This window comes from Plectropomus leopardus, chromosome 8, assembly GCF_026936395.1.
Source record: "Plectropomus leopardus strain MGB_pleo_1.0 chromosome 8, ASM2693639v1, whole genome shotgun sequence".
NCBI classification, from domain to species: domain Eukaryota; kingdom Metazoa; phylum Chordata; class Actinopteri; order Perciformes; family Serranidae; genus Plectropomus; species Plectropomus leopardus.
Window position 1 is genome coordinate 31,595,342 of NC_142183.1, and position 144,179 is coordinate 31,739,520.

General features: G+C 39.2%; 1 protein-coding gene across 1 annotated transcript; it reads left to right on the forward strand.

The window, feature by feature from the left end:
* The first annotated feature begins 526 nt into the window (after positions 1-526).
* On the forward strand, positions 527-60,119 carry LOC148188978 (uncharacterized). The gene is made up of 10 exons (XM_088080657.1): positions 527-765; positions 56,559-56,805; positions 56,921-57,112; positions 57,218-57,399; positions 57,613-57,736; positions 57,946-58,065; positions 58,315-58,401; positions 58,549-58,736; positions 59,207-59,967; positions 60,064-60,119. Exons 1-10 carry the CDS (start codon positions 527-529, stop codon positions 60,117-60,119), a joined length of 2,196 nt encoding a protein of 731 aa, XP_087936783.1.
* The last annotated feature ends 84,060 nt before the right edge of the window (positions 60,120-144,179 follow it).

Here is a 144,179-nt window from a genome sequence, read left to right on the forward strand (position 1 = left end):
TTACAGCCCTCTGGATCCCCGGCGTATCGTTCAGGAGCCCCCACTCGAGGTTCGGATACCGGGCTGAGCGTTAGCGTCTGTGGTGGTGCAGGCGAGGCGGGAGCCGGTGTTGGCAGAGTGTGCTGAGTCAGCGAGGAAGCCATCTGCTGCACTTGGGTGGCTAACTGGGTTAGCGCATGTTTCAACGCTGAAGCCGATTGGCGAGCTTCGGCTGCGTTAGAGGTGAGCTGAGCCTTATGTTGTTGCAACATGCCCTCAACGCGGGCAATACGGGACTGGAGAGCGGTGTTATCTGCTGGGTCCATGTTTGGCCAGATTGTACTGTAACGGGTGTTGTGTGAACCCAGATGCAGTACACCGGTAAACAGGAGTAGTTGGTAATGACGTTTATTCAACCCAGCACAAATCAAACACGAAGCAAGGTGAAGCAATTCTGCACAAAGTTCGTTCTTCGGGTCGGAACCCAAAACAAAGTCTCTGGAGGGAGATCGATGTGAAGAAACAAAGCTTACTTCACTCGGCGTGGATGCGGAGGAAACCCCGTAGTCCGACAGCTCAGCAGCACGTGTGGAGATACTGTCGAGGAGAAGGCGGAAGCGTGGTCGGGAACAGGCGGAGATTTCGAAGCCGGTTGAGCAGTCCGTTAATGCAGCGGTACCAGTGGGGATCAAACAGCAGAATCGTCGGAGCCAGGCGGAGAGGTCTTTACCAGCGGAGCAGATCAGGAACGCCGAAGCAGAACTCGTGGTCGGGGACAGAAGGCAGGTAGGTTTACCGGGGATCAGGCGAAGAGCAGGCCGAACTGGCAGGGGTCGACTTTCTCGAAAAATCAGGCAGGAGAATGCTGGAGAGTCTTGCATGACGCGGAAGAACAATCTGGCGACGAGTGTGTGTGTGGAGGAGGCTTATATCCTGGGTTGATTACTGATGAGCTGCAGCTGGGAGGTGAGTGAGCAGAGCAGGCAGAGTGGGCGTGGTCAGCAGGTAGAGTGAGCAGAGGGAGAGTGAATGGAAAAGTACTGGAAGGAGGAGAGGAGCAGGGATCGTGACAAAGCTATTGGGACCACGTAATGTTCTACTTGTTTTATTTAAATATGCTCCTTTATGGAATAACAATCTAGTCCCAGATATTAAACAGGTGGGATTACTGCCAGTTGCAAAAAGGGAGAAGTAGATAAAGGTTAAAACAAACACCACTGAGAACTTTCCTTAGACACTCCAATTGAAATAACTATTCTGAAACCAAACTCATCAAAGTGATTTATATCAAAATAATATAAGACTATAAATAGCAAAATTAACCACAACTCTGCACAGCACAAACATAAATAGGAAAAAAAATATATTTAACATGAATATACAGTAAAAAATAATAGAAAGACAAAAAATTCTGGTTGATACCAAACATGGACTCATGCATTCCAACATGTTTCATTGTATTAACCCCACATAGGCTGCATCACTTTTGCTGCAATGCATCTCCTAAATGCCCAAGCTTCAACTGGGATAATGGGGGTCTTTGATGTGACATGTAACATGCTGATGTTGACAAATAGTTGTGATTAGTTTTAGGCAGCAAAACTACTTGGTTAGCTTTGGAAAGCTTCCTGTTTTGGGTTACAATAAGTAAAATATGTAACGTGACATAAATACATCACGTGATTGAAGTAAGTATGTCACATATCTACCTGCGTTTCATAACGGTACGTTAAAACAACATTGAATCTTGCTTTTACACAGAGAGTACCTACGTAAGTTATATAACATGTAACCTTAAAACATGGTTGACTTTTGTTTAACACGGAATGAGAACAGCAGTCTCCTGGGCGAAAGTCAAAATGTGTTTGACCCATCCATGATCCTCCAACCCAAACTATGAGGAATATCTTCGTCTTTGTACTATGTCAGTTACTCTTTGCAGTCTGGTGCATCTTATAAGCCAGATTCACATGTACAAGTTACAAATCAATGTGACCCAAATCTGATTTTATTTTTTTACTCTCTTGTGACTCATATATGATTTTTTTCAGAGTAGTTTGGACGCAAAAATCTGATCTAACCAGATCTGGGCAACTTTCACATGTTGCTCCTGTAACAAAGGTCATCACGGAATTCATGTGTGTTTTTCCCACACAACCATGGTTTTCCATGTCATACTTCATTGTGCAGGCACGGATCACTGTCTATATACTGGAGTGGTCTGTTGAAGCAACAGAAGGCTACTGTAGATATACCACTGCTGTTTGAGGCTGCTCTAAAAAGTAGCCAAGAGAGTCAAACTGTTGTTGAAATGAGTTTGAATACAGTGTGTGTGTGTGTGTGTGTGTGTGTGTGTGTGTGTGGTGAAGTCATGAGGCAAGCAAATAAGTAAATGTTTTAAAGATGAACTGTATTGACACGTATTAAAAAAGAGAATAAAGCCCAATAAGTTCAGTTCAATATGAATTTAGTTTCTTTCAGTAACACTTGAATTGGCGTAGTTGTTTTCAAGCTGAGGTTAATAGTATACATATGGTAGGTATGTTTTGTAGGAATGTGAAATGCATTTTGTTCACACCATCAATTACTCCTGAATCATCATACACATCTGTAGGTTTTGTTTTTATTCATATTTTTATAAAACATTGAGACAAATTCTCTCCATGAAATTGCAAGTGATCAGAATCTATAATCACTGAAAATATCAGATGTGGGTAGTAATTCAGACATCTAAAACAAGATCAGTAAAAGGTCAGAAAAAATTAGACTAATGGATATGTTAAAAATGCATCATTAGTATGTGAGAAAACACTGTTAGCTTGGTTAGGTGACCTTTGAACTAAAAAAGAAGAAAAATCTGAAATGCAGTAAATTCAGATATTTTCATTTAATTATGAGCTTTATAAAAGAACAATCGTTGGTATTCGGAAATGTTTATCTAACCTCTGAGCCACTGACTCCAAAAATCATGACACACTGATACTGACTGACACAAAATATCGCACACACACTGATTCAGCTGGGTTTGTTGATGCTAAAAACAAGATATCGCAAACTCAGTCCAAATGTTTCCTGTTGTTTCTGGTATGTGTGTTGACGAACAGAGCTGAAAATATCCCTTTTATTATTGCTGCAATTGCAATAGCAAGAACAACACACACACACACACACACACACAAACGCAAACACTTGCATTCAGGGCCCGCACAGTGCTTTTCTCTCACAAGCATAAAAACAACTGACATGTAATTACACACACACACACACACACTCACATGAATAAATATACTGTACACTGGCATTCCCCCAAGTGTGGTCAAAAGCACCCATGCATACACCCACACGTTACACCCACACACGGACATGCAAATGCACACGCACACACACACACAAACACACACACACACACACACACACACACACACACACACACACACACTAGCTACAAAGCCAGAGCCATTCTTCTTGGCTCCAAACTGACATCAACTTGAATCATTGGCTCTCTCGGTGCGCTTCACTCACGACAGCATGCAGGGCATAGGGGGGTTGGGTAGCAATCATCCCAATTAGTAGAACAGTGGATTAACAAAGTGCTTGACACCTACAGGGTGACATGAGAAGCAGGGAGGAAGACAGAGGGGAGTCTTGTCTTGTCTTGAGTTTCCCTCTGATGCAGTGAGTTCTCACATTCTCAGCCAGGGGTAAGGAAGACGAAAAAGGAATATGTGTGTGCAGGGTGAGGAGGTGTGGTGCTCGTTTTACAGTGATGAAATGATGGTTGACCCCAGCTGTGTGGGGCGACAGAAAAAAAATGGGGTAAACAGACCCATGTACAGATTGTAAACGATGATGTACGCAGCTTTGTAATGACAGTATGGCAGAGTGCAGCAGCTTTTCAAGTTATGTAAGGGCATTAGCCAAACACTGCAAAAGTTACCTAAACAAATTGACTTTAAAATGGTTACCAACTTTCAGATCTGTTTGCTATTGGGCGGGGTATCTGTACTCAATACTTTTAAGGTACAAAATAACCCATTACCATATAGTATCGAAACTAAAGATGCCCAGTGAGTCTGATATAAGACGGTTACAATGATGTTCTCTGCGGTCATGGACAGAGCGTTAAATACCACAACGCAGATTTAGAGTTTTGTGTCGTGGAATCGGAAATCCTCTCTAGACAAAAAGACACAGTTGCAAGTGGGTTCAGAATTACAACAGTCAGTATCATTTGCTGTCAAAACCAGGTTAAACTTAGGTTGGATACTAATGTGTTGCAGAATTTACAGACTTCTTCTTAGCCACAGCCAAAATCTTGCTGAAAGTAAATGTTGATTTTAGAGCCTAGTCACATCAACACAAACAGTATATTTGATCAGCTACTATGTTTTATTATTTATTATTTGTGACATTTCAGGCTTGGGTCATGCTGCAGCCATGCAGCAGTAAAATTTTTTATGGTTAAGCTTTGAATCAGGGTGGGGAAGGATGGAGAAAGCAGCAGTTACTTCTGGAGAGTGCATGTGGAAAGACATAAGCAGGAAAGAAGTCAAGCCAGCTCCACTGAGGAAAATCATCTTCTACAAACCAAAGAGGCCAGGCAGGCAGCTTCCAGAAGCGTCAAGAACTGTTAGGAACAATAGAGGCATGTACTAGTTGACACAGTCTTGATAAGTTTCCTTTTGCCTGAAAAAAAGTGAATGTGTTGTGTGGTGATTGGATAGTTTAGGAGTACAGTCCGAATTCTGGGTCTGCCTTTCCAGGGAGCAGTTCAGAGTTTCTTTACTTCACTCTACTCATGATAATATTATTTGTGGTTTCTGAAAAAAACCTAAACAGAATACAAAACATATAAGACTACGTTGAAAGATAAAAAATAAAATACAGTACATATTACTTATGCTATCTGTAATATCCTAGTGTGTACTTCAACAACACTCATCAATGATGTTAGTACACAATTTGAACTTACTCTCATTCTAAAGTATGGCTCGCTTACTTGGCCATGAGTATCTTAATTCTGACAAATATTTGAAGTGATACTGTTTGATACCTTCAATCTATTTGCTGAGTCAGTATTATTCTGTCATCAGCACAACAAATAGGATTTATGTAGAACTTCAGTCCGCTGTTCGAAAATCATTTCTGATAACCGGACATGCAACAGCCAGACATTTTTATGCTGGCAACAGTTTGAATTCAATATTTAAAGCTTGCTAACCCATTGGGATGGCTGGGGCAAAGCACGCATGCATTTTTTCGAAGATATTGGCTATTGCATTGGAGAGGCAGAAACAGGAGAGAAAAGGTAAAGTTGATGTTTAAACATGAGCTAATTTTTGTTCATCTCTACACCTCTCCTCAAAACACACACATACGAACAGATTTGTAGCTGAAATTGTCATGCTGCTGGACATCACATGCCTAATTCAGAGGAACAAAACAGGTCAGGACACACAAACTTGCACACTCACCTACAGATGCAGCTGAACTTGTCATGCTGTGAGTTAAGTCTGATGATCACAACACAACGGATCCAGACGAACAAAGGGGGTCAAGACACACACACACACACACACACACACACACACACACACACACACACACACACACATACATGTACACTGAGAGTGCAAGAGGAAGGAAAATGAGACAGAGAGATGATGCCTTTTCAGTACATACATTTGTGTTATAAATGTTTTAAAAATCTTAAAGGCACTGCACTGAAATGCAATAACATTTCAATGCTGTCATGCTGTTTCCCTGACAAAATGGCATGGCAAATGGGAAGTGCATTTGCATTTTCAAGTTCAAGCTAATTTCAGTCATTGTTGAAAGGAAGGTGTACATTTGCTGGTTCTGTTTGACTGAATTGAGGAATTGCTTTGGGTAAAATTGCAGCTGCTAGGCTGGTGCAAGCAACTGCAAATTTAACTAATCAGTTAGATAATAACCTGATTAACCAAGCAAACACTCAAATATTTCAAAGTGTTGCACAGACTCTGCTGTCACTGACATTGTCATAAATGAGGTTGTATTTTCAAACTCATGGGAGGTTATTGACAATCTCTTTCACGCACATCTGGTCATTGGGAAAGACTTGGCGGCTGTGGCTAAGAGGTAGAGCATGTCGTCTTCTAAGCAGATGATCAGCGGTTTGATCCCCAGCTCCACCAGGCAACATGCCAAAGTATCCTTGAAGGTACTGACCTCACTGGAGTGTCAGTGCCTGTAAATTGTTACTGAGTAGCAGGTGGCACCATGTTCGATAGCCTTGGCCACCAATGTGTGAATATGTGTGTTAATGGGTGAATGTGACATATAGTGTGAAAGCTCTTTGAGTGGTCAACAGACTAGAAAAGTGCTATACAAGTGCAGTCCATTTACAATTTATTGGGACATATTAAATCTTTTTTTGCCATATCATAAAGTATAGTAGTATGGATATAGTGATGCACACTATGTCCTTTTGAAATGGCCTTACATAGAAAAGGGCTTGAGCAACTATATCTGTTCCACTGGTAAACTGTTCTGGCGAATACCCTTCCTGCGGACATGGGATTACATCCAAGACTTGACCTTGTTGACCCTCTACAGCTAAGGAACAGAAACCCTCCACATTCCTTTAAATGTAGGAAGTGCTTTCGAAGCTTGTCTAAAAACTCCCTTGGGGAACAATTTTTGTCTGAGGAGGATAAAAAAGAGCAATAGTATCTTACTGCAGGGTTTAAAAATGTGTCCGTACACCTAATATATGTGCATATTATGTGCTGTTCAAAAGTTTGGTCACATTTTACCCCTTGGCACATTGTGTTACACTGAAAAAGTTTTTTTTCTCTCAGTTTTTTCTCAGTTTGGATTTGTTTCTCTGCACTCACACACAGTATAGGTTATGTAGTTCATTTATAGATGACATTTGAAGCCAGTCCCTGGGGGATCAAAGAAAATATGACTCATCGCACTACATTCATTAGCCGTGGGGGAAAAAAGTAAGGTACAGGTTCAGTGAGCTTTTCTGTCAGATTCATCCCATGATTTTCATGGACAAAGCAGAATCAGAAAAACCCAATGAACTTTTGCCCAGTACCATTAATTGCAACCAATGGTGATTTTGGACTCAGTATTATGATAAAGCCTATATATCAATCAAACATTGTTAAATAAAAATATAAGTAAGAAAATGAGATGTAATCTTTTTAGATGAAGTGATTCTCCTGTGTGATTCTCTTCTCCCCGAGTCAAACCCTTTCAACGGCATGTTTCAGTTTGGATCTTGGCACCCCACAATCCTCTCTCCCTGCCAGGCAGGAGCAGCGATGCATATACTTTATGTACACAGCTTTTGCATCTTTACAGGCTTGGTTGTTGAATGCAGCCTTCAAACCCCTTTGTGCTTGCATATGGGTCAAACAGCCTCCTAACATTCGAATTGAAAAAATAGACCTGAGCATTGCTGAGATGACCTGTGTCAACACCAGTTGTCATGTTGGTCTTTTCCACTTTTGCACTGTATTCAGTCATCTAGCCATAGCTAATTCAACTAACATTAGGTAATGTTGACTGTTTAAAAGAAATGTTTTAACATCAATTACGAAAACTTGGCATACAAAAGTTTCAGATTTGCTGTAAACGTAATTGACGTAACATGACAGTGTATGTTTCTTTATATATGTATCGATTTCTGAAGAAAAATAAAAAAAATTGGTGTGCAAAAGCCATTACTATTACTATTAAAAGATGAAATATCAAATGCTTTTGAATTTTATTTTATTGTTAGAGAATATGCATGCAATATGGAAATGGATTATTTCATTTTAATTTTAATTGTGACTAAAGTAGTGCACCTACAATCTCAAAATATAGTTGGAGTATTTATACTGCATTTCCATTTTAAAATATAATTAACAGTTGAATATTATCAACCATAAAGCAGTTTGTATTTGAAAATAAATGTCAAATAGCTTTTCCAGTTTCATTTGAATAATGTAAGAGAAATATGCTCATGCTGGTGGTGAAAATGGAAAGGCAAATTGCATTATTGAATTTTAATTTTAGTGTTGGCCCAATTAATGCACATGTAAATTGGAAATAAAAATTCTTTTTTGGAATTACATTTTAATTAAGTCTGCCAAATGCTTCCATAACTCCTTTCTTCATTTTATAAATTGATCTGTTTTCTAGTGCATTAACTGAATGATTTTATGTAGAATGATCATTTTTTCATTGTTAAATGTGCAGTATATCCACTCTTAGGGAAAACATGGTAGTTGGTATAGTGCTTTTTCTGGTGCAATACAAGCTGTGAGAGCGGTGGATTTACTGAAGTGGCTGCAGCCTAAAATGGAGGTCACGTGATTTTTCTGGCATTTTGGAACACTATAACCAGTCACCCTAATCCATAAATGGGTTAATGTCTTTGGCTCCTGCCAACTGTCTTACATCTCCACTGATAGCATCCAGTCCTGATCTTGCTCAACTTGAATAGAGTTGTTTTATTATCTTCTGAGGGATATCTATTCCCTTTCTGTCTTGTTGAACCCACTTTGCTGAAGATTGAGGAAAGGCTGATTTTTATTTCTTGGACATCCTTCTTTTTGCGTGTCTTTCCTTGCAAAATATAATTTAGGGAATTAATGTAGTGCCTTCATGATTAAAAGTAGCACAACACTATTATCTTGATGACTTATTTCTGTAGAATTCGTTTTCATTCCATTTTTAGTTCTTGACTGGTTTTAGCCAGGGAACTATAGTCAGTTTTATTACCATATGCTAACATCCATTTCTCCCAAACCTTCCGTACTCTGTGATGGGATGGTAGCTGCAGCTGCATCTTCTTCAGTGAGATTCTGGCTGCTGGATTCCCCCCTCCTGTCACCAAACTGTCTCTCAATTTTATTGCCAACTAATGTCTGGCTCTCCTTCATATATCATTAAATCTCTCTCTACATTGGGCTTCAGTGTTTGAGAGGCCAGAGCAACTGCTTGTTTGCAGGACTCTGTATTGGCTTTTGGGATTTTACACTTCCTGCACAAGGACATCACTTTCTTCCTGGGACAAAAAACAAAATAAAAAGAATTCAGCATAAGCACTCTGCAAAGCGCCATTCCATTACCCAATTGACTGACCGTCCTTGTGCAGCACATTTCTTCAAAATTAGCCACCAATTCAGATATCTTGACTGCAGTTGGTTTTGGGGTTTTTGACTTTCCAAAAAAAATTACCCTTTGTCATTTCTCTTGTGAATTTTGTTCACACCCAAATTATTTGCATTTTGTAATGCATTAGAAAAGAAAAATCCTTTCTGCCCATATTATTTTTATTTTAAATACTTTTTTTCCAAAGTAGAAAATAATGTGACACTGTCAAGGCCCAATTACAACAGCTTTAAAAAAAAGGGGGAATTTAAGGAAAATAATTTATTTCAGTAGAATTGCTGCAATAGGCAAATCTAGTGAAATCTTGCTCTAAGTTCAATATTGATGCACTCTGACGTACTTCTTTTTGAGCAAAAGCAAATAGTCTTGACAGTGCTGACTCTTTAGGGAACGGACAGTGCAAAACAGAGCAACATAGTGTATTGCGGCAACTACTTTGATATTTTTCTGCTATGAAAAAACAGAAAAAATTCGCACACTAGCATATGCTCCCAAAGATTTATTCAATACCTCCACACGTGTGAAGTGTGGCAAGATACAGAGACACACCCCATAAATAGTATGAATGGGTCACCTGATAGGTTATGTGATACCAGGAAATACAACTCTCCAATACAACCGTAAGTGTCAAAAGACAAAGCTAAACCATAGAAAAATGTATATTTCTGCTCCTCCAGAGGCTAAACTGCCATACAAAAAGGGCATATCAATGGTAAAAATACATCTGCTTGTCCAGTAAGTAAGTATAGCTATTGTCATCGACTAGTGCTAGCATGTTCCTGGCTTTAACTATGTTAACGGTTAGCACAACTGCTACAGTACTTCACCAACTAGCCTTGGAAGTAGTCACTATGTCATCATGCTTGTATAGCTTGGTCACTGTGCAGCTTTGTTGTGTCACTTATAGCCTATAGAATACATGACTTTGACACCCAAAATGGGTGAAATGAGCTTCATTTATTCATTATCTGTGACAGTCTCTAACAGAATCCTGTAGAGGGATACTAACATAGTGGACTTCATGGGTGCTAGCTGTTACAACTTCAAAACCTAAACAACACTGTATTTACAAACAGAGCAATATTTATATAGATCTATTAATCAGGGTATTCTTTTCACTCAAAATCAGCAAGATGAGACGCATAGAAACAGCTGTTAACAGCTTGCAGTGCTTGCTTTCTCTCATAACTTCTTTGTTTTGTACAAACAGCCAGGTTCCTACAATGGGGGAAAATTAGGAAATATGGCCAAATTTTCTATTTAAAGTCATAAAGAACAAGCAGGCTAAATGACATTTGTCTATCTATACCTCCACCCTTTTTCGGCACTATGGACAATGCCACACCAACACGCCACCTTTAATATGGAACAGGTGTCTTCACAGCAAAAACAGCCACTTGCTTGTGGGACTTACAGTAATCATTCACAAAAAATATGTAGACACCAAAAAAACCCCAAAACATTATAACAGCACACATTGCATAAGTACATTATCCAAATCAATAATCAGCACAAACACAGCAAAGAATAACAATAGAAAATCCCTTATTACGTTCATGCTTATTTATCTAAAACAGCCCATAAAACATTCAAAGAGCGACCTAAGACCTAAGCCTCTTTAACCCTGCTTGTCTCTTCACTCCTCTTGTTTCGGACAGTTCTATGTCCTTTTGCTGTCCATGACCTCACCGGGTTCTAACTTTGCTTAGGGTCCAACTGGAGGAAATTCAGCAAATTTGTTGTCTTTTTGCCATTTTACCAGTTTCCTCCTTCTTTCCTACAAGGGCAGGCTATCTTAATTCAAACTGTAGTTTTAAATCACATCAGCTCACATGACGTTTACAAAATTCCCAAACTCTGTCTGCTGCATGACCTAAACTGCATCTCTGTCTCTCTCTCTCTCTCTCTCTCTCTCTCTCTCTCTTTCTCAGTTTAATTTAATTTGCTTTATTGGCATGAATGTTTGTAAAACAATATTGCCAAGGCCTCAGATACTCTCTCTCGCGCTCTCTCTCTCTCAAAATCAGATTTAAAATGCTTCTTAAATAGGATTAATCAGAATAAGATTACATTTCATGTGGTTTTTTTTTTGTTGTTGTCTAGACTAAAATCACAAATCAGTCTGGACACAAAGACATGCCAGAAAATGGATTTGGGCTGGCAGTCTGAACTGAATTGTACTTAATAATAACTAATGCTACTAAATAGTTCTGCCAGCCTTACTTGCAGGATTGTGAAGTACTAGCTGACACAAAGTCATATTTCCGATAAAAAATAATCAGTTTTGCCATGTTGTGTCCCACTAAATACACAAAATGATTTAACCTTCACCCAGGTCATTACAGCTGCTCTACAGGCTCAGTGCCCTGCAGGATCAGTCCACAGGTGCACAGGAAGTGATGGAGTTTAAAGTCTCTAACAGCAGCAAACAGCAGTGTGTTTGGAATCGGAAACTCAAACTTCATCAGAAAAGCCAATAAAAGAGACAACACACCACTGGCCATGCTGTTTGATTGATGACGATGCAGCACAGAAACACCACAGCAACAAGCACTTGAAAGCAGAAATAAAGACAAAAAGGATAAAAAACAAAACAAAACAAAATATGGATTTTCCCTTAGTCGTAAAAAGGAAAGTTTCCCAAAAGTGTTCATGTTGGTTATTCCACTCACTTCCAACATAACCTTTGGTCACAGAGTGATGATTTTCCCTCCAATTATAGTCTGATGAATGTGATATCCTTTCTTTCTGTCCTCTTTATTTCATACACTCACTCTTTTTCTGTTCCTCTTCCCCTCGATTCCCCAAAACTTCATTTCTCCTCCCTCCATCCAATCCTTTCTTCTTCTTCAAACTAATTATCTCGATCTACAGACACTCACAGATTGGCACTTACCATGCTAAGAAAAAAGACAAAATGGAAAAAACAAAAAGAAAACAGACTATAAGATCTGAGAGAGTTGAGATCAGGCTAAAAAAGAGAAATAAAGAGGAAGTAAAGTGGAGGAGTCAAAAATGTGACAGTTTCATTAAATTTCAGCATGCAGCTGGCCTCTGCAAATATCATCTCCTCCTCTGTCTCCAGTCTAATAATTACGTCTGTATGCACTCATTTTCTTTCTTTTCACCAATCCTCTTGATAACGATTATCCATCCCGTAACCTGTCTTCCTGGTTTTTATGTCTCCACGCCAACGATAGCTGTGGGAAGAGGCATTGTGTTTTCGGGTTGTCTGTCTGTACATCCCATTATCGTTAACATCATATCTCAAGAACGCCATGAGGGAATTTCCTTAAATTTGGCACACATGTCCATTTAGACTCAAGCATGAACAGCCCGTTCTCACTTCAAACTCGTCAGCACAGTACAAGCGTGACACCAAAAGCTACCTTTTGTATCCAATCAGAACACAGCTGGATGGCGTCAGATGAGAATGCACATGGACAGAACTGGTTTCGCTGTTATTATATGCTGGCAGACAGCTTGGATGGCACCGTGTGCGTCCACATGTAACGCACATGGGTGGTTTGTCTTGAGAATCCAGCTGGACAGAATTAGTAGCGTGTGCATGAAAGGACAGCATCAGATAATAAGGCTGCGGTAACAATGTAAATAAGGCTCCTGCTTATAAGGGGGTAGGGTGAGGAGGGGGATGGGTCCCACCAACAACTAACTTTTGTGCGGGAGTTCGGAGTTCACTTCCTATGTGCATGTGTGTGTATGTGTTTTCCTACTCTTTACCATGTGCTTCTTTTGACGAAATCTTACTGTCTGTGACTTTATTGCCTAATTCCAACCAACGTGAGAGTCCACGCTGTTGTGTAAACATAAGGACAATGCTGCTTCATCCCACCATGTTCATTTGTTGACATCACAGTAATGGGCTGCATCATCCTACCATGACGTCATCCCATTATGTATATTTGTTGGCATCAACGTAAAGGCATCCCGGAGCATAAACAGTTGATGCAGAAGGATACCTAACACATCATAAGTAGACGTCAAAGGTCAATGACAGAACGGCACCATGTGAAGAATTGGGATTATAACATGTTGGAATGAAATGGTTAGAATTTGGTGGTCAAAGGTCAAGGTCACTGTGATCTAATAAAACATGTTTTTGGCTATAACTTAAGAATTCATATGCTTAAATTTCACACAAATATCTAGTAGGATATAATGATGAAGTGCTTACAATAATATCCAAAACGGAATATAATGATGTCAACTCTGATATCATAATGTTATTCAACAACAACATCCTATCTTAAAAACAGAAGGAGAGACTTTTGGTCAGATTGGTTACACTACTCTTGGGTGCCCACGTGTGTGTGAAGCATCCATTGTTTCACAGACATGGACGTAAACTGTAAGTGCAAATTATGTGTGGAGGCATAAAACTGCTTGGCGGTAATTCTAATTTGCTTTGTCTTTATTCATCCCCTCTTTCCGATCCTTCCATGTAAGAGTCCTCCTCCATGTTTGGGTTCCTACTTTCTCCCCACCGAGTGCCCCAGCAATAAGGTGCTCTGTACTTTTTATCCTGCCCTGAAAGCCCTGATGAAACTTTAATCTGCTGTGTTTGTTTAAGCGCAGATTTGGGTGTAAGAAGGATGTCTTCAAAATGTCTTCTCTGTCCCCTGAGGATGCTAACCAGGGCTGGGTGTATGGTGTACGACAAAAGCTGGGATGTAGCTATCCCACACAAGTTGGTGAAATCAGAAACAACAGCTTTTTGTTGGACTCACAGAACAGTAAATTAGACGGTTGTTCTGTGAGACCATGTGCAGCCCCAGAAATCCAATTTCTTTCAAGCGCGTTTGATTTTCTCTGCACAAGAGTTTTGCAGTGTGAGTAGATTGAGCAAAAGGTCTAAAAGCTGTGATGTGCTGAACTGCAGCCAGTGAGCGCCTGTGAAAACACCAGGCAGAAGAACTGGATTTAGACATGGCAGGTTTGGTTATTTATACAGCACCACAGTGTGTACAGTATAAAAAACTCGCAGTACCCAGACCCTCTGGAACACACAATCTATAATGCTTGTATTTCTCCAGCAATACTAACCTCAAAGTTTGGCTTATGGCCCTTGTTTTCTTTTTAGGTGCATAGCCAAGAAAAATAACAAGCTGATACTCGTGATCATGCTGCTCTTGCATTGTGAAATTGCATCAGAAATCATGCAGAGTTCTGCAGCGTTTAACCCAAAGCCACACTGCTTCATAAAACTCACATCCACTCTGTATCCATTTACAGATTTATATATATATTTCTACATGGAATGGGAGTGTCCAAAGGTGATGAACACTGTCAACCACTTCCGATACATATATATATATATATAAAAAAAAAAAAAATATATATATATATATATATATATATATATAGTTTTTGTCTTGTGACAATTTGAGTAACTTTCATGTATTTATTGTAGGATGATGTTTATGATGATAATGATGATACTTCTGGGACTTGCGGGGTATGTAAGTTTATATGTAGCTACATTTTAAGTTTATTGTGACTTATTGTGACTATTTATAAAAAAAAAAAAATAAAACTCTGGTGATGCAAAGCAGTTTCAGGTGTTCATCAGTCTCAGCAGCGCTCTGATTGGATGATTAAAAATTGGATGATTCTCTGTGTTTGTATATATGCATCAGAAAAGTTCTGATGCTGCCATCATCAGGTTTGCTAGACCAAAACTTTGTTTTATTCATTAAATAAGTATGCTAGAGTTTCTCTCTTTGTTTATGAATTGCACCCTCCTCCAAAGCACTTGTAATACGTTTTGACGTGCAGCGATTCTCTTCAGCAATGTCAAGAAATGTTTTAATATGAAAAAAACGCAATTGTGTCCATGTTGTTGAACATATGCCAACTGAAATTTACCATCTTGATGATTCTTTCGGTGGCTAAAAAGGTTTTCATTTCTTTGTCCATGAACCTGGGGAAATGTCTGTAAATGGTCATGTTTTTTGTTTTTAAATTTAAAAAAAAACAACAACTTTTTTTACTACTTTGTACAAAAAAATTACTAAAAATAAATGTCCTCTGTAAGTGGTGGCAACCCCAAATACGCCCCCACAGAAATGATCTGATTCCATCCAGTCTCAGAGCAAGGCTTTTTGAAAACATGGCAGCTCTGTTTATCTTACCTACAGTGTGGTTTAACTATGACTACAAAGCATTTCATGGAATCTGATGTCAACCTTTGTATCATGAGTGTCTGAAAAAATAATCTAGTATTTTTCAAAACGGCGGGGTGTTTATTTTGCAAAATGCATTCATGTACTGATGGTTATGGGATTGTAAAGCTGCTTGAGGGCCGGCAGCAGCAGACTGTGATTCCAACAGGCAGCTCCAGCTGTGAATGTGTGTAATCATGTGAGTGCAAAGCAAGACGTTGGTGAGGAAGACGCACTGTGCGCTCCGTAAGCCCCTCTGGAGGAGGGAAGCTTTTTGAGTCAAACTCTCAATCCTGTTTTGTTTGAAATGTTCCCCCCGTAGGCTGGTGGGTGTGTGAATGATACTATTACCTACCTTTTTTTCCCCTTTTAGATTTAATCTCCTGTCTGGACTTGTTGCATTTGGTTTTTGATTTGTGAAGATTGCATTTCCATCAATACTCTCTTATTTTATCTGAGCATAATCATACAGAGGGAGGAAAGTAGTTGCTATGGCAGCAGACATAAAAAGGAAAGATTTTCTTCTTTTGGTTGAAATGAATTGTTAAGTCAGGATGCTGTTCTAATCATCAGGTACATTTTATTATTTATAACCCTTTCTAGCGTACTGTGGAATTTGGATTTGATTTCAAATATTGAACTTTGATTCAAAAGTGCAAATGTCATATAAGGTCACGGACTCACTGTGGTTCAGCACTAAGCTGATATAACAGGCTGAATCTGTGTCCACTTAGTGTTAAAGCCTTGGAGGATAGCTTGGATTTTATCCTATAAATTATAGTTGTTTGGCCTTAAAAACATATTTTTTTTATCCTTTTGAAAGTGTGGAAAGACTTTAAAGCAGTAGCAATTTCTTTTTTTGGCCACTTGGAGGCAAAGGAATATTCTGTGAACACATGGTCGCCAAATCACATTTTTATTGTGAGCAAATTAGCAAAGTGTTCATGTTTCCCTAAGTTAGACTTAGACAAGAAAGACTTTAAATGCCACTTGGAATGAAATTTAGAACCAAACTAAAACTGGAGGAAAAAACAAAAGACATTTCTCTTTGTCTCATGGCAGAAATGACAGGTCAATGGAGGTAGGAGATAACCTGGGCTTTTTTTTTTTGTTTGGAGAAGGTAATGAGCAACTCAACAAGACATGGCCCCAAAACTTAGCAAGAAATTAGTAAAAGTTACCTGAAAATAAGCAAAAAATAAAAAATAAAAAAATGAAGAAACAAGTAAAAAATGTAAAAAAAAAAAAAAAAAGAAAAAAGAAAATATATATATATATATATATATATATATATATATATATATATATATATATATATATATATATATATATACACAGAGAGAGAGAGAGAAAGAGTTTTTTTTTATTTATTTATTTCACTATTTTTCAAGTCACTTGTTGTCCCTTTCCCCCTATATTTTGGGGGGAAAGAAATCAAACCAATTTGCTCAGATTTCATAAATTGCTAGTGAAAATCATCTGAACACAGCGCGAAAATAAACTGTCAATCAAGCTTTTAAAGGGTTAACTTGTGGACTTTGTTGTGGGCTTTTCTGTATGTGATTTTCTTTGTTTCATGTATTCATCTATCTTTACTGTAGTCTGTTTCCTGATTTATTTTGTAGGTTTACTCCTCGTGTGTCATGCCTGGTTTTACTTCCTGTCTTAGTGATCGCCCCGCTCTGATTATTCTCACCTGTCCCTCAGCAGCCCTGCAGTCTCCTCACCTGTTCTCACTTCCCCAGTTATTGTCTTCCTACTTAAACCTTCCCAGTTCCTTTGTCCTTTGTCAGTTTGTCTTCATTTTTGCTTTGGTGTTCTGTTATCTGCCTTCCTATGTCTGCCTGCTTTCACCAGCCTTAATTTGGGACTGTGAACATTTTGGAAAATAATTATTAAAATTTGTCCTACTGCCTCTCTGTCGCCTGCATATGGGTCGAAGCTTGGTAGCTCTCCACAAGTGCATAAAATACATTTTGTTTCTTTTGCATTGCCCTGTGATGGTTTCAGCCATGCTGCAGACTGTTGGTTAAATGGCCAAATTTTGTTGTGTTTGCACTTCCCAATGCTGTCCAGGGTACAGTGATATAATTTTATTTGATTTTGATTTGCACAATTCAACATCATAAAAAATGAGTTAGAAAATCCTACTTTACATCTTTACGTTTTTAAGACTTGACTTTAAGACATTTTAACACCAAGTAAAGCCTTTTTTGGGTAAATGAATGAAATGCTTTTTAAGACTTTTAGAGGATCAGCTGGAACCCTGCAGTTGCCTAGCAACATAGCCAATCATGTCATGTGCAATTAAGTCTAACACTCAGCCACAACAATGTGATAATACAGCTGTACATGGAATTCCTGTTAATGATATTGTGACATACCTGAATGTGATTATACGAAAAGAATAATAACAAAGGAGTAATTTGAATTTCAAACCGATCATCAAAAATTAAATTTTAAAAGACATTTAATCACCGGCTAATGAGAGTCTTGTCCTTAAATGGTTGGGTACGACTGTATGAAGCCACTGGATGTTCCACAGAATATCATTATTAAGGACTTAAACAAGGTGCTTTGCAACTTCATTTGGAAGAATTAGTCTCATTATTTAAAAAAAAAGAAATGCTTTGCAATACCAAAGAAAGTGGAGGACTGGAATTTTTAAATTTCAGCTCTCTTAATAATTCCGTTAAGATTAAGTGGATTATTGAATACTCTAAAAAGTATTTGGAATATTTTCCCTCTATTACCTGTTTGATCAAGTTGGTGGTATTGAGTTTTTACTAAAATGTAACAGCCACCCAAATGAGGATTTTCCTCCCTCACAAGTAGTTATTGGCACATTTTACCTGGTTGAAACTTGTACTCGTAAAAAGTTGATGATCCAAGTTTTATCCAAGTATTGGTAGGCTCACCCCCATTTAGTATGTTTGTTAGATGAATATTTTATTAACACATCTGCCACTGACTCTGAAAGAGAGCTCAAACAAAGCTTTGTTTCATAGTACTTCTACAGACTGTCAAAAAACTCACATCCCTGTAAAATCACACCGGGAACTGCCACAGTGGCCATAATTACATTCTCTATTCAATATTAATGAACTAGCTCCAGGATTTGTGTCTTTATAAAATCACCTGAGAGTTTTTGGCTGTCTGGTGTCTAGTTTTGGAAAAGCTGGGCACCAACTGGAGGACTTTAAAAATTCTGCACAACTGTGCAAAGGCATCATCATACATCAACAACTTCAACAGACTTTTGCAGAACAGGAGTCTTTTTTTAGGTCAGACATGTGCCATTCACCAATCCAAAAATCGTTTTATGTGCAAATCAAAGAATATTTAATATTTTTGAAAGCAAATCTATTATATATCTTTAGTAATATCTCAAAATGAGTTTAAACATAGAAGGTAGAAGAGGGTAGAAGATAGATTTATTTGTCAATTTTGTTTAAACAAAGTTTAAAAAACTGAATTTAATTTGTCCTTGATTGTGCTACATTATTAGAAAATTATCCCAAAAAAACCCCAGAAAACTACATTTACATCTACATCTACAATAATGTTACAGAAAATATATTATAAAATATATACAATAAATATATACATCTATTTTTTATTGCCAGTAATGAATTTCAAGCATTATTTTCACTTATTGTGTGCCTGTTTTCCGGCACTTTTTACTGTTTTCTTTTTTTAATTTTGCCATTTCTTTGGGCCATGTTTTGTTCAGCTGCTTATTACCTCCTTTCCATATTTTTTGAAAAAAAATCAAACCAATTTTCTCAGGTTTCAAAGGGTTAATCAAGAAAATATGCCCCCCCCCTGCACTATACAGCGACTGATCTGATGCCTCATATCTACAGAGGTGATGAGATTTGTACACCAGGGAGATCCCCTTAAAGGATTTAATTCTGTGCAATAAGTGACGGTTCGTGCCAAAACGCTCTTCCTCAGACTTAAGTCTGAAGTCTTAAGTCTCAGAGACTTAAGACTGAGGAAGAGCATTTTGGCTTGAAACATCCCTTATTTCGCAGAATACATCCTTTAAAGGGATCTTCCTGGTGAACAGATCTCTATCTTTTCACATTTTGGTTTACCTAGGATCCAGCACCCACTACAGGATGTGTGTGTCTTATTTTTGTATCATATCTACAGAGGGCCCTAGAGGCAAAGTGCAAAAAAAAAAAAAAAAAAAAAAGCCGCCAAATAAATAAGCAAGAGACAGAGAGAGATCGATTCATGTTTTTTGTCACTAACATTATTGATACAACGCTACCATAAAACTCTGATTAGCCTACTGCACGCATTTAGAATACCAGCAAGAAGGCTGGCTGAGCTGTTGTTTCAGCACCATGGATAGCACCGCTGTCCATCTTGGTGAGGAGGAGAGTGACACACACTTGAGATGAACTTCAGTTTTGTCCAACACTGCCCACAAAAAATAAAATAAAAAATCCCTTTGGTGCTCAGGGCTTCTGTATGTAAGGGACAGCATAATTTGTCAGCGCTTTTTAAAACTGTTACAACTCATTGTCAAAATACTACTATATGATGTGACAGTGCTTTGATTAGGATTTGGAAACAAAGGGAAAACAAAGGGAAACAAATTCAATCACAAACTAACAGTTAAATCCAACAAGAAGCCAAACAATTCATCATATCTATCAATAAGTGGCAGGCAGCACATACAAAAAGCCCATTTCTGCCCTTCAGTAACTTGATTATACTAATAATCAAGTTATTATATGTTAGCCCTTTCTCCACACGTAAGACTTCATAAAATCAGTCAGTGTTTTACCAGTGAAATCAAATATTTCCGTTCCAGAAATTCAAATCTGCAACATTAAGCACTCACTTCTCAATTATCAACAGCAATCAACAGACCCTGAAATCAAAAAGTGGGAATCACGCACTCTAAAAGCAATTCGTTTTTTATCATATTCCAAGTCATTCTCTGTGAATAGATAAAAGATTTTCTACAGAAAATATGACAAGATGTGATTAATGCTCTGTGTAACGGTGTGTCTGTGTTGGCCTCGAAGGGATTCTCATACAGCCACAGAACAATTGTAGTACGGTATGTGAAGGTTTTCTAGTCATACTAGAATGATACACAGCACCATGTGCATATTGGACTCATGTTTGAAGCTTCATGCGACCACGCTCTACCTTTATTCTTGCCCGTCTGCTCGTACGTACAGGTGTCAACTAGTATGCACTGATGTGTGTGTGCTCAGTGGTCTCTGTAAGCGCATTTCTGTGCAGGCGAGGTGATGGAAGAGAGAGAGGACAGGCAACGGTGTGAATAAGCCCTCTGTGTCACTTCAGCTAAACAGTCAAAAAACTCTGCGCGGACTAACAAAGTTAACTTGGACAGGAGAGGATACGAGCAGATGAGAGGAGAAGAGAAAGAAGTGAGGTGGGAGCAGGGAGGTCAGAAAGGGGAAAAAAGTGGGTTGACTGGAAATATTAGGAAAGAAGGAGGAGAAATACAGAAAAGGAGGGGAGGAGAGGCCCGAAGAAGATGGGGGTTAATAAGAAAGGAGGTGTGAGGAGGAGGAATTGAGGACAAGAGAGACAAAGACAGACAAGGAGGAAAGGTGAGTGAAGGAGACAACGTAAAAAGGACAAGACTGAGGTGTCACATGTAGCGTTTTGCTTGTGTCAGGCTGAGTGTAAGCCGTATGTGTGTGTGTGTGTATGTGTGTGTGTGATGGGGGGAAAGGTTGACGGGCTTATGATGTCATCAGATGACATTTAGTTGACAGGGGCCACGCAACAGATGGGGCCGGGGGTTGAGAATGACAGTGTGTGTTTGTGTGTCTGTAGCCTTTGCCTGTTCATTCCTGTCTATATTAGTGTGTGTGTGTGTGTGTGTGTGTGTATTGAGCGCAGGGACACCTTTGGTTTCAGAAGTGATGTGACGCTAATTGGTCCAAAAGGCCAGCAAGGTTCAAGCTACACGTTCATCAGGTAGGCGTCATGGCTGCTCCCAATGATGGTCAAAGTTTTCAGGTACACGCAATTCAAAATATGTGAACTCTTGTCCTTCTTCTTCTTTTAAGAGTCAACCAGTTGGAGTTTCTTCTTCAGACGTGAACAGAATGAAGAGTTCAAAGGACACAGCTGGGAAGATGAGGAAGACGAGCACCATGAGTAACAGTTCATGTGTTACTGTTTCGGGGGTGCACGATCTTGGGCACAGGGCCTCCCTTCTTCTCACCCTGTATGAGAACGTTGGTGGCATTAAAACTGTAATTGGCCACTTTAAAAAAAAATAATTTTGTCATATTTGCTGTTACAATATCCACAAAGCAGCCAAAACATGAAATCACTGTCTGGTAATCATCTTCTCTCCTCTGGTATTTGTGTGGATGCCACTTGACACGCACCAGTGCTTATTTTGGCAGCAGTTTTAAATTACTTCTTAGTCTTAGTTTTGACACAAATACTTATTAGTTTTAGTCACATTTTAGTCATTTTTATCCCTCAGAATTGTATTCTAGCTTTAGTCGACAACATTTGATTCAAGAATATTTTTTCTATCCAATAAGGCTAATACAGGTCAGAGAAATCAGAATCAAGAAGAAAATAGATATAGACAGACCAATGGATGGATGGAGTTTTCTTCATTTTATAGTAGAATTATTCTTATTAAAATGGCATTACATTTGGTGAAGAGTACATAAGGACTTGTGTAGGACTCTAAACAAAGTTTAGGATGTAGATTTAGACTCATCTTGGGACTTGTCAGTCTTAAAATAAAATAAGATGAGCCTTTATTGTCTTAGAAATTTGTCTTAGACATATAAGAGACAGTCAACATGGCCACATTCATATATGGTCAGAATATAATTAACACACAGTATCCCCCAAATCCATACACCCCAAGAATATTGCCTAGGTACCTAGGTGTTGCAAAGATGCCTGACTTTAAAGAATTGTGCTAAAGTGCTATACAAGCTTATAGCATAAATGCCTTACACGAAACAACTGCACTCATATCGTGCACAGGTCAAGTCCCTTGACTCAGGACTTGTCAGTCTCGAGTTGGGACTTGAGTACAAAGACTTGAGACTTACTCATGACAAAACAATGACTTGGTCATATCCCTGACTCTAACCTTCACTAACCTTTAAGTTCTTGCACTCCAGAGAGTCTTACATCCAGGTGCATAGTTTCATTGTTTCATCATTTTTCTGCAGCACAGCTCAGTTTAGCTTCCACATCCTTCATGAGAGCTGTCGGCTCTTTTAACTTCTTCACCATCTGGGTGCAACTTTTCCCTTTCCTGTGGTTTAATACAAACTTCTAAAAGATTTGTTTGTAGAACAAACAGCACTTTTGTTTTATTGCATTTATATTAAGTCATTTGAATATATGGAACCCTAGGTGTTTACACATAAAGCCAACTAGAAGAGATGTTGAACTGAATGAATCATTTTACACGTTGCGGTTACAGTACAGCATCACACAGGGCACACGGGGCAAAACAATCAAGTGCACCTCAAGTCATTAGCAAAGCCATTATGCTGTTAATTGATGTCAGTACACAGAATCCCAGAGGTTTCCTATGGCGTTTGAGAGGGGCGGATGTGGTTTGTGTTCCCTGTAAATTAATTGTAATGCCTTCTACCTCAATGTCAGAGCTGTACTGAAACAATATGAGTTTATTTGTTTTAATAGATCTTCATATCTCAAACAAACAATACAAAACGTCTCCAGAGGGATGCAGCAGACTGATGGTCAGAGGCCTCTCCGCTTAAGCATTATTCTTTGGCCTGGGCTTATAAACTAACCAGAGTTACAACACGTTTCCAAGGAAAGTAGTTTTATGCTAATGTATTGCTATAAATTGCCAGATTACCTTTATTATTATTGCCTTTCTACTCAACATTAAAGGAGTAGTTGACCATTATGTTGTGTAGATTTGTATCGGATAAAGAGCTTTGCGAGGCAACACATTGATACTCATCCCCTTTTTTCAGAAAAGTTGCTGGATTCATTACTAATTGCTGTTAAGAGGCCAATAGGTCAACCTGAAAGGTTGCAAGTGACAAAGTTGTCAAGTTGGCAGCAGTGCAGTCGGAACCATGAGGCCTTCGAAGTTTCTCTGCAGTACAGTGAAGTTCACATCCCACTGTCATGATGCACTCCTTCCTGCCTTGTCACTACGCTGACTCTGTAAAGTAAACACTGGAAATATCCATTATGAAAAGCCTCTCCAAATTAAACAACAAAATACGTTGTTTGCCTTCTAGAACGATAAATGTGTTTTCTGATCCAATGCCTCAATCAGCAGATAAAATCATTAGTCCGACTACCAAAATTGTTACAATTCACTGTGGAAAAATGTGTTTGTTTTATGATGTGACAATGCTCTGGTTAATGTTGTGTTACGTTTTGTTACTCTGTGGCTTTTCCCCTTTGTCTTCTTTCTTGCTTGTCTGTTTCTCCCCTATGTGTGTGTGTGTGTGTGTGTTTGTGTGCATGCGTGCGTGCGTGTGTGCATGCATGCGTGTGTGTGTGTTGTTTGTCTGGAGCTGGGTGAAGTCGTGGCACACTGATTATTCACACACCTGCAGTTCATCACTCACCTGCTGCTGATCATGCAATCAAGTCACCAACGCTGCTGCAGGATAAAAGGAGCAGCTTATTCCTTCATTCTCTGCCAGATCGTCTGTTACCCACCAGTGATCCACTGTCAGGCTCTTTTTTGGTTCCTCTGCTCCTGTTGTGTTTGTTTAGTCCTAACAGATATTCTCCATGTGCGGATCCCATAAATCCTGTCACCAGCTCACCTCCAGTCTTACCTGTTTTCCACTCTGTCCAGCTCCTCCTGTCCTTAGCTCATCAGTCCTCTGTATTTTAAAGGCCTTGTTCAGACTGTTCAGATAAATATCCAGATTGTATCCAGGTTGATATTAAATTTTACTGGACAGCTAAAATATCTAAACAATGCATTTTTCGTAAATTTGCAAATTGAATCCAAACAACAAGTAAAGGTGGGTTAAAAAGTAATTCCAATTAGATTTTTTACAGATATGTCTCAGTCCAGCCAGTTCTCATTCGAAAGTTGTCGGATACCACCACCATATTTTGAAAAGAATGATATTAACAGGCATAAATTGACACGTCGTCATCAACAACAGACACACCCAGTATACATAGCATGTCATATGTAGATGTCAAAAGTCCGCTGACCAAGCGGCTGTGTGTGATGAGTCAGGAGTGAGAATATGTTTCACAGTCCAGACGGTTGGGCCACTCAAATCTAATTTGAAAGTGTCTTTTCATCACTTGCAACACAACAAATGACAGCAATGTCAAGTCCAGAGTGACAGAAATGCTGATCAGAATCCATGCTGCTACACACAGAGATCTACGGAGGACAACTCAAAAAGCTACATGACAGAGCTTTTATTCTGAGGCAAAACGATGGACATTTCTTATGCTTCAGCGTTAGAAAGTCGCATCACCAGTGTAGCAATATAGTGATAACTACCACAGTAACTCGTGCAGATAGGCTTGTGACGTCTGGTACACCCAGACGTCACAAGATCAAATCTGATCTGATCACTTCCAAATAAAAGTATGGACAGTCTATTTTGAAGATTTAACTGACTCTGAGAAACAAATCTGATTTGTCTGCTGCTTGAATGTGGCCTAAGTGCTTTGCTACAGTTAGGAGACCTTCATCACCATGGGTACAATAAAAACGGCTCGGTTAAGGTAGAACGGTCATGTAGAAACAATGTTCACCTTTGATTTGAAAGGGTAAAATCTGATGTTTTACAGTCAACATATTTTCTAGCAAGACATTTTTTTAAAAATGTAAAATCTTCATCAACATTCATTAGAATAATAATAGTAATAACTTTGTTTATATAGCACCTTTAAAAACAGAGTTTACAAAGGGCTTTGGCAAAGCAAAAACAGAAATGGGAAATATAGAAAGCTATATAAGAGGACAAAATAATGCAAGATAAAGGATGCATAATGTCAATATAAAATAATAGAAACAAACAGACTAAAAAACAATAAAAGCAAAAAAGCCACAAACATAAGTAAATAAAATAAATAAAATAAAAAAGAAATAAAAGATAAGTAAGATAAATAAAAATGAACAAAATGAAATAAAAGGCATAAAAGGACGACATCACATAAAACAGGTCTATAAAAATGGTTTTAAAAAGAATCCACTGATTCTGTGAGCCTTATCTCGTCAGGCAGGTCGTTCCAAAGCCGAGGAGCCCTGATGGCAAAGTTATCATTAAAAGTATTAACTGTAAACACTCATTTACAGACCGACTTCCTGGTTCCTCTCTGAACCTCCAAAATGTGCCGTAGTTATACACTCACTCAGTTACCCTGTACAACAAGGAATTATTACTAATTTTACAGATGTGATCACTTTTAATTTTACCTCCAACAAGGTTTTTTAGATAATTTGGCCAAATTGTAAAACCTGTCTTACCACCCATGTTCTTTGCCCTGTTGAATGTTGTTATAACAATGCCCCTGTGGTCCCAGTTCTTAATAAGTTGGGTGAATTTAATTTAATTATAGCTGATACAGACTATTGCAGAAATGACAGATTAAAACCCAAGTTGCAATGACAATGAATTACGCTTTAAGGCATGTGTTTCAACAACTTGACAGATCTGAGAGAAACTGGCCAGAGAAGATTTATTTTATTTAACAGTGAAGCAGAGTAAATCCAGCACAAAGGCCTTTCATCACAACACAATAAATCTGGAAGACAATGACACAGTGCAAACACATTCTCTCATTTAAAGGGATAAACTGCTGGAGAGTGAAATATTTATCACATTTAGTGTGATGCGAGGCAAAGATTTCACAAGCTATTTTGGGATTTCACGCTGTGTTTTGGTTTCAGTTTACACTCGAGGCACAGATTTATGAATATAGCCCTGTATTGTCTATATGAACAAATGGGAGGACTTGAGAGTGTGTCCTTAAATGTGGGTCTTTTTGGAATAGCTGAAGTGTTATTTATTCATCAATTAACTTCTTAAAATAAATGAATATTTTCTTAAAAATGACGGAAATGGTTTTAAATATGCCCACACATACTGCACAGAGGAATGTGTGACAATGCATACTCTGTCTCTCTCAGATGCTACCTAACATAGTCTTTGGGGTATTTAATAAAAAACACTCCTTGTTTCCGTGCTCTGTCCCAGTACTTCTGCTGTCTGTGAGGAGCAGACAGCTCAATGGTTTGGAAAGGGGCTAAAACGATCCCCCAGGGTGATTGGAGAATAAAATACTGGAAAATACTGTAATGTAGGCTACTGGGGGACACATTTTGAAATGCATAGAGCTGCACTTTTATTAGAATAACTGTAATAAAAGTCTATCTAAGAATAAATTTGTTTCACAGTGGAACACATTATAATGAAACCACATAGCACAGCCGTCCACTCGTGCATTTTCGTCTGTTTTCTTAGAAAAAGGCACCAAGTTCTGACTGCGGATACATTTCTCTGAATGGCATCCATATAACTGACATTTACATTCAGTGTTTTAGTGCTAAATAAAACTTTTGACATAGAAGATTTTTAATCTTTTAATAAAGATGGACCTGAGCTGCAAGCTTGCAGTCATTATTCCCTTAATGCCTTGCTTACAACTCATGCACCTGTAATAATGATGCTCCACAGATGCATTACTGTGCTAATACCACTTACTGAGAGACAGAATAGAAAATTAAATTATAGTTACTGTGGTTACCTGCACTTTAATATACCTTGCACACTTATAATGGAATGTTCGTCTTCTGCCATTGCACAATTTTAATGGACCCTGCAAGATTTTAATTAGTTGCTGTATGTGCTGCATATGAAGTCATTACTGTGGTAGATATTAGGGCTGAATTTATATATAAATAATTTCAACTTGGAGAACAAAAAACATTCTAAATGGGTCCTCCTTTAGTTCTCATTGGAATGTGATAAAGTATAGGTGAATAACATCAGCTGACAGGAAGTAAAGAATGTAAATAATGGAACTCAGGAAGTAAATCTGTGAATCCTCGGATAGCAAAAGAAAGACCCGCCCCACTCTCCGCATGACTGGCTAGGAGTTGTTGTACGGGCTGCCACAAATAAATCCTGCGCTGCCAAATATAAACTTTTGGAGCTGAACTGATTATCGGGAGCACTTTGGGAAAGCACAGTACATACCGTTGGGTTAGTTAAAGCGTATTTTGGGCAGAGACAGTGAAGCAGAACGTCAGGTGCATTGAGAGTGAAACTTTTAAAATTTACTTTCACTTACAAACACCTCCTGTCATCCATTGATGTAATCTGATCAGCTGGGAATGGATCTACAGATAAACTATTCACCCCTGAATATCGTGGTTTTAAGAATGAGACTGACAAGGTCACAGTGATCTCCCCTTTTGACCTTTGACCACCAAAATCTAATCATTTTATCCTTGAGTCCAAGTGATTGTTTTTGCCAAATTGGAAAGAAATCCCTTTAAGCGTTCTTGACACAACTGTACGTATGTCTGCACAGTCGGCTATTGCCAGCCTGGAGCCATAAAAAAACAGAACCCCCAAGTGACTTCATGTTGACCTCCGTGAATATGTGTGACAGCTGACAAAATTTCTCCCATAAGGACACAGGATCCATTGATATTATTGTAAACTCTCTCAAGTGCATAGTCTTTGTGGAAAAATCAAACAGTTGTTTTTTTGTTTCCTTAAAAGTCATCTTTGCGGACACGAGAAGGTTCAGTTTCAGCAGAGCTTTCTCTGTCCAAGGTCAAAAAATACAAACTGTCTTCTTAGTGTTGTCAGAGTCATTCACAGCGAAAGAGATGCAAAGTGACGCACACACACTGAACATGGAAATGCTCAGATGGAAATGTGTCGTGGCATGTAGATCAGCTGTGATTCCCTGACTGCTTTGGCACCTGTCACTTTCTCTCTTTTTTGCCTTCTTTCATTCATTCTTTCTCTCTTGCTATAGTCACTATCATAGTCATAGACACCTGTCACTATCCTGTCCTTAACTGTCCCTTCAGCCTGCAAACGTGTCCACTCGCCTTACTGTCACAGCCTGTGTGTGCATGTGTGCGATTTGAGTGTGTGTGTCCAGCTGCACTGGAGCGTGTGTGCGAGGGTGTATTTGTGTGTGTCCGGTTGTGTCAGCCATCCTGTCAGTTGAAAATCATGTGTGAGCCGGTGAAGGCTGCAAAGTAACTTCCTAACACAGATTCTGCAGGCTAGTCACTTCAGCAGTGTCTCTCGCTGTATAGACAGGTCCTTCTTGCATGGTTAAATATGTCCGGGGCTTATAGTATGTCTCTTTTGCTCTCTGTCTTTCAATAACCTCTATCCTTGTGTCTTTGTAGTTGTTTCCACTCAGTCTCGGGATTCAATGTAGCTTTTGATACATTGGAAAATTGTTTATCAGCTAAATTTCAACCAGCTTGTTCCTTTAAGTATCTTAAACAAACTTCCTGCTTTAAGGACTGAAGCAAAGAATTCTTAATAATTTTGTAAAATTGTCTCTAAGTAGCAGACACAGTTTACATCCATGTCTGTGAAAACATGAATTCTTCACACACATCTTTCCCCCAGCAGCACAGAAGATATATAATCAGCTCAGTTTTAAGGTGGACACACAAAATAAGTGTAAATTATTCAGTATCTCACAAAATGTGTCCCCTTCTGTTTCTCAGACATGACATTGAGTAATGACTGTAAGTGTTTTTGCAGAACATTATGTCACAGTGAAGCTGGCCTTTAACTTTTTGGATATTTAGTCTCAGTACTTAATCATTTTATCCTTTTACATATCTGTTAGAAATATTTTTATAATTATCATATGAATTTTTGGGTTATGGCCAAAATCCTGTTTTGTGAGGTCACAGTGACCTTGACCTTTGATCACCAAATTCCTTCTTAAGTCAAAGTGGGTATTTGTCAAATCTGTAGAACTTATCCAAAAAAATTTTTTATCCAAAAATGTCAAGTTCATGGAAATGTGATGGCTGCAAGGTTGCAAAGATCTTGACCTTTGACCACCAAAATATAATTGGTTTATTGTTGTGTCCAATTAACATTTGTGACAAAATTTGCAGAAACTCCCTCAAGGTTTTCTTGATATTGCGTTTACCAAAATGAGAACCTTGGACCACCAAATTCTTATGAAATCTTTCTCAAGTCCAAGTGGACTTTTGTGTCAAATTTGAAGAAATTCTTTCATGGTGTTTGTGAGATATTTCATTCAGGAGAATTAGATGGATGCAAAATCTCACTGACCTTGACTTTTGACTATCAAAATCTAATCAGTCCATCACTGAGTCCTTGTGAATGTTTGTGCCAAATTTGAAGGAATTCCCTTAAGGTGTTTGTGAGATATTGTGTTTGCAAGAATGAGACAGATGAGGTCACAGTGACCTTGACCTCTGACCTCTGACCACCAAAAATCTAAATAGTTTATTCTTGAGTCCAAACTAATGATTGAAATACATTAAAGGAGTTCCTTTGAAGATATAACGTCCACAAGAATGGGACGGAAGGACAAACCTAAAACACGAACAAGAGCCTCTGGACAAGAATATTACCAGCACGGAGGGCGGGTGCACAAAAATGTCAAAGGTTCATGTTTACATAAGTTACAAATATAACTTAATATATACCTGACCTTTAATAGCCTACATACTAATGACATCGGTATTTAAATTATAATACCAGAGAATCAATGTTTCAAGCAGCAGCAGGAGGCTATTCTCAGCATATACACTCGTGTGATCTGTTCAGCACTAAAATATTAGAAATAACATTTTGCAGCTTAAGACCACATATTTTCTTTCAGGTGCCGATAAAAAACTCAGATAAAAGGCGAATGAAAATTGGTACAACGTTTGTGTTGTCATCAGAAACTAAAATGAAACTAAAGCTGCTTTTATTTCTTGATGTGTAGCGAAGCAACTGTTTGACAACATGTGAGCCGTAACAATCGTTAAGTCTAATACAGTGTATTTCCATCATCATCATTTTTCTGAATATATCTACAGATATATTGAGGAAATGTATTTTGATGGAGATCCAGCTCACACCCGCCTCTCTTACTCCATTAGGCTACTTGTTCAAAATCTTCTGTCTGTCTTGATCTCTGTGCCACTTTCACTGTAGCTCAGAGCCCAGTCAGTAATGTCACAAACAATCCAGCTCTTGTGTCTTTCTTGGCCTCTGTCATCCAGTCACTTCAGCCCTGTTTTCAGCATGTCCACTTCACACTTATGTCTGTCTGCCTTTGTCTTGTCTGTGGTTGAAATTCAAGGCTGTGCTTCCATTTATTCAGTGTCCAAGTCTAACTTGCTCTGCTGTTCATTTTCTGCCTGTCTCACTTGCTCTCAAAGTCTTAAGTCTGTCTTCACCTTTGTCTGTTACTGTAATGAAATTGCACTTTTTGATGACCCATGGCAGAATGAAAAGAACTAGTGTAACTCTTTCTCAGACCATGCTTCTCTATGGCACCGTAGAAACCAGTGTAACCAGCATTGTCATTCTGAGTGGTGCAAAAAATGGTCACCATTAGTGACCCTTACTTAAAGAGGACCCCCGAAGGGCTTGGCCCACAGGTCAGGCCAACATCCACACTAAATATTTGATTGTGATGGCATATTATGCAGATAGTGAGGAGGATGTGCCTTTTCTATTGAATATCCTTATTTTGCCGCTTTATTTGGTTACAATTTAAAGAAAGAATTCGGTGCCTTTCACTGACAAATGTTATTACACATCTGATATTATCTTGTTCAGTACTTTTTGCTGGAATTTCTTATGGGAGTTGTTATGCAAGTTGGAGTAGGCAAAAAACAACAAACACCAGGAGGTCATATTGGGGACATATGTCAATTTTGGCTGAGACACCAAACTCTGTACTATATCATCCAGCAGCATCACTTTACACACACTGGCCAAAACAGTATTTTGCCTGTACACACATCATTAAAATTAGAGCAGCTGTAAAATGGTAAATTTATTTTTCTGGTCATCACAAACACTCAAAAAATACTTTTTGTATTATCAGAATTTAATACATTTGGTCCACAAACATTCAGAAAGTCTCGAATGTATGACTAAATTATTTTAAGCCTTGGAACTTTAAGCCTTAATAAAAATATAAATGGGTGAGTTCTATAAAAATACACACTCTGTACATTTGAAATTAATGAAGAAATGAGCTATTGTGAATTTATTTCATTTTATTTTGTAGCCCTCTGTAAACATGCTTATTTCTGCTGTAAAGTTATGCTCATTTGTTTTTGTTTTTTTTTAATAAATAAACATTTTCAGTGTAACACACCTAAAATACATTGTATGCATTTCTCTTTCCAAAACGAAAAAAATTGCAAAGCCAACTTTTCTTAAAAGTGTTTGTTGACTTGCTTGCAGTCTTCTGTACTGCCTTTGTTGTTGCATTGCTCTCTTGGCGCATCACCTCCACCTCTTGATCATTGGAATATTGTGAGTCCATTGGAAGGACTTTATACTTTGTCGCCTGTGTGCATAAAAGACCTCATGTGTGACACAAAAAAAACAGGGACATATAAAAAACTGCTCCATAGTCTTACGAGAGGTCAAAAAGTCCACAGGGTGCTTTTAATACTTCTAAGCTCTGTACAGCACGTTCTTATGTGAAATGAGCATCAAATGATACCCACAAAGCTTTGCAACTCTGCCAGTGTGTTCTGCCTTTCAGAAACACCTTGTGAATCCACAAAGGTATGTCTTGTTTATGAGAACCAATAAAAAATCTTGCAAAATATCTGTCAAAATTCTGATACAACACAATGCATGGACATTTCTCAAACTCGTGAGAAGCTTGTTTTGTTTGCCATTTAGGAAGCAATTGCCATTTAATGGGACTGTTTAGCTACCTTCCAGAACAGTGACTACATTCATTTTCAGCACAGGAGGCCCCTGAGGGAAATGAAGGCCTGACCCTGGCCGTGTCTGTGTCCTGCCCTACCCACTCAACTATGAAAAAACATCTACTTTCATGATTTTAATGCAATGTATTTATTATGGATTGATTGATTGCGTTGACATTTAAGTGAAGTGTCATGGTATGCCAGTTCAGATGGGTGAGAGCTGCTGAGTTAGAATCTGTGAGAGCTGCATACTGCAAATATTAATTTCCTTTAACCTGGATATGTCCGACTTAACTTGATTAGAGGTGGACTGTGGCCTCTCTCCCTCGCTCTGTCTTCATTGCAGGTGCAGAGGTGTGTGTGCGTGTGTGTGTGTCAGTGATGGATGTATTGCAGATGGTCTCAGCTCCATCTAATTATGCTGTGGACACTGGAGGAACCCCGCACAGAGGTCACTTAGGACATACACACATACAGAAAGAGAGAATCGGAGAGTGAGTGTGCTCGAGGTGCCTCTGTTAAATTTTTCTTTTTCTTAAACAGTCTGCGGTAGTTGGAAATGTCAGTGGGATCTACACAAGTACTGTATCAAGGTTACTGCACACACACCAAACTCCTTTATTCCTATTGTGTCATCCGTATCTGTTCCCACCAGAAATAATGAGATATTTCCACCATGTGCTGTCTGCATTGTAACTGTGTTAACATATCATAAAGCATGATCAATAGCTATAGTGTCCCAGAGTTGATGCACCTAAATGTTAACTAAATTCTGGATCCAGACCTTCAAATCCACCTACTTCACTGAGTTCAAATTAACTGACTGGTCTATCATTGTGACATAAAACAAATGTGTCTTGGTTAAAAGAAATGTGGGGGACTTACGTTTAATCAGTCAGTGCAATATAGGCAGGAGTCATGGCTACAAGCTATTGTTTAGCATTGTCATGTCGTGCGCTTGAAGGATGGATGTGTTAAGAGAACTGGATACAGCGCTGAACAGCATTTATTCCTAGGAGAGTTGCTCAGCGGTGACATCCATCAGTTCTCATCAGTTCTCTCAGTCTCCCTTGACTTGTTACTGTTCGTATGGGCCATATGGCTATGGTGACATGAACGCCACTTTTGCCGTTGAAATTTCACAGGGGATGCAACATACCTGCCTGCTGCAATAAATGTAATGTTGTGTAGACTTCACCTACTCACTGCAAAGGTTTGGTAATAGTGGCAATAGACCCACAGTGGAATTAAAATGACGTTAGAATCAGGCGGATATTTGGGTCTCGAGTGATTGGTTTGGGAATTCAAATCTCCTTCCCCCATGGAAATCCGTTAGAGTGGGCATGATGTTAAAACCAAAGATGGTAATGGATTGTCACAAGTTGACAATTGTGTCTGATATCAGGCAATGTTAACACATCACAATTGCAGATTGAATACTTAGAGTTTCTAAAGGTGATAATGTACCCCTTCACTATGCAACATAAACAAAAAGCAGCGCTCTACCACATTATGCACTGCGGTGTAAATGACTAGGCTTTACATCTAAGTTAAGTAGGCTGCACCATAATAACATCATCCACCCCTGAAGTCCAAATGTTGTGAAATTTACTTTTTTTATGGGAATACTCTGTTCGGCTACAGTGAACCATCTGCTCAACAGCCTCCAGCTCTACTAAATGGGCTAAATGTTGCTGTACAGTGGAGAGTCCCTGGAAGTCCAAGTTAAATGATTCTCAACCATAACGGGAAAGTAATGAGCCTGTATCTACAGTATACTGCCTTTAGTGCCTTGACTTATTGCACATTTTGTTATCCTGCAGCTGAAAATCACAGTGGAGTGAATTGAGATTGATTTTTATCAGCATCTCCTTGGACTTCCCCAGCGTAAGTAGGACAACACATGATTTTACTCAATTTGCACAATTAATAGAAATGAAATACATGGAGGTTGGAAAAGTAGGGAACCACAATCACTTGTACCACACACTAATGTGAAAATCCATTTGGACTTTATAGATTAGTGTAAGCTACCAGCTATATTTGAAAAATAAATGTTATATCCAATATGAGTTCATGGGCAGCACTATCCATCTTAATGACTAATCTAATTTAGCAATGACTGTCACAGATTAAGCACACAGTAATAATGAATGAAAAACCTCCTTATAAAAAAAAAAAAAAAAAGTGCTCTAGAAACACGGTGAAGAAGCCCAGGAGAAGAAATGTAAATAGATCACCTCATTTGGCTGGCAGATTGTAACACTAGAGTTGCAGGTAGAAAAAATGAAAAGGAAGTCAGGAAGAAGTTAAACATGATGCAGCTCTTTGAGGCTATATGTTGGCACAGTGGTGTTCTGAGTTGAATACTGATGTGAACAACCTAACATTCACACATTATAATGCTAACATGCAGATGTTAGTATTCTGTTCATTGTGTTCACTGTATTTTCTTACTGTATTTTATTGTGTTCGCATTGGTATATTAGCTACACTAAACCCAGAGTACAGCTGATGCTGATGGGAATTTGGCAAATAAGTTTTGCAAGTACTTGGTCATAGCCCAGAGTATTAGAAAAAATTAACCCAGCGGGTGGTGCTTTAGAGAAAGAGCTACCAAAATTTTCAGGATTCGTCTACTCTCCAAAAGTTGAGCAGATCATCCGGAAGTTTAGTATCCACAATTCCTCTGTGAAATCGTGGACTATCACCTCCCAGAAATCCCTCATGTGTGGCCGCTCCCACTAATATCGGGCTTGCCATACCATTATCGCTCGCATAACATGTCTGTGTCCCCTTGGATTAGAAATACTGATGGCTAGTGCAATGGCTGCAATAAAAATAAACCTGCTAATGTTTTGAACATCCATCATCATGCTTCTTGAGAGGAGAAGTTAAAGCTGAAGTTGAGAAAAGTTGCATAACATCACTTCACATCATGCAGTCACCTTGCAATTGTGTTCTATCAACAATACAAAAATATTGCTTAAGTATTGATCAAATCTGTAACAGAAACCTGATAAATGATGATGTGCAACACTGGCGTCAAACCTGAGACCAAAGTCTCTCTTAAAAGCTGAGGTTATAACTTAAGCAGATTGAGTTTTTAGACACTTTATGAAAACATAGCAGCCAGATTTACCTTTATAGCATTGAAACAAGGGAGTTAAACAAGAGTTTGTGTTGCGTTCCTAAGATTGTGCTTCCTCAGGATCACCCAACAAGGCATCTTGTGTCAAGGTAGAGGCAGTGTTAGTGTAACGGTGAAAATGTCCTGTAGGAACACATTATTTCTGCCGGTTTCATCACAACTCAATCAGACATATCCTTCATGCATGACATCCATATCAAGTTTCTTCGAAATAACACTAGACAGAGTAGAAACAAGTGGGATACTCTCACCCCTTTAAGATTTGTTCACAGAGAACCAAATAGTGACTTAGCGCTGACAAAATTTGTCATTATGGATAGTGCTTGTCTGCTTAATTTATCTTTAATAAGGAAGGTACTGACCCTATGGCCGGACTGCCTACTGTTATTTCCTAGAGTGAAAGTACTTTGATCTATATCCACGTACATTTACAGCTTAAACTCTCCAGGAACATTTGGGATTAGATGGTCATAAGAAATACAAATTCAAGTCTCCAACTTTTAAATTCAAGTTAAGTGATTCTCAAGCGTAGCCTAGAGAGCAATTGCCCTAATTTTTTCCAGCAAAGAAAAAGCCAAGCTATTAATGGCTTAGCACAGATAAGCCCAAACGGTGTTAATAAAAGATTGGATAATGATTTTTAAAGAAAGGAGAGGGGACAGCACATAGGGCAGAAATAATTAATCACTGTGAATGGAGGAAGAGGAAAGAAGAGATGCCGAGTGGAGAGAGGGGGAGATACAGGAAAAGGCAAGAGAGGAGAGGAAATGAGAGGGGAGGGAAAGATGAAAATGACACGAGAGGAGGAAAGGGAAGGAAGGGCAAGAGGTTAGGAGGAGAGAGCGATGAGAGGGGGGAGAAGATAATGCTAATATTATAAAATGAGACAGACACCGAGCAGCAATAATTAATCACCAAGAGTAGATGGAAAGATGAGGATGAGTGAAAAAGTAAGATGAAAAAGGAAGGGCAAAAGACTGGGAGAACAGGAGAGGTGAGGGAAGTTGGGGAGTTGAGGAAATAAAAATGATATAACAATTTTTTGTCAAGAGTAGTTTAGAGTATAAGTTCAACATCACCAAAATGACATATAACCAAAAATAAAGGGTGCGATGGTCTGGACCTCAGTGACCAGACGGTACTCCTGTGACTGTATGATCAGGGTAATTAGACTGAGAGCAGCAAAGGGAGTGTGATTCAGAGAGGAGACGGTGATGCAGGCACACCACTTCTTTAAAAAAAAAGTACATCACAATAGAAATTGCATGGACTGTGCTGTTCTGGCTCAAGTGGAAATGTAATTACACCGCAGCAGATCAGTAGGAGGGTTTCCATCAACCCAAAAATTGCCCAAATTGAAACTGAAAATATAAAATACACCTATTGGAAACACGTCAATTTTATCACATGCATTTATCACAGAAAGGTTTGCAGGCGCACATGAGGTGGTATTTCAGGTGATTCAAAAAAACAATATCTCGCAAAACAGCACAAAAGCACTTTTTTTTACTTTTTTAGGTCGCATGATGCTATGTATGCAGCAGGAGCTACAAGAGGTGTTACTGCATCTCATAACTCTTCAGAAGTTGAGCTGATCATCCGGAAGTTTTGAATCCATAATTCCTTTGTGAAATCGATCACCTCCCAGAAATCCCTGATATGTGGCTGCTCCCACATATTAGGCTTGCCTTTCCATTATCGCTTGCACAACATGTCTACGTAGCCTTGGACTGGAAAAAATGACACCTAGTGCGGTGGCTGCAGCAGAAATACACCTGTTAAGTTTTGCAATCCAACGCCATGCTTCTTGGAATGTTATTGTGAAAGAAGTTGCATAACATTGCAAGAGAATTCACATGACATCACTCAATCGAAATGCAGTAATCTTGTAATTGTATTTTATAGACAATTCAAAATAACTGCAATGTAAACCTGCCTAGTGTCTAATATGACCACACACCTGCAACATGTGTCGTGTGTGACCAGGCTGCATTGTGCTTTGATTATATTCCCCATAGTAAAATTGGACCTCATTTGCCAATCTTCCCTAAGTTTGGGCTTAAATTCAATCTTAAGAAACTTCTTAAGAACTTCTGATAATGATATTTTCTTAAATCCCAGAGGTGTTTGCACCTGTATTCTTATAATGATGAATCCTATTGTCCTTGTAACTTCAAAGTGAGTCGGTTGACTCAAATAAGCATACCTACTCCAGTTAATCCCATATAAGGGCATGAGACAGCAGGGCTGTGTGCACATACAGAGACTGAGGAAGGACAAAAGTTGAGAGAAGTGATGCCTGAATGAGCCTGAAAAAGGTGGAGAACCATTTTGTCCTGCTGGAAGGGCCACTGAGTGCCATTGCCATGAGGGATTGTACTTGGTCTTTAACTGTTTTGGTGAAAGGTGAGTCCAGTGGCATCCATGACAAAACGCTGTTCCCAGGAGAACATTGCATTGTAACAAGATGATTATTGTTATAAACTTCACCTGTCAATGTTTTTAATGTTGTGGCTGATCAGTGGGTATATATACATATGGCAGGGTGATGCTATAGGGCGAATAAATGTGCCTCCATAAAGAGATAGAGTGGGGGTTATAAACGGAATATACTATTTCAGTTTACAACACTGAGTTACACATCAATCATAATGCTATTTCAATATAGAATAAAAACAGAAAGTATTTGTTTGTTCATAGCATGGGGCTTTATGCCATCTCCTTGATTTGTATGCATAAGCGTGTTGTTTTCTATTCAGAGTCCCACTGTGGCAGAAACAAACAAGTTATTACTCCTGCTGCTTTCCGTCTCTGTACCACATCTTTAAACAAATAGCAGATGGAAAATTAGGTTTTATGTAGCAATCTTTTATTTACACAAATGCACAAACACTCACTCAGCTACACATTCAGTCAGTCAGAAATCTCGCTTGCTATTTGAATGTTAAATGTTCCCAGAGACTTCCCAGAATGCTCAGGTTGATGTGGGTGGCTTTGGCGCTGTAGATCTGAAAGCAAGGAGGCAGCAAGGTGGCCTGTAGTGATTAGGGTGTCAGCCCTGTAACTGGGAGGTTAAAAGGTCAGTCCTCCATGACCCTCCAGTCTGCAAAAATATCTTTGGCCATCTAACACACAGCAGCAGTGACAGTTTGTTAATGGCCAGAGGAGCAAGCCTTTTCCTGGCTGAGAAAAACTTTGCAGTAAAAGTGGACGGTGCTCAGTGGCCAACATGTTAAAGATAAAGGCTACAGGCTACAGGGCAGATTCCAGATTTAAAAGAGTACATATTTAGTAAACAAATGATTAAGTATTAATCTTATGCTGCCCTGCGCAGTGTTTTCCCTTATGTGATTGTATTGTATTTTTGTATTGGTTCTTCCAGTTTTTCACTGGCATGATGTAAGCATTAGTCGCTGTTGTAAACAGTGGATGAAATTTGGGAACATTCAGCAACTACATTGTTCACAACGATCCACAAGCCATCATTACGCAGGTTTGTACTAACCCTCAATTGGAAACTGAAACTGCAAATATAAAACACGCTAAATGTAAACATGTAAATTTTGAAAAAAAAACCTCCCATTTATCAACTGAAATATCACCTCATGCAAGTGTGAAAAGTTTTTACGCTCGCATGAGGTGGCATTTCAGGCAATTCGAAAAAGCCATATTTTACTAAACTGCAATGGAATTACTTTTTTTGCATTGCATTTCCATTATCACTCACATAACACATCTACGTCACCTTCGATTGGAAATAATGATGGCTGGTGCGATGGCTGAAATAGAAATAAATGTGCTGTCTTGAGCATCAACCACCATGATTCTTGGAATGTTACTGTGAGAGGAGAAGTTGCCTAACATCGTGCGAGAGGTCACATAACATCACTCAGTGGCAATGCAATCATCTTGCAATTGTGTTTTATTGACTTTTTAAAAATATTGCTTAGGTTTTGCCCAAATATGTAATGAAAACTTGCCTACTGACTTAGAGACTGACATAGGTAAAAGCCCTGAAATCACATATGAGGGCATTTTTCTCCTGGAGCCACTTCAAACCTGGTATTAATATGTGTCTTGGGTGATCACATCATTAGTAGACAGTGTTAAGTAGTGCAAATGGCAACCAAGACACAGTGATGATTCTGCTTTGGTTTTGTTGTATGTTTTTTTATTTGTTCTTTCTCTCTCTCTCTCCTTTCATTTCTGTGTTTTCTTTCTCCTGCAGGGCACGTGTGTGGCAGGGGGTGTGGCTGGCTCCCCAAGCAGCAGCAGACGAGGTACACCTGTATCCGCTCAGCCCATCAACCTGCTTATATAAGCCTTGTATTCACTCCACTTCTCTGCCAAATCATTCTGTATAGTTCAGCACTCTTGTGTGCCTTGCCGTTTCGCCAGTCTTAGTGTCCTCAGTGCTTCAGTTTTTCAATGTGCTCAGCCTTTGCCAGAGATTATTTTATGAGTCAGCTAGCTCCATGCCTCCACTGCCTGCTCCTTTGTTTTTCTTGCATACATCTGTCTCTGCTTTGGGGTCCAAACAAAACCTAACAGATGCATTGTAATTCTGACCACTTAAACCACTTGCCGGGGTGGTCTGGGATGCATTTGATCACATGTCTATGGTAGTGTTAACAGTACTGTTTCCTGATGTGTTCCTGAGAAGAATCATGCCGTCAGTGCAATGCTTGTTTTGGTGGCAGCATGCAAACACTCTGTAACTTACCTAGTATTTTATAATGAGTTAGATGAGGCATTATCTGTTCATTCATAGTTTTATTATATGGAAGGAGACAGACTGAATTCTGCTGTGGTAACAAAATCTGAACGCAAGTGATCAGATGGAGACACATGATATGCACAGGTGTGAACAAAGATGTGACTCAGCTGTCCAGTTGTGTTTGGATCACCAAATGTATGTTAATACCGGGTTTAAAAAGGCTCTCCGTCTCTGTCTGTACTTTCATGTGCCTCAGGTGATCAGATCACAGGTAGACAGTGCTAAACATAAGTGCAAATGACCACTAAGATGAATTGTCATCTAAGCACTCAAATGTCTTGCCAAGGTTGTCTGGAACACATTAAACAACATTTTTTTTTGTAGTAAAAACACTAATGCATCCTGATGCGTCCCCACATAAATGCAGAACATGGTGCTTGTTTTGGTGATAATGCATTCCATACCTTGCCCATTTTAAAACAAGCTGATTTAAGTGTTTCATGTCCGTCCATGGTTTTACATAATGCAAAGAGACATATTAAATTCTGTTGTATGATAACAATGCCGTCGGTTTTTATCCTAGCATGTTCTCATCTGATGCCATCCAGCCAACATTCGGATTGGATGTGGAAGGTGACGTTTGGTGTCACGCTCATATGTCGAAAGCACTGACAGAGTGGACACATTAGACAAGTTCAGAGTGAGAACAGGCTGAACAATACAAACAGCGCTATGAATATTTTTTTTTTTATCTTATTTGTTGATGTTTGTGTCAAGACTAATCAGTTAAAATATGCATTTCAATAAAAACAGTTATGATCTGTAAAAATTTCGAAGCCATTTCTAGTAGGTTGCATTATTAACTAAAGAAGCATTTGTCTAAAAGTCTACTGCTGTTTTAGCAGTTCTGTGATGCTCAGCTAGTGTGATGTTTTCTTTAAAAATGAAGGTAATTCCACTTTCCCCTCATGTTCCTATAAAACAGAAGTAAAGTGTATCTGTGGCTGAAAGGCCTCAGGGTGAGCAGGTTTATTGGCATGTCTTCATAAATGTTTTATAGGCATTTTGGTTATAGTCCAAAGAGCAACACTGTCTTTGTTCAGCATCATGTAGTTCGTGATAGAATCTGACAGCTTTGCACACTGTTGTGTTGTTTTATTAAAAAGCTCTTTTGGTATCAATACTTCGCAAAAGCTTAAACCCAACCCCACCCCAAAATTTCAGTTCAGTTCTCACAGGACAAAAATGTGGATGATTTTACATAACAGCAGTTATTCCTGAATCATGTTGTCTTATAACTCATAACTTTATGAGTTGTCAGAATTGTTTTAATACCTTTATGTATCACATTGTAAAATGAATATGTTAAGCCCTCCAAACACCTGATACTGAACTTATATGCCAGTTGTATCTATATACAGTGTTTCCTCTAGGATTTTTTTCAGCAGCGGGGGCAGGCTCTCCGGGGAGCCGTGGCGGCGTAAACAAATGACGCTTTTTAAAGGCTGAATGTAAAAATAAAAAATAATAACAAAAATTCGACAATAAAATAATAAAAACAAGAAATAATAATTTCTTGATGGGGCGGTAATCAGTGGCAAAGTTTGCACCCAGGCTCAGAACAATGGATTTTTCTTGGTTTTTTGTAGAACAGCTCTAAGGCTCTGTTGTACGGAAATTCCCCAAGAGGTGGCCCGTTGATGCTCAGCAGCATACATGCTGCAAGGTGATCCCCCTGCAGCCTGTTTCTCAAGTCAGTCTTCACCTACAAATAGAAACAATAATTTTTTTTTTTCAACCCATTTAGGGTCCCAGCCTGATAGCCTGTGTTTCCCTTTATGTTTTTCTCCTCTACTCTCATCTCTCTCTCCTGCACCATCACTTTGCTCTCCTGCTCCTTCACTCGGCACTCCCCCTCCTGCACTCTGCTCTCCTTCACTTTGTTCCACTGCTCCTCCCTGTCTGTTACTTGTCTTATACGATTACATAAAACATTAACGTTAGATAATTTACACTCACGTCACATTTGATTACAAGTGTGAACATAATTTTTTACCTAACCATCATAATTTGAGTCAGTAAAAAGGCTAATGATACCTGACTAGCGCCATCCTCATCAGGTGTCTTTCTCTTCTTTGAAAAATATTTGAACAAGCTCATCTGAAAATGCAGTCAGCAGTTACATCATGGCGTGTATATCGCTTAATGCTATCAATTAGTTTACTCACGTTAGCGACACTGAGTTGAGTTGGCACCGGGCCCAATTAACTTAAGCTACGTAACCTTAGCTGGCCATCAATATTTTGCGAATGTTTATTTAACTAATAAAATCTATTATAAGCACATATTTTTTTTACATTTTTGTTTTCTTAAGCTAAAAAGTCTACCTTTTCTCCGGTAAGTTGCACGCTATTTTCAAGCCGACACTCCTCTGACTCTCTGACCTGATGCCTGGATGCCAGTAGCTAATTAACGTCGGCACCAGTTAGTTCTGTTGGGGGGTGGGAGGGGGCGGTGGTATCTACCCCAAAGAGTAGATACGGAGCAAGATAGTTATCTGTCTCAGCACTCGCAACACCCAACGCAGTGCAGGACTGTGCTGTGATGCGACGGTGGTGTATTTGCAATTTAAAAAAAAAAAAAAAAACGACATTTGAAGGAGCGGCGGGTAGGATTTAGGAGTGGCGGGCCGCCACTCCTAAATGAGTGTAGAGGAAACACTGTATATATGATTTAACTTGATTACATATACACCTAGTATTAACTTGTGATTGTTGTATGTGGATTTAAAACACATTTAATTTACACATATATTCAGTGTGGTTATAATATATCACTGACCACCTCCAGAAATGGTTTGACCAATCAGATCACAATCCTACCTCAGTGCATTTTGAATACTTGGTGTGGTTGAGCACTACCACTTTGCAATCTGATCACCCCAAAGGCATTTTAACGCAAGATGTAAAGGGCATCAAATAGATCCACCCAACATAACCCTTAATTCACTGTGTTCATTCACAGACGTCAGGACAGCGTCTAAAGCCAATGTTAGTTAGAATACTGATGACAGATGATGTTAATAATTAGTTGGTCTTAGCTGTTTTGTCTAAAACCCAAAATCCAATGTCTGAAAAAAACACCTCATGCCAACATTAAATTGACCTAAATAATGACATTTAGTCACAAGGTATCAAGACCAAAACCCAGCATCTGAAAAAAACCAAACATCAAAGTGTCCATTCAACATACAATTCTAACATCTTTAGATATTTAAAATATCTTCAACCAGATATTCATTCCAAGGAAACTTTAATGTCTGTCCAATATGAGTCCATTCATTGAGACCATTCATTTAATACTATTAATCATCAGTCCATGAATGTGTTTTAATTTTATAGAAATCAATACATTAGTTAGTTATGTCAGTGAGGTGAATTAGATTCATCCTCTGGAAATCATGGAGGACATTTTTGACTTTATTGACAGATGACTATCAGTACTGTACAAATGTGGAAAGACAGGGGTCTGACATGCGACAAAAGTCCCAAGGCATGTAACCACCCAGCCACTGAGATCCTGGTTGTCCCAAATACACAAACAAAAGAATGACAGTGTTGTCTTCGAACTGTATAGTACTTTGCCTCCACTCCATACACTCAAACACTCACAGAGGCACCTTGTGTTGCAGTGTTTTCCTTTTTATCTGTCAATCATCATTAAGAGTTTGGCAGCTTTACTGAAGCCTATGATCTCCCTGCAAAAGCTTTTATATGTCATCTGAAGAAAAGTGATGTACTAATTAGGAGATTAAATCGAACCAAAACAAAACTATCCAGTGACTCTGCTTGGTTGACTTTCACTTGACTTTCTTCTTGGTTGACAGTGATGCCATCAATGGCTTACTCATGTGCATATACAATAAATTAAGTGACACACTAACTAATGCAGTGTGCTTCAGACTGTAGACTCAAGTGGATGATGTTATTCTTCTGTTAAGCCTTCAAAACCTGAGTAAAGTGGTTTGATTTCCTTCAAAACCTGGGGAGAAGGCAACTCGCCACTTCACAAGACATGGCCTAAAAATGAGCAAAGAATTAGTATAAAAGTTATAAGAGAATTACCTGAAAATAAGCGAAAAAAAATGTGTTGTGTTTTTTATATACTTTGTAATATTATTCTAAATATAAAATAATTATGATTTTAAATGTAGTTCACATTTTCCCCTATTTTTTGGGGATAAATTTCTAATTATCCTCCCATTTATAAAAAAAAATGTAAGTAGTGTTTTCATCACCTTATTTCTTGCCATTTGCAAAGTTGAACACTTTTTTCCCCATATTTTTTAAAGATATCAAACCAATCTGCTCAGATGTCAAAGGGTCAAGTAGCTTCCAAAGGCATCAATCCAGGTTTCAAAGGGTTAAGTACTTTACAAGAAAACTCTAAAAACTTGTCTTGCAGAAAATGCTGAAAATTCACTCAAATTCAACTGGATCACTGCACTGCCTCAGGTCAACTCTCAGCTTATATGACCGAAACTGTTTTTTGTGAGCAATATGTTTTATTATCAAGTTCAAGATGAGGATATGCAAGACATGCATTTATACAAGCACAGGCCCATGCAGGCAAATCACTCAAGAAACAAAAGAGAGTGAATATATAGAGAATTAATAAAATTAGAAACAAAGTAATGGGCAACATGTAACCACAGTGATCACTACTCAATGTGGTCCTCGGGCATACCTCATTAACCCTTTAAGACCTGAGCACATTGATGTGATTTCTTTCAAAAACATGGGGAGAAGGCAACAAGCAACTTAACAAGACCCTAAGGCCCAAAACTAAGCAAAAAAAGTAACAAGAAAATCACATGAAAATAAAAAAAAAAAAAGGAAAAAGGAAATAACACCTCACAACAAAACATTCAGCTCTCTGCCCTTGTGCTTTGTCTCGTATTGGTGCTTCACATTACTTCTTTTAGTAATTACCACAGTCTTGGACCATATGATGAGACATGCTGGTTTTAGACTGTCCATGGGAAAAATGAGCATGTAAAGTCTGTCTGTTTTTGATTAAAAGCTGTTTTTTCTGGCTTCTTTCCTCTTCTTTGGAACACTCTGTGTATAATTACTGTTCTCCAACTCACTTTTTTCTCTGATCGTCTCTCGTCTCGTCTTTTTTGTGTGTGGATCTCGTAGACTGGAGTGGTAATGCTTATCCGAACGCAGAGATTCAATGGCTTGGTAGCTTCACATGAGATGATTTAATGCATGCATTTGGTCTGAATTCTTTTGGTCACTAAACCAGTGTTACAAACGCTGTGCCAGTCAACAAAAAGGATGCTCTGTCAAAATTTAATTCATAATTTATTAATTTAAGTAGGGACAATGTGCATTAATCCACATTTAAACAAGTGTTAGTTATCTGGGGAGCTAATAATTCAGAATGTGTGTGCATGAATTCAGACCTGGGGAATGAAAAGGGATGGCAGGTTAACTCTTTGGGTTTAGGGAACAGTCATCTTAAGTTTGACAATAAATTAACGGTGAACATCTTTCCTACATGCAGCTTCTCTTATTACTACGCAGGAAAATTTACCTTGATGATTCTATTAATTTGGTTTCAATAGATGTATAATTGCCAAGCCTTTAGTTATGTAGTTCCCACCATAACTTTTTTAATCTTATATCTTTTTATGGTATAATACTATTGTGTTTCACTAAAAGCTCATTAAAACCTCAGAAAAGCAATTGTTGCATTATTTTTCTTATGAATCTCCTTTTAAAAGGGATTTTCCTCACAAAGTATTTTTAGTCACTGTATAGGTGCATGCACTGTATCTATCGTGTGTTTGTTTTGTTGTGTTATCTCCAGTGTTTCGGTTCTTTTTGTTGTATTTCTATCCTCTTCTTTGCAGTATCAATGAATGCTTGCAGTTGAAAAAGTAAAGCCTCACACAGACTTGAGGTCTTGTTATCGTAGCTGGCAGCCGTGCAAAATAAAGTTTAATTGGTCAACAGTACATGAGCAGTAACCTCTACGTGTGACCCTTTCTGCTGGTAGAGACGCGAGCATAAAATTAGACCTGAGTGTCCTCGCTGTGACATTAAGGGAAATGTTCTCTCACTACTCCATGTGTTTCACTTTTCTTAGAGGATGAGAAGACATAGAAGGACAAGCTCAAAGCTCACCAGCTGGCTGTCAACCCATAAATACACCTTTGACGTCTCCCCCTGTCAAGACCTGCCCACAGGAGAGCCTGAAACTGTCACAGTAGCGCTGCAGTCCTGAATGTATTTTACCATCTCCAATTTTACTGTAGGCATGTGACGTCAGGGGGAGATGAAACTTTAATGATCCCTGTGGGGGGAAATAGCATAAAAGACAATGATCTGTACATCAGGGAATCAAATATTAACATCCTGCATAGCTAGTAAAGGCACTTAGCGGCAGGAAATGATTTAATGTTTCGTAGTGATACTTCTGCGAAGAGTCACAGCCTCTCATACGGCTCAGGAAGAAGTACTACTTCTAATTTGCTTGATTTCTTAAAAAAAATGCTTTTTGTGAAGAAGGCAAGAGTGATTTTAGAAGAAATGATCCAGAAAAGAGCACAAAATTAGTTAAAAATGCAAGAAAATTAACTAAAAAGTAGTTTAAAAATTTGTTATAACAAAATGGACAAACAGCAAAGAACCAAACCAAAACAAACCAAAACAAGTGTAATTCTGGAATTTTCTCTTTAGGCTTTAAAAAAATAATTTTCCAAATCTAGAGTGAGATCCAGCCCTCACTTTTCCATAGCTGCAACCTCTTGCCCAAACATGGTCACTTCTGGCTTCAAAAAATGAAGATGGCGATGGCCAAAATGGAAAACTCGCAGCTTCAAATGGCCATCCACAAAACAATGGCTTATACGTCCATTTTTTATACAGTCCACAGTCCTTTGGAATCATCTGTCTGAAGTCAAGTTTCAAGTCATTAATACCAAGTCAATGTCAAGGTATTTATCAACATTATCCAAGCAATTCCCAAGTCCTCAAATTTGCATCTGAGTCATAGTATACATGAAAACAATGAAAAATCAACCTGCTAGGCCATATAATTTTTACTTTTCTGCTTTGCCCTCTCTTTATTTTCCCTGAAAACACATTTATTCTGGGGAGGCACAGGTGGAAAACGTACTTAACTTTGGCACAGCTGTCCTCCAGGAAGAAAAACACAAGACACAGACAAATATTAACCCACACACACAATAGCATACAGAGTGGGCTCAGATGCACACACACACATGTTGTACATAAATGTAAATAGATTAGTTTACAAGCTGGAGCCCGCTGTAAACTGTATTGTACAATCCAATCACTGTGAGGAAATGAGAGTCATCAATTTTATGTATTGGGCTTTCCATTTTGTGTGCCTGTGTTTGTGTGAGTGTGCGCATCTTGTCCCCTATTGATTCAGACTGCAGGCTACAAACCAGTCAGCTAACATGCTTGTGAATAAAATAAATCTGGCCTTAGAGGCAAAGGCTCCTGACACAGAGCTGTCATATCCTCTTACCCTCTGTCTCTCCCTCACACACACACACACACACACACACACACACACACAGACACACGTACGCAGTGATGTTCATCTATGCACCGGTGCGATTGCCGCAGAAGTGCTGAATGATTAATCACACCTGAGTTGAGGCGTGTGTGTGTGAGTGTGTGTGTGTGTGTGTGACACGCAGAAAGAGAGCAAGACCAGATGAGATCAGATGAGGGAGAAACAGAAAGATGTGTGCTCTGCTCAACCTGTCACATGACCTGCAGTCCTTTTGACAGACAGACAGACAGGACACGAACACACACACACACACACACACACACACACACACACACACACACACACACACCCTTGTCCCTTAAACTAACATGACCTGTTGGTGAAAAGCTTTGAGCCAGGTTGTGCTACAGGCGCCGCGCTGCTTCTCTTTTTGAAGGCAGTGATGTGCAACAGTTTTGGACAAGACATTGCTGAAGGGCAACATTAGTACATGTTGTTGTCTGGGTGTTGTTGTCTCAGTGACATAAGACCGTCCTGAAAACATCTGAGCAGAGATCATCTTTGGCACAGATATTGGTTACTAATAAACATAATGTAAGTACATGGTTGCCCAGCTACAATAAAACCAAATCCATCCCTTATTTACCTTTCTTTGGCTCAGTGTTTGAATACACAGATGTAATAGAAACTGTAAACATAACACTTGGATGAGGTAAATCCTTTGAACACTGATGCATTTTCATTGTACCTCATTCATTATACAATTAAATTATGTTAAAGGTACATGAAAAATGTAGTTGTGGGTTTTGGCTCTCTTAAGGCTTAGACACACCAACAAACAACAACAACACAACAATAAAAAAACCTAGTGCCAATGAGGCTGACTGATGCTGACTGAGTCTCTACTCCATGTCAAAATTTTACACTGTAAAGCCTGTCAATGATTTTTTAAATGGTGAAATTGATTACTTCAAACATTTAAAGAATCATTAACTTAATTTTTTAAGTCAAAGACACATTCTTTAGTAGCTTAATTTGGGTATTTTCAAGTGACGCTTACTTAATTTTGAAGTTCAACAGCTATTTCTAATCAAGTACGAATAAGAATAGCATAAATAACAAATGACATTTATGACAAATTACAGGACAAAAATTTTTAAAAAATTACAAAGTTTAAAAAACACATTATCACTGAACTACATTTTAAAAAATGCACTGTTATTAAAAGTGCCACTGCCTTACAAAAATGATCTTATTTTATGAGAAAACACCAACAACAAAAGACAGGTAAAAGTAAACATTCTCAGTGTTTGTGTTGCACTTCACATTCTGTACAAACAATCTTTATCCCATTTAATGGAGTCACTCTGTTATTTTGTGCTTCACCTTCTGTTTATTTTCCCTAAAACTTTGCTCTCTTGTTCAGATGGCCTCTGATTCCTTTTATCGCCTGATTTAAAATTTCCTATTTTTGCACTCTGCGTGCTACATGATGTAGAAGTTTTCATTCATCCCCTTAGTACAAACACCGGTGTATTAGAAGGTAACGCATCCTTTTAAAGTTTTAAATTGGCTTTTACATGGGCCACTAACAGGCCCCAGTGTGCTAAGCTCAGTGTGTTTACATATACTTTGTGATTCAGTATTAATGTGTTCTAAAACACTCATGGACCTGAAATCCATTGCTAATATTCTTGGGTGTGCAGGCTCACAGACCTGCACACACACACACACACAAACACACACAAACACACACACACACACACACGCAGTTAAAAAGTGGAGGAAAGTGCTCCAGATGCTGCACACACTGCTGTAGGCTACACACACAAGTGCACACACTCCTAGTGGTATTAATGGGTAACAGCGAATCAAATGAATAAATGATTTTCTTTCCTTATCCACTCTGTGAGGATAAGGAAATCCATTCTGTGTAATGGCTGTGGCCGTAAGGATAGTGCCAAACGATTACTCTGTGTCTAATAGCTTAGGGTGACCATAGTAGTTTAGAGCCACTGACACTGTTATCATGCTCCTAATGAATGCACTAAATATTGTAACGCTTCAGTTGTGGATGGTTATTGAAAACTTCAAAAAGCACCCAGCAGTTAAATTTTTTTCTTATTTTTAATACATAGATGCTACAATGTACAACAAGAAGCCTGAAGAAAAAAAAACCCTGCAGTGTTGTGTGACTGGGTCATTGGTCTTTTGGTACTTCCAGAGTGAAATATCTCCAAAGCTATTCCCAACTAAAAAGATATGATTTAGATAACAGCATTCCCTTTCATTTTGCACCACTCTCAGGCCAAGTCTTACATTTTTAGCCCTCCAGTGATCTACACGGGTGTAGGTTTCATGGGGTCACAGCATTTAACCAGAAAGACATGTCCTTGTGGATGCTCTCAGATGATCTTGTTGGTTTAGACACTTGATATGGAGGTCCTTATCTGGTGTGGCTACTCCTGGTCTATGGTCGCGAGGATGGTTGGATTGACTGCCAAATTCCCGGAAATTACACTTCAGACGTCTTATTGTACATCATGTAGTGCAATCAAACTGCACATTTTGGAGCAGCCTTTTATTGTGACCATCCTGCGGCACATCTGTGTGGTAATGATAGCCTACTGTTTATTGAGCATCTCGATGCCACATCTGTCAGGTTGGATCAATTATCTTGGATAAAGAATGCTTACTGACACAGATTTTCACAAATTTGTGACCAAACTAAGAGACATACATTGTCAGAGAAATGTATATTAATTAAGTGAACGTTTAATGTGATTCAGTTGTCATATGCTTGAGGCGGACATAAGAAAGTTATGGATGAGGAGACGTCCTCATGCTTTTCATTAGGACAGGATAGGAAGAAACCTAATTGTCTTACACAAAGCAGCAGAAATTCCTTTAAAAAACGACATAAAAATCAACAAATTATGCACATTTAAAACACATCTCAAAACAACACACACACACTCACACATACACACACCACACACACAAAAAGACTTTAAAAAGAGTGTTAAAAAGCAATACAGTTGTACAGCAATATAACATAATATAGTATATTAACAGTACAGCAATATAACAATATTGCAGTAGTGTATTACAGTATTGACTTTGTATGCACTGTGTTTAAAAACAGACTTTGCTTTCTGTCTGAACACACTTTTAGTCTCGGTCTAGTGCCCTCTGCTAGACAGAAAATTCAAGCATCTTCTCATAACACATCTACCGCCAAAATAAAGTCTGTAATGTCAAATATACAGAAAATAGAAGCACAACATTGACAGGGAGTGTAACAACACCTCGATCTGTACCAATACAGAAATATGAGTTTCATGTAGGGCATGGTACTTAATCACCACAATGTGATTACCACAATGCGTACTTTCCCCTGTTGTGACATTATGTTTGCATCAATTGCTTCACTGTTAGCATATCATGCCAAAACGGGGTTGATTGTCAGTGGCTGCAAGTGATAAGTCAGCTGCTGATCACAAATGTAAAAATGAAATACACATAGAATAAGATAGATAGACACTTTATTAATCCTTCACAGGGAATTACATTTATTACAGCGGTTAATTCACAGCTAACTGTACACAACTACACATAACATGAAAACACTGTTTGTAAGTATTTACAGGAAAAAAAGAAAAAAAGAATAAATACTAGAAAATACTCACTTCTAAAAATAAAAATGTGCACTAATAATCAATACTATGTAGTGTATTCAGTTTTGGTGTGCATGTGCTGTGGTTAACAGTGGTTATTTAAGAGCATTAACAAGTCTAATGGCAGCTTGCAGGAGAGTCTTTCTGCAGCGTTCAGTCCTGCATATTAAGCTGCACATAACAGGCTGCCACTCTACCGGTGCCATACCAGTTCATGCAAAAGTATAGTATAAGTATAGCAGAAGCTGTACTTAACTGAATTAACAGATCAGGTTTCAGAGGATGATTACTTGTTTCAGTTATTACAATATATATTATAATAATACAGAGAACAAGCTATTTGATGGTATTATAGTATATGTTTCTCAAGATTTAACACCCCTTAAACCCCAAACAAAGAGACTGTCTCTGGATGTGTAATTCAGAATAATGAAAAGCAACTGTGTGACACTTCAGAAGGTAAGTCAAAAGCGATAATATAACATCCTGTTATGGCAACTTAAAAAATACAATCATTTTCATCAACAGTAGCATAATAAATGGTAATGACAGCACTGTTATATAATACGTTTAAACAGACACAGCAGCTGGAGTCAAAAGGTGTGTTAAGCAGGTTATGTAACATCACAGCTATTTGAGCCATACTCCAGTTTGCCTTAGTCACTCCTCTGAACCCACACACCAAACCTTCTAGGTCCATCCTCTGTGGTGGATGGCATGTGGGACTTTGCATTTTATGTCTTGCCAATCTAACAGAATTTCCAACTGAGCAAAAACATGCCGAATACCAACTGACCTTTGTTTTTTATTTTTTTGTTTTTTTGTTAATAAATGTTCAGCTATTCAAGTTAGCTGTGTTATGAAAGGTTTTCTAAGACCTGTACTTATGTCCAACTGAAACTAACTGTTTACAACCTGAGCAAGTAGGTTTTATTTCTTTTAAAAACATGATGAGAAGGCAATGAGAAATTTTAATAAGACATGGCCCAAAATGAGCAATCAGTATCAAAGTTACAGGTAAACCTATAACTGAGATGGTTTATATTCTAATAATCCTGCCCCACCCTTTTGAAAACAGATTTTCAGGTCATTTTCTTGGCTCAGTTTGTTGGACATTTCGTGCCAAGTTGGTCATTGCCTTTTTCTTGTGTGTGTTTTTTTTAAGAAAACAAAACAATTTCCAAACCAGTTTAACAAAGGGTTAAATAGCTTGTGAAAGGAACCTGAACCTAGCACAAGAGAACTGACTTCAATCCAGGTTTAAAAGGATCAAACTGGGTTTTTTTTGTATGTATTGTACAGCGTACATGTCTGCTCTGTAGATCCCATGTTCTGTGTTCTCCCTCGACATAAAACTTCAAAAACCAAAACAGAGAAATTCATCTATATTTTTTGGCATCAGGGCGCCCCCTACTTTTGTATTAATTTGTTGGAATATTCTATTCATTTACATTATAAAGACTCAGTAGATGCACAACTCAGGTACAAGTAGCTGAAGTAAAAGTTCCTCTTTACGTGCATTTAATGTTTTAGCTGATCGTGTATACTGATGACGGAAATTAGGAATGAGTAAGCATTTTAGTCAGGAAGGTTTGGCGATGGGAAAGGCAAGACAGGGGTAACTGCAGGGCAGAACAGAGTGCTGAATTTGAAATGAGAAATTGATATGTGGCAGGAAAAACAGAGCAAACAAGAGAATGAATAACAAGAAGCTGCCTGGAAAACTTATTTCAATACAGGAACAAATCTTGCAAGAAGAAGTTACGTCAGCGTTCTGGCGTAGGCGAGCAGACAGGCCAGACTAAAGCCCGCTACACAACACAAAAGCTTCAGACTTTGAATTACAATCATGTGTTCAATGTCACTGTCACTGTGCTGCCAATTGGTTTGAAAGATTCAATGATCAACAAATTAGTTTTACCACAGATGACTGTAAATCCTTGCCTTTTCACAACCATGGTTTGTCTTTGTGATGGGGTCATGAGACATTTTGGGGGAACATTTTCCACTCTCATTTGCAGTTAAATAATAAAACAAGAGATTAGAGCTTCCTCCGGAATAAGAGAGTTCTGCTAAGCCTTTCTATTTCAAATGATTCACTCAGTGACTCACCCTGAAGCTCAATAGGCCCGGAGATGGAGCTGCACCAAAGGACCTATGGTATGACTCACGCTCAGCCCCACTAGGTCTACTCTTGGAGCAGCACGACAGGGCTGACTGTCATGCTACATTCACATCAGCAATATGCTTTTCTTCGAATGAAAATATTAATTACAGAGATTTACAAAAGCCAGTAGCGTATTGTGAAAGACAGGGAGTGCTGATGGAATGAAGCTATCTGGCTAACTTTGGGGCGGTCAATGACTGTCCATTGTTCCTGAACAATAAAGCAGACAAAAGGGGTTTTGATGTAATTCCAAAAACCCTATAAAAGACATATGAAATATCTCTTTTCATCATAACTACTATCCTTTCTCCCCAACTCAGCATGGCTGGACTTAAATGTCCCAGTATCCCATCCTGACTCATTTGCTTCAATGACGTGAGAGTTCTATATGCATTTGTGTACAGTATGTGTGTATGACAAAGACAGAGACAGCTGTGGGGTTCAAATGATCACAGGAGAGGAGTAAACCCAAGAAAGTACAACACTTTGGTTTTATCTACACATTGGATGGAGAAAAGTTATTTCAGGTTTAAAGTTAAAGGGGCACTCCACCAATCTAACAAAGGAAGGTTTTTGTTTTATTTCTCCTGAATAATGGACACTTTGTGGATTTCCAGCCAGCATTGTATCAAAACAATAGCATGTGCAGATAAACTGTGAAAACTAAACTGGGAACCAAATACAACATGGATATTAATTTATTGGTATTTATCTGTATCTTGTTCCAGATTGGTCACATGACTGTTCACATATGTATTTAAGATGGCATCTCACCATTTAATTCTAGTCTGATGAAGAGCGGTTTTGCTCAAAATGTTACTTTGGTGCATTAAACAAGTGACACAAGACGCAAAGTGTATAAAATCAAAGAAATAAATAGATCGCCCTCTCCCTCTCAAACTTGACCAAAGTCAGTCAGAGTCATGGAATAATGTTTGGGAAACATTGTGGTTTGGGGACAATTTGCCACAACAATAACCTTTTAGGCTTCTTTGCAATCATGTGACTATTATGATGTGCAAAATTCAGGTGGAGGGCAGGAAGTTATTCTGTGTTATTGGAAAAAGAGGAATGTGAGAACATAAAGGGTTTGGATGAACCTGCAGGTATCCTTAGAATATTGAAACACATGTTAGATGTTGGATCAAAATGAAAAGTAACATTTCCCCAAACCTGACTGATTTGCCTGGTGTGGACACAATCGTCATTGCAAATTACCTCATCCTCCAGACCTCCTAATGTTACACATGTTCCACTGCGAGCCAATAAAAACAAACAAGAGTCTATTGGATATATACAATTATACAGCTAGCGTAATTGTAGCTAATGAAAACCAACTTCAGCAGCTACTTTGTAATAGGTCACTGTTCACAGAGGTCTGGTTAAACATTAAAAATGTGGTTTCTGGCTGAAACACAGAGCAATTGTCACAACACATTGTAACTGCATAGTAGCATAAGTTATTTACCCAAACTCCAGTTGTATTAGTGCTTTGGGACTACTTTTTAATGTAATTAATATCAAAATTTTGCAGACAAAATTGACAAGTTGAGCTCCTTGGCCAAAATGCCAACTATCTGCAGGTGCAGCCTGCTGAGCTCTCACAATGAGGTGGAGCTCTCTGGATTTCTATGATCATTTCATTCACAGCATCATCACCCAACAAAACAAAACAAAGATAAAAACCTTTACAATTTAACTGACAACTGACAGTCAATGCAGTTAAAAGTAAATCTCAGTTTATTGTGGTAATTTGTAAACGTTGTTAACTATTAAAGTTATTTCTGGTTTGCATATCTGTATCAGATGTTAAAAATGACATTAAAAATGAGTTACAGTTTGATCTTAATGCAGGTGTTTAATTAAATCAAATCTGTGTGTTCTGTATGAGAGGAGAGTTGTTTCCACCAACTGCTGACTGAGTATCAGTTTGGTTTATGATAAAATAAATAATGTAATAACTTGTATTTAATCAGGTTAAAGGTCGGTTAAGGTGAGCTGAAGTTTATTCATGAATTTTGATTATTTTCAAAAGAGAAGAGAATGATGTCACTGTAGAACATAACATCATGGAGCAGAGTGATGTCACGGAAGAGAATGTAGAACTTTATAAGACTGCACCAAGATCTGTTCATCATTGTGTTTCTCATCTTCTGTGAGTGACGGTATTTCAGCGAGTTTTCTCAGCATTGACTTCACTTTTTGCAGCGAATTTTAAACATCAGAGCTTCAACTGACTCATATCTGTCTGAACCTGTTCAGTAAATTTCTTTGAAACATTTTGTTTTGAGGAGATATTCTCCAAAAACCCAAGTGGCATCAGCTGTCACAAGTAAGTATCTTTAAGGACCAAATGCGTAAAAAAGCTTCTGATGCTTGTGGTTTGAATTACACCCATTGTCTTAAATGGCTGAACATGCACCAAAAGTTTTTTTGTGGCGTGTCCAATTGCTCGAACACTGTTAGTTTAGCATAAAGCACTGTAAATGGTTTTTCAAAATCTGACACGTTGATTGTATTTAACAAAAATCTAGGAAACCGATTGCCTTGAAAAATTTAAGTAAATATAACTGTTACTCTTAATTTATGTTTACTTGATATCTAATTAAGTTTACTTCAAATGTATTTATATTTACTTGATTTTGTGAAGTTGTTGCAACTTGCAAATGACAAGATGAGTTGAATTGAATAAATCTTTCTAAGTTTAAGCAACCCTAGTTAAGTTTACTGTGTTATATTTTCGCATTCTGCCAGTTGCAAACTAGTCAATCATATTGTATTTCTTTAACATTTTAACAAAACAGAATTTCATTTGTCATTTTACTAGCTTCCATATCTTTAAATACTGCACGTTCCTTGATGTTGAAATTAAAATCTGATGCCTGCAGTACGCCATAAGCGCATTAATTGTTGCGCATCAAATCAGGGACGTCAATTATCCCTGTCCGTGTGTTCGAGAAAAAGTTGTATGTCTGTGATCAAAACATCATTATGATAGCGTTACATTGTGTGTAAACATGTCCATATCCTTTGTTACTTTCCTTTCAGATTTGTGCAGCAGCAGGTGTCCCAAAGTCCACAGACTTTGAAGATGTCCTCTCCACTTGCCCAATCCAGCCAGGAAGGCTTTGGAGACTGGCTCAGGTCCAGTACTTCCAATTACAAGATACTGTCTATCCTGGGACAGGGCACCTTTGGCACTGTTGTTAAGTGCACAAGGCTGGTGGACACAACTACAGTTGCCATCAAACTCATGAGGAATGGTGGCGCTTCAATCGCAGATGCATTACAAGAGGTAGGAAAATATGTACCATTTTGGTGACAATGTTTTGCTCAACTGTGTTTGAGGAAATACCAACAGTTGTCAAGCTGGTATAAAAATCTGTCTGTTTCCCATCATGTATCCACAGGTGGCAGCCCTGTTGCATCTGGAAAGTTTGGACTCGGATGAATGCAACCTAGTTCGATTCTACCAGGTCTTTAACTGCAGTGGACACATTTGCCTGGAGTTTGAGAACCTGGACAAAAGTCTATTTGACTTTATGAGGGACAGGTATTTCAGACCTCTTTCTCTGAGGGAAATACGGCCCATTGTCCAGCAGGTATGTTTAACCTTATATTTTACTTCATTGATAAAAATGTCAGAATTTGAGTAATGAAGAAATATCGTTGACATTATTATTTAAAATTTATTTTAAACCTTTCAGGTCGCCAATGCGCTAGACCACTTGAAGTCTGTTAGGCTGATTCACGCAGACCTAAAGTTGGACAACGTCATGTTGGTAGATCATTCAAGGGAGCCATATAGGGTCAAACTGATTGACTTCGGCCTGGCCTGCCCTGTGTCTGCTGCCATCCCGGGCGCAAACCTTCAGGCCCTTCCATACAAGTAAGTAACTGGAGTCATATTTGATCTCTTATTGGTGTTTTGGAGGCTGGAAAAGTGGGAATACTAAGAATATCGACATCCAGTCTCTCTATGAAGGGTTTTACTGCGATAATATTAGTCAAAGTACTCTAAGTTCTGTAAAACAGATGCCTATTAGAATAATGGAAATAGTCGACATGGCCAATGTGATCAAAATTGTTGGTTCTCTCTCAGGTCTCCAGAGATTCTTTTGGGTCTCCCATTCACAGAGGCCATAGATATGTGGGCTCTGGGCTGCATGGCGGCTACACTGTTCCTTGGCTATCGACCCTTCCCTGGCAAGACCAAATATGATACAGTAAGTTTGATCATCTGATTTACTTTACTTTTTAGTAAGGGTTTTTTTTTTTTCCCTTGTTGCCAGAAGTGAAAATGAGAAATCAGTTTATCATAAAGACTATTGCTCAGTTTTTTGAAGGAATTAATATTGAAATGAATCGGTTGAAACTCACTAAAATTCCTAAACCTGGACTCTCTATATGACTCGACCTTATGTTGCATCTTCAGATGAGGTACATTGTGGAAATTTTGGGGCAGCCGCCAAACAACCTACTGACCCTTGGACCGAAGACTTGCCAGTTTTTCGAGACTGACAGTGTCTCAAACACCAATTGCTGGAAACTGAAGGTACGTGTTTCACCACTGTACGTGTTTCACCACCGTTGTTGTTTCACTGACCAACTGTGCAACTTTGCTTTATCCTGTATGTCTATTTCCATTCAAGATTTTCATTCCCACAACCACTTGGCGATTTTCAGTGTTCCTCTTTCTTTCTCACATTTCTAACCTACTGTAAAATACTAGATTCTCTCTGTCGGTCTGTCCAAGTTAACTGTCTTCAGAATGTCATTGCTAACAAAAACACGATCTTTTCAGACACCAGAACAGGTCCAAGAGGAGTCAGAAATCCAACCAACAGAGACCAGGAGTACAAAGCTCCACTCTCTGTATGACATCTTTCATGTAAGTGACCTTTTACATAATTTACTGTTTAAAACTTGAACATGAATTTATTTCCAAAGCACAAATAGAATACACTCAATAAGCTCTTTATTCACTTCTGGAGGTGATTGAAGACACAGCTGATCTCTGTTGTTGTTCATGTTACAGATCAATGTCATTGAACCTGAGGATTCTGCAGATAAAACTGCACATCTGCAAGATCGGCTGGCGTTTGTGATCTTGCTGAGTGAAATGCTTCATCTGGATGCTGCCAAGCGGTCAACACCCCGTGAGGTGCTGGAGCATCAGTTCATCAGCATGAGCCACCTGCTGGACAAACAACCCCCGAGCTCCTAGTAAGTCAATACTGCCTAACCCTATCCCTATCTCAAAAATAATGGGAAAGATGCAGGAGGTCCGGAGGAACTCCTTTTTTAAATTTATTTTTATTATTATTATTATTTAAATTCTTCTATTTAGTTTATCAGCATTTTAAAATGTTTGATTTATTTTTATCATTCATTCTCATTTTTACCACATGATCCAGCTGCTCGTACCTATGTCTCCGGCCCCTTACGCCCCTCTTAGTGATGTTTTCTTATGTCTACCCACCTTCAACCCCCTGATTTTATTACTTTTTACAGACAAAAGAAGTAAAGTAAATTACTTTTAAACCCATGTTCCTGTGCTCCTTGGAGCATCCTTCTACAATGCTATGATTTCTACCTTTTACCTAACCCTTTAAGATAAAGGTTTATCTCACCTATCTTACTTTAGAATTGTTGGTTTATGAAGATGGCTGATGTAAATATTTGTTTACTTGCAGTGTTAGGTCTTCCTTGGAGATAATGGACGTGTGTAAAAAGAAGACCCCAACATCGGACTCAGGGTCTCTGCAGCAGCCCTCCTCTGGGACTGACCATCCAGTCAGGGAGAATATTTCTACTGCTTCTGCTGAGAAGAGCAGACAGACTCAACCCCACTTTGTCGACCTTCATCCCTACCCTGATACCCAGGCCACCAATGCGGGCAAGTCAGGGATGAAGAGGAAATTTGCCGATGATGATGAGACTGCCAGAGGACCCTCAAATGTCTGTAAAAGACTGGCTGTGAGGAGCCCCCAGTACCAGCCCCTTCACGGCAGTGACAACACCCATTCCTCTAATTGCAGCAACCCCCAAAATTATATAAGGCCAGTGATGAAGAGGAAGGCTGTTGAAGATGTTGGGTTTGATCAAAATGAAAGGTCAGATCGAACTGGAAAGAGGTTCCGGAGAAGCCCATCAGCTCCATCCACCTCTACTAACTGCAGCCATAATTTGGTCTCACTCAAAAGAAAGACAGCTCATGGTGAAGACAACAATATTAGGTCAGATTTCAAGACCAAGAGGGTTGGACAAAGCTATGGTGGTCCATCCACCAGCCACAATATCAATAATCCTACAGAGAGCCGGGCTCAGTCAGGACTGAAGAGGAAGGCAACTGACCACGAAAATGCACCACACACAAAAACGACTCGTGATCTCAGGCCAGATAACAACGAAACGAGTTCTGTGGTGCGTTTAGAGGAGGAAAGGAGGAGAAAAGGTAAGTGGATATGGCAGGTAGAAAATTTACAAATCTACAATATTTCTCTGTAGACTTCCCAAGACATGAGTCTAAAATCTGACTGTTGACTTCCAGAATCTGGCATTGAAGAGAGGAAAAAGAGGAGAAGAAAGCAACAACAACACCGCTGAACCTGTGGCCAGGCTTTGGGGGTGATCCTCTAACACCTGGATTGGAGGTGATCTCCAATCTAGGTCAGTTTTGACAATAAAACTTGAAATAATACTAACGATCATCATTATCTTAAAATGGGTTTTCAGAAGATTTAGTACCACTTTGCTTCATGCACTCATGAATATATTTAGGTTTCAGGTGAAAACACACACATGTGTCAGTGGCATGACGACAGATTGTTAACATGCTGTAAGTAAGACAGGCATCAGCAAGTATTTCAAGTACAACAAGGAAACTTAACTTGCAAAGTGTTCAGAAAAACAGAAATATTATCTAACAGCTAGATATGTTAATGGTTTTGCTTGCAAAGAAATCATGTTTTTCTCAAAGAGAGAAAAACTAAAATGCAAGGACAATGTTTCATTATTGCCTGCTTCATTAAAAAAATATTACCTTAATAATCATAATATGATAAAAACTACATGGCTGACAGGGTTCCCACTGATCCTTAAAAAACCTTAAAAGGTATTAAATTAATTAATCTAAAAATAAGGCCTTACTTGGTATTAAAATGTCTTAAATTAAAAGTTAAAAATAATTTCAAGGTATGGGAAGTGAGATGTTATGAATTGTTTCTTTCTCTGATGTTGCATTGTAGAATCTCAAAATAATTGGTAACTATACAGTAGTTTGCCACACTGCACACCTGATCTGCTGATTTCAGAAAGTGGCTCCAAAATACTGCAGGCTGCTGTTGAACTCAGCATTTTTGGCTGCAGGGATTTAAAAGAGATATGGGTCCCACCTCTCCAGAACCAAAGATTAAAACCCTACCGCTGCTTTTTAAGGACTTTCCAGTATATCTAAGTTTTGTTTTTTTTTTTGAGAAAGTCCAAAGAATATAGATTTAGTTTTGCAGGGTTTGTTGACTCTAAACTACATGGCAGCTCATCTGTAAAATCAAGGAGATGATAGTGGACTTTGGGAGGAATCAGCCAAGGAACTATGCATCTCCTCAATTTAGTCCTTGGTAGAGAGGGTGGATAGCTTGGTGCCCACATCCATGGAATGAGCACCTAAGACTTCCCATAAAGACTTGACACTGGCATTTTGCTGCCTAAGAAAGGTTATCTACTTTGTAAACTGATGTTAATTGTGTTATCAAGGTTATCTTAGTTTGGGTTTAAGACATTAAATCTTTCAGTTAGAAAGACATGGGTTTTTATCCATAATGACATATAGTAGTGTTCAGTTTAAATATTACCTTTCATTAGAGCCAACTTTCACTATGAGAAATGTAGGATCAAGCATTTCTGAAGTTTGAACTTCACAAGGGACTTAAAGTCTGAATGCTTTGGTTTCTGCTGATTCAACTTCAACCTTCCATTTTAAAATATGTGTCTTTGAGTACCCTTACTCCATGAAAGTGAAGTTGATAAATGGAGGATACCTTTAAGGTGGAAATGCAGCTAACATGATAAATCAGAGATGATGGAGAAACAATGACTGTCATAATGATTCTGCCAGGAAGGATCTGTATGCATCTGAGGGTTAAGAAAACAGGGCGTTCCTTTTGGCAGAAAAAAATCTGGCACCCTGTAGTATCCCCGTCCATGTCAAAATACCACCTCCAGTCACTATATCAATTGCTTTGGATATTCATGAAGTCACTTGGATAACAGCCAATGACTGTTCCAACTTGGCTGTCAATAACGGTTTGTTGACTTCAAGCCTGCTGCATGTCAGCGGCTTTCTTTTGCCTCAGGGGTGCACATAGGCACAGTTCTCAGTTTGCATCCACTCTCAACTTAAAAACAGTCACAAATCACCATCTCGTCTGATGCAATAAATGGGAACAACGGCACTTTCCACACTGAAGAAAGAAGAAAAGCAAGGAAAGGAAACAGCAATACACAGTCTGAGTAATGCATAACTACGCAAGTGATGGTGAATGCTACCGGAACCAGCCGTGAAGCTGAAGGCTCTGTGTTGTGTCTGCAAAATCCCGAAGAAGTAGAAGATGGATCTGCAAACCCAAAAGACAAATGTGTGGTCGGCATTTATGCTGGGTAAAATATTTTGCACCATCATTTAGCAGTAACATGGTAATCGCTGCTAGATAATTGCCATAATATGTCCCTTTTCTCTTTCCAATTCAAGCACAAGACAAAGAGCTGTCAGTTATAAAAAAAAAAAATATATAGCAAAAAAATAATGTTTCAGCAGCACAAAGCCAAAAACAATTTGGTGCACTTCTACTAGGCTGTGAATTATTTTTTGATCATAAGTCAGACATTAATTTTGATTGGTCTATTGAACATCAGGTGCAAATTGTTGCATTGCAGCACAAACATTTGGCCACCTTAGTGGCATCTGATTTTTTTTTGTTCCTCCAACATCCAGACAGGACAGATTAGACTGACAATAGATTTTCTGGTTAAACAAATGCATGAAGAAAGTTAAAAAACAAAACAAACCAAAACTGTTTTGTTTTGTTATTTTTGAACAAATGGCCAATATGTAACAAAATTCTCTTTGGGGGAAAAAAATAAGTTATAGAGGTACACTGAGAAATCAGTGGACCACATGCAGTGCTATTCCCTTAAATTTCTCTAATATTTTCTGTTCTGTCAAGAGAAAAAAAAAATAAGAGAAATCAATTCCAGAAGCACCAAACGTTCATCACCATCCACCACCATAATCAAAAGTTAGCATGGTTAACGCCGTAACACTATATAGGGGACTCTGGCACATGCTCAAGAAACAGAAAGATGAGGCAAAAACAGGTAAGCTTCAGCAGTGAAATACATTTATTTTTAAATACACTTTAGCAAAGTAAATGTTTTGCAGAGCATCAGTGCCATTGTTACAGGAAAGTTTAAAAACCCAGCAATGGCAAACATTGGTGTTGCTCTAAATGGTGTGTCAGTAGCAGTGGTAGAGGACGTATTCGGAATCATTTCCTTCAGAAAAAAATAAATACCACACTGTCATAATACAAGTGAAAGCCCTGCATTAAAAATGTTACTTGAGTAAAAGTAAGTAATCTACCAACAGGAAATGTATGTAACTCAATTACAAAATCCAAATAATCCAAATAGTAAAAGTAAAAAGCAGTCATAAATAAATTATTTTACTCTGACACCATCTTATTCTTCCAGAGGTCCATATTAAAAGTCTTATTACTCCTTAACCATTTGAAACCTGAACAAATTGTCTTGATTTCTTTCTTTGGGAGAAGGCAATGAGTAACTCAAGAAGAAATATCCCGGAAAATATCAAGTAAAAAGTGCAAGGAAATTACATGAAAATTAGCACACACAAAAAAAAAGAATAAGAAATGAGAAAAGAGAGTAAAAAACACAAAAATTTTTCCCAAGCTGTTTGTGTTTGTTTGTATTTTCAATTTCCTAAATCTACTAATTTGCTCAGAGTTTGAAGATTTAGGTTTCAAAGGATTAACAGCAACTTGACTGAGTGCTCCTCCTAAAAATGTTTGTGCATCAATTTGCACACTTAAATCATTATTTTTTCTCAACCTTATGACCCTCAGGAGTGCTGTATATTCTTGACGTAACTACTGTGTATATCAATTTAAGGATGTACTCTTCAGCTGAGGCAAAGATTTCTATGATCGAGAAGCTGACAAAGAAGAAAAAAGGGAAACAAGTAGTTCCGTTTGATCTATTAGCCTGTAGCGATGTGTGCATCAATGCAGTGTGTGTTCAGGTTAGTGGGCTGACCTCATTTCACTGAGTACACACGTAGATCGTGTCAAACGATCGGTCGGCCCTTGCCACTCCCTGAGGCAGGTTCACAGAAAAGCAAACTCACACAGCGAGGTCTGAGGCTTCACAGTAGTGTCGAGTGGTAGCAGTTAGTCTGCACGCAGCTTAGCGCTTGCTTTCTTGCTCTCTGCTGACTTGTCACTGTGTGCTCTGCACTGTTGCTGCTGGCCCATCCCCCTGCAGGAGATAAGAAGTGTTGAGGCTTCTTTCAGCGCGTGCAAAGCTCCTTCAGCACCAAAGCCTGTTCAGTGCTTCCCTGCAGTCCCAGACGACAGCTGGCCTCTTTACAGTTCCAGGCTAAACTGCAGGGGATCCAACAGCAGCAGGAAAGCCCCAAGACGGGCTGTGGGAGCCCAGCAGTGCCCGTCAACCTCAGGCCCATCTGCAAGCTCAAATGGAGAAAACTGTAATGTGAAAAGAAACAGGCTTCAACTGTGGAAGGAAACACATACATTTCACATCACTTATGCCCAGTCGGTGGGATTCTTATTAAGATGTAAAAAGTCTAATTGCTCCAGTTCTGTGGCTTTCCTTAACCCTTTAAGACCTGGATCGAAATCAGTTTTTCCTTTGCTGCGTTCAGGCGCCTTTCACTAGCACTTCAACCTGAGAAAATTGGTTTGATGTGTTTTGAAAATATGGGGAAAATATGGGGAAAAAAACAAAAACAAAGGAATAATGTCCAGAAAACTGCATTAATAAATGGTAATTATATATTAATTATATATATCTAATTAATGTTACTGAAAAAATGCACTCTTGACATGATCTTGTTTGCTGCATTTTTTTAAAAACTTTTTTTGTATGTTTCTTTATTGGTGTTTATTTTCAGGTGTCTTTTACTTTTTTTTTAATGAATTTCTTGTTAATTTTAGGGCCATTTCTTGTGAAGTTGCTCTTTGCCTTTTTTCCATATTTTTGAAAGAAATCAGGTTCAGGTTTTAAAGGGTTAACAGAGAGCATTAGCAGAAAGTCAAAAACACCTTTGAAGAATCAATGGCTATGATTACATGCACACCAGTATTCCCCTATAATTCAGAATATGACAATATTCTGAATTTTATGTGGGTTATATAAACAGCATATTTAAAAATTCCAAATCAGGCCTTTTTCTGAATTTAGCATTTTCTTTGTGACATGTGGGGTTTGCCGGTATGATTCATGTTTAAGGAGCATTATTGGCCATGTGGGAATAATATGCATCCTAACTGGGGTTTTTACTGCTGTTTGTGACACACAGCCTGTTGTCGGTGCTGTGCGTTGTCATGGTTACATTGTACACATACTCGCCCGACAGTTCACAAGGCTGTGGGGTAGAGATGCATGCAAAAAAAGCTCATATTTCTTGTCAAAAGAAGACACACACACACACCTGCTTTTTAAGATTATGAAATATTTGGATATCGACAGGTTTTTGGACATGCACCAATTAAGCAGCACCAGCATTTTTTTTTCAAGGTGGTTTAAAGAATGACAGAGAGGGGCTGAGCCAACAAGTCTGCCACCAGTAGGAAACTGTAAAAAAATCCTATATTACTGCAAAGATGCAAAAGCGGCTCCAGATATTCTACTTTGCCGTATTTTGATGTGTTAGGGCACATCATTGGAGTATGCACGGCTGCATGTAAACAGACGTGTTAGTGGAATATTTATTTCAATTAGAAATGTAAACAGCTTAATATTGTCTTTTTAGGAATAAGGGCAAAACCTTGACTATTTTGTGCATGTAAACATTGTCATTGCTGAGTCCTTGCTGTTTTTCAGCTCAGCTTTATATTGCCAAGATTTTGCATTTCTGTTAAAGTGTTTCCATATTAGCTACAGCGTCTGGAAGATATTGCAGGAACTTCAAGCTTTGACCTGAATGTGTTCTTGCGATAATACTGTCAATGTTGCATCACCTTATTTGCTCTAAGTATTTTTTCTAAATGCTGAATGTTTTGCTATTTTGCCTTTTTTATTGAGATAAAAGAAGCACAGGACCTATTGTTCCTTCAGGCAACGGCACATCCCATGCATACCAGAGAAGCCTCAGCTGCCAGTAGATGGGGAGGAATCGGAGGCCACCTTTTCTGTTCACTGACTGCTTTAATAAGATCAGCCAGGCTCTGGTACACTTAATATTTTTATATGAGTTCTTTTAAACAGCAGGAAATTGACTCTTTCACCATTCATCATGATCCAGAGGATGTCTCCTCCCCACCCTCTGTGGCTTCACACCATTTGTTCAAAAAGTAGGGTAATGACAGCAGGTCATAGTGTTTGCATTCACACCAAGTGCTATGAAATTTGTCTTGAGGGCAACAAGAACCATGTTAATGCCTCTGTATTATTAGAGCAATATAAAAATTTGCTTTTCACTTTTACTTTCAAAAATCTAAACCCCTCTTTCATAACCCAATTTTTCAGAACATGCAGCAATTTAAAGTCCTATTAAATGTGACTGGCACCACACATTCTTTGAGATTTTTGAATGAGACCCCAAGTGTAAATGAACTTGTTGCAATGGCATTGTTGTGTTGTATTTAGGCCACAACAGATAGTTAGGTTTAGTGCAGGGAGGTACATGGTAAGGGGTAGAAAAAGAAAATCACACTCAGATGCGAAGCAAACACAAGTCTGTATCTATCCAGCAACCTTCCCAGCTCCTCTATAAGCGCCTTTGCGCTTCTTATATTGTGTTGTTACTGGCAGTGTTTTAAGTGTTTTAGTGTTTTGACTCTGTCCAGCAGCGTCTCAATCTGACGCTGTCCAACAACGTTCCAACCTGACCCTGTCCATCACAAACATGACAGGTTCCGTCTAGCCATCTACTGGTGTAAAATAACACCAGTTCTCACACCATCCAGCAGCAAATCATGTGTACACAAAAGTTGGCTTTTGGCACCAGAATCTGCAAAAGCAGCAGCATTTACCAATTTTGGAATAAGAACAGGCTGGCTATATTTAGGTACAGCAGTACTGACCTCAATTCTTAAATACTAAAAATACTCAGAGTGACAATGCTGACATGCAGTTATGTTTTAGATGATTATCACTGAGTTTAATTTGTTATCATACTAACATTTGCTAAATATTTAATCTAGTTTTTTTATATTTTATTAGAGATCTAAAGCTCTGACCTGCTGTTGTTGTTAGATGAGAAATCAAAGGCTCGCCAAACTTGGCAGGATGTCTGTTTGAAATGTCATAGCTAATCATCCAATAGTTGGTAATGTTACAGTTTCTATAACAATCTCGTTTATGTTATGTACTGTAAATCAGTCTTTCTTTGTGCTGTAAAGCATCATGAAGTAAAGTAATTTAAAAAAAAAATAATGAGGCCTTAATTGATCGCAGCACACATATGTAACTGCCCCATAATACCCCACAGCAATGTGGTTACTTATAGTGGAAACAGTGGAAATTTGATGTTGATGTACTCTGAACATTCAGCCCACATTGCTCAACTCTGACTAATGCATTAAACAGAAATATCATACCTTAAAGCAAACTGTATGCTTAATTATTTGTGACTTCCTTTGTCATTTTCAGGCACATTGACCCCGAAACACATTTTGAGTATAATATACTGTTGGGCAGAGGAGATTCTTGGCTTCTAATACCAGTATTGTTCATGTACTCCAAATCTTGAGCAAAATACATCACTTTACACAATGACTGTCACTGAGACTTTGAAAAAAAGCCCTTAAAGTTTAAAATACGGTGACTGAAAAGATACATGACAGAGCCTATTGGCCCTCTAATTTGGGTAAAGAGGTGGGTGTGCCCTTTTTTGTGTGTGTTTCCTATTTCTTTTTTGTCCCTGCGTTTCAAAACCCATACTACCATACTATTTAGTATAAAAGATTTAGTATGTCCCAATATGAAGATGTAAAATGCAGTATGCCAAAAATACCAGGATGTCCTACTACATCCGGCTGCATTTTGCAGTATGCAAGACAACATGCTTTTCTGGCTCACAATCCTCTGCGCAACTGCAGATTCCTCACATCTTGACAGCTGGTTGACAGCTGACAGAAGCCGCAATGATGAATGACAGTGCAATCAAGTTATTGATAACCAGTCACATGGTAACAATAGCAATATATACTGTTTAAATGAACAAAAAAATCATACAGATAAAAATAAAAGTAATAATGACAGAGAAATGCATATGTAGTCTAATGAAATTAATATATAATGTTAGATTTCACAGTGTATGCACAGTGTATGCAATTATAACATACAAGTTAAACGTTGTTCAGAAACAACAGCAGAGCACTCCAGGTTTACCTCCGTCTCTGTTGAGTTTGGCGAATGGTGACTTGTTTTATCTCCATGGTAACAGTTATATGAGAAAGAGGGTCAAAGTTCAGGGTTCAGTATTATGAAGAAGTAGTATATTCTGATTGTGTGTATGCTGCATGCAACAGTACATACTATGCAAGGGCAGCAACAGTACCAACCAAAAGTAAAAAGTAAAAGCAAGCGATTCGAAATGCACCCTGTGTGTGCTTTTCCATGTGCCACCCTCCCCTCCTCCTCAGCTGCAGAGAGTTATTGAGCACACCTGTGCATAATCTGCTGATTAGTAGCATGCAGTATATAAAGACTGGAGAAGGTAATAGTTGAAGTCAGTGGATTATTGTGGCAATGTGGGAGCTGTGTGCCAGATTGCAGACTGTAGAAGGTAGTTGTGGTGTACTGGAATCAATGCTCTTTACAACTGTTTTGGAGGGAGGCTGGTTAACTTTTTGTGCTTAATGATTAAATCATTCAGTGGTTAATTTTAGTCTCACTTCCTCTGCTCTTAAAGAAAGTAGTTTTTTTAAACCTCTATTTATACAGGCAGTGTCACTGAGAAATGGGGTCTCATTCTCAAGAGAGACCTGTTTCAAACAACATACAAAATATATATTAATAAAAGACAGACACATTCATCAGTGCAGTACATACAACATTTCAGATAAAGTGCCAAGTGGAAGTAGATTAAAAATACTAAAAAAAGAAACAAGTTTCTAAAGATGCTTTTTGAAGTGCCCTTAAAATAAGTTTAAAACTCCCTAGTGGGATCAAACTGGACTTGTGTTCCCTGTTGAAGGGGCAGTGTAAGAAAATGCCTTTTTGCCAAGCTCTTTATGTGCCGAGGGAGCACTGAAGGTATTAACACTTTTCTTGCCTTGTTTATCTGCAAAATACATTTCTACTTTTGTTTACACACCCATTTTCACTTGCCCTTTTCTTTCAACCCTGCTGTCATTTTTATTGTTTCTCCCCCATCCCCTGAGACTGATTGTGGAATTTAACACCTTCTAAACTGAGTGCACATGCCGTACACTGCTCTGTACTATCCCAAAGTGAAAAATACACTGAAAAGTTTGGGGACAATTTTATTTTGTATCCAGCAAGGTAACAAAAACAAGCATACCTAACAACGTAGTATAGGAGATGAAAAAATGTTTGTAGAACTGGGTTCTTCATACTAAATCACTGACAACTTAAGTCAATTTTATGAAAATTGCTCTCATTCCTTTCATCATTGAATGCTTACAGACTGACTGTGGACTATACATTATCAAGGAATATATTCCGGCTTTCTGACCACTTTAATCTCTCTTGTTTACCTTGCTGATAAATCTGAATTAAACTTAGTGCTCATGGTGTCAGTTAAAAAAAAACCAAAAAAAACCTTAAAGACTCAAATTGAGCCAGGCCATGCAATAGTCTGACGACCTGTCCAGGGTGTACCCTGCCTTCCGCCCAATGACAGCTGGGATTGGCTCCAGCCCCCCTGCGACCCTTACGAGGACAAGCGGTTACAGAAAATGACTGACTGATGATGTGTAGCATGTCCATACTGACAATTACTTAAACATTTAACATTACATTTTGATGCACAATGCTAATTTACTTGAACAAACTCAAGAAGATAAATGACGGCTCAAAGGAATTTAAGAGGTTTTAATAATAATTCAGATTTTCTTCATTTAAAATCAGGAAAAAAACACAACAATCCTCATCCCGAGACGTGACATATTGCCGCTTTGCAGTGAACTTCTGTGTCAACATATTACACTTACTAGCTATCCTTCTGCATCAGCCATTGACATTCTGGGATGACGCTACCGTGATATTAACACAAACACATGGTGGGAATACGTTATGTTTAGGCACCAAAAGCATATGGCAACCAACACCTGGACGTCAACAAATGCATACGCTGGCAAGAATAGTTACGTTTTGGAAAAAAAAATAGGCACATGGTAAGGTGTAGAAAAAAAATCACATTCAGACAGGAAGCAAACACCAGACTCCCACATGAAAGTCTTGGGTTTGTTTTAACCATCCACCACCTCTCCCACCTACCCTAAAGGGACCTTCGTGCTCCTTATATTACATCATTATCAGCAGTGTTTCAACCTGACACCATCCAGAGGAGTATCATGCAGACCTGACAGATTCTGTCCAGCTGTGCTCAAAATTATTGCTGACCGTCCGCATATTAGGCTGTCATGGCAGGTACCATCCGGCTGTCTGGTGGCGTATTCTAACACCGCAATCTGTGCTGTCTAGCTGCGTCCTTAGCTGACGACATCCAGTGGTGTTTCATGCTGACGTGAAATGGCTATGGGCTTCAGGATCTTATGCTAAAAGCCCTGCAAAGTGATGTATTTGATAACTTTTGAATAAGAAGGGACTGAATACCCACTGTCACAGACCCTGTCTTTTTACCATTTGTGTTCATTTAAAATTTCACTAGACATAGAGGGACAAGTGTTCAATGCTGGCTTACCACCACGCCTTTACAGTATAAGCTTATTTATCTTCTGAATATGGCAATATGAATTTCGTATTCTGAGAGACTTTCTTTTTTTTAAAAATGAAACAAAGAAACCCCATATGAGCAAAAAACCCAGTCACCACGTCATTCTCATTGCTTGTTGACGAACATTGCATGTAGCTCATTAGTCTGTAACTGCCAAGTCAACAAATCTTACTAATTCTCAAACTACCTACAAATCTCACAGCTTGGTGATGCCATGGCACATGATGCAGCCTGCATGCCAGTCAAAGTAATTGGTACTGTTGGTTTGCAGTAATTACGCTGACATCCTAAAATGACTTTAACTAATTGGTGCTAAAATGTTGCTCATGGCACCTTTTTAATTCTATTTACAGCTAAATGTGTCTTGGCAAAGGTTTGACAGGACTACAATATCCAACTGAAAGGCCAATGACTCGATGGAGCCTCTCACCCTGACTCATTAAATCATAGCAGCGCTCCTCTTGTCATGTTAAGCCTCGCCATCAGATAACCCCAAAGACCATTCCAAATATTGACCAGTGTTTTGAGAAAATCTCGCCTGCTGTACACCCTCCTCTTCTGGTTAGCTATCGCCTCTCTGAAATCATTTTTGGGTCTCCCTCATCTGCTTGTAATGTTTTCCTTCAGCGCTGCAGTAGGCATTCAATAAAACATCCAACTCAGAGGATGCGTAGAGATTTATTGGTCCACATGGCCGACTGATGGAGGGAGCCAGAGATAGGGAGACCTCTGAATGTCAATTGACGAGGAGCACACATCTCAGAAGCACACACGCTATCTTCTTTGCCTTGTTCACTCACAAACACAATCATGCTCTCCCACTCTATGCTTATCACTAACATGTGCACCCACACTATAACACACACACACACACACTCACACACTGATTCTGCCTTTCATGGAGTGAAAGGTGCCTGCGCTAACATTCATATGTACATTCAAACGCCAGCAGTAATTTACCTTAATGTCACCGGTAACATTTTCCTTGCCACATGTACAAGCCTCAGTGCGAGTGTATGTGCACCTTGCAAATAAAGTACCTAATTGTGTGTGTGTGTGTGTGTGTGTGTGTGTGTGTGTGTGTGTGTGCCCTTTGCAGTAATCCATTCTCCAATGCAGAGTATTTTTAATTAGTTGGGAAAGCCTGGAGAGGAAGAGGGGGGTCTCTGGGTGTTCGTCAATTTACAGCATAGACAGTGGCATTAAACAAAGCCTCAACATCACACATACACACACACATGCCCCCATTGACTGAAACACACACACATTTCAGTTTCACACATATGTGCTGCAGACATACAAGCACGCACACAAACCACTAAAGCCGAGTAATAAAAGCTGCGATATAAGAGCTTTGTCTCAAGGTGAGTCCAGTTTCTCACCAATGATCCCCAATCGTCCCTGTTTTAGTGTCTGAAAGTGTGTGTGCGTGTTGTACTAGCTTGTGTGCGTCTGTATATTGAGTTACTGACATAATAAAATTTCCCTTGTTTGTCATTTGGGAGCTGGGGGCACTCATCACTGCTGGGTTCATCCTGCTCATTTTATTAAGGGATTTGTAACCATCGCTTTGTGGAAAATATCTGTTTGTAATACCAACAAGGAAACATAAAACCGGGGTTCCAGGAGAATAGTTTTTGACTTCAGGGCTTCACAGTTTTCAAGATGAGTGAACTAAATGTCTTTTTCCATTATTAAGACATTTGTTATACTCCGTCCTCGGTAAGTGTTGTCCCTCTTTAATGTGCGCTTTGATATTCAGGCAGTTTAACACTCCTCTAAAAAGGAACTGAGGAGCAGAGGAGTTTGGCAGGTGTGCCAGGGGAGCAGCACAGTGAGAGGAGATAATATGTTTTAGAGGATATTGTGTAAGTATAAGCTTTATATAACTTGCATAATACGTAAGAATGTGAGAGGAACTGAGATTGCATACCCATGCCCAATGTATACAGAAAGACAGAAAAACTGCAAATATAGGACAACTTTTGCAGGATTGGTTTTGGTGTTGTTATTGGTGCTGCACTTTTTACAGTCCTGTATTATTATAACAGGTATGTATTTATAATTGCCCATCCGCATATTTGTTACTGCTATCATGAGGACAAAAATTGCAGAAGAGAAAACATAGAGAATACGTTTTATGCCCTCCATTGGTACACGTAAGAAAACAGATTGAGACCAATCTGTTTAGTACTTTATATTCCGGCAGCCATTGTGAAGGGTTAGCTAGCTTCTTACTGCCAAGTAGGTGGCATTAAGCATATGCGCTGTGTAATCACCTGAGCAGAAGTAATGCAATGCCAGTCTGAAGTCAGTCAATCAGACATAATGCAACACTTGTGTCAAGCATGTAGAGGACAGTCCCCTGTAGATTCATTTTTGTTTACTTATAAAAAAAAAAAGAAAAGAAAAGAAAAGTTCATACTTCAACTTCTAACCTCAAAGCTACAAACTTGGTTTGAAAACTTTGAAAACTAGACCTTAATGGAAATCTCACTTTGGGTGTGTTTTATATGTGTGTGTGTGTGTGTGTGTGTGTGTGTGTGTGTGTGTGTGTGTGTGTGCTCACTGCCCCATGCTGTGGGTTCCAGTCTGTTATTTCAGTGGCCATTAGAGAAATGGTGACCACTTACACAGCCTCACACACACATTTTCACACCAGGAGAAGTTTCACATGCGCAGGCGCACACAAGTACGTACACACACACACACACACGCACACACACATTAGAGCAACACCTACGCATGGGTTCACACACACAGTGGGAACTAAATGTTGGACATTTGCTTCCTGTAGCTGAAGTCCTCTCCTGCAGTATGGCAGCTTGCTGGTTATTCACTGTCCTGTGACTGGAAGGTGACCAGTTTGTGCAAGAGGCATGAGCAAAAACCAGATGCAGCAGATTCAAAGACATAGTGAAATGAATCGAGGCTGTATACTGACATTCATGATACATGGTCATGCAGCACCTCGCCTCTCTCCTGCAAAGCAAGACATTGGTTTGTTGTTGCCTTTCAGAATGACACATACAGTATAAGAGCTATCTGATCAGACTTCTTAAAGGGTACTTATAAACTACGTAATACTTTGAATTTTGGACATCTGCATAATCTTGGTTTTTGATCATTCCATGAGTTTCAAAACTTACATTAGGACACTGACCCAATCTTGCTTTTTTCATTTCAGGAACATAGCCAAACTTAAGTCTGTAGTATCAAGAAACAAAATGGAAATGCAAATACCTGCATAAACAAATCCTCAGATAAATGGTCACACATCACTCCAATTATAACTTTGTCGCACTGGCTTCTGGTTAATTTCAGAATCAATTTCAAAATCTTGTTGCCCCCCTTTAAAACCCTACACAACCAGGCCCCACAATACATAAGTGACCTCTTATTTGCCTATACTACTAGCCAAGCTCTTTGATTCTCCTCTCTGGGTCTTCTTAGTGTTTCTTGAACGTATTCCAAGACTCGAGGAGATCAGTCCCTCCAAGTATCAGCCCCCAAGCTTTGGGATACTCTCCCAGCAAGTTTGAGGTCACTGGACTCACACTGGAGTCATTTAAAAGAACTTTTAAAAACCTTCCTGTTCAGACAGGCATTTGGGCAGCATGTAGTGTTTTAATCCTGTGTTTTATCTACTCTCACTTTGTATTTTTTCCGGGTTTTATTTTTGATTTGTGTTGGTGCTAAGGTGCTATATAAATAAGCTTTACTTGCTTGCTTTGCTGTATATAAGACTGAAAGAAAAATATATTACATGAGTTGGAGGTGAACTTATTCACAAAAAAGTAAGTCTGCAGCATTGGCTTTAATCGTGGCTTTCAATTTCCTCTGTGTGTGATAGCAAACAATAGTTCAATAAGGAGAGTCTTAAGTTATGGATTGTGTCATATTATCAAGTTGCTCCAACAGTGCCAGAGCAGCTGTCATGAATATTTCTAGCATACCACCTTAGCTGTATCAGTAATTCATTGAATGTTTCTGCAAATTAACATCCTGATAAAATATCAATAGTTATAATTACTAGATGTCAGAAGAATGATCAATGATTTATCCATGCTGCTCATATTAAAATAATGTGAATAAATTATAATTTAGATTAAAAATGCGTCTTTGATTGACATTTTACCGACCGCTATGCAGCCTGTTAATAATAACACAATCAGGGAAACTGACAACCTGAAAATAGTTTGTTTTATTTGAAGGTTATATCTCTCAGCTTATATTAATGTTTACCTCCATATTACCTGCAGCTGTCTCTATAACTGTGTTTATGCCTGGTCTGAAGTATGCATGAGATGCACACATTCTCACTGCACATTCCTACACAATAAATACCAGTTCATGTGTGGAAATAGGTGTATACATGGTTTTTGTACATGTATTATTCAAATATCTGGCCCCTGGATGGATGAGCTGTGGAGCGGGACCTCTGACTCAAAGGACCAACTGGGAAGACTGGATGGGATAGAGAGCAGAGGCCAATTGGGTGGAAGAGAGTTGCATCGATCTGACACTAAAAGGACAGCTGACTGCAGGAGAGACAGGAACAGTGTTAAATTTTGACAGGAGCACAGACCTCACAGAGGTCGTGGCAAAATCTTATTTTCATTTATAGTGTGAGCACATTCAGTCAGCCAATTGAACTGTAAGCGCCAGACAGAAGGAATAAGAAGGAAGATAGCCATATTTTTAATTTGAACTTATGCTAAGTTTCATTAGTCAGCCGTTAGCACTTGAGACTAATACAATGCATTTCCATGTAATACACCAATGGAATGCTTTCAATTTGAAACAAGAGCAGCGGAAGTGATTGCTTAACCTCTTGACACCTGGATCCACATTACTTTTCAAGTGTTTCAAACTTTGAAACCTAAGCAAATTGGTTTGATTTCTTTGAATAATGTAAGGGAAAAGGCAATGGGCAACTTAACAAGAAATGTTTAAATTGCCAGAAGGTAGTGAATATAGAAAATTATCATTAAAAAAAAAAAAAAACACTGGGAAATAATGTCCAAAAAACTATGTACATAATTATCAAAATTCTATATTTTGAATTAAATTCTAAAATTAGAAATATTATCTTTAGTTTCCCATCATCTTCTTCCCATGTTTTTGAAAGAAATCAAGCTCATTTTCTTACGATTGAAGGGGTAAAATAAGCAGTACATTAATAAAATCCCTATTGACAGCATTTAATTCTGACAGCTGAAAGTTAATCATATACCTTTCAACTAAAGTGCTTCATTATTAAGTCTGTAGTATATTGACAAAATTGACAGGTTTTTGGCCCTGATCTAGCCAATTAGCCCAATCGTTTGCTTGCCACAAAAAAGTAATAACATATAATTAAAAAAATATATAATGATGAGAATAGTTAGTCTTCTGTACCTTGCAGGTTGTTTAATATGTTTGACTGCATACGGATAAACAAGGCCATGGTGAGCTTGTGATTGCTTATCAAAGTCAAATGTCAGCAAGCTAAATGACAGCATTCCAGCTGACACAGGACATCTCTGTGTTTTTTTCCATCCTGGTTGCATGTTTGTGGCCTCATCTCTCTCTTTGCCCTCTCTTTTTCTGTGGCACTTTGTCTCAGTAACTATTTGAACTTGTGGTCAAGGGTCACCAACTGCTCTGAAACAGCCCAATTTCCCACTCTGAGAGATACATTTGTCTCCTCTTCCTTCTGAAATGGTACTCTTATTTTACTGGGCATCTTCTTGCATCGGTTTTAACTTTTACTTTATATTCAGAGGAACAGCATGTATTAACCAAATAGCGCTGACATTGAATGTTCTTATAGTCTATGAGAGAATGTCAGCTTGTTAATGGCTTCTTATGTAAGTGGGGAGGACGATAAATAATTATATTAAAAAACTAAAGGGTATGAGGTTAGAAAGTCTTTGGATAAGCCAGTTTCAACTATATTTTATCAATTTTAGTCCCAGGTTTTCTTCAGTTGAATTAGTTACTGCACCTTGCACATTCTCCCCTCCAGATACTCAGAGATGTTCGAAAACAATCAATTTATTTCAGAGAGGTTGAGAAAAGTAGATTTATCATTTCTAGCTGACAAGAGTTGTTTTTGCCACCTGAAATGACAGCTGCTGGACATAAGGACATAGAGATGCTTGAAACACGAGGAGTAAAAGAAACAAGCAGGGGAGAAGAGGCCGAGGGCTCTGTGGATGTTTTGTGGGCTGTTTTGGACAAATAAGCATGAAGGCAGGAAAAATTGTTATTCTCCGCTGCATCTGTGTTCATTGGTGACACTTTCGAGTCTTGGTGTGGCACTGTCCGTAGTGCGGAAGTGCTGAAGTGAGTTACAGAATGACAGACGTCATTTAGCCTGCTTGTTCTTCATGGTTCTAAATAGAAAACTGGACCCTTAAAGTAAGGCTGAGGAAGGCAGGCCATTCCTTCACTGTCCAAGGAAATGCAAATATATAGGACATAATATAACCATGTAAACAAAACAGACAAGAACATTTGTATTGGCACTGTGTTGTACACCAAAAGCTGTGTTGTAAAGTGCCATTTTATCCAGTGTTTAAGCCATAATTTTACGCTACACTTTTAAATGCTGGTTGTTTACCTCTATGTTTGAACAAGGTAAAAGATTTTAGGCATCAGACATCTGGATCTGAAGTTTTTAGTTGTCTGTCAGATGGATTTGGATTGCCTCAGCTGCTGCATATTTTTTGTTTAGTAGTATAAAGGCTCCAGGGAATCCAACTCCATGTCAACAGGAGCACTGAACCATCACCTGCAAGGGTCAAGACGGTGCAAAGTGCCCATCTCCCGCTCCTCCACCTTTGGGACCTCCAGCTGCTGAACAGGATGGACATCACGTAAAATTATTTTTGACTGATTATCTTAATTTAGAGCATTAGAATTACGGCCTATTTTTGACTGAAACCTGACTAAACACAGAGGCATCTGCGGCTATGACTGAAACTGCCAGCAAAATTTCAATTTCTCCATTTTATTAGACAAGGATAGAAAGGTGAAAAGTTAAATCCAAACTATTCAGATGTTGCTCTTGCTGCAGTTTCATGCACATTTCTTCAATATGCTACATCCATCCTTGATAGGCTTGTGCCTAGTTATGGTTGTGAAGCTATGATTGGACAATCTCTGTCTGCAGGGTTGAACAAACGGTCAAATTACGTTATAAAATTTACCAGTATTGTTCCATTGGGAGATGTAACAATTACATCACTCTCTGTGCTGACAAATACAGCAAGAACTACCTAAATCTTCACTTGAAATTCATGCCCAAAAGCTGAGATTTGGGAAAGACCAGAAAATCACATCCATGATGGATCTGTGTGTGTGTGTGTGTGTGTGTGTGTGTGTGTGTGTGTGTGTGTGTGTTAATTATATTCAGTGTGAGTTTTGTTTTGTACCGCAGTGTTTATGCATGTGTGCGTGCATGTGAATTACATCCTTATCTTGTCCCAACAATAACCATGTCTCCACCAAGACCTCTCATTCCCTCTGTAGGAGAATAGGATTAGTGTACACACACTGACTATCTCTGGCAAGGGTCAACACACATACATGCAAACAGCACACACCCATGCATGTACAAAGAGAGAACAGCCTGTGGCTAATATCGCCAAGTTCACAGCGGGATGTGACTATTAATGTTTTAAACTTTTCATTTTTCTCTTGTTGCACAACAGTGGCTGATAGCATATTGCACACAAGCCAATAAATAGATGCAGCCATTTAACCTTTGGACGTGCACAGTCTTATATATGAGATATTAGTGGGTTTGCTCCTGCTGTTTGCTGTCTCCGTCTTATATATCAGATGCAAAACTCCTGAAAAGAATAATAATAGCGCGTGATGCAACAGTTTGTGTAGGTGTGATCCCGAGCAGAAACTATTGATTACCTTGGAAGCTGACGCAGCATTTACGCATCACAGATATCTGAGAATGAAATAAATCTCCTCACAGCTGCTTTTATGAACGGAGGCTTGAGGCAGCAGGAGCCATCACATGAGGAAAGTGTGCGCATCACCAGAAGGGTTGAAACACTGGACCCCATAGGAAAATGTGGGAGGGGAGAGGGCATGGTAATGGAGTTTCCTTTCTGAACAGCTGCTGCTATACGGTCCCTGAGCCACACATTTCACTGCCAAATGCCTCAAATGAGCTGCTCGGTGGCTAAAAGTAGAAGACACAAGTAAACTGTGCTTGATAAATAAAGGATATATAGAATAAAAAGGCAGTTTAAATAAGGAGATGCAAATATTTCATAACATATATCTCTTGACATGTAGTTATTCAATGAAGGTAAGAAGCTCAGCAATTAAAAAAAAAAGATTTTATTTTATCCAAGGAGATTTTATTCGACTGAAAGGCTGTGAAGGCTGTCCACATTTTGAATCTGCCTGGGATACTCCAGCTCGTTCTCATCCAAGCTCATAAAATACTGCTGCTTTGATAGTGCTTTTTGCATAAGATCGTGGTGCCCAAAGTCACCATTAGTGTCCCCATAAAACTGACAGCGTAGGGTGAGAACGCAGCCACACAGAACCAGTTGCATTGTCATTATATGCCAGACAGCACCTGCCACATCCTCATTAAACATGCAAGGGTCCCTTGAGAATCAGACCAATTCTGTCGTGTCCACATGAAATACAACAGGATGGTATCAGGTTGAAACGCTGCCAGCAACAACATCATATAAGGAGCGCAAGGGCACGTATAGGGTGGTTGGGAAGGGCGGTGGATGGGTCCGACAAACCCTGGACCTTCAGGTGTTTGCTTCCAGACTGAATGTGATGGGGTTTTTTCTACACCTCACTATGTGCCTTCATCCCCTCATCCTAACCATGCCTGTCAGCATGTGCATTTGCTGACAATCCGACGTTGGTTATTGTGCTTTTGTTGTCTAAACATAACGTGCAGTGTCATCCCACCATGTGCTTGTGTTGACATCATTGTAGCGGCATCCAAGAACGTACAGAGCAGATGCAGAAGAATACCAAGAGCGTAATATGTAGACATTGAAGTCCAAATAAATAATGACTTGGGATGAGAACCTGTTGGACCTCATTAAATCATGTTTAAATCAACTGATCTCAAATTAATTTATTTTTTATCAAAAGTTCCCATCATTCTATACCACTCAATGTAAATGTAAGCAAGGCATTACTGTTCTTTCTTTCTCTTGTCAAAGCTTTTTAGTTTCCCTGGGAGGGTGTTTATTGAAGCAAGATCTAAGGTGTGAGCAATGTAACATCCAGGGCCAAATGGGCCCCGGCCCTCCCCGCCAGTGGGCTCTCTGTGTTATCTGTCACCCCGGTGACTTGTTTCTTCTTTATTTCCTCTCTCAGATGTGCACCTTGCAGCATTATCTGAGTGTTTTTGTTCCTGTGTGCTCCTCATTGAACCCTCCTGCCTGCGAGTGCAGTGTTTTTTGTAATGCATTGTGATTGCAGGTGTCAGTGGCACATTATGTGGTCACTGTTACACGCTGTGCAGCTTTCAGAGATCCCAGGCATCTCATAAGTCGCTCAGTTGTATTTTTTGTGATCTGATGTCTATCTGAATGAAATCACAACACATTTTGTACCTTAGGTAAGAGTATTTACAATATTTTAGGGCCTTTGTGTTAGGTGACAGGGTCAGATGCCCAACCCAACATTTGTGTCCCCCCCTTCAACTCTCCTTTGCCCCACTGGGGAGGCACGATTCACAGTTTGAAAAGCTCTGCTTTGTTTTGTCTTCTACTTTTCTTTTTTCTTTTGCTTATTTTCAGGTAATTTTCTTGTAACATTTTATTAATTTCTTGATAAATTTTGGGTCATGTCACTCAAGTGGCCCTGGCTTGAATTATGCATAACTTTGGATCCTAGTAAAATGCAAATAGAGGCATTATAAAAATTTTAAGAAAAGGAATTCACCCCAGTACAGTTATCTTGAATGTTGATAATTAGCTATCCCCAAAACAGTTTTTTGTATCAAGCTGTGCAATATGTTCATTTATACTGTAAAGTTTGGCATTTTAACATGGTGGGGGTGGGGGTGGGGTCCTATGGGGATTGACTCAAGTGGCTATTTATTGAATTGCAGCTTTTGGCACTTCTGCATTGGCTTCGTTTTTCATGTCTTGTGTGACCTGAATGGCGTCTAAGTCGAATTTCCATTGTTGATCTATATCCTTGATATTCAACTGTGGTTTGTAAAATTTGAGTCAGTGTAACTGTAGTTGTAGTAAGATGATTTTATTTTGTTTTGGATTTAAAATTTAAGTGTTGTTTAATCTGTGAATTTAAATTGTTGAAAATGTGTGAAGGCTGAGGAGACAGAAGATGTTTCCTCTTCATAAAAGTGGCATAAACCATTGTGTCATGTGGAAAATACAAATTTGTTTTTTGATAGCTGCAAACACCACTTTTATCTAACAGCTAAATTCCATAGTTGTGAGATTGTTGACGTGCTGTCAGATTTAGAAAGTACGTGCAGACATTCAATTCTGTTTTTGCTCACTAAAGTCTACTGAAAAATCGGATGCCATCTGAAATTGGAAGCATGGCCACAGAAATTTGCAATCATCATGAGGCATATTCTGCACTTGGACTAGACCAAACACCTCCTTGTCATGTTTGATTGACAGAAATGTGAAAAAACACAGCAGAGGTAAAGGTTGTGAGTATGAAACAGTACTGATGTATTATCCGTGAGCTGTATGGTTACAGACGCTACAATCACATTCTTTAATTTAAAATGTATTGTAAAAAAAAAAAAAAAAAAGAAGAAGCTAGTGTATTTCTGGATGAAAAAGACATGGACAGGATGCAAGCATAAGAAATGGATGAGAGCTCTGCAGCCATAATTGGAGTGGTTTTCATTGACAGATGTGAACTCCCAGCTGTCCCCCGGACTGAGCGCCAGACAAACAAGCATCAGCAGACAAACACGTTGCTGGATCAATTACTGTATGAAGTGCTCAGGAAAATGTTAGACACCATCCAAATTATGGATCCTTACAGCTGAGTAAAGCTCGCCTACTTATTTTGCTGCCTGCATGCCCTTTTCAAATCAATCTCACATATTCCTCATGCCTTTAGCAGTGAGAAGAGAGATTTCATAAAAAGCCTAAAAAAGCCACAAAAAAACCTAACTGCATGTTGGCGGTAAAAACTGACAACATTGCATACCCCTGTATGAGGTAAAAAAAGTGTCTTAAAAAGTAACTAATTAGGCAATTAAAAGAACTTCAGGATTAGACAAATAGTTTAATCATGGTTACATCAGAAAAAATACAAGGAATTCTTGTAAAAACAAATTACATCACAAATAGGCTATAATTATTTGACTGTGAATACATAGATCTAATTAAAACTTCAGAGAGGGTCTTTCAACAAGTTCTTGGTTACTCAAGTGTGGTCTTTATCTTTTTATTCTAATCATAACTTTGTTGATTTCATTTGTATGTAGGTTGTATTGCTTTAACAGTAGCCACATGTGTAGTACTGCTTCTGTTATAAACTGAAACTGCTGCAAGTTATTCAGTTTCAGTTCGTAACAGAAGCAGTACTACACATGTGACACAATTGTGTCTCTGCAACTTTGGTCCCTCCACTTAAACTGAACCTTCACTGGAGGTTTAAGTCACATACAAAAGATTTTTTGTCATTTAATGCCTATTTCAGTGCCTCTATTGGTCAGTACCTCCAAGACTGAAGCTATAGTTCTGTTCTGAAAAAAGATGGTATGCCTCCTCTGGGTTACTGCCACAACTGAAGTTGTTCAAGAATCTCATGGACTTGTTCTTGAGACAGGGTTAAACTGACCACAAGATGGACAGGTGGTTTGGTGCTGCATTCCCAGTTATGCAGGAGTGTCATGGTGAAGAGGGAGCTGAACCTATGCTCAGTCAACCTATGCTCCGTCTCTCACCTGTGCTCGTGAGCTTTGAGTAGTGCCCAAAAAAAAAAGATTTTCCACACAAGTGGTCAAAATGAATGTCGGATGGCTGGGTTCAGCCTTAGAGATAGGTCAAAACGTTCTCATCCCAGGACGTCACATACTGCAACTTTTCAGTGGACTTTAGTGTGTACATATTACATATTACATTCAGGGATGCTGCTACCATAATGTCAACTCAAGCATATGGTGGGGTTTCCCTAATTTAGGCAACAACAGCCCATGGCAACCAACACTGGGATGTCAACAAACACAAATGGCACAAATGGTTAGGATTAGGGGAAGGTGGCACATGTTAAAGAAGAAGAAAAATATCATATTCAAAGGGGAAGCAAACACATTAAAGTCCCAGGTTTGTTGGATCTATGCATCCCTCCACCCCCCAACCACGACCACCACTACCCACCCTGAGGGTGCCCTCTCAGTCCTTATATTATGCCGTTATTGGCAGCATTGCAGCCTGACGTCAGTTTCAAGTGACAAGTGCTGTCCGGCCATCCACCAGTGTATGATTACACCGTGACTGATTTGCGTTCTCACCTGATGCCATCCAGCCGCGTTTCATGCCGATGCTGAAGGTGGCTTTTGGAGTTGCAATCTTACGCCAAAAGCACTTTCAAAGTTGCAGTATTTTACAAGTTTGGAATGAAAACAGGCTGGAGGGTGAGGAGCTCAGACATCCGGAGGGAGCTCGGAGTACAGCCACTGCTCCTTTGCATCGAAACGGGCCAGCTGAGGTAGTTCGGGCATCTGATCAGGATGCCTCTTGGGCACCTATCGTTAGAGGTGTTTCGGTCTTGTCCAACTGGCAGGAGGCCCCTGGGCACATCAAGAACTTGCTGGAGGGATTATACATCTCATCTGACCTGGGAGCCCCTCTGGATCCTCCAGGAGGAGCTGGAAAGCGTTGATGGGGGGAGTGACATCTGGAATACATTGCTCAGGCTGCTGCCCTTGCAACCTGGGCCCATGTAAGCGGATGAAAATGGATGAAAATGGATGAAAATAGAGGGATGGATGGATGCCATTAACTAGAACAGATATAGCTAAAGGACAGGGAGGAGAGAGATACAGGACGATATACATTAAAGGGCCACAGGGTGCACACTCTACCAGGTGAGTTAGTAAACTACTCTGAATATTGTAAATCTTTCCTTTCCACAACACTCATTTCATGAAAAGCTAAGAGACGGGCTAATTTGTCAACATCCTGTGGAACAAAGTTTGTGCTGTTAACACGAAAAGTAGAAAAATCCCCAGAAATGTGTACCAATTGGAGCCTGACTGATCTGGATTTTGGAGGCAAATACAGATATCTGCATTGAGTTGGAAAAACTAATAAAAATAAATTGGCTTTTTTTTCTTCTCTTTTTTCTTAACATGAGCAAAGCATAAACAGGAAAAGTTTGATGAGGATCCTTTAAATTAGCTCATTTAATTTCCTTTATAAGGTGAAGATATGAATTTAGCCCAGCGGGAACATGTACAGTTGAATATATATATTTTCTTTTTTTGTCAGTGCTCTCCGGTTTATCCACTGAAAAATATATTGATGCGGTATATGTCTTAGCAGCTAAAATCAGCCAGTGATGTTGTGTTACCTACTGAAAATGTGCTGGACTCGTGTTTCAGGATATTTCAGGACCTTTTTCTTCTTGTATTGTGAGACAGATGCTGATGTGCTGTCTGACTGCACTGTCCTCTTCAAACAGCTGAAATGAAGAAGGCATTGAATAATGCATTTTTGTCTTATTACATGTGGTGTTGTGGCTAGAGCTGTTTTGTCTTGATTTCCCCATGATGGTGCATCTTATTTAGTCTGTCCACTCACTGTTTGGAAGAATGTCTGAACACAGGGCTCTAAGCTGGAGCTAATACATGCATTAATATTAAAACTGGTGAATAAATCATAGCAGTGTGCGTCAATAAATCCCGACTATTGCTCTAAAGCTTTACTGTTGAGTAAACTGCACTTAATCTGCATTAGGCTGTATCTGATTAGCATTGTGCTTCTGCAGATTGTTGGATGACTTGACACAAACAGGAAATTTGCATAAAAACTGCTGCTGCCTGTCTTGCATCCAAGTTTTTTGTTTCTCTTCTTCTTCTTCTTCTTCTTCTTCTCTTCCTTCTTGAAAGTTGTCTGTTAACTCTTGCATTTGCGAGTGCTGTAATGACAGTTATGTGCGTTCAGGTGGCTTCAGTCTATGATCCCTCATCTCGCCCAGTTGTTAAGTGTTTGATCCACCGTTTTTAAGTCATCAGAAAAAATCTGTGGAAACCAGTCAATTATTGTGTATTCCAAGTCTTTTCAGAATCTTTTAGGATTGTGAAAGTCATGTAGTGTATCCCCAGTTTATCTCTCATCTGATGCTAACACTACTCGGGTGCCTCATCTGTAATACAGCCTGTTCTTCCTGTCAATGAAGAATAGGTGCCATGCAAGAATAAAGAGGCCTTAGTAAAGGATAAGTTAAGGAGTGGATTAACAGATGTGGAAATTGTGGGTTGACTCATTAAGTAGCCTTTATGGCGTGACTTGAAAAAAAAGACTTAACTTGCATGATGAAAAACTCCGAACTAAACTCGAGATTTGCAATTTGAGGTTTTAGATTTATTTGTGCCTAACTTCCACCTTCCTGTCTGTTGATCTCTTTTATTCTCTTCATCTTTCGTTTGTCTCATTCTCCCTCTCTCCCGCTCACTATAATCCAGCCATCTTGGGAGGCTCTGCACAATAAAGCTGTCAGGAGTCAATCTCACCCGATAAACCAGCTCTTCCTGCTTTATAGCCAATGGGGGACAGCGCTCTGCTCCCGGTCCATTTCATTGGATGGGCTCCAGGAAGTGTTTGGATGGCGTTTTGTATATAAAATCCTGCTCTGGGAAATAGGCTTACAGTGCTCAACACACCGTGCCAAGAGCGTGGGTGTGCACATACACACGTCATCACGTGCACACACACGCATGCACAGAGGTGTTTGCAGCGCTCTGTATTTTATGCCAAGTACACAGTCACATGCTCCCTTTCACACACAGTCACACTCACACACATACACATGTGTGTGTGTGTGTGCGTGCGTGTGTGTGTGTGTGTGTGTGTGTGTATATGTGTGTGATGGATGTGTCTCATTTTGTCTGTGAGCTGCTCCTTTGGTACAGTGGATCAAACTGCCATATACACAAACAACCAGGACAACAAATAAAAGGAACAACCAAAAGGCAACCACAATATCATTATCAACAACAAGGGTGGTGACAATAACAAAACAGCACAATCATCATTAAAGGAAACAATAAAAGCACAAGACTGATAATGGCTTCAATGATCAAAACGCAACAGTGAGCTCAACATCCAGTCAGAAGCTATGTATTTACAGAGGGACAGTTGTCTTATTGATGGCCAATGATGAACGACACATCTCCATTTCCTCCCACTGTACAAAAAAAACAGAGCCAAAATATGACAATATTATAATATGGCCACTGCCATATTGTGCTGGTGCTTTAATTTTGAGCCAGAATTTGTGCAGATGAATTCCCAAGAAACGCCATTGATTGCTGGCACACCAACTGGCCCACATAGCTGTCGATCATGATATCAAACCCTCTTTTTAAAGCATCAAATAACTAGTTATATGTGCAGTTGTGAATATGTGAATGGACATTTTGAAACATTTGAACATACATAGATGGGATAAGAAATACCTAAAATGATAGAAACCATCTCTGTGTTCGGCATGTACCTTGAGTTTTTAGTTTGGCAAATGTTTCTGTCACTGACATGGAGGGGGTGGGATTTAGGACCTGTACTGCAGCCAGCCACTAGGGGGCGATTGAGTTTTTGGCTTCACTTTTGGGAGCTGTGATATTGTCATTCATCATTATATGGCACGCATGCTGATGATGGATTATATACGGCAGAAACTGTGAACATTGTGTTTTTTGAAAAGAGTAGTTGCCATATAACATGCTTTACATGTTTGTCCAGAACAAGTAATATAAAGAAATGTTGGTAAATATATAAATTCCAATAAAAGTGGTGTAAAATAGTGGCAATAGTTTTTACTAATTGATGCTCTGGCTTGAAAGGTGCACTCAGCTGAAGAAGAGCATTCAATTGAAACATCACTTGTGGATGTGCTAATAAAATGCACTTAGGGGAGTTATGGTGTTGTTTATTGCAATCGGCTGATTATGTAGAGTATGACTCGGCTGTGAAAATAGTTCTCTTTGGCTCTGGAGGGAGCTTTTTAAAGTCTGACAAAATAATACTGGTCTTCAGCTGCAACATGCCACTTAAATGCACAAGACACAAAGACATAAAAGACACAAAAAGGCTACAAAACGTCAAAAAGACACAAAATTATCACAGACATAAACAACCTCAAAAAGACACAAAATAAGTGACACTAAACAACCAAAAAAGATACAAAATTACTTCAGAGACACAAAATTGCGTCAAATTGAGACAGAAAAAACACGAGACACAAAACAACCAAATTGAGACACACAAAAACCACTAGGAGGCACAAAATAAATACAAAGAGACACAAAATTACCTCAGAGTGACACAAAATATGTTACACCAAACAACTAAAAAAGTCAGAAATACTTCAGAGACACAAACTTGCCTCGACTTGACACAAAATAAACACAAAGGGACACAAAGTCACTACAAAAAAGTCAAAACACAACAAAACACGGACAAAAAAAAAAACCAAAACACAAGGAGACACACAACAACCACTAGGAGGTACAAAATAAATACAAAGAGATAGCAAATCACCATTAAAGACACAAATCACCTCTAGGAGTCACAAAAGAATCATAAAGAGACACCAAATCACCATAAAGAGAAACAAAAAGACTAAACTGAGATAAAAAACCACCATAAAGTCCGTGTGTCTTGCTCCTTCAAAGGTGAGGTATGTGTCTGTGACCAGGGCCTTATTGTCTCAGAATGCACCCATGCTTGGAGTTAACAAATAGAAAGTAACAGTGACAGTATGTGATACTGGACCAGACAACAATCATGGGTTTTGTTGTTGTTGTTGTTGTTGTTGTTGTTTTGGTTATGTATGCACTTTGGTTACTAAATTAGCAACACTTGTTGCAGTGATACAGGGACCCTAAAATGAGGTATACATGTAGAATTGTAAAGTTTAGCTCTTCTCAAGCGACGTTCGTCATTACTGTGAGAGCATTTAACAACATATCCATGTTGAGATATCATACTTAATAAACCCTGCTTCAGGCTCTCTCGGTGTCTGTGTTGGCTTTAACTGAGGGCCTGGATCACCAAACCTGGGGTATGAAATTTGAAGTACATGTATGTTGAACAGAGCAATGTCCTAAAATATAATATCAAGTTGTATCATGGGTAAATGTGAGATCCAGTGTTTTTGGTTCTAGGGACTAAAAGATATTGGCCTCAGCTGCACCTTATTTAACCTTTCTTTCTAATTTCCTACCGTCACAAGCACCACAGATTTTGGTTAATTGCAATACTGCATCATTGGAGTCCTTGAACACCTTTAATTACTGAAAGGTTCAGAAAACCCACCTGCAATACTAACTTGAAGAAGAACTTTAGCAACTGATAATATGGAAGTGTGGTTACCAATCATATTCCTTGTATCTCCTTTAAAGGGACCTATTATGCTTTTCCTTATTTCTGTCATATGTTATGTGAATGGGTGACTAACCTACACTGCGCCTCAGGCTCTGTGGGCCTCAACTCCAGCTCCTCCTCCCCTCTGCTGTGCCTTTGGCTGAGCACCTGCAGCCAATCAGAGTATCCAGGGTATATAAATGCTGAGGAGCTGATTTCTGGTTGTTGCCATTTTGTTGCTATGTTTGTGTATTAGTGAGCTGTTCCTGTGAGTTTAATACACACCTCTTTGTGTCTTGGTCGAGGAAGCATTGTGTTGTTCGATGTATGTATGTCAAGGTAGTGCTACCTGTTTATCTTCCTCTGTGAAAGGAGGCTCTGTAGGGGAGAGTTTTTGTTACACCTTTTTTCTCCTGCTTACCCCGTACTGCCAGGGAGCTGGGTTTAGAACTGTACCTTTTTCTTTGTTGGTGGTAGTTGGCTCTGTTTTGGCATTTGTTTCTACAACTATTTTATTTGTGATTTTGGCCAGGGCTCTCCCTGATGGTTAAAGGTTCTGGAGCATTCAAAGTAGAACAGCCAGATTCTACAACAGTTTCTTTACCCTCACCATCAGATTTCTGAGTTGTCCCCCACCCACCTATGATAATACAAGCACCACTATCCATAACTGTGAATTCATTATTTCACAATATATTTACGCAGATGTTCAAATTCTATTTATTTATTCTTTTTTTATATACAGTGTTTCTGTTATTTAGTGTTTGTTTTCATATGTTACAGTAATTTTTACTATTTTGAGGCCAATTGCAACAAAAGTTTGTTCTATGTGCACTGTATAGTTGGAATGACAATAAAGTCGATCTAATACCAACTCTCTAATCTAAAAGGCTTAACCCCTTGGTTGTCTTGTGCTGTGTTCAGATGTCTTTAAAATAGTCCAAAAAATAGGGAAAAAACATCCAAAAAACTATATAATTAGAATAATTTTAAATATTAGAGAAAAAAATATAATGAAATGTATTACATCTATATCTCTGGCTGCTCTGCAACAATTGTGGTACTTTTTTTTCCTAAACTGTCAATTGTTAGTCTGCCAATGTTTTAGAAATGCTAAACTAATGGCATAGCATTTCAAGGAGGTGCTTTAGGGATTTGCTTTGGTGAAAGAGTGATTTCCCTTGTCAGACTCTTTCATCTGAATAACTTTTAGTTGCCCAAAGAGGTCAAACTATAGAGCATTTCACAAGAAACAAAATTGATAATCAAGCCATCTTGTGACCCATTAAAATCCATCTTGTAACTGTTTGTGGGTGTCCTGACCCCCAGGTTGGGAACCACTGATGTGTACTAAAGCAGTTCATCTTGAATGGTATTCAGTATTCTGAATGTGACAGTAGCCAGTGTTTGATGTTTTGGCTTTATCCTGTTACTTCATTTAAATGGAAAAAAAGACTCGATGAGTAAAATACTGCATTCTGTTACTGCAGTACAGCCACTTTACAGGAAACACAGCCACAAACTTAACTGCTGAGTTTCTGTTGTCAGTTCAATAAAACAGAGACATTTATTCACTCAAATATCCTGATGTGTTGATGCGAGCACAGCATGTGATGACTTAATGTGAATTCAAATGTATTTCTAGGCTGCGCACAGTGCTTACTTTGAAGAAAAGTCTGTATTTTGAGTTGCAATAGGATATAAAGGATGAAAAAAAATGTTGCTTTATGGACAAGTTTTTGATGTTAATGCTTGTTCAGCTTTAAACAATTTCCAGCATCATACGCATTTACATCTTGGGAATATTCATACATTTTCTTTATGATTCTTTAAAGCAGATGGGGGAGATTTTCAACTGTCCCAACTAAATATATAGTTGCATTTTACCATAAAAGACTTTCACAGATTCAAAACAAATGGAACAGTAATGGTTGTCAATTTTGTTTATAGAAATCAATTTGAGCCCTTTCAATCTTATACCAGAGCAATATTTTACTGTAATTTACATACACAAGCAGATAGTCAGTAAATCAAAAAGTTTTCAGACAGTGATTGAATTTTGAATTGAATGTCATTCCAGTTATTCTTACAGCATGAGGAGAAATGTGAATGGCTTTCTTCATAGGCAAAGAGGATTGTTGAAGTTATGATTTAATAATAATTAAGAAAACTGCTACTACTACTAATATGCTATTTATGAATGGTCTGTGGTCTGACGAGTCCGTATCTCAAATTGTTTTTGGAAATCATAGACGTCGTGTCCTGTGGGCCAAAGAGGAAAAGGATCATCCAGAGTGTTTCCAGTGCAAAGTTTAAAGCCAGCCTCTTTAATGGTATGGAGGAGTGTACGGGTTAATGTCACCATGGGTAACTTGCCCATCTGTAAGGGCAACGTGAATGCTGAAGGGCACATACAGGTTTTGGAGCAACATATGCTGCCATCCAGCATGGTGTCTTTTCCAGGGACCTCCCGGTTTATTCCAGCAAGACAATGAGCCACATTCTGTATGTTCCAACAGTGGCTTTATAGCAAAAGAGTGCAGTTATTAAAATGGCCTGCACTCAGTCCAGAACTGTCTACCACAGTGGAGACCTCAAGCAGCTGAGCTATTATATATGCCTGGGGTGGCACAGGCCACCACTGAAATCTGAATGGCCACCCCAGATACCACCTCATTATGTCTGGCTATCTGTCCAGCCAGCTTGAACTTTTTAAAGAGTAAACTGAAGAGTAAACTGTAAACTGAAGGCGCAATTCAGCCTTAACCTGTAGGCAGTTACAAGTCATTGTAGTATTATGTCAGAGTAATGTCTGGCTTGACTTATTTTACATTCAAATAAATTAATCAATCAGTTTAATCAAACGTTTGTTCACACAGGCTTATTCTGTGTCATGTTTTGGTACTTTAATTGTGTTCGCACTTTATACTTGCTATTGTATTATTTACTTTAGGAGGAACAATTACTGTAATAAAGTAAGGAAGTGTTATTTTACTTTTGTGCGGTGTCATTCTGATTGGTAGGTCAATCTATCATTTAAACTCAACCATAAACAGGAATGTAAGACACTACAATATTAGTAGTTAAAGTAAGATTGAGTAAAGGAGACATAAATTGTAAATTAAAGATATGCTGACGCGTGTGCCCACAGCAGCACCCATATTTCATGCTACTCCTGCATAAGTCAGTGCGCCACTTGGGTCACCCCGAAAAAAACAGTCTGGACATGCCACTGACCAGCTCATTCAAAGGCAACAGAAATACTCTTTATACACGAAAGAAACACACGCATTATATTGCATTTCTGCCAATATATCCCCCTGAAACCTACACACTGGACCTTTATTAAATTCAAGCTAGCTAGAATTTGACCTCCTATAGCAGAGGTTTTCAAACTGAAAGTTGACGGTAGGGGCACGGTGGGAGAGATGTGAGGCAAAGATTCTGTGTGAGGTGAAAGTTAAAGAGAAGAAGGCTAAGTTACTATTGAAGTTTGGCCTGTCAGCTCACTAATAGCAGCAGCAGTGGCTGTAACATGGAGTTAGATAAGATACTTGAAATAGATACATGAAGCAGATTTTTGGTACCAAGAGCACCACAGCCTAAACCTACAGGAGTTATTTGGACTTGCTCATGGCACACGCAGTCAGCAGCCTCAGTGTGTGATTTGTAAAGATGTGTTCACTAACAAGATGTTTCAAGGAGAAAGGAGAGGTGGAGAAGTTTAGTGATGAGTTGTAGCATGCATTGCAAAGGCAGAAAAGACCTGCCATAATGAAGAAGAATTCACACTGATGTTCAAAGTTAAATTGAAGATATCCTGCAGATGGTAATGGTAGTCTCATTATGAGGCGGTGGTGTTGAGGCTCAGTTGTCTCATTTTTCTCTGAGGAAGTGCCCACAGTTTCATACTCGATAGCTCTATTTTCCCACAACATAAATTGTCAGTCCTCAATTACTATAATAAATACTACAAAAGTTAAAGTGCTGCTTCAAGCAACGCCAGCTTTTTCAAACTGAGGCTTTCCATATCTTCAGAAAGTGAAGGAGGGAATGAGGTGGGAGAAGTTCACAGTTGCTCAATACTGGAACTTAATGAAAATGACTGAAGGCAGATTGTTTTATTTATGAACAGCTGATTTTAAACTACTAACTTGGTTGCATGTTTAAGGACACACATACATACACACACTGACTCCAAAACAGTCTTTTTGTTTCTCTTTGAGATAATTTAATATTTTGTCTTGTGTTCATTTTGAGTCTCTTGTGGTTTACAAAAATGTACAATGTGGCAGTTGGGTTGTCTAACTGCAGGAAATGTGTATTTTTTGAGAAATGGTACTTTTGTGCAATTAACATTTAATTTTGGGATAACGGGCTGTTGGAGGAATGGGCTTTCTGTCTGATGGGACATTTTTCCAGACTAACAAGCTTCAGTATTTTAGGCTGTCAGAGCAATGGGTCTACAAATTTCACATTATTTATTTTAAGTATTGTGTTTCACTACAAATAATCATTTAATAGAAATAATTGAGTGTGATTCTGGATTTATTTTTGATATTTTAGATTAATAAAACCATTCTCATAGAACAGGTTGCTCCTGCCTCTTTGATATGAAATACCACCAGGTCCAGCCTTAGACTAAAATTCTGCTTTAAGACTCTGGCTCATGATCAAAGGAGCTGAGATCAGTTCACCATATTGGGAAGAGCCCCCTGCTGCTGTTTCCTTCAGCAAGTCAAACCACCCTCCCAGGCTCCAGTGCTGCTGTTGGCTGACCCTGACCTCTGCCCTCCCTTTGTTAGGCCCCTGCAGAGGGCTCCTGTGGGCATCAGTGAAGTGTGACACTGATATTGTGTTGTTTTCTGACTACAAACAAATGTCACAAGAGTGGTTCTGTACTCTCAACAGTGATCATTTACATCTTGTCACTGACTTTTTGGAACAACCAGCATGTCTTTATTTTTACATATTTGATGGACATCAATATTAAATAAACATGTTTATCAGATGCAGAACAAGCACAAGAGAGGAGACTCTAAATTATTCACAGCAAACAAAAACCGCCATCCGAAAATGAGATGTGAGAGCGTTTTTTTTTTTTTTGTTCTGGCTCTCCTCTCCTCTTTACCTCTCTTTCTCCCTCTAATGCTCTCCCTCTCTCCTGCTCTGTCTCTCTCTCTCACAGCCCACTCTCTATCTTTGGAGTACCTGCCAAATTCTCTATGATATTTCCCTTTGAGAGGGATAAAGAGAGAGATGAGAGGGAGGGATGGATGGGTGGATGGAGGGAGATTTGGGGAGAGAGGGAAGGCGCAGAGGGACTCAGGGAGGAGGGTGATGAGAGAGGTAGAGAGAGAGGAGGAGAGGGCGGAGGCAGGTAGGAGAGAGAGACGGACTGAGGGAAATTAAGGAAAGTGAGAGATAGAGAAGGAAAGAGAGAGATGGAGGAAGAAGGCTAGTTTAATATATCAATCACTGCTTTTTATCACCCAGAGGGTACAGAGAGGAGGAAGAGGAGAACTTTGATTTTAAAATCCTTTTTCAAAAGACCAAATAGGTCCACACACTTTTTCACTCCACAGACCTCGTGTCTCTTTCTCACACCCACACGCATGTACTTACTCTCAAACATCAGTGCTTGGATTGAGAGGAAAAGCTTATTATCATCATCTGTTCTGGCATGTTACTGCGCCAGAACAGAAACATTCATCAAAAAAATCACATTACCTGCCTCAATTATGCTGCAATTTGCATGTAAAATGTGAAGACAAATATGTAAAAAAGCCAAATTTGGGTGAGTTGGTGGGTGGAGGGACGTGGGCAACAAGGACTGAAGACAGAGTGTGAGGTGGGTAAACTTCAGGTGAACTCCAGCTGAGCTGTGGTTTTACACACAGAGTATTATTTTTTAATCATGTTCATCAATCATTCTAACGTACTGCATTTTTGTCAGTCTTTTTATATTTATTAACGTCTTTTCATTAAAGTTTCTCCTGTGACCTTAAATTTCCTCTAACAGAGGCAGACTTTCAGAAAATCAAGCACTCCCAGGCCCTGAATCTAAACACACAAGAAGGTCTGGGTGACAAAGTTTGTTATAAGAGGGCAACTGCTAACTGAGGCCCAAATCTTTATCATCTGTCAGAGCGATCATGGAAGAACAGCCCGTTCTCCCTCCAAACTTGTCAAATAGCACCTCTCTGTCAGTGCTTTCGGCTTACAAGTGTGATGCCAAAAGCCACCTTCCGCATCCAACCGGAACTCGGCTGCACAGCGTCAGATGAAAACGTGTTTTTCAGTAGCCCACCTTTTCAGCACCATGGACAGCACACGAAGACAGAGACCCTGAAAGGCTGAAAAGCTCTTGAGAATATTCAGTTGAAGTTTGGGTTGGGCGGGAGAAGGTCTTAAAAACCATGACAACTATATTGATCTACAATGACTTGTAACTAATAATGAAACTTATAATGAAACTAATGTTTCATTTTCATTATGTATTGAATATACTGAATAATGTAATAGCTATTTCATTTGCAGGAAATCACATATTACATTTGTAGAAGGCAACTGCAATTGTTTCGTTTGTGGGAAATTGACAACATTTGTGGGATTATTACATTAAAGCTGCAGATTTTTATTATGTTTGTGGTTTATTATATCAGTGGGCTGTTACTATGTTGGCAGGTGTTACAAGTGTTCATTTTTTAATATTGGCATAATGACCAAAGGAGGATTTTCACACAAGTAAAGTGAGTCTTGTTCATGTATTCACAAATGCTGTAAGTCACAGGTAGGGCATGAACTTTTAATAATAATTTGACAGGGAGAGGAACAAAGTTGTGGATTATAATGAGAAACTGAAAGCTGGAACTTCAGTTTGGTCTAAACTTGGGTTGTAAGTTTCTTCTTCTTCTTTTGCAAAATCATATCAGTACCTCACTTCCTTGTATCTAATGTTCAGAGGCTGAGATTTTATGTTGGTAGCGTGGCTCTGTTCATGTGTTGCTCTTGAACAAATCTGATTAAACTCAAAACCAACTCTTCCCTGAGTTTACAGATCACCCTGACAGAACTTGAGATACATTTGATGAACCTGAACATGAATGAAAATAAATTTACTTACAACTGAGTATTAATACAGAAGGAGGTGGGAGAGAGTTACATTTCTCTTAGCAGGCAGCAAAGTGGCTGTAAAAAATACAGAGCTCAATGTTGTACACAGACTGAGTGAGTGCTTATATGGAGCACCAGCCAATTCCCATTCCAAAGTGAGCAAATACCGCTTCTTTTGCTGTGCTTTTGGCATAAGATCCAGACGGCAAAAGCCAGTGGCTGATGCGATATCAAGCCACTTTTTGTGTCAGCATGATACGCCGCTGGCTTTCATCAGCCAAGAACCTGGCCCACAGATAAGTATTTGCAGTATTATTATACGGCCCCCGACATCTAGAAGGCATCTGCCATGGCAGTCTGATATGTAGATTGATTGGCATCAGTTGAGAATGTGACTGAACCTGTTGTGTCCACATAATACACCACTGGATGGCGTCAGAGTGAAATACTGCCAATAAAAATTGAATATAAGGGGCAACAAGGACTCCGAACTTTCATGTGTGAGTCCAGTGTTTTCTTCCTGCCTGAATGTGTTTTTTTTTACAAACCTTACCATGTGACTCTTTCACCTAAACCTAACCATCCGTGGCAACAGTTTCTTGACATCCTGGCATTGGTTGCCACATGCTTTTTATTGCCTAAACATAACCTTGTGCAGCCTAATCCCATCATGTACTTGTGGTGACATCTCAGTGGCCAGAGTTGAAAACACAATTAATGTCAATCTGAGGATTTTTATCCTGTAAATCCAGTGGTTCATTTTGTTGACAAAGAATTTCAGTATGTTCTTGTACACAGGCACAACTTTTGCACTGTCAACCCATTGAGATGAGCTGATTAATGTTGCTTTGTGCAGAGAAAGTACTGGCAGGTGGTGATTCTGAGAATACACAGACATCTACAGTATCTGAAACATGACACATAATTAATAACATGTTGAATAAAGAAGCATAAAGTAAGTGGTATTAATGTCCTGGTGTTGGTTGCCATGTGCTTTTGTAGCTTGAAAATAACCACAACCAGCATAACACCATGTGCTTTTATTTTATTAAAAATAAAAAAGAAAAAGAAAGAAAGAAAAAAAGAAATCAAAAATCTAGGTCCCAGGTTTACTTGCGAATCAGGAGCTAATGGGTGCACCTGTGATGTTCTCCCTCAGCTGCTGGCAATCAGCCAGGCTGTGAGGTTATATAGGGAGGTTAGGTGTCCTCTGCTCAGTTGGTTGTGTGTGTCCAGAGAGTCAACACCTTCAGTTGGCTTTCTGTGTTTTGTTTTTGTTGTTGTTGTTGTTTTGAAAGAAATTTGAGTGGAGTGCGTGTTGGAAGTGTGATTCTTCTTTTGGCCATTCATTTTGTTTCCCCTCTGTTCCATGACTCCCATTTGACTTTCGTTTCGGGATCAGTTCTTTCATTTGTTTATCATTTGTGTTAGAATCAGTGGGTAGCTGTGGGCAGTTGTATTCCTATGCCACCTTCTAAAAACCAAAGGGCCAGATTTTGCTTTCACCTTCTAACACATGTGCAATGTTTTGTTAGTTTCTCAAGCCTCAGCCCATGTCCTTCAGGTTTTGTTTTCTGGAGAAACATAACAGTTGTCATCCCTTTAGCATCATCCCAGAATGTAAAAACAGAAAAAAGACTGTTTTTTTTTTACTGATTTCTTGTTGATTATGGGGTTATTTCTCCTTTCACTGCTTGTTTTCTCCCTAACATGTTTTTGCTCAGGTTTCAAAGTGTTAGTTTTGTGTATTTTTACTTTTTTGTACGTCACAAGCTTTCTCATGGTGTTTCTTACCTCCGCTCCTCAATGTTTTGAATGTTGAATGTTGTAAAAATCTGTTGCCTGAGGCTTTGTTTGTACTGCTGAACCAAGTTAAGTCTGTTAATCTACAATTAGTACTCTGGAGATAAAATTATGCCTCAGACATGGGACAGTACAATTAACAGGCATATAAATGTGCAAAGCAGTGAGCACGTGCACACACACACGCACGCACAAACACACACACAAACAAACTTTGACGGCTGGAGTCATCAGTACATTCCAGGAAAATTGTGCCCGAGGGCAGAGGATGATACAAAACTGTTTAGGCATACATTTTACACACACATGCACACATTCACACAAAGTTTCACACTCTCCTGCCATTCCTCACCTGCCCACCAGCTGTCACTGTTGAGAGTCCTGCCTCAGCTCATCACTGACCCGATCACCTGTTCACCCTGCGGCTCCTCCTCAACAATCAGCTGTGTGTGCTCCTGCTTTAATATTGCACACATTCCTGTTGTTCTGGTCACAAATGCGCTTTTCAAAATCAAGCTTTCAAAAAAATATTATACACCAATGATTTTCTACTCTCCTTACTACAAAAAAACACAAAAAATATTTTTTTCCAATATACTACATGCAAATTATTACTATTATTATTATTAGTAGTAGTAGTTTTATCATTATCATTATCGTTATTATTATTATTATAATAATTATAATACTTTATTTTCATCACAGCCTAGGATATGTCAGTGTTTAGCAGCAACATTAATTGTGACCTAGAAGAAATAGCATGTATTTTCTCCATATGCCAAATATGTTAAAAAATGACATTATCAGGTGAAAAATAGCTTAAAAAAAATACAAATTACAAGGCAAAAGCCCAGAATGACACCAAAAAATAATACAATGCATGTTTTTATTCTTCGATGGCTGTGGGATCAAAAGTTGCAGTTTGAATGGGTTTCAAAGGCACATTTTTGCACTTAACAGTATGAATGTAACAATTTTGTTTACACAGTGTATTTTAGACTCATTGTCAGAGTTGAGCTGGAAATTCCACATTTAAACAAAAATGCACAATCTTGACAAAATGTATGCCATATGCATGAACACAGCCAAAATTATCAAATAAAATAAATGAATAAATAAAAAAGAAGAATAAAAAGCACCCAATATGTACCAAACAGTAAGTAAGTGTTAAGTGTGTTACTGTAGTGGTCCAAACTTTGTCTGTTCTTTTTGTTCCTTTCTTGATGACCACCTGCTCTGTTTGCCCCTCAGTTTCTGACTAAAAACCTACTTTTTGATCAAGCAAAGCCTGCTTTACCCACACTTGTCTTCTGCTTTTGAGATGTGTGAGTGAGCGTTACACATACACACTAAAACAGAGCATGTTTGATCATGTTATGTAAATTTGGTAAAGCGTCTGCTTGTCGCATTACAATTCTAGTGTTACATAAATGGCTTCATTTAGCAGAGGAGGTCGAGACAGAGAGTGAAATGAGAGTGGGAAGGAAGGAGAGCCAGCGAGTGTGTGGAGAGAGGATTTACACACAGAAAAATCCAAGCTTCACACAGGCTTCTAGGCCCTAAAAAAGGGAATGATGAGGAGACAGTAAGAGCAGTTATTACAATAGTGCAATATTTGCAAAGCTGATTTACTTCAAGATATGTTAGAACTTTTATCTTTTGAGAGTTTGATCAAATCATTTGTCTTGGTACAATGAATATGTATCTATAACAATCCACCCCTGAGTTGGATTTTATATTAACAACCAGTGCAACTGAAATAACGTGAAAAACTACGATTAAGTTTTCAATTATTTGTCATTGTCCATACTTCACAATCAAAATTAGATGTGATTGAGAAAGTACTAGGTACTATTTAACCTTTTAAATGACACTGATGATTAAACCTATTCCCACTTTTCCAGCTATTCATACTACTTCACCTTCTTCTCACTCATTCAAACCAGCATTTTAGTGTAGCTTTTCAGCTTTTCAACAAGCTTTAAAATATCCTACTACTATTATTTTGACATCATTGGTGTTATTCAACTCTTCGGTAATATTTATATCAATTAAACCTATTCCCATTATTCCAGAAGTTCCAACTACTTTACCCTCTTCTTACACATTAAAGCCACAATTGCAGTGTAGCGTCAGCTTTTCAACATTTAGCATTAACACCTGCAGTTTCTTACCAATTGCATTCTCTAGTTACTCTCAAATCTTCTCCACTCTATAAATGCTCTACATTCTCTCACTGGGTTATCTGTCAAAAACAAAGTTGTTTTCAAGATTCAACAATATACCCCTGGTAAACATCACAGGTAAATTTTGCAAAAGACATCTAGAAATGTCCATTTGTTGTGATGTTGTGAGCATTAATTCCTTGTGAAATTGCTTTAAAAGCATTACTTCAATCAGACAATCTATATAGTGTGCAAAATGACAGAAGAAAGAAAGAAAGAAAGAAAGAAAGAAACGGGAGAAATAAATGAACATGAACAGAAAGGTCAACTATACTTGGATGACTATTTGCAAAGTAAATGTTCTACTTTCCAAGCCATTGGTTAGAGATCATTAAAATCCAATAGCTGTTGGAAGTCCTACACTGTGAAAATGAACTTTCTGGGACTTGACTCTTGCTTGAGATAAGGTAATCCATCACAGTGAGCACTGGCTTCAATTGAAATTTCATTATAGTTGCCTCAATCTCAACACAATTCTAAAAGACATTTTAGCCCAATTTAAAGTGCAACATAAAAGCAGATGAAAATCTTGTTTTTGCTAAACTCCAGTGGTTTAAAGGCAAACCATGAAAGAATTGTCAATATTGTTTAGAATCTCAACATTCAAACATGGCCCCTCTTTTCTGCACTGCTTGAACAACCTGCAAACTGTAGAAACATTAAAGTTGTTGAAAAGGAAAAACTATGTACTTTTAGCACACTTAATAAGTTAGCTACCTATGATTCGATCTCTGTGTATAAAATCTGACTTAGACTTAGGTGAGTTGCAAACAGTGTCAATCAAAATTGATCAAAACATACCTTCAGTTTTGATGACGTAGGTTTGCTGAGTTTTTGATCATCAAAGATTCAAAAAGTAATACTTGTGTTTTTATTGTGTGTCAAACTAATCTTGGTGATTGCTTAATTAGTCATGAACGTTTAATGTTATGCAGAAATGGGGCTTTAAAGTAGCAGGCATTTGCTTATTGCTTTCACGTTCAGTTTCCATTGTCTGCAAGAACTGATTCAGAGTTTTATGGGGTACTTTAATCGCAAGTTGTTTGTTAAAGTGCCAAGAAAACTGCACAGACTACTGGTGGGATCCTTTCTTACTCCCTGTGTAGTACAAGTAACCCTACTGCTCAGTCATGGAGGAAATTTTCCTTTAACAGCTTTATTTCTGGCAGTGGGGATGCTCAGTTGCAGGGTATCAAAGGTTCATGTAAACAGCTTAAAACGAATAAGACCTTAACCAGAGAATGGCCTGGAGCCAAGTTACTCAATGTAAGTCATCACAGCCTTCACTCTCACCATATAATCTTTCTCTCTGTGGAAACTTGTATAATTAAATATGAAATCGACAAAACAAATCTCTCTGTGTGGGTTCCTTGGTCATAATCTCCTCAAGCGGAGGTCGAAGGCCTAACTTTAGGAGTACTTTTGATCCATGACACTAAGAAATGTACACAATAAAAAGGCTTCTAAGAACATAATTCAGGCTAAAAGAAATCCAAGGCTGTAAGTACAAAACGGCACAGACTGGTTACACAAGCGTACAGCTGCTAAGTGGCTGTGCAAGCGAGGCGGAGAAAATCAAACGGCTTTGGATCAAAAGACAAAATATAATTTTTCCTCTGTCTCAGATCACTGTGTGTGTGTGTGTGTGTGTGTGTGTTTGAGAGAGAGAGAGAGAGGTTTATGCAGGAAACAGTGTGGGTTGCAAGCACTCCGGGCAATTCCGCCTTTTTTTTTTTTTTGCTTGTGTGAGTATGCGTGTGTGTGTGTATGTGTGTGTGTGTGTGTCTGTGTGTAAGAGAGAAATAGAAGAATTGTGAGGGTGGGTGTATGCAGTATTTTGTGTGTGTGTACGTGCATGTTTGTGTATGTGAGCAAGTGTGTGAGAGTTGTGGTAGCGGTGTGGGTGTGTTTTAGAGCGAGGGGGAGCCAACAGGTCCTTTCTAAATGAGGGGGAGAATGAGAGATCAGGAGAGAATTAGTCACAGAAAGAGATCTCCTGTGCCTCCAATATTCAGTATTTCCCTGACTTGTTTTCTGTCTTTCTTCCCTTTCTCTCTGTGCATCCTCTCTTTTTCTCTTTTCTTTCCATCTAGCCCTCTGTTAGCACATTTAGTGCTGCGATTATGCTGCAGACTTCTGTTCTCAGCCTTATTGCACACGTAATCTAGTTTGAAGTGTATATACTGCATGTATTTCCTCATAATATGGTCAAAACCACTATGCCAAAACTATGCTCCAATTATTAGAAACGTGTTTAACATGCCTAGGTTGCTTCAGGTCAACATAGTACGGTATATTGTGCAGAGCCCTGGCTCTGAATAATGGCTTTCTGCTGCATTAAACACAAGCTGCTATTGCTGAGTCAAGGAAGAAAGAGAAATAATGTGTTACAGTAACTGGTTTATTAATGACAACAGGGAGATTCAGAAGCAGTGTATCAAAGGATCATGTGAACATAATCTAAAAATGATTTTAATGGGAGGGTTGTAAAAGGAGGGAAGGGTGCAGAGGAAGACACGTCAGTCAAAGATACTGTGTGAGGTAATAGGGACAGGTGCATCCTGGTGTTCTGAAGGCAACAACAAGTTAGTTATTGTAGTTTGGCCTTATGCTTTGCTCTATTAAACAATGCAATTCATTGCTTCAAGAAGTCCACCCTCATATTGATCCAGGGATGCTGTTCTTCTGTAGGCCAACACAGATGTTAGCATCAACCAGGTTCATTTGTCAAAAAGCATATGCAATTTTTCCATTGGATTTTGGATTACTGCACTAAAAAATAAGCTCTGGGAAAAACAAATGTTTATTAGGCTGTCTGTATTTTTCTTGATTTTCTTTGATGTTTTTCATTTCTGTTATTGTTTTTAATCTCTGTTAGGCACTTTGTGTTACTCTTTGTATGAAAAGTGCCATACAAATAAAGATTTGATTTGATTTTGATTTTGATTTGATTTATGATACACAGTTTGTTCAGCAAGATAATCTTCACAAATAAACAAAACTTTCGAACGAACGTCAAAGCGTGCACTGTTTTCTCCTTTTTGAGGCGTCACAAATGGAAAACATTTTGTGCAATGGTGGATGTGACCAATTTACTGCTGGTTATAAACGTACTTATAAACGTTATAAACGTAGAGTTTTTACATGTTTACACATAAATATACAATAACCCTTCCACTACATTGAGTAACAGAGGTGTCAGAATGTGCTTTGGAGGTCATTGTTCAAGGTTACCTTCCAGTAATAGCTTTTGAGGCTTCTGATTGGCCACAATCATCTTCTTTGTATATGCTTTTTTGTTAGGGGTTTTGTTTGTTGGGATTTTTTGTGGGTTGTTTTTTTTTTGATAACTAAGAAGAAAAAAAAACTTGTTTTTTCAAAAGACCTGTGTACATGTGGACTAGGCCTGAGAAATAATAGAAATGCACATAGTTATCAGACCAAGTGATGCATTTGCAGCAAAACCTGTGTGTATTGAGACGACAAAGTGTTTTATTGCTAATGAATTCATTTGTGCAAGAGGAGGCATGTGTTATTTCATCTTTCAAAAGTTACATTGTCTCACTCTAATACTCAAAAGTTAATTTTGAGTGAAGAGCCACTTCATTGGTGCTTCATCAGATCCACCAAACTCTGGTGTTCCAATCTGTATGCAAACCAGAGCTCTGTAAATGTTTGGTGTTACAAGGTTAAACCTGCACCAGGACGACTGAAAGTGGAAACGGCATGATGAAATTACAAGCAAGACAATTTGGTTTTGATGAGAATTGGTTTTGGTCCCCACTGGCTTGTTCCAACACGGCTAATGAATGCTAACAAGTGATTTTCACTGCTGATGTGTCAAAAAGCTGTCACGCCGACATCGAAAGTTTTGGAGAGGTCTTTATAGAGCCGCACCCTGTGATCAACGAGCCAGATGTCTTAAAGGTGCCCATGCTGTTCTGATGTTAAGACAAAGCTTGTGGAAATTAGTCTAGTAAAAAAAAGACATATCAATTAAAGGAAAGACAGGAAAAGGAACCACAGAGGAGTGCTTCAAAAGAAAATGAGGATTAGACAGAGAGACTTGGAGAGATCATTGGGGATGGTTAGAGAGCGGATGGGGGAAAAAAGAGAAGAGGAGATAGAGATGTAGGAATGGATGGAAAGTAAATGAAGAAAGAGGGGAAATTACGGAAAATATGAAAGCACTATAAATGGGAGATAGAGGATAAAAGAGGAAGAACAGGACGGAATGATATGAAAGTGGTCACCCAAGGAAAACAAATACAGATTTAGGGACAAGGACAATGATGACCAGAGAATGGCAGAATAAAGAAGTGCAAAGTGGAGGACAAACCAGGGGAAAAAATGGACGGAATAAGAGAGTAGTGGTTGGACAGAGGAATTGTTGGTGAAGAAAAGCCTTTAGAAGAGTTGTTATGTGAGCTACAGAGAGATCCCTGCTTTTCAACTGAGGATGAACAAGTGAAAGAAGCGTGTTGTACTTCAAAGTGCGTACTCATCTGGGAGGTTTGTGTAAGTGTCTATATGTTCACGCCATATGTCTGCCATTTGAAGGTCAGGCCTTAAAGCGATACTTTACTTATAATGTGTATCTTTAGTATCAAATCCTCTTCCCCTGTATGCTTGGGAGAAAGTTGTTAAAAAGAGCTGGTAGATTCTCCTTTAAAAATAACAGCAGTTTTGGTTGATTCTAAACCTGAATTCATGCAAGTTATATTTGATTTAAAGAGTAAAGTTTTAACATTGGAAAAATTATAAAGCTTTCTAGCTGCATCATTCACTTTTCCACACTTCAGAGTATCCCTGGCCAAAAGAATAATTTACAAGAACTTTTTTTTCCCATCATAACATACCTTTTAAACATAGCAAGATATTAATTACTTTTTTAATGTAGCTTTGCACAGATGATTTTATTGATCTACGGAACTGTTGTGTGACTTTAAATTGTTTTTTTGTGATTTTATGTGACTCTCATCGGTGTGAATGCTTTTTTTGTTGTTGTTTGAAGGCAATGATCTGTCATTATGTGAAAGACAATAAAGCTTTTTGAAAACGATTTATTGAATGCTGTCCATGTGTTATAGCTGTCTTTCACCACTATTATTTGGCAAAATATTATGTCTTTTTGTGTGGCAGAACAAAAGATTTTTTCGGATGGCAAAATAATTGCTTTATTTGAGCCGATAAGCACATGCAGTAGAGTAGCTCCTAAACACTGAAGTGACAGAAGAGGTTGTCCCATGCTATGTCAAAAGATGGGAAGCACCCAGACCTTTTACTTTTTTTAAAATTTTCCTTCATGTTACTCAGCTCAGTTTAAAAAGCCACTGGACCCATTGTTTGCATTTTCGGTATTTAAGGTGTTGAAATAGAAAATGAGAGATTGTGCTTTAGTCTTTTGTTCAGAGGTATACTGCAGGGTTGAGCCATATACTGAAATGAGCACCTGATATAGATTAAGTACTTTTTACAAGTATTAACAGAATAAAATGTGTCAATTTTTGTATGTGAGATAAAAAAAATCCTCATATGGGTAGCTGTGGTTAGGCTCTTACTCTTGTGGTAAGAAAATTAGCAGAAATTCAGTTCTAAGGCTGTTTTTCAAATAGTTTTTAAAAAGATAATAAATAGAGCAACTTCTGCTCAGCCCATATAAATTTCAGGCTTAAAATATTAGCTTCCAGTAAGGTCTAATCTGACCCCAGTTTAAATCCAACCCATGTTCAGTTTAAACCACATCAATTAAGATTACAGATATAAATACAGATAATTTAGTTGTCTGAACCAAGCCATCAGGAACAGCGCCAGGCTTTGAGGCCAATTTGCCAATTTGTCAAGTGCCCAGTTGAGGAGTAAAAATGTGTAAGTCCTTTGTATGATGCAGCTGGGCCCAAAAATACTTTTCTCAAAGACTTACGTTGTAAAAGAGACATCTCGAAATCAGTAGGGAATATTTTTGAGTGTCACAACCCCCATGAATTGACTCATGTCACTTTTGGGATTTAATCCATTCAATTGAAGGTCTAGAAGAGCTGCATGACTAAATAATTTTTATCCCTTTTCAACTTCAGCAGAAGACTGAAGTGGAAGTTAGTCGCTCTGCCGCAGAGTCTCTAGTGTGTAATGCTCAATGGGTCCCAAAATGTAGAAGATGTGGGTACCACAGATACCACAGAATTCACTCTTTTTTGATCGTTTTTTCGTCAGCCATTGTGAAACTTTGATAGGAATGAATGGGGCCTTGCCAACAATGCTGTATCCCATTTTCTTAATATATCCATGGTCTGGACTGGGAAATAAATGTATTAAAAGGCACTACAACGGTGGATTATTTTTCATGATGGAAGACTTTCAAATTACAAAGTCATTTGATTCATTGTTTACACAGCTGCTAATCATCTACATACTTTATACTATACTAAGGCCTTCACCAATCCCACAAGAGACAATTTAGTATGGAGCCACTTTGTTTTTGCTACAAATATAGCAGTAGTGTTCTCTGCTGGAAACAAGAGGATTGTCTCATAGAGCCGGAAGAGTTCAAGAATCTCAAGTTCTTTTTCAGGAGTGTGATTAACTGGTGCTGTGACACAGATGGTAAGTCAAAAGTAGCTTCTGCAGTAATGCAGGCTTTTTATTTGGAGAAATCATGGTAAAAAAAACGCAGAGAACAGTTGCTACTTTACCTGATAGTCTTTTTAGTGTTGAGGTTGAGCGTTAAGACAAGTAAATGATAACTTAAGCATTACATAAGAAAGCAAGTGAAATGTCCTCACAACCATGGTGACATGTGTGCAGCATGTGCAGTTTAGAGCCACTTTTGGGGTGTTTCCACCAGCAGGTCGCTTCAGTTCAGTTTAGTTTGCTTTTCTCTTTTTTTTGCATTTTGATTGTGAAAAGTAGTGGATATTACCTTTAGTACCTTTGGAGCAATCCCCATTTTTCATCACCTCTCTGCTTGGGGCACCAAGCACACTGATCTGGTTCTAAAAGGTGGAGCTAAAAATGCTGCAGTTTGTTGATTGGTCGACTCGACAGAGAATCAACTATCTGTGCTAAAGGCTGTTGCTGGTTTGGCCACCATTCATACCATTACTAGTTTTTCAGATATTAGTAAAATATAACTGTAAAATAAAAGGATGTTTACGGCCTCTAGCAGCAGCTGTAGACTGAGAAAAAAACTGCTGGCAACTTTTAAGGAGTTGCCAGTAATGTCACTCAATGCATTCAATAACAACAAATCCATTAACACACCTTAAATTTCAGTTTGACAACTTTGACCACTCCATCTGTTTTTATGGTTTCTGTGGGATGATGCTTTAAAAGTTTTAGTGGATCTTCAAGCATTTAGAAAAATGTATATTAATTTTGACTAGAGATTTGTTCAGTGTGCTGCGGTGGCAGTAAACCCCTACTGCTGCCTGACAAGGAGTCAATACACAAACCCCGCTATTAATAAGTATGCCATAGAGAGAGACTCTCACTCCAGCCTGCTCTTTTTAGTGCAGCCTAATTTGGGGTGCAGACTTCACTCTTTATCACCAGAAATACAACAAGTTCTACTGGACGGAGCAGGGAGTGACAATAACGCTGCCCACATAAAGAGTACTGTCTACGGCGGAAACGCTACAAAAATCTAGGGTCTAGGTACCTGTCCATAGGTGTTACTTTTGGTCCAAAAGGTACTATACTGAAAGCTATTGATGAAAATGCATCTCTACTATAAGGAGGATAGAGGCCCCATTTGAAAAAATGATTACAAAAGACTAAAGTTAATGATGTGATGATGTACTGTTGATGCTAAAATTCAGAAAGTATGATTAATTTTATCCCTTTGAAAAAACTGAGTCACCTGTCTCATTGCCTTCTATCTCTGTCTCTCTCTGTTTCTCAGCCTCTCTTTCTCTTTCTCAATCCTCCCACATATCCCAATGAGACGCAATTAGTGTTCTACCAAATGCTCCTGTCACTTGGAATAAAAAAGCAGGGGGGTAGATAATGTCTGAGACGGGTACCTTTGTTTTACACTGGAGAGTCCCGTTGACCTCAAAGTCCCCCGAAAGCCAAAAAGAAGAAAAAACAAGTTAATTGAATTATTTATTGAATGCGAAAGGACAGGTAGTTTTCTGTAATTTTGCCCTGAAAATGTCCATGAACCACAGTGGGTTAATGGCTTCATAACTCTCTCCTGAGAATGGTGTACCTGGAGTTCCCAAGTCTCTCAGCTCTCTTCTGTGCATCTTTCATTTTGTAGATCAGGGGCCCACATGGTGCTTGTTCTTCCTCACTCCTTGTTCTTCACTTATGATCAAAGTCATGAAGAGCCCATGTGGGTTCACCACTGAAGGCAGAGTGTAACAGGAGTTGACACACAACAAACTGAAAAGGTTTTGATTATCTGCTGAGATCTTGTTAGGTAGCATGATTAATTTACTAATGTTTCCCCAGGTAGGGAATATCAGCAGGCACTTAAATAAGGAGATGAAATGTCATTTAAGATAAAGCAGAACAATTCTAATTAACTTTCAACAGCACATAGCAGCAAGTATGAAAAAATATAAGAAAAGAAAGGTACAACCCTTTAACACCTGAATCCACATCACGTTTCTTGTGCTGCATTCAAACACCTTTCACTGTCATTTAAACCTCTGAAACCTGAAAAAAATGGTTAGATTTCTTTTGAAAACATAGGAAAAGACAACTAGCAACTTGGCAAGAAAAGACCCGGAAATTCCAAGAAAAAAAAGTTTAAAAAAATGAAGGGGAAATGATCTGAAAGTAAGCTGGGGGTGATTATAAGATATAATTGAAAAATAGGGGGAAAATGTCCAAAAAATCTATTAATTATTTAACATTTAACTAATTTATCTAACATTTTAGCACTTGAGGTCATTTTCTTTTTTTGTTTGTTTGCCTTGTTTAGTTTTAATTTTATTATTTATTTATTGCTTATTTTCAGGTCATTGTCTTGTAGCTTTTTACAGATTTCTTGCTATTTACAGGATAAAAACCATCAGATTCACATAAGATGTGTCTGGGATGTGTCTTTACAGTCTGGGATGTTGCTACTGTGATGTTAACAGATGCACATGGTGAGATTATGCTGCATGTGGTCATGTTTAGGCAACAAAAGTACATGGAAAACAATTCCAGGACATCAACAAATGCACATGCTGGCATGGATGGTTAGGATTAGGGGAAGGAGGCACATGTTAAAGTTTAGAAAAAAAACATAACATTCAAATGGGAAGCAAACATCCAAAAGTCCAGTGTTTGTTGGAACCATCCACCACCCCTTCTACCCACCCTATAGATGCCTTAGCACTCCTTATATTACACTGTTTGTCAGTGTGTAAACCTGTCTCTGATCTGCATATCATGCAGACGCGAATGGTGACTTTTGCTGTTGGGATCTGATGCCAAAAGCACTGACAAAGCAGCAGTATTTGACTACTTTGGAATGAGAACTAGATAGACAATGCCATATAGGGACCATTTTTCAGCCCCTTTACTACCAACATGGACCCCACATAAAAATGTTGATGGGAAAGCAGCCAAAAAAAACTATCGCTAGGACACTCAGACTGCACTGAAAAAGTAATTTTGTAGCCTGTTCGCCTATAGATTCGCTGAATAGTCACAGGAAGAGACTTAGAGGTAACAGACATACTGTATATGAGATGGACCAGGGAAGTGAGAATTAGATTGACACACACATACACACACACACACACACACACACACACACACACACACACACAAAGAGAGAGGATGAGTAACAGGTCTTTCTTAAGTAAAATATACTTTTATGATTACCATATTCCATTTTCACATATGAGCTCTTAATGGCACATCTCACACTTCTCTTCACACATTTTACACAAAGCCTTGCTCGGACAGACAGGGCAGAGGAAATGAGGAAAGTGCTGGACAATCAATTAAAAAGAAAAAAAGACGAAGAAACAGATCAGGAGTCAAAGTCTCTCTAAGCTGCAGGAGCTGAAGACTTTTTGAAATGCCTCCTAAAATGAATCAATAGCAGCCTGAATAGAAAGACATTTAATAAAGCAGCTTCTTATCTGTGCAAGTTAAGAGGAGAGGTTTAATAAGAGCCCTGGCCCCCTATTGTGAGTGAAATATCTCTCAGAGTGTGTGTGTTTCAGTCAAAGCTTTCATGTGTATATGTGAAATGATAAAGTGCTAATGCCCGCACAAATGAATTCAGTTTCCAATACATGTGTGGGCGTGTAATCACTGAGCATGTGCTATATGTCAACTGTGTGTGAGTGCACATATGTGTTTGTGTTGCTCTCTATGGCATGTGAAACATGTAGTAAAGTGTTATTTCATGCATGTGTGTGTGTATAAATATTAGATTGTTTGTTCATTAAATTATAAATATGTTAATGCACACTTGCCTACATACACACATCTTATTCACAGCTGATTCTCAACATGTTACTTTGAGCTGTAGGCCTACAGTCAGTGTCAAATCAGATTCGCAAAATATGTGACACAGTGTTTTCTATCTGGGCCCCAAAATAAGAAGCTCATAGTTCAGGCCTGTATGTCAGAGGGCATTCACCTTCTGAGCAATTCTCTACCAACGATAGGACTGTTCATCTGTGGCTGAGTGAAAAGGTTTCCATGGAAATGCAATTTTATTGTCTAACTAGATAAAAGATTCATGTTTTCATACCCTCTTACAGAAAAGGAAATCTAATTTCATTGATCGGGTATGATTCTGTTTTTATGGTAGTATTTTGGCAACTCAAAGCACTTGGTTAAGGTTAGCAAAGGAATCTGGTCTAGGTTAAATATTTGCCTGCTAAATAGACAATTCAGCTTGACCAGTTTACGATGTATAAGATGGTTGACCAGCCTGTTTGACCATCTTGAGGTATGTTTTTGCATATTTTTTGATGGTTTAACTGGTCATACCAGCTTGTTATGGTCACTCTAGCTGGTTTATCCATTGAAATTCCTGTAAAATTGAAACCAAATCAATGTACTTGAGTATGGAGAAAAAAGTGCCAAGAGGGAGAAGTATGAAAAGGGATATGAATAAAGATAAATGTGTCCAGTGTGATAGGCTGCACCTAGAGTTGACACTAGCTAAATTTGAGTTGCTACAGCATATTAGGTTTGTGCCATGGTCTGCTCTCCTTCCCCTTTCTATCAGCTGGCCACACATTTTGCTGTATGTTAAGTTCTATCTAGGTGGACTGTTCTGAAGTTCTAGAAGAACTAAGCATCAAAGATTTACCCCCGAATCAACCTCTGTTCGTGACACTGCAGCCAAGACATCAAAATTGTTCTTCTAAGTGCAGCCTCAAGGAGACAGGTTCAGAGTAACAGCAAGGGACTGAAGACATTAACAGCACTCAAAAGAGAGAAATGCTAAAGTGTATTAGAATAGGGATTATATTTGTAATCTCAATTTGTCACTTGTTGTTGGCTGATGTAGCCTCTGCTGTATTTCAGACACAACTACTGAAATAACTAATGAGCAGGTAGCCAGAGTATGGACGTTAACTGTACGCAGGGCCCTTTGACCATCTAGCATAAGTGATGTTACTCATAACAAAATTTTAACATAAGTGGTCAGCTAGAGACACTCCTTCACTGTCCTAGGATTAACAAATTTGCTGACCAGATAGTTTTAGGGAAAAGACTGTGGTTGGGCCTGTGTAATTTAAAATAACTGAAAAGGGGCACACTGGTTTTCTGGGTCAAAGTCCTATATTTCTTTCAACTGTTGTCCACCCTGACATGAATTCTTCATTTGCTCCTGTCATATGAGGGGGGGTGGGGGGTAAATAGCTGATGCACAAGGATACCTAAAACATCATAGGTTGTCATGGAGGGTCAACGACCGAGCGTCACCATGTGATGAGTTTGGAGTGAATGTGTTGTACTTGAGTGTGCAGAATGAGAAATGGCTGGAAATATAGTGCATTAATTTTTGTAGTTATATACAAACAGTGAAAAAGAACAGCCAGAATCATAACACCCACATATTGGGAACCATTGGTCTTAACCAATTTGCTGATGATAAATGAACTCATACTAACACACACTAAGCCAATTCACTGTCATAAAACAAGTGTTAAGAGTGCACACACACCCTTCCCTGTCCCATCCCAAATGAGACATGTACACATTTCCTATTAAAACAAAGTCTGAATGCATAAATTCTGCATACTATTAGCTGTTCCCAAAGAAGGCCCATTAATCTGCACATGTACTTCCTCAGGCACTTGATTATAAATGCAAAACCAGAACTATAGGAATAAGTAAAGCTGTGTGTGCTGCGTAAGTGTGTGTGTTAAATTAATACTGCGTCCTCCTCTCAGCCCACAGGGCCAACGAGTGTGTGAGTGAATGTATTTATGCGGGAAAATCATTTCAATTCAGATTAAGCACACACATACATGTGAAATACAAGGCCATGCTCACATGTCGTTGGCATAAATTGGAACACGCTTCATCTAAGTTACTGCAGGATTAGAGAGAAATGCTGGAGAGAGGACTGTAGTATGTTGGACTGGGCTGAAGCATTGCAGTGTTATCACATGTAGGCTTATACACTTGGTGGCGTGTCATGCGTTTTTCTTTGAAGATTTTTTTAACTGCGACTCATTTAAGGTTTTAAAGCGTCTTTTTGCTTATGTCACCAACTGTGGCTGTCATCAAACTCCTAATTCAGGTCAACTTTAATCCCTTATGGAAGAAAAACGTCTCCATACGGCCGCTGCAAGTTTTCGCTCTTTGAATGTTACTGTCACAGAAGATTGGAGATACGAGCTTCTGACATGAAATACACATTTTGCTTTTAAGTTTACATGGAAAATCCTACTCAGCAAAGCAGCTGATGAAATTAGGCCTTATATTGCTGAACTGTAGTGTTGTCAACGTGATTTAATGTCATTTAATGTCTATTTTGGGTTGATATGGTGTTGTTTTTAGGTAATTTAAATACTGTAAAGCAGAAGAATCAATCCAGACTCCACCATCTTCCCCTGCCCAGCTGTTGTCTCTCAGTTCTCAGTCACCTGATCATCACCTGCCTGCACACCTGTCCCTTATTCCCTTAATCAGCTACTCATTATATATCTGCCCACGACTTACGCTGGTCTTACTCCAAACAACCTTTCAAGTGCTTCCACTGTCTCAGATACATTTTCAATATTGGAATAAAATCATGCAGTTTTATCTCAGTTGATGTGCAGTCACATGAGATTGTTGGTTTGGTGTAAGGTGGTCATAAAACTCCGCCCCAGCTGTTTTAAGTCTGTTGTTTTCTTGACTTGAACAAAAGTTGCTATTTAATTGTGTATCTGATCCACCAACCAGACTGTGGATAAATGGCATCTGTGAGCAAAACACTGAAATGATCTCTTAGGTGATAGGTCATCAAGCTGCTCAACAAACAAAAAATTGATACATGCTTGGTGCTAAGTAAGTCGAATAGCTTTATGCTTTTTTATGATGCAATACGTCCTGAACTCTATTTAAATGCTTCTCTCCTCCAGTTCTTTCGCTCTCTGCCTCCCTGCGGTTAGCTATAAAGTCGACACACAGTGATCTCTCACCTTGCCAGTCAGTTCTGCTTTTAAAGGCATGCCGCAGGTCAGTCAGGAGGCTTAATAAATATGAAAGGGAAGAAAACTAGAAAATGGATGACGAGGCAAAGTGAGCCAATAGCTTAAAACAGCAAGTCACCCTGCTGGACAGCTGAGCTAGCAATGAAAAGAAAAACCACGGCCCGCTGGAGAGGGAGGGAGGAGGGGTGAAAGGGAACGATAGAGTTGGAGGGGTTCAAAGTGAGCTGAGGTGGGAAGAGAGACATGTGGGAAGAGAGACAGGGAGGGAGAGAGTCAGAGAGGAAGTGAGTCGTTGTGTGTGTGTGTGTGTGTGTGTGTGTGTGTGTGTGTGTGTGTTTGTGTGTGTGTGTGTATAAGAGAAAGAGGTGTACCTGAAGATGCTGACTACGTATTAAAACTCCAGTTGATGGGTAAGTGGATTTCTGTACTTGACTATTCAGTAGAACAAGCTTCACACACTGCAAAAAGTAACAAACCATAGCAAGCTATTTCACCCTACATTTAGAGCTGGCAAGATTATTTCTAGGATGTTTTAATTCAGCACTATACTATAAGTCTTTTTGTGTTTGGCCATAACACCAGCAGGAGGAATTTATGTGCTCAGAGAGACTTTAAATTACCATCAAATGATTCTAAAAATTATTTATTTGAGCTTTTGAGAATCATGTTTTGAAACCTCGAGTTTGGCATTTTAGCCATTACCATTGGGGTTTTTTGGAGCCATAGGTGATCATATTTGAAAGAGAGAGTGGCGCTGCACTGAGAAAACTGAGAAGAGTTTGTTTTGACTTCAAAGAAGTTAGTGCATGAACTGAGAATTGACCAACTTATAATAATTACTTAAATTGGTAAGACATTAATAAATGAACTTTTCTCAACCTGACCAAGCAGTTGTGTTAATCAAACTTGATAAATTGATTTGAAAACCTTAACTCATTGATGTGGCACTGATTTACCTAGTGTGTAGAGGAGTGAGGGCTGCATCTCAGCATCTCACTCATAGACTGTAGCAATGCCTCACAATTAAATGGCCACAACCTCATATATGCATAACCTTCAGACTTAATAAAAGATAAACAGGTTAGTTACAGAAAAAAACATACTCTGAACAGTTGTCATGAATGTAGAAATTAGCTATAGCTATTAGCTATTTTTTTTTTGCACAGGCTGTAAGCAAGTTAATTTCTGCCATAAAGTTGGGCATTTGGATAACTTGCCTCTGGAGCCAGCCTTAAGTGGCCAAAATTGAAATTGCAGTTTTTCGAACTTGGGTTTTCGCTTGGAAACAACTTTGCCAAAATCAGAAAAAGGCGTGATGAGTTGAACACAGCAGTAAGTTAACCTGATTGCAGATGTGGTCTTGAGACCAAATATAACCCATCTCAATTCCAACTCACTTGGAGTTAAAGCTTCAAGATCAGTATACAGTTAAGATGCATAACTTTTGCACTTGTTTGTCCACTTTCGAGACCAGACTGCGAATCACCTGGCTTGCAAGCAAGGGTGCAGGTTTTATGTCAACATTGGGGGGGACGCATGAAAAGTAGTGAAGGGTCCTCCCCCTGAAAATTTAAAGCAAACACTTAATTTAATTTTCTCGAAATAAAAATCCTACTACAATTTTTGTGTTTTTATTGGGGTTGGTCTAGATTGTACATATTTTACACTTTAAGGGGGACATGTCCCCTGCATCCCCACCCAAAATCTACACTTATGCTACCAAGTGTTAGTAATTTTGGATGATGTTGCAAGTTAAAAACAGTTCCAAAGTCTGCTCATTTTTTCTAGCGAGTGCTTTTAGCTGTAAGTGGTGCAGGGAGAACTATCTCTGAATCATCAACTTTCCTACATGAGAGGGTTAGGAGAGCTAATGCAGACATGAGCAGAAATAAATCTAAATATGGCTACAATATGTGAGCAAGTCTGCGAGTGGCTGATTTATTTTGACACTTAAAAAGAGTCAAGAGCCAACAGATCACACGCAGTAAGATGAGAAGATAACTCACGCAAAAGCAGATCCCTGAAAAGAAAATTGCATTGTGATTTAATATGGATGAGCGCATTTGGGTTTGTGTGGTGATTTGTCAGCATGTCTATGCATTTTGTTACACTGGATGTTCAGATCTTTTTGTTTCTTATTCATAAACCATATGGTTTACTGTTTACTGAGGCCTGGTGTGCTAGTCATTGCAAACTCATGCTGTGCAGCCAAACATTGTTCAAAACCACAAAACTTTTATTTTGAATTCAAGTAGATCCAAAGGTTTCCAAAGACACCAGACATTTTAGGCTGAAATTGGGGGGATATGCATAAAATGATGCAAAACACATCTTGATCAATACCATTTCACAGAGTTATAATATGGATTTTAATATCCAAAAGCTACTTTTTAAAAAATTAAACAGCTTATTTCTCTCTTGTTCTGAAACAGAAATAGTTTCTGCACACTTGTTTAAGTGTAAAACTATGTCCAGGCTTGTTACACTCTTGAGCTGAGCTGAATTTTATTTCTCACTTCTCACCACCCATCTCAAAGTATTTTACTGAACCTACTACCTCGCAGAGATAGTGGCGGCATACAGTAGCGTTCCACTATCCTTATTCCATGACCCAGTTTAACCTTCCTGTGAGCTACCTACGGGTCCTGGTGGAGTCTTTAAAAAGCTCTGGTGCAGAAGACTGAGCTGTGACCATCAAAAGAAAGGCCTGAACTTCAAACTCACTGAGCACTCTGACACAGGCCTAATGGCTGCATCATCTCAATGACTGCACACTGATTGTTGCTCCATGGATCAGTAAAAAAGGGTACAGAAAATGTTCATTGAGATGACACACTGTATGATATATAAAAACAAGTCATTTCAGCTAGCAAAGGGTAGCATAGCCAAAGTTTCTTGACTAAGTCCAAAACATAAATTTTGTTTCAATGAATCACAGAGCCATGTTGTTTCATTGTCACAGCTGGTTGCCCTGAAACACATGACAGCTCTTGGGTGTTTCTGGATTACCTTAGCTGGTCCTGCATGGACCTTGTTATTGCCAGATGATTCCAATTGCTCTGGTGTATTTAAGGCTGAGTGTCCAGACAGTCAACTGTTGCAACTGGAGGATGGTCTAATTGTCAAGTTAAAGAAATGCAAAACTCAAAACCCATTGGTTATTGGTTTGATGACAATAAGCCTCTGGGGAGCAATGGCCATTACAACAGGGTTCCGGTTTAGCCAGACAATATCTGGGCCAGATTTTCTCTTCTCTTCTCTGTTCATTTAAGATAATCTCTGTAAACAGATATTTGCATATGATTGCAGATAAACATAAAAAGCTAATAAAAACCAAAGTCATTGTCTGACGATATCTGACAGGTTCCCAGATTGCATTTCGGCTTTTGCCTCTTTTTGTCTCCACACAGACTGTTTACCCGCCACTCAAACATTATTGGTCAGTACTGCTTGGACTACAAATGGAAACAAGAACACTTACAATACTTAAATCATGTACAGTTTCTCACAGATTCTGCATACATACAGATATCTGTTTATAGAGATTAAAGAAATGCAAACTCTTTGCTTGTACATTTCCTCTGGCTTTTGAAGTCTTCATCCATCCTACCCAACTCTGAGACAGTGAGTAGTTTGTTAATGTCATGAGTTTCTATCAGCACTTTGTCTGCAACTACAGCACTGTGGCTGCCCCACTCAGCATGCTCACCTCCAGTTAGGGAGAAGGCAGGGGTGTGGTCACCTGGAAGAAGCTTGTGATTGGGAAATGCAGGTAGATTTAGGAGGAAAACTTGTTATTCCCAGGAAATAGTCTGTACTAATTTGAGGCCTGACATAGTGCTGTGGTCGGTGAGTCAACGGATCATTTATTTTTCATTGAGCTAACAGTCCCTCGGGAAGCCTCAATGGAAGAAGCCTATGAAAGGAAGAAACTGAGGTACACAAAGAAGCTGAGCAGACAGGATGGAAAGCTAGGGTTCGCCCAGTTAAAATGGGATGTAGGAAATTTGTAGTTGGATCAGCTACCTCTCTCCTGGGGGAAATGGGAGTGCAAGGACAGAGCTTGAGGAAGACTGTGAGAGAAATGTCAGATGAGGCACTTAAATCCAGTCAGTGGATTTGGATTAGGAGGAACAATGGTAATTGGGGACCAGCAGGGGGACCCACTGAACGGACAACTCCTTGAGATCAGGTGGAGAGTTCCACCAATCAGTCCTCTCAGGAGAAAATCCAGGAAGTGCGAGGGTATTTAGAAGTGGGAGTGACCTGTTTGAGTCTCTTTGTGTGAGATCATGTTGCCATCAAATTAAGTGTGTTTGTTGATCCAATTCATTCTTATTTTCCTTAGCTTGAGTCTTGTATTTGAGTTGTAGTGTATTGGCAAGTGTGATGCATGTGTTAGGGGAGGTAGCATCGGTACAGTCACAACCTGGAGTCTGCATAAGTGGAGCTTGGGTTGTTTTGGCTGTTTTGGCTTTGATAGACATGTGATAACTAGCCTAGCTAGCGTGGCTGGCGTAACTTAGCCTTAGCCTTGTATCTGTGATAGCCATGTTATAGCGTAGCTTAGCCTTGTATCTGTGAAAGCTTTGTAGTAGTTTAGCTTGTATCTGTGAGAGCTTTGTAGTAGTTTAGCTTGTATCCATGAGAGCTTTGTAGTAGTTTAGCTTGTATCCGTGAGAGCTTTGTAGTAGTTTAGCTTAGCCTTGTATCTGTGATATCTTTGTAGTAGTTCAGCTTGTATCTGTGATTGCTTTGTAGTAGTTAAGCTTAGCCTTGTATCTGTGATAGCCAGGTTCAGACCTGCCATCCTGGCTCTGCCTCCTCTTTCTTTCTTGTATATTACTCTCTGGCCTTTATATTCAAGTCATAATTGCTTATTAGTGACCCTAGGATCTTTTTTTTCTGGAGCACAAGTTTCGTATGTTTTAGTTGAATTCCAGCTCAGTTTCTTTCTCTTTGAACCTTGATGAAACCAAAACATTCAGGGACAAAAGGCAGCGTAATTATCCACCCTGGCCTGTCTTTCCAGTTATTGTGGAGCTTGATGCCTCTGATGTTGCAGTGGGAGCAGTTCTGTCACAGCATTCTCCCATTGACCAGAAGCTCCATTCTTGTGGGTGCTTCTTACACAAACTTTTCCATGCAGAGAGAAGCTTTTGAAAACAAGGAACTACAGGTTATAAAGTTACCACATAGCCCTGTCATATGTGGACTGACATTACTAGCCTTGGATTCCCCCAGATAGACATTGTTTCTTACCTATTCCAGCTTCTCCACTGTCCTGGTTCCAAGAATACCAAGCCTAATCCCTTTTCAGCAGTTCAGGTCAACCAGAGAGACTCAAAGCTCTGAGCCAATATCTGTTATCGCTTATCTTGCTACTGTTACTGATTACTGTTAGAGCCAACTACTAACATTCACCTTCAGACACCAGTCTTTCTCCTGTGAGGCAAAATCCACCCTAACCTGCAACCATGGAATCCGTCACACATGAGCCTTCCTGCCTTCTTTTAAATCCTTTGTTGTGGTCTCCTCAATTTTCCTGAAAATCACCTTAACCAGCCACGAATCTAGTGCATGTCTCCTTGTACCAAATTGGCCATATCTCTCTTGATTCTCTCATTGGGCTTACCAAACAACTTTATCATACTGACTGTTCTAGATACATTTTCCATGACCTTCACTCTTATGCCCAAGCTTTCCAGTTGGCCTTTCCTCCAAAAATCCTTCATATAACAGACATTGATTGTGGTCCGTGGTTCTTAAAGCCCTTTTCAGACTTCTCATTCTTGATTCCTTTGCAATGCTATCACCACCAAATTATGTTGCCTTTGTCTACTCTGCACAGCTCATGCTATAAACATCAAGTGAACCACCATCATGCTATTGAATGGCACTGCTGTACTGTATAGAAGGTTTGTTTTCTTTTTGCCTGGACTTACCTCTCAGAGTCGACCCATGTCATTGGCCCACTTCCCCACACCAAGGCTTTCAGCCACTCTGCAGGTCATCTCAATATACAAGCTTATGCTTCATTGGAAGAGGCCTCCAGTATGTAATTGACAGGAAGAGTAAGGGTCCAGCAGAGTGAGACTGGGCCCATGACAGGATGTCTTGTATCTCACCCTGAATTCAGACTTTGAATAGCAGCACCCTGCTCAGTTTGAGTGTACCTAGACTCTCCTGGATTGCTCCAGGAGCTTTGCTTTATCTTTAAATGCGCCAACAAGTTCTCATCCCAACTCGTTACATGGTGCTGCTCTATCAGGACCTTCTGCGTCCACTTATGACATTTTAGCTATCCGTCAGCTGTTTACTCTGCGGGATGCCAGTATAGTGATGTTAAGGTGTTATGGTGGGATAACATCATGGTTGGAAGTGAACTCCTACCCAATAAGCACACTCACATTCCTCATTTTACGTTGTTAACAGCAGCATTATTACCTGACGCTGTCCTTCAGTGTATCATATAAATGCAACTGGTTCCATCTGGCCATGTTCACAAGTGACACCGCCCATACGTGTTGCATGTGGACATGCCAGGCCGTCTGCCAGCGTATAATAACAACACCACCAGTTCTGTCTGAGCACATTGTCATCTGACGCTGTCCAGTTGCATTCTGATTTCAAAAGGTGGCTTTTGACATCACATTCGTATGCCACAGAGCAACAGTATTTGACAAGTTTTGAGTGAGAACGGGCTATATGCTCCCAAAACCCAAGACTTCCCAAAATACCTGCCAAATTCTTTATTACTCACCTGTAACCTGCTTCTGTGCAGTACCTTTGTCTCAGGATTCCTCCCTGTATTCAGTCTTTAGTGCCACCCTCTACACTTTGCAGCCCACCCTCAGACAATTTTCATCTAACCACAGCTAAAGCTCATCTGTTTCCCTTAGTCCTCCCCTTTGTCAGCCAGCACTTCCAAATCCCTGTAGTCTACCTGCCTGCTGAGCTACCGATCCTCTCTTCTCTCCTACTTAATTATCATTAAAGCACCTTTTAACACAGTCAGGTTGTGTTTTGTATCTGCTTTTGGTCAACTCAGGTAAATCCTGTCACTCTTATCTTAATCGCACCTCTCTATTTTACCCATACCCTTTTTTTTATTGCAATACCATGCATTACTGTGATTTTTCTTGATTGCAGTGGCACCTGTGATAGCCTACATGGTCACTGCTTCAGGGCATTTTCTATTTTAGGCACATGCTCGACATGCTGTGATAATGAAAGCACTCATACACTGTACTCAAGCTTCTTATATATTTTACTGCTGTATTATATTTCTTTCAAAGCCATTGTTATTGCTTCTGTAGAGGTAAAATAAATCACTTAGTGCTCAGCGGAGGATTTTCAAGGAAAATGAACCATCTCGTGTGTCTGGAACAGCAAACACAGCTTTCATGAAGTGGATAAAGGTTAAATCACTATTGTATGGTATCAATCAGCAATAGAGAGAAGAAGAAGCTGCTGGTTATTATTTTAAGCTCTTCTCTTAAAGAGTAAAAGCTAAAAAAGTAATACTGTTGCCCTACAGGTCCTTCACTAGAGAAGAGGTATTGTGTATTTTATACTAGAGAAATCCTCAGCCGTGCACAGACCACTGAGATGGAATATCACTGTGAAACAACTCATACAGCAGAGGGACAAGAGTAAGATCTGTTGATCTATGAGGCCTGTCAGGTTTGATGAAATCAACCGTGCAGGGCAGGCAAGTCAGAACAGACACAGGGTTACTGTAAAGACACAAGGACACACACGCGCACACAATGAGATAAGGGTATTTCCTAAATCCTATCCTATTGTACTTCTCTGTCCCTCAAATACAGAGCATGCTCCCTAAACGGATTAAAGTAGTTTGGAGAAAGTATGTGCGCGCTTATGTGTGTGAGTGTTTCAGTGTGTGTGTGGGACCCTTCAGCTCTATTAGATTGACTGAGATCATTATCTTTCGCTACTCTGGCATCTCGGAATAACCTCCTATCTGGACACACACACACACACTCATACACAACACTTACCGCCTGCGTGATGACAAGGGCAAAGAGAGACAGGAAGTGAAAAGGATGGAGGAAGGAGAGGAAGGTGAGGGGAAGAGGGAATACTGTTATCAAACTCTGAAGACCCATGTGTTCATTTCAAGTATATCAAAACATATATATGTGTGATACCAGGTTTATCTTTTCTCCTTTATGTGTGATACATTGCATTTGTGCATGTTTGTGTGTGTGTGTCCACACATTCTTGCGTGCAAGTATGTGCGTTTATCTGTCTGTGTGGCTGTATATGCATGCCAGTGTGTTTTGATAGTACGGTAATGGGTTTTAGCGCTGAAGAGGGTTTTTAAATGGAGTCAGAGAGAAGCAGGGAGGACAGGACAGACTGCTGATGTCAACACAGAGAGATGAGATAAAGTCAGTTAGGCGGCAGGGGAGGGGGAGTGGTGGTGGTGGTGGGGGGGTCGGTGTGGCAACAGTACAGGACTGGACCCACAGGAGAGGCTGCCGATGCCAAAGATAAGACCAAACTCTGGATGCTTAAATCCCATCAGCGTCAGGAAGAGGCTGATTACAAACTGACAGGCTCACTGAGTGACCAGCTGCATATCTGGCTGCCTGCTTTCTCGAATACTAATGGAGATGTTTGACTGGCTGCTAGCTGGTGGCCCTTTTTGACCAAATAACTTCAGGAATTAAGGAGCCACACAGGAGCCCATTGTTTCACTGAAACACGGCTAAATTTTTGACAGCAGTATTCAACTAAGTCGCTCTTTAGCTATATGCCACTCTACTGTAGCTTGCGAGAGACAAGAAGTGTGTACTTTACGGTGATCGAGGACTGGTGTGTTGGTGAAAATATGAGGTGCTGTCCTGTTCCTGCTGTGGATCACTGCTATATGACAGCTGCAGAGAGGAGCTGACTGTGTTCAGGTGGATCAACTATATGGCTGTCAAGGTCAGGGTGTGTGGACATTAAATCATTCCGCAACCAGAAATCATGGAACAATGGAGAATTATAAAGCAGCAGCCACTAATGTAAATAGACACTTAAAAAGACTAAATTACTGATGAGATCACATTTCACTGGAGTTGTACCTTGTAAAATTCCACGTGACAACTAAACCATTCAGTCATTAATTCTTTCATTACATACTGGTACTTTGAGAGCAGGACATTTTTTTATTTTTTTTTAAAGATATTTTTTAGGGTGTTTTTGCCTTTAATTGATGGGACAGCACAAGTGTGAAGGGAGAGAGAGAGGGGGAATTATACAGCAAAGGGCAGAGGGTGGAATTGAACCTATGGCTGCTGCAGTGAGGACACAGCCACTAAACATGGGGTGGTTGCTCTATCCACTGAGCCACCAGGCGCCCCAGGGAATTTAAATTGATATGATTTGAGCTCAGTCAGAGAGTTGAATAAAATAGCCTGTCACTGGATTAAAAGGTAAAAAAATACTACTTTCCTCTGTTTGTGTCTGTCTTTCCTATGTAAATAACTTTGTTCAAACATTTTTAATAGCATTATAAGTAATTCTTATTCCAAGTCCTAATGTTGTTTTTAGCAAGCCAGCACTTGTTTGCAGTTTGTGTAAAGTTTTCACATCTCCACTAAGGGTTCATTTACATTAACAGTTTTCTCTGTTTGTATTTATTTTTCTTAATCATCATTTCTTCTGTGTGTAATCCAGGGAATATCAATCAAAAGATTGTTGGGTTGTTTTGATGAAATTTCTTTTTCTTTCTTCAACATTTATTAATTTTCATAAATCATGTGTTTTTATTGTGCACTCGAGGGAGCATCAATCAAACCGGTGTTGGTTTATTCATTTTAAGAATAGCTTTTATCTGATTTTGCAAATCATAGATTGTTCCAGTGCTGAAGCTTGTGTTTTACTTACCGAAGAGCTTTGGTAGGGCAACTGTAGAGGGCAGGAACTAAAGCCCAGGAACCCAAAATTGAACCTGGTAGTTTAACTAGAGATGCAGTTTCTGAGTTCCTATATGTGTTACTGAGAATATTCCATGAAGAATGATTGCTTATATCGGTTAACTCAATAATAACGATGTCACTGGCCTTTTTAACTTAAGGAACCCAAAAACCGATCTTGTAGGTATTTGTAAGACATTGCTAAATGTTTCCACTATGTCTTACCAAAATTAAGCTTAATTGTAGTTTCAAAATTTGCCCCAAAGCAATTGGAAAATGGAAGCAACAGCAGCATTTGAGTCAATGTAAAGGTCATTAACTTCAAGCAGTGGAATGGGCCCAACAGTCTAACCATCTATTGCTTTGTCAAGTCAACTAACAGATATTCTGTCACATAATATTGCCCACAGAATAAAGCAAAATTAACAGAGAAGGCGTCTACACAAGATACAGCCTGAAAGCAATAATGCAGGCATTGGCAGGACTGGTGCCTCAAGCTAATTTGCTTTAAACTACAATGTTTTACAAGTCCAATTGTCTCTCAAGCAATTCAGATGTCTGAAAAGTTTATAAATGTAATGTTTAAACTTAATAGTTATATGTTATATGACAGTTCACTGAGTTATCCTTTGTCTTGTTGCATTATCTTTTGGCTCACCAAATGTAAAGCTTCCTGACCAAATACCAAAGTAATGGACTAACTAATGACTAGTTACTGTGAGATTTGACAACAAACACTTCACACAAACACAATCTTTCTATCCCTTGCCACTGATGTCAGACCAAACAGTACGACGACAAACCGGCATTACGCAGCACGTCTTTTGCAGGGGAAAAACCAGTTGGAAAGTTTGCAAAGACTCCTCCCAAAGCCATCTGTCCCTACGCAACCTTTTGTGCTGCACACTGTACTTGCCCTTCGTACTCCTCAGTCACTGTACCCTGCCTATCTCCTCTCTCATCACTCTGTCCCCCTCTCTATTATCACTCTCTCAGTCGGTGCCCTCTGTCCAGCTAACTCCCACTGTACCCTCTCAATTTCTCTCTCGCCCCTCTACCTTGCCATCCACTCCATATCTTTCATTTGCTCTGTTTCCCTCTCTCTCTCTCCGTATCTGCAGGGGAGGCACGTCACTACTCAAAATGGGGTGCTTTGACCCCCGCTGTGCTATTCAAAACAGAGTGAGGATATCACCCATCTTATGCCCTCCCCCCCAAGTCAGTTGTGAACTTCTGTTGACACCTCTGCCTCCCGAGCCTCTCTCTCTCCTGAATACCCCTCCTCTTCTGTCCAGTGTTTCATTGCATGGGCAGAAGGTCGCCTGTCTATTATGTGGAATACAGCAGCCCAATATGATGCTGTTCTCAACTTTTGAACTTAAATCTGTTGCGGGCCGTCTGCAGGTTCCAGTGAGTTAAAATGAAAGGAGTAAAGACCCACTAAGATGACCGCAGCAGTGAATATTTTTAAAGTGGAGTTCAAAAGTTCACCCATTGGTGGGTGATTGTGAGGAGTTTTGCAAAATTCTCTGATCTTAAAGGCTTTCTCAAGTTTATAATACTACTGCACAGGGCAGACCCACAGATGAGTGGGTGCTTAGGTGTGAATTCCCCACAACTTAAGTTTTGGTGCATTCTCTGTCAGGATGGATAGGAAGCACCAAAACTGCACCAAGGGAATCTTATCCCTTTAAATTAATATCTGTATTTCCCCCAAACTAAAGCACCCTGGTTTAGCTTGGGAAATACACACTTGACCCTACCCAAGGTCACTGACACTACATGGACAGATTACTGAATGGGTGGGTGAAAGTACAAGAGCCCCACTGGCCTTTACTTGCAAAATGTCACCCAAAATTAATATATACCAACCGAGATTCAGCTCAAAAAGATGGAAAGGAACTGCAAAAAAGCCACAAATGACAACAAAGAGACATAAAATGACCCAAAAAAAGACATAAAGTTATATCAAAGAGACAAAACATTACCTCAAAGAGATGCAAAACAACCAAAAAAGACATACGGTTAAGTCAAAGAAACACAAAAATTATCAAAAAAAGACAAATAAACAACAAAAACATGTATTATCTAGTGTGCTGACACCACTATTTTGCAGGAGTAGTGTTAGCAGGGCTTAATTTGAGCCAGATCCTGCCAGAGCATGTTCTGGCACCTCCCATATCGGGACCGGAACCTATTTAATTGGATCCGTCACCTCTTGTGTTACTATGAAAATATGTAAATACATTTTTGTCTAATATTTAATGTTGCTAGCCTTTATTTCCCACCGAAGTTGCACAAAAATCCCTTGTCTGCTTATTTTGGATGCATTTTAAATCCGATTTTAAAAGAGAAAGACGGAGAGAGAGGGTTCCTCAGGTCATGCAGGGCATGGAGTTTGGGAATTTTGGGCACCTCATGTGAGCTGATGTTGTGATATGAAACTGCGGTTTAAATTAAGGTAACTTGCCCTCAGCCACAGGGAGGAAACTGGTTAAATACTAAAAAGACAATCAAGTTTGTTGAACTTCCTCAAGCTAGCTGACCTTAAGCAGGCCAAAGTCAATTTGGTGAACCAATACTGTGGAGACCCAATGTGCTGATGGCTAAAGGACAAAGAACTTTCCGAGACACAAGGAGTAAAGACATAGGAAGGGGAAAGGAGGCCAAGGGTTCTGTGGATGTTTTATGGGCTGTTTTGGACAAAGAAGCCTAAAAGTAGGAAGGAATTCTAACTGTTCTTCTCTGCTGCATCTGTGTTGATTAGTGAAACTCCGGAGTGTTGGTGCAGCGCTGTCCGTAGTGCTGAAACAGGCACAGCTAGACAAATGTCATTTAGCCTTCTTGATATTTGTGGTTCTAAATAAAAAATTCGACCCTAATTCCTATTTTTTTCCCATTGTTGGAACCTGGCTAAAGATGCAAGACAGAGTAACGAGAAAGCATGCACTGCAAACTGTTAATAGCTGTTTCCGTGCATCCCATCCAGCTGATTTTGAGTGAACAGAATATGCTGATTATTAAATCTATATAAATATTATTCTGTTTGTGAAAAGACAGTATTGGTAAGGTTTGTTTATTTGCAACAGCAATATGTCTCATACACTGTGAACTTTTTTGATGCGTTCCATGACCAAACCCCCCCAACCACCGGGTCACTGGAACATCCCCCTCTCTTTGTGCCAGGACCTCCTTCTTTACAAAAGCACTGTGTGTTGGTGTCACTCAGTCACTCTCTCCTGCATGTACAGCCATCATATACATTCACATATTAATAGAACACAGCCTGATCATTTCCTAATGTTCCCAGTCATTAGCACTGTTAGTGTGGCTAATCAGTGAGCTGTACCCCAGATGTTCTGTGCATCCAGGGGTCATTTTGGCTCCAGCGCTTCTCCTCCAGTCTCTATCTGTTCTCTCATAAACTGTGCCAAGTCTGGCCCACTTAGAATGTGTTAAATAGATCTTAGGGTGCCAGCCAAGTGTGTGTGTGTGTGTGTGTGTGTGTGTGTGTGTGTGTGTGTGTGTGTGTGTGTGTGTGTGTGTGTGCGTGTGTGTGTGCACATGACAGTAGTAAAGGAGAAGGAGCTAAGTGTGTCTATGTGTGCATGCAATAATTGCGAGTGGCCAAATATGGGTGGATCCATATTAACTAAAAGGTCAGTGATTGGCCACCTGCCCTTCATCGCCTTTGGGGCACAGCCAGTCACATTAGCACTTTGGTGTCCCTCCAGCAAGCAATGGGCCAGATGAATTGTTGTTTGACCTGACAGTCTTTCAAAAAGGGAAAAGTGTGGAAATGAGTTGGAAGTCCACCAGCCAAACAGTTCAAACAGCAATAGGTAACTGTGCAGAACGCTTTTGACAGCATAAAGAAATTTCTGCCACTGCAAATAACTGCAAACGTATACCAGCAAGCATTTGACAGATGGTAGTGTGCAGGAGACGGCCAAGTTCAGCATCCACTCAGATTAGCGGAAAAATTTCACAAAATGACATTACATCATAGCAAAAGGAGAGAAATCAAACAGCTTTGGAGACTGTTTTGAAGAGAAAAAAGTCAAGCTATGGATAACAGTGGGCAGAGTTTGATATTATAAACTTCAGTTTAACATTGAAGGTTTGCAATATGCAGCAGTCACCATATTCCAAGCATGTTAGATTCTCGCCGGGTAATAAGAACCATAAAACATGATCCAGGCTCCTTTTTAAAGCCCAGTATACACCTTGTGACGTTTGGCTATCCGAGATCGAAGATGATCGTTGTGAAAGAAACATCGTGATATCTTTGGTCGTGGCTCTAAGCGGTGGTCCTACATTGCACAGTGAGAGAGGTTCAAGGATGGTCGTTTTCACAGTCTTGCGATCAAGACAGCCTGGGAAAAAATTCTGACACTGCCAGATATTTGGGATGAACATCTGACTGTGAGACCACTGTTACGACCTACATCTGCTAACCAACCAATAGAAATGCAGCATAAAATGACACACTGATAAATGCAACACTGCTTAATGCTAAGAGATGATAATAAATGCTTAGAGCTCTTGTTGTAAAATTGACATGCCGAATTCACCTCTTTTCTCCATCCACAACCATGTCCCATACTCCTCTTCTTCAAACCTTTTTCGACACACATAAATGCCACTATAGCAAAAGTTTGATTCTTTGATTACAGTTTTCTCTCCCACGGTACAGATGGATGTTGCACACTGACAGCGTTTTGTTCTTGCATATTGACGTCGATGGACGTACGTCAGAGACTAGGATTCAGTAGGTGATGATGACCATTTCGCACAGTGTAGCTATGCTAAACTTATAACATTGCTAAAATCTTACAGTCTGCAGAAGGCTTAAGGCATTTAATACTGATATCAGACACCAAATAGTTAAACACTGGTGAAAGCAAATAATGAAGGGCTAGTGAGATGAGACATCACATACATATTTCCATTAAAGTGTTAGCCCAAATCAAATCTTGTAATGCAGCCAAGAAGTAAATTGACATCTGCGGCTTTCACCGCAGATTTTTGACTCAAGAGTCACCATGTGGTTTAGAGGGTTGTAGATGGGGCCTACAAACAACTGACCTGTATGAGGGAATCGTTAATTTGGTGAGAATCCAACCAAATTCAAGCTCGAAGGAATAGTGAGAAATTACAGCTTGGCCCTGCCTAAACCCAGGGAGATGGGTCAGGCCCAGTTGGGTTCAGGCAGAAAATCAGAGCTCTAGTTGCTATACCAACCGCAGAGGTGGTAGCAGAGCAGCGCTGCCCTCGGCTGAGCTGTTCACTTAGGTTTGGTGAGCTAGCAGTAGATGCTTCTGCACAGTGACATGGTTGGCAGGTGTAGTTTGACTAAGAGAAAATAGTTCCTACATGAAACTACTCTCAACAAGATCTGTGGATTATCTTGGGTAACCGGATCATGATTTCAAGAAAGAGATTTTGCTGTTTGCTGTTGATGGTTTTTACATGTCTCTTTTTTGGCACTTTGAGCAGACATCTTTATGATTTATATTTCAGACACTCTGCAACTCACAACAAAACAATCTAGACTGATAAACAGCTCTACAGACAAGAGGAAAAATATGTATTTTTGACTTTTGGATAAACTGTCCCTTTAATCATGTTAGTGATAGGTTAGGCCAATCTCTCATGATTCCTGCATAATCTCCATTAATACTATTGACACTGCTGAAAGTAGCACTGGAATTCCCTCAGTGTACATACATGCGATGTTTTTAAATCACCTCTCTAACAGACCTGCAATTCATTGCCCCTTTGCAGGGAGAGAAAGGAAGCACCAAGTGAGATGCGCTTTGGCTTATTAGGGAAATTAAACATGTTTTCACAAATAAGCTTAATGCATGAGCATGCATGTAAAGACCCTCAGCATGTCTTGTGCACATAATGAGACAGAGTCAATAACTATTTCCAGTAAGAGTGCTCCTTTGAAGTGAGCTGTGTGCGTCATGTGTGACATTTGCCAGCAAATCTATGCGTAACAGAGTTAGTTTCTCTGCCTGTTGATTGACACACGGCTGCATTCAGTGACAAACAGGTGCCCTGATTACAGGGGGTGGCGCTGCTGGGTACTATATCTAGCAGAGTGATTGCTGTTCCCATGTGCATTTTCTACCTGGCCTCTGTGTTGGTGGCCTGTTACACTGTTATTTGGTGTGGCTGATGACATGTATTTTTAAAGGTGTGGTTTCCCAGAAATGGGGGTTTGGGAGGCAGTGGCATGCTCATTTTTTTAAAGGTAGCACAGAGGGGTTTGGGGGAAATCAAGTCAACCTAAGGTATTAACCAACAATACTGGCTTCTCAGCAGTGGGGCTAAACAATGCTCAAACGTAGGCTACATTTTCAGGAGGGTACAACTAGCATGGCCATTTTCAAAGGAGTTGCTTCAACTCTCCTCAAGACATCTGAATTACAATGGGTTCTACCAGTACCATGAGTCTTCCCTAAACTTAGGAGGGCTTGTTCCCAGAAAATGTTTTGTTCCTTAGAATCAGTGCACTCCTTCAAAATAAAGTTGAATACTTCTCTTTTAATGGAAAAGGCCAAACAGCTAACTTGAAGAACAATTAAACCATCAACACATGTACAGATACATAACACAATGAAACAGGATTGTTGTGGAACTCAAAATGTCAACTGCATCAGTCAATGTCTTAGTCTATGCACATCAAATGATTAACTCTTTCAAACCTGAGCAAATCGGCTTGATTTCTTTCGGAACAATTGGAGAAAAGCAATGAGCTGCTCAAAAGAAATGACCCACTAAACGTTACAAGAAAATTACATGGAAATAAGAAAAAAATATTATCTCATGTGTTTAACATAGAATTTTAAAAATCACAACTACATTTTTTCCCTTTTATAGATAATTTTAATATCTCTCACTCTGTCTCTCTTTATCTCCCTCTTTCTCTTTTTATAATGTTAATTTAGAGGTTGGCTCCTGACACCTTTAAACAATTTCTTACAATTTACTTGTTGCCTTTTTTTCATGTTTTTGAAGAGAATCAAACACTTTGGTTTAGGTTTCAAAGGTTTAAATACTTTGTTTGTTATTATTATTAACCCTTTGAAACATGAATGACATCAGTTTTTCTTGTGCTGCATTCAATCAATGTATATCAGTATGTGAATCATTAACTCTTCATATTAAAGAGGCCCGTATACTTCAACAGCATAAGAGAATTTGTGAAATTCAGTTATTGCTTTTTGTTTTGGTGTACCACCCCAACATTTTTGGATAAATATCTGTGGGCATCACTGATTATCAGAATCAAAAACTAAACAAACTAAAAACCTTTGTAAGGAGATATGTACAGTATATTGTGTTCCACACACACCATCATAGAGGCCTACACTGCTTATTCTGCCCACTTCCTTCTCTAAAATATGATATGCAATGCTTTAGACAGCGATACAGCTCAGCTTAGTGTAGTATGAATGTCTCTTCTGCTGTATTATTGCCAAACATATGTCCCAGCGTTCTCATACACATGTTTTGGCCAGGAGCACAAACTGAAAAAAGAAAAACACACAATGTTCCCACAGGATCTCTAAACGCCTCAAATACCTAACACAAAATCACAGAGAGAAATGCATGCACAAATGCACACGTATGCAGAAAAAAGCAGCACATGTGCGCACACAAGATCATGCTCCTTAAGCAAATCAGAAGTGACGCCTCCGCCTGTGCATGCCAGGAACACACAGAGTGTACGCTGCAAAGAGAGAGAGGAGGACTGGGCGAGAGACGGTACGTGTGAATGGAGTGTGACATGCCCGCTAGTGCATGCCAAGATCATAGAGTGTCCATGCCAAGTGCAAAAGCACATCTACGAGAGAAATGGGTTCAAGCAGTAGGAAGTAGGAAGTGAGAGGGATACTGAAGGAAGATATATTTATTCAGTTTTTGTGTACGTGTGCGTGTGCGAGTGTGTGTGTGCGTGCGTGTGTGTGTGTGTGTGTGTGTGTGTGTGTGTGTGCGCCTCACTGAGAAACACTAAGTAATACAGTGACGGTTGCAAGAGCTTGTACACATAATGTACACATTACATGCTGACAAGTCCTCTTATGGACAGGACAACATTTATTTTACAGAAGACAAATCATTGTTCTACAAGATGAAACAGAGAAAGTGGAAAAGGAAGTGGTTTGTAACAGAGTTCCAATGTAAATATCTCTGCCAAGTCTAATAAACAACTTTCTCATCCTTTAGAGAGTGAAAAATGAGCGTATAGCTGTCTTTTCAATTCCTTGTTATTTCTGAATAAGGGCGATGGGATAATGTGTGTGTATTTGTTTATTCTCACAGGCATTCATATCTATTTTCATGCTTAGTGTGAGAAAAGCTAGAATGGCCTAGAATTAGAAAAGAAGTAGTAAAGCAGACAAAAGGAGAGAGTGTAATGAGTGTTAAATGTGCCGAATAATAACAGTAGCATAATTATAACACAGTCTGGTGGTGGTTAGAATTAGGAGCTTCTAGGCTTAAATGTCACTGTGATTCAAAGCTTTAATAGGTACAGTAGGAACTATAAAATTGACCTGAATTGAGTCAAAGTTATCTTAAGCAATTACAAAAACTCGGCATCATCCCCTAGTGGGCCAATCATATGTCCTATAACGACTTGCTTCTGCAAAAAGGCTGAGACTGCATCAGAGAGGTGTTGTCATTTTTGTTTCTCTAAGCATAATCCTGCAATTTCCATTTCCTAAAGCAGTAATGTGATTGACAAAGCAGCTGTCATCAACGAAATTGCACAAGATATTCCAATTTCCACATGGTAAAAGGCAGCAGATTTTCATCAGAGCGAAATGTTTTGCAGGAAGCTTCATAAACACGTCAGCCTAGTGTCTCCACACATCGCCATATAGGAGTAAATCTGTCACTATGTTCAGAACATCCCAGATCATTAGCAGCTCAAACCCCATTTTATAGGCATACATTCAATGACTGGGGAATACATATTGTCTCTGTAGCTGTCTATATGCAGGCTGACTGAACACCGTGTTCTCTTCCTGCAGCACTCGTCATGTAGGTCCACATATTCACACCTGGGAGCTGCTCAGAACAGCTAAAGTCTCTTATTGCTGCCTCCAGAGCAGCACTTTGCTGTTAACGACCGGTGGCTAAGTGCTTTGCTCAAGGGTAACTTGACAGGAGCTGTTGAGGAGGGGGAGCTATATTATTCGAAATGGTCCTGGTAGAGCCAGCAACGTGTAGGTCACAAAGCGGCTTCTTTACCCATTACTCAGCAAAACGGTTAGTTATGAAAGTATAAAGATTTCAAATGCTTGTCATTGATTGCCTTTCATCAGGACACACACAAACCTTTATAAAGACTTCTAGAGCAGTTAATGTAATATGCTACCATAATTTAATTTTTAACATTAAAAATACAGGGTTGCAGATGTAACACAGCCAGCTTGCTACAAAACACTTACTTTTTAAAGCCTAAAAAGCTGATGGAAACACAACAAAACATCTCAATTTGGAGCTGATAAAGTAAATGGAAAAACTCCAAGAGATTAGTAAAAAACACCTACATTTAGAGCCTATAAGCCAATGATAGACAGACAGATTGCTACAAAACATGTTTGCAGCTTAAAAAAGCCATTGGAAACATACTGACAGGTTGCTACAAAACACCTATGTTTCAAGACAAAAAAAGCTGATGGAAACATGTTGACAGGTTGCTACAAGAGACCTACATTGGGAGCCAAAAAAAGCCAGTTGAAACATACTGACAGGTTACCATTAAGTACTGATGTTTGGAGCCTTAACATACAGATGGAAACACATAAAAAGTTTGTTACATAACACCCAGTTATGGAGTCTAAGATGCTGTTGGAAATATATTGAGTCTGCACTAAACACTTACTTTTGGAGCCTTAACACACCAATAGAAGCACATCAAGGGGTTGCTACAAAACATCCTCATTTTAAAAAAGCCAAGAAAAAAAACAATGACAGATTGCTGTGAAACACCTACGTTTGGAGCCTAAAAAGTCAATTGAAACACACTGATTGATTGCTACAAAACACCTATATTTGGAGCCTATAGAGGCAATTGAAACACACTGGTGGACTGCTACAAAACACCTTCCTTTGGAGCCTACGAAGCCAAGTGAAACACACAGTTGGGTTGTTGCAAAGCACCTATGTTCGATGCCTATAAGCCGATGGAAAAAGCAATCACTTACTAAAATGCAGCCAGTTTTCTTGTTTATTGGTGTAAAACAGTGGTTTGCAGCTTGGGAGGTGGCTCCCCCAAGACAACATCCCATCCACCATCATATACTAGTCTATGTACTTAAGACACATTGATATGATATGTAAAAAAAAAAACATGCAAATGTAATATATTCATTGTATGTATGTAAATGTAAGATGTCATCTGTCCTCTGGTGATGAGACTAGTATCAATAATTTTTTCTAACTCTCAGAAAAAGGAATCATGAACTGTTTTTTAGTATTACCCTTGACTGCCACAACCTGCCTCAATCAAGTCCAAACCAATTTAAGGCAGATCTGGTTTAGAAAAGTACATGCAAGACCATAAGCACTCAGATACTAATAATGTATTCCACAGCCTATGCAATCTTTAATCTGTTTGCAGATTGCAGGGTTAAAAATGATCTTTCAGTTTTACACACCATCTAAATATGGTAGGTGTTAGCATATGAATAGTGTTATATGTTGCCAGTGGTATTGTGCACATGGTATTTGTCATTTGGTGTTTAATGAATGATGAAAAAAAAGAAAGAAATACACATTCTCTCATATGCAGTGACTGATGCAATTCTGAGAGGCAATTCTGAATCCTTTGCAAAACAACCCAGCAGGGATGGCAGGTTTCTGTGACTGCAGCGAGAAACTGTCCAAACAGATCATTGCAGAGGCGGAAGATAGCTGCCATACAATCACACTGTCAACGTGCTCTCTCCCAACAATGAACCCACGTCATATGCTGCTATAGCGGTGTCTTGTTTTATGGGATTCCTATGGTAATCTCTGCATTCTGTAACAAAAACAACACTATGCAAATATTTCCTTTCAGATCTGTAAAAGCCACAAGGAAATGACCATCCTGAGGTGTAAGGACGGCTGTGTGCCAGTGGTTAATAGCAGAACGGTTTCAGTATTTGTCTGAAATGACTGAAATTGCTCTGTCAGCTGTTGACTAGTCGAAGCGCGCACAGATGGATGTGCGCACACCTTCCTACGCATGCACGCACGCAGATACACACACGCGCCACACACAGAGAAAAACACAGTGTTCAGCGTAGAGCTAATCAGCTGTCTAATCGTCTGTCAGTTCTCATATTCATCATCGGGCTTGGGACATATGGCTCTGCTTTGATCAGGAGACTGTGTATTTTTGTATGTGTGTGTATTCTGATCCATGAACCTGAGCGCATGGACTGCACAAAGGCCGAGGGGGTTTTCAGGAGTTTTATTAGAAAAAGGAATACAGTAAATTATGCATTTTTAAAACTGTCACCAACAAAGCAGATGTGTGCAAGTCATAGCACAAACTAAGCTGTTTCATCAATGCTCAGAAAACAGCAAACAACCTAAAAAACCCTGCAGTTACGCTGCAAGGAAGCACAGATGCAGCAAATGTCTGTCATAGAAGATTGCACCAACAAAACCTCCAAATTAAAAGAGAAAACATTTCTGTGCATGCCCTCTAGAACAACAAATGAATACATTTTCTGATCTGAATAGGCAGCACATCTGCTTGAACTTTCCAAACTTGCAGAAATTTCCTACTAAAAACATAAATCTGCTTATATTAGTGATAATGCATATATTTGTCAAGGTTTGGTTAGTTTTAGGTAAAAACAGAGATACAATTTTGTTTGAAATAAGTGCTTTTTCAAGGTTAGGGGACCTTTGTCACCATGGTGACAATAAAAGCCAGGAATCTAGGAATGGCTCCCTCTGCCAATTTCCCTTGGGGTGAATAAAATTTGATCCTATCTTATGTTCTGGAGGCATGTTCACAGTTCAGGCTCTTGAAGTCCTTGATAACCTCTGGATGATTGTAATGCAGAGGTACACACAGATGCTGCTCTGGTCTTAGTCCCTCACAGTCTACATAGCCTATAAGATTCTGTACATGGCAACAGTCCAGGATAAGACAATACACAGGTCAGTCAAATAGAGGAGGAGGAGGTAGTAAAGACATGCTAGAAGACATCTGGTGGATAAGAGTTTATATTTTTATATTATAGCAATTTCTCCAGGTTATATGAAAGGGGTGCTGTCATTGCCAATCCCGCTGAGAATCAACATCTTCAAACGTGACGCCAGCCAAGAACATCAGTATTGGATGATTGTACAAAACCCAGAATTACACTTACATTTTTTTGTCATTTTAATGCCAATATAACTTATAATAACTTTTATAATACCTTTTCTGCTTTCTACAATATCTGCACATGGCAACTACAGTGTGGTCATAAGGGAAAGATATATTCACAGCGGGGCAGCTAAAACCAACCTAATCGCAGAATATTTGTTATGTTCCTGCAAATCCAGGACACATTACATTTGTATGCATATATGTATTTGTCATATGTAGCAGATATATTGAAACTTTGCAAATGTCTTTGCATTTCCACAATGTTTTGGTTTAACACACCCACTTAACTTGGTACCACCAACTCTGGACATGTCCAGAACTGTTGTGAAAAAAATCATCCACTTTTGTCGTTGGACATGTCCTAAACTGTCATTAAAAAACACCCACTTTTGATGGTCTCTTACAGTGGTCTGCTGCTGCCTGACAGCCCTCTTGCTTAGATGTCAAGCCATTGGCCAGCCCCTCCTTTTACTGATGACGAGCTCATCTTTGGTCTCCTGCATTAAAGCTAGATTTTTACATCAATAAATCCCCCCACATTTACATTCTGCCTGTCTACATAAAGAGCACATTAATTCCTTTACTGGCACTGAACAATGGCATCCGATGTTAATTGTAATGTGCATAATTGTCCAATTTGGCATGAACGCCTAGTGATACTGGGCTGACAACACACAAGATAATTCTACGCAGCACTGCAGTTGATATTGGACACACTTTCAGTGGCCAGAGTGAGGAGTCCAAGATGTCATGTCCATTTTTGCCTGTTGTGTTAGGAGGCAGAAAAGGCCAGAAAAAGCTAGCATGCTGTCCCAAGCTTTAAGCTGTCCAGACAAGTTAGAGATGTTAAATCAACCTTAATGTTTGTATGTATTTCTGATCCATGCTGGCAGGGAGTTAAAAGTGAGGTCACACAGGTCAAAGATTGTTTGGGGATTCCTATTGTTCAGTGAGGGCCAGAAACACTTGTCTTAAGGACCCAGGTGAGTCCCAGAATATGCAGCGCACTATGCTGTAGATGTGGCAGTTGTTGTAAGGTTGCATAGAACAGTCACTTCATAATGGATCACATGATCTAGCACCAATTAAAGCTGATGTGACAAAAAGGTCACTACTTGTGGGTCTAACACAGTCTACCTTTCTAAGAGTGCAAAGGTCAGATCTGCCATCACTGCCGACTAATGAGTCAGTTATTCCTCATGTGTCTTTTACACGTGAATTAAACCCATCTCAAAGATGTTACCTGGTGAACCAAGCAACTTGAGACATAGCAGGTATTGTCTGTTTGTTTCAAGGGACAAACAGCTGCCATGGTTTAAATAACAGGGGACAGGTGCAGTGACAGAAGCACAAAGTGGAACCCAGGCAGGATCAGGACCATTGACAGCGACTGTGGTGATTTTCAGTATATTTCAGTGTGAGACATCTGCATGCAGCACATCTGTTTGTAAATGTTGAGTGTGTTTTGGTGTTGAGCAGATGCAAAATCTCTTTTATTTGACCATTTATTACACTAATACTATCACATTTATGGCATGGCCCTCTCAAAACACACACACACACACAAATGTACAAACACACACTTTGTCATGTTATCAGTGGGTTAACTTGGCCCCAGCAACTGGAAACATATAACATACAACACATAACCACCAACATGCCCCAGTCAAGTGTGTGTGTGTGTGTGTGTGTGTGTGTGTGTGTGTGTGTGTGTGTGTGTGTGTGTGTGTGTGTGTGTGTGTGTGTGTGTCCATGAGCCGTGAGCACATACTGGCCAGTTTTCACACAGCTTGGTGGTGGTTCAGTGCTCTAAGTGCTCATTAGGTGAAAAACAGTAATGTGTGAGCACAAGTGAGTGTGTGTGTGTGTGTGTGTGTGTGTGTGTGTGTGTGTGTGTGAGAGAGAGAGAGAGAGAGAGGGAGAGAAAATGAACTAAGGACGCAGGGAGCAATTAAGCCACCTCTCAAATGTCTGTTTACCCTTTAACCTCTGTTTCCTCCTTTCTGTTCTTCTCATGTTCTGTATCTCACCCTTGTCTTCCTCTTTCTCTCCCCCTTTTCTCCTCCTCTCTGACATCCTCTCCTGCTGTGCCTGTGACCATATACCCCTTCTTCCTCTTGGCCTTTTATTAACCATTTCACAACTCCCTAAATGGACATCTCAAGAAATCGAATATATATACATATATATATATATATATATATATATATATATATATATATATATATATATATATATATATATATATATATATATATATTCATTCATTGTCCGTTACCGCTTGTCCTCTCAAGGGTCGTGGGGGGGCTAGAGTCAATCCCAGCTGCCATTGGGTGCAAGGCAGGGTACACTCTGGACAGGTCGCCAGACTATCGCATGGCAGACACTATATATATATATATATATATATATATATATATATATATATATATATATATAAAATAAAATAAAATAATAATAAATACATTTAAAAATAAATAAAATAATAATAAAAATAAATAAAATATATACAAAAATGTTCAAAAATTCAAAAATGAAAGGTGAATCTGAATAAATAACACAGAGGCGAGTCATGGTGTCAAACAACATCATGTCAGATTTAGGAATAGTGATCTTTCTTTTGACCTTTTGTTTCACTGCTAATGTGTCTCACAGTAAAGCTAATTTTCCAAAAGATTAACGTTGTTACAGACTCAGAGTGTGTGAGAGAAGTCAAGCAGGGAACACAATTGGACAGTTTTTGCATCTTTCGGCTGTTTCGGTTCATTTGGAAATTATTCAGCTGGGATCTAAATGACTGTAGGCCATGTGGATGATGTTATTACTTGTTCTTTATGATTATTCTGTAAGGCAGTGTCTCTTTAAACTAGAGCTTGGGCTGCTCATGGTTGCTTCCCATGTAGCACCAGAATTAGAATGATTTAATGAACCCATCTAATGTTTTTATTATTTTATTAGAATTATTGCCATGAACGATGAAGTGGACATGTTGACAAACAGCAAGTGACTCACATGTTATGTTGTTTTGATGAAAAATGAATGGGCAATTTTAACATTTATGACCGATGCAGTGTTTTCATCTTTTGTTCCCTGTTGGCTCTGATGTTATCTATATTGTGACTGTTCCTGCTGTCAGTCCCCAATGCTGCTGAAGGCAATATTTTGCAATCCACTTTGCCTTTCTGGTGCTTCCTTTACATTATCACAGTGTTCTATTTGTTGATGCCCTCAACATCAAATTCAAAAGCATCGCATTCAGCTTTGTCAACAAGCTTTTCTTTCTTACAAACATGTGCTACAGGTAAAAGATTATGTTGTTGTTTCACTGTGCCGTGCTTATGTTTTGATTGTGACCTGAGAAGAGACTGTAGATGACAATTAGCTTTAAGATAACTGTTGTACAACAGCATTTCATGGTAACATTCATGCAAATGGTACTATACAAATAAAACAAAATCAATAAATAAACAAATTTGTTTTGTGTTTGGATCACCGTAACAAGATGCAGGGAAGGACTACAAACACACATAATAGCTAATTTGCTAGTAACGACAAGGTTATTGCTCTCTTGTTTCACAGTGAGGAACAGCAATCAGTGCACACACTAACCTCACATAAACATTGTGTGTAACACAGGCTTTACACAGGGACTTATAAACCTAGCTGAGAAACAGGAGTAATGCCACTTTTTAAAATAAATCTAATCACTCCACTCCATTGACAGTCACACACTGCACTGTCCTCTGTTTGCCTCTGTGCAGTTTGGTTCAGATTTGCTCCTCGTGAATGATGTGTATTCCCCTCCGAGTGGATTTGCCTCTGAATACTAGTTGACTCTCTGCCTGCTGGCTTTTATCCACACTTCTGAGCTCTCCCTTGGACATTTTAACCAACAGCTGCTGATGAGATGTGGATTCCTTCCCCGAGACCTGTATAATTAGAGCCTTGAGAAGGAGAAAACATGCTGGAGCACATTGCTGCTGGAGGACACAAAAGTTTCCGTGCTGCCCTTCCTCGAGTACGCTCTTCAGTGTTCCCACCCAGAGCAACAAAATGAATAAATTATGACTGCTGACCACTGCTAACAATGACTTCACTTCAGCAGTTTATTTCCAGGGAAAATTGGTCCTCCCTGGACTCTGGTGGCAGGGTGGTGCTGCGGGAGGATACGCTGAATCAGGCTGACTGTGATATACAAATCAGCAGCAAAACAAAGGGAGTATGTTTTAATATCAAAAACAAGTGGTGCTCGGTCTGCCCTGTTGAATCACAACTTGTCTCGGACTGAAAATTCAGCTTTTTTTACTCAGCAAGCCATTTTGCTCACTCTGGGAGTTTGCTTCAATCATTTTGCTGCTGTGTACATCCCCCCTCAGGCAAAAGCAAATGGCATGCCATGCCTACCATCAGGGCAGATAATAAAAATAAAAACCAAACATCCCAACTCTGCAGTCTATTCGAGGCAACTGGAGGAATGAATTCCCCTCCCAACACAGGAGAGAAAACAAAAATACAGAGGAGCAGCTTTTACTCCAACATTAAAGGTTCAATCCCCTCATTCTCCCATGCCCTTCATAGCCTGGAGGGTTCCAACACACTAATGCTGAAGGCCGACAGACTATTCTAAACTTCACTTCAAAAGCAGACCCAAGACGCAGTCGGAGAGTGCAATGGCTCCATCATCACTGCAGAATAGGAGTCTCTCAGTTACCTGCCAACAATTGTCGGCAAGCCCAACTGCTGAGCACTCAAAACTCAGGCCTGATCTCTGAGTGAAGCCACAGGTCTGATCATCTGCCCCTGGAAACTAATTCCAGAGAAAAACCTTCCTCAACAACCTTAAATGGGATGGGAACATTTCCCACTGAGACTGCTTTACCTCAAAGTGAAAAGTCTGTCTTCATCCACTCACCCCTTTGTTTCAAACTAAGAAGTGAGACCTACAAAACAATGTGTTTGCTACAGCACAGCAGTTATTACATTACTGTTAATGAGTCCTATTGACTTTGATAATCCCCTGACTTTTATCTAGCACCACCATGAAGTTGATATTTGTGCTTTTAGCTGAAATATCAGCCCAATCTCAGACCGAAGTCATCAAATACCACCTCTTTTGCAGTGATTTAGGTGTGACATACCAATGTCAAATGCCACCCTTCCTGTTCACATGATACACCATCAGCTGAGAACGCACCCATCAAAAGTGTTTGCAGTGTCAGTGTGTCACTACACCCTGAAAAAGACACAAACCAATATGCATTGGTGTATTTCTACCATTTCTAGCCCAATGAATATAAGGCCTTTTATGCTTTTCTAACCATCCTGAGTGCCTGGACCTGAATCTTTTACGCCACAGTTTTTTTGGTTACAAGTTACTCCCTTTTTTTGAAGTATTCCCTTCCATGAGCACCAGTGGTTTGCAGGACACCAAAAGTGCTCCTGCTGCCACTTTTGTTCGGGTTGTTGTACGCCACTGGATGGCCGGCTGACACCTGCTTCGGCAGCATGATACGCCAACAGATGGCGTTAGTTAAGAACACAACCAGACGAATCCTGTCATGTCTGCATGATACACCGCTGGACAGCATCAGGTTGAATACTTCCAGTAATGACTTAATATAAGTAGCACAAAGGACTATATCAGGTGGGTAGAAGGGGAGATGAATGAGTCCAAAAAACTGTCATTTTCAGGTTTGTGTTCACTTTACCATGTGACTCTTTTGCCTGATCCAAGCCATCCATGCCAGCATGTGTGTTTGTTGATGTCCCGTTGTTGGTTGCCATTTGCTTTTGTTGCCTAAACATAACCACGTGGCATAATCCCACCATGTGCTTGTGTTGATATCATGGTAGCAGCATCCTAACACTCAGGGGGATACCTAGAACATAATATGTAGACATGTAAGTCCACTGCAAAGCGACATGTGATAATGTGAATAGACAGCCACAAAATGTGGTACAAACATTTATTTCCCCCTCAGGATGAAATAAAACTTCCCATACAGTGTCATCATCATGACAATATTTCAATTTGTCCAGTGCTCGTCAAAAAATTTGGTCCAAACAGAAACATCAACACTGACAGCTGCTGGATGTCCTGAAATTCGATTTTTTACACATAGTCATGATCCTCAGGAGATGAAATGTTATAACTTTGGGGATCATCTGACTTTTCAATGCCAACATCAGATGAAAATATCAAATTGTCCAGTGCTTTGCATTATGTCCAAATATATACTCCCATCAGCCTGCACATTGTGTTTAGGGCTATTTAGTTCGTCTTATTATTGTAAGACTCCAAACTCAGATGGTGAACATGTTCAACATTCAGGCTATTCTCATGGATTGTTCATATCTGTGGATCCACAGGTGGATGGGTGACTAACCTACACTGTGTTGTTGCTCCTCAGGCTCCGTGGGCCTCAACTCCAGCTCCTCCTCCCCTCTCCTGTGCCTTTGGCTGAGCACCTGCAGCCAGTCAGAGTATCCAGGATATATAAGGGCTGAGGAGCTGCTCTCTGGTTGCTGTCATTTTGTTGCTATATTTATGTGTTGGTGAGCTGTTCTGTTAACCCATAGCTCCTTGTGTCTTGTCCAATAGCGTTGTTGTTAGATTTATCCATTTTAAGCAACTGTTGCCTTTGGAGCTTCTTTTGGTTACAATTGTGACCCTAAACCTCCATGCTAGGAGACTCTGTAGGGGCTGCCAGTTTTGTTTCTCCTGTTTGCCTGTGTTGTCAGGGAGCTGGGTTTAGGATTGCACCTTTTCTTTTTTTGTAGTTAGTTGCCTCTGTTTTGTCATTCCTATCTCGGGATATTTTGTTTGTTATTTTGATCAGGGATCACCCTGATGATTTACTCAAGCTTCCCTACTTCCTACCCCGCTGCAACCTGATACACTGGATAGCATAATAAAACAGCCCCTTTTTTGTTTTATTTGCTGTGGTTCACAAGACAAATTAGTTGTCTACACCAAGAATATTACAAAAGAATGAGGTCAGTTTAATATTTTTGGAAATAGATTGCTGCTGATTGACTCCAAAATACTTGTGCAGCAGGAGCTTTTTTTGAAATCTGATACTCAACCCTGGGTCATCAGCTTTTTAGGGGATTATTCCTTTGGGGTAAAACAGTGGTTGTTTTTCTTAGAACAACTATGACCATTTAATGTCCAGTTTTAGACATGACTAATACTAATAATAAGCATCCTTAAACATCCCCGTCTCCTCTTCCAGGGACGAGGTCCAGTGTATTTTCCGCGCTGCTGAGTGGCTCATTGGTTGTCTGCTGCCCTCCATCTAGGAACGGCATGACACCGGGGTGAGGGAAAGGGCAGGAAGAATTGCCAGTGACCCTACACATCTAGTTAACCATCTGTTCCAAAGCTTCCCATTTTGAGACAGTCAATGATACCCAAAATCACCCATCCACACCAACAGCCTCTTCACACAAGCCATCATCCAAGCTAACCAGCGTTAACAGGACCCACCACACACATCTCCTCACTGTGCAACTGAATTGTCCGTCTCACCATCTGTTAATATTTCATGCTTTTAAATTTGCATCATTACACAGCACTCACTGTCTGTACAGCTCCTGTGCAACCTCAGACTTTGCAAACTTTGGCACATTTTAGCTCTGGAAACATACAGTGCCCTCACCCAATGTGCATAATTCATTTCATGCATCTCATTCTTTGTCATTGTGACTTATTTTATGGTATGCTGGAACCCATGCACTAATGAATACTCATTATAGTTCATCCTAGAGCTACAGCTGTACTGTTTGCAAGACTGCTCAAATGCAGATTTTTAATGAGGCCTGGATGTAGAGTTATATGCTGTATGTAGCCTCATGTTTTTTGAATGTCTTACCTTTTTGTCATATATGCAATCCAACCTTTACGCCAGGTCCTGCTGACCTTACACCATCTGTGTGCAGTGTCTCCATGCTCAGAGGTCAGTGAGGCAGATCTTTTATGACTGAGATGATCATAAAAATGTCTGACAGTTTATATTCTGATAATGTCTATGGCATTGGTGGCCAACAAAGCCATTAATGATTAGGGATCACTTCAGAGAGACTGAGTCAGTTGTTCCAGGAAACACCTTGAAACAATGTGTTTGTGTTCAAGTGACAAAAGGTGTGTTTTCATTCAACATCTGTGAAAAACTTAAGTGATATCTTCAACATTTTGATACAACACAATTGTGAGATGACTGCATTTCCACTGAGAGATGTTATGTGACTTCTCCTCTGGCAATAACATTCCAAGAATCATGGCAATGGATGTTCAAAACATTAGCAGGTTTATTTCTATTGCAGCCATCGCACTAGCCATCATTATTTCCCATTGAAGGCGATGTGTGCGTGTTATGCGAGCAATAATGGAAAGGCAAGCCCCTTATACATAGGAGCGATAAAGTATGAGGGATTTCTGGGAGGTGATAGTACACAATCTCACAGAGGAATTGTGGATTCAGAACTTCTGGAGGATCTACGCAACTCTTGAAGAGTTAAGCATTGCAATAACATCTCTTGTAGCTCCTGCTGCATCATGCCAGAGGGAGCCAGTTACTACTGACAAGCACATAGCCACAGCAGCATGTGACCTATAAAATAGTGTTTCCGTTTTGCGAAATATGGCTTTTTTGACTTGCCTGAAATACCAACTCATACAGGTGTAAAAACTTTTTTTTAATAAATGATGATATGATAATGATAATGATGATAATGATAAAAGTTTTTTTCAAAATTGATGTGTTTCCATTAGGTGTATTTTATTTTTATTTGCAATTTCAATTTGCGCAATTTGAGGGTAA

Bases quoted from the DNA above. Each gene is read 5' to 3' on its own strand.
- LOC148188978 (XM_088080657.1), top strand. From the start codon at position 527: ATGCGGAGGAAACCCCGTAGTCCGACAGCTCAGCAGCACGTGTGGAGA. The intron at 57,113-57,217 runs GTATGTTTAACC...TAAACCTTTCAG, and splicing joins TACGGCCCATTGTCCAGCAG to GTCGCCAATGCGCTAGACCA. The intron at 58,402-58,548 runs GTAAGTGACCTT...TTCATGTTACAG, and splicing joins CTCTGTATGACATCTTTCAT to ATCAATGTCATTGAACCTGA.